Source organism: Phascolarctos cinereus, unplaced genomic scaffold, assembly GCF_003287225.1.
Source record: "Phascolarctos cinereus isolate Bilbo 61053 unplaced genomic scaffold, phaCin_HiC Scaffold_1;HRSCAF=81, whole genome shotgun sequence".
Classification (NCBI taxonomy): domain Eukaryota; kingdom Metazoa; phylum Chordata; class Mammalia; order Diprotodontia; family Phascolarctidae; genus Phascolarctos; species Phascolarctos cinereus.
The window spans coordinates 172,583,950-172,728,128 of NW_027555514.1; the positions used below are offsets into that span (position 1 = coordinate 172,583,950).

A 144,179-nucleotide genomic window follows, 5' to 3' on the forward strand; every position below is an offset into this window, starting at 1 on the left:
ACCAATTGGAGACTCTATAGAGTACAAAGAACTGTGGTAACAGAAGACAGAGCAGTAAGAGCTAAAGCTTATCTTCAAATTTTAAAAAATAGTAATTTGATATATATCTTCAAATGTAAACGTCTCAGATTAATATGTATGATCTGGGTTTACTGTCCCCCAGTAAATCCTGCTACATTTCTCAATGCCGTGTTCTGAGAGTTTTGATGGTATCTTCTCTAAGGCTATCTCAGAAACCAGCACTGGCTGTGTTTCTCCTACTGTTCAGTTCCAGTAACTAGTATCCCTGTCCTATTTAACATCAATCAGCTTTTATTAGGAGATTTTTATTTCAAAGATACGGCAAGAACAAAAGTACACACATTTCCCCCAAATACTTTGCGGGCCTACTCTCCCCTATCCTTATCTCTGGAAAGAGTAGGCTTCCTCTAAGCAAAGTTTCTAGAAAGCATCGGTCCCATCAAATTCATATACAAATGTGGTATGACTGCTAGATCAATACCCGCATCAACTATTGCTGCACGGGGTCCCAGAGGTCTCTCTTTGCTCTTCTGGGCATTGATATTAGGCTACCTGCAATACCTATCATGGTTTCAAACTCCCAGAATCCTAAAGTTTTGCTCTCTTGGCCTTTTAAAACTCAAAATATTGGAGCCTCCAGGTCTTCACTTAAAAAGAAAAGAACAAATAGGTAAAAGGACTGAGGCCTGTTTCCATAGGGCCAAATGTTGGCCTCAGGGAGGAGAAAGCCCAAGGCCTTTTTCCTTATAGCATTTTTTTCTCACTCTCCAATGCTTAGTACAGTGCCTGGAACATAGTGGATGTTTTAATAAATGTTTATTGATTGATTGGGAGGCATTGTCAGCATTCATCGAATTAAACTAAGAGAGATAAGCTGGAGAGGAAGACCGAGGCCCTGGTCATTTAGACCTTTTTTAAAGCAACATCCAGTTCTGGCCGTGTAGCCAATCAAAGAGGCTGTCATTTTCTACATAGTTAGCAGACCTGGAGCAATTACAGAATGTCTATACATACTCCTATGTTTTTTCAAGGCATTTCCATTTATACATCATGAGGACTTTCCCAGAAGCAGGCTTTCCAGTCTCTTCCCACATGGGGAATTTGCATCAGCTAAGCACACTGAAACCTCTGCATATGTACCAGTCCCCATTACATATACTGTAAAGTTTCCTCACTTTTAAAATTCCTTATTTCACGTTAGTAGTATTATCATTCACTTCCTTTTATGAATACAGATAATTAGAAAGAAATTGGAGTAGAAATAAAACTAGAGAAGAAAAAAAATAGTGAAAAAAATGAATAGAGTTGATTTTTGATAAGCTGTGTATAGTTGAACCAGCTAGTAAATTATATGTGAACTATTTGGAATAACAAGCCAGTTGGTACATATTTTTCAACACTTGGTCAGTCTGGGTCCTGTCACTTTTCAGTGAATGTATCTTCAGTTTTACTATTTGACAAAGCAAAAGATAAGGGGCAGCTAAGTGGCACAGTGGATAGAGCTCCAGCCTTGGAGTCAGGAGGACCTGAGTTCACATCTGACCTTGGACAGTTGATACTTAGTAGCTGTGTGACCCTGGGCAAGTCACTTAACCCCATTGCCTAGCGCCCCCCCCCAAAAAAAAAGGCAAAAAAAGAGTATAAGATACATCTGCTGCAAAAAGTAAAAGTTTAATATGGTATTGTAATAATAACTCTCATTTATATAGCACTTGATAGACTTTCAAAGTACTTTTCCTACAGTTTCCTTCCCTGTGAGTTAAATGGTATAATTACTATTATCCCAATTATACTAATAAAGACACTGAGGCTCAGAGGCATTAAATGAATAGTCCTTGGTTACACAACTAGTAAGTGTTGGTTTCAGCATTCAAATCTAGGTTGCTTCATTTTAAATTCAGTGCTCTTGTGACTCCTGGTGTGTCTTGCATATTCACCTTTGTGGTAGAGAGTGACAGGGCTCTTCCTAGAGTGTGATGTATGTTCATGTCCCTGGAAATCATGTGCAAAGAAGAGGTTTTGCTATGCTGTCTGGATTGCTGAGACAGTATGCTTCAGGGATGGAGTAAGGGGTGCTTCTCTACTGCAACCTAGAGGGTACTCATTGGTGGCATATTAAAAATCTTGACCCAGGGCAGTGTGGTTTATATGCGTTCTGTTTAAAGGAATGGACTACAAGAATATTTGGGAGCATTGAACCTTTTAAGGGTATTTGACTCCAGTTAAAAGTTCATCCTTTTTATCCTATAAAGTCACGCTCTTGGCGGCCTCATAACTATTTCTGGGGTCCCATTAGTACCAAATTTTTGCACATAGTACCACTAGTAATTAGAAGAGGATTGTATGTTCACTGATGAGATGATAAACAGACTCGACTTCCCTAAGACACAGTGACCATATGTTCCAGTTCTTGTTTTCCCCAAAATAAATACTTTTCAAAAGGAATGTCCTCTGTTAGATCGTATGCTGCAGTTTTTAGAATTAAGAAATATGGTTATTCTATACAAGGAAATAAAAAGGATCCCTTTAAAAAAAGTTGTCTCCTGTTTATAAAGAAGACTTAAAAGGACACTGAAAAAAGAGACCCTCTGAAAGTTGCAGATAGAGAGAATTACAAAGATTTACCCAGGAAATCTACTCATAGAGGAAAACATTTTCTGCTTGCAGAGGAAGAGCCCATTGGTAGGCTAATTAGCAGCATATAGTAGTAGCAGATGGACTCTTGAGTTCAAGAAATTCAGCAGCCTACTGGGTAGCTGAGATTACAGGTGTGCATCACCACATCTGGCTACATTCTTTTTTTTTCTTTTCCTTTTTTTCCTTCTGGCTACATTCTTTACTGTTAGCTTGGAGTTTTACACCATTTGATTTTTTTCTGCCATTTTAATGCAATTTAATATTATATTCTTGATTTTGCATATACTAAATATTCATTACAAAGTTATACTTAGTAGTCAAGTGACCATAAAGTCAACAATATTAGTGCTAATTAGTATTTGTTAATTAAGTCATCTGTTTTTCATAGAACAAATTTTTATTTTAAATGACAGAAGTTTTTAAAGTTTTTTTTCACAGAGTTAAGTGTTTCTAATAAATGACAAGTAGATTCCATTTCCAAGGTTATGGATGTCAGTAATAGCTACTACTACATACAGGCAAAAAATCCTTGAAACTATGTGAGAGTTTTGCCCTAGAACAAATTTAAATAATTGTGAGAGATTTTTGCATGAATGGTATTCATACTTGTGGCTTGGCAAAAATCTCTCACAAGCATTTCACCTAATTTTTACTAGTATTTTCAATAAAGACTAACCTGAATTATAAACTATTTTTTTTTTTTTGCTGCAAAGTGACTTGCCCAGGGTCACACAGCTAGTAAGTGTCAAGTGTCTGAGGCCAGATTGTAACTCAGGTCCTCCTGTCTCCAAGGCTGGTGTTCTATCCACTGTGCCATCTAGTTGCCCTCTTTTTATTTCATTTCATTTCATTCATCTATCTGTCTGTCTGTCTGTCTGTCTGTCTGTCTGTCTATCTATCTATCTATCTATCTATCTATCTATCTATCTATCTATCTATCTATCTATCTATCTATCTATCTATCTATGTATCTATTGAGGCAATCAGGGTTAAGTGACTGGCCCAGGGCCCAGACTTGCTCATCCACTTTGCCATCCAGCTGCCTTATAAGCCATTCATTACTTTAATCAATTTGTGAAAATCATCGTGTTTCACAGGCTGTTTAAGCTGAGAGCTAAGATGATTTATCTGAGGACTTTCATGAAATCCAGAGAAAACAAATCAACTGAAAAGAAGAGCCAGTAATATATTTTCTGGGCCTAGTAAAAATACTCACTAAACAATATCAAAAAACATAGAGAAGTTACCAGTCCCTTTAGCATAGTTTGTGCATTTTTCTTAGTATAGTTTCTCATCATTATGTATCTTATTTTACTTTGATTAGCACTTTTTCTTGTACAATTTAATCCATATTCTCTAATATGAATATGCCTGCCCTTGATACGCTTTTGTATTAAACAAACCTGAAAATCTAGAATTCTAAAAGGGGACAAATCAGTTAATTATTTGCTTTTCTGCAATATTTAGGAGCTATTTATATTTTTTAAATATTTTTTTCTATTTATATTTTTGAAGTGATTTAATAAATGTTTTAGTATGTGACAGTGGTTGTGATAATAATGATTTAGGTACATTTATGTAACCAAAAAGATTAACAAAGTTTTTATGTCACAATTTATGTCACAATGATGGGGTTGGGATCTGGGCCCCAGAAAGGAAAAACCCTGGACTTTCCCACATGGCCAAATCTCTGGTTGGACTGGGGCCAATCAACTGGCCTTTCATTGTGGCTATACCCAATCTCTCCTCCATTGTCTTACCTACCTATGGCCTCTGGCCATTTCCACTTCCATCCAGATCTCCTTAGACCCCTCCTCTCATGACCCCAAACTACTTGGCCACTCCTAGATCCCTCCCACAGACTTTCTGTATATAAGGTCCATTTTGTCTCCATTAAGATGCTGGGATTCTTATAATCTAGCCACTGCTTAGATTCTTAAAATGTAGCCACTGGTCAGATTCTTATAATCTAGCCAATAGCTTGCTACTGTTCAGACTCCTTAAGAGTCTGCCCAATATGATGGATGTTCTAATAAATCCTGTCTTTGGCTGAAAGAAGGCTTGGGTCGAATTCTGTCAGGCAGGACCCTCATGTTGTGATATTGGGGTCCCAGGACCTCTAACCTCTAAACTTCATCAACAACAACCTAATATGTTAAGTAGTTCAAGGATAATTATGTCCATTTTACAGAGGTGGAAATAGAAACTCAGAAAAGCAAAATGACTTATATAGGATCCTTCAGATAGTAACTCTCAGAAGTTAAAACAGGATACACACATTTATTTGTTGTTGTTAAGTCCTGTCTGACTCTTCGTGCCTCTGTGTGGGGTTTTCTTGGCAAAGATACTGGAATGATTTGCCATTGCCTGCCCTAGATGAGGAAACTGAGGCAAGCAGGGTTAAGTGACTTGCTCAAGGTCATACAGCTAGTAAGTGTCTGAGACTGGATTTGAACTCATGAAGATGAGTCTTCCTGACTCCAGGCCAGGAACTATCTGTTGTACCACCTAGCCTCACCTTTGTAGTCTATTATTAATTTGTGAACAAAAATATTTGCAGTCTCTGGCACTTAAAAAATGTTTTGCCCGTAGTAAGTACTTAATAGGTACCTTTTGCATTCATTCATTCAATCAATCACAAACTTCAAGATGGAACCTTTTACACATGAACTTTGGCCAATCTCATCTCATATACCCTGTATTGAATGGTTGATTATTTGAAACTAAACATAATACTTTTATATTTATTCCTATTAGATTTTAATCTTGTTATACTTACAAAGTTTTTTCCTCACCTGTTTTCCTACCTCCGTGAGGTAGAGTTTGTATACATGTTGCTCACTCAAAGTGAGAATCTGAAAAAATCTTAGCTTAAAAGGGCCAGGGCCTCCCATTGCATCCTGGGCCATCTCCAGGCATCCTGATGAATATCTGGCCACTGGACCCAGATGGCTCTGGAGGAAAAAGTGAGGTGGTGACCTTGCACAACCCTCCCTCACTCAAATTAAAGTCAATTGCAAATCATGTTATGATCTCCCTGATATCATGGTCCTTTTTGAGAACAAAGGACAAATGCAACCTGTGGTTAGTCTGAGCTGCCTGAATAGGAACCCAGTTAGCTAGTTCTGCTGAGCTTCAGGGAACCATATGTTGAGGTTTAGGGGTTCTGGAACCCTGAAATAGTGACACATGAGTCCTGCCTGAATGAATTTGACCCAAGCCTTTTTTCAGCCAAAGACAAGGTTTCTTAAAGATCCACCATATTAGCCGGACTCTTAAGAAATCTAAACATATGTGATTCTCGTATTGACAAGCTGGCCAGAGTAAATCTCAGCCACTGGATAGTAAGAATCTGAGCACTTAGCTAGACTCTTAAAGAATCTGAGAGTTTTAATGGAGACAAGATGAATCTCATATACAGAAAGACTGTGGGAGGGATCTAGGAGTGGCCAAGTAGTTTGGGGTGACTGGAGGAGGGGGTCTGGGAGAAGGGGTATTTTGATGGGAGTTGCCAGTAGGCTGAGGTGTTTGTAGGTGGAGAGCATTAAGGGTAGGAAGTAGATGGGGGCCATCCATAGGTAACAGACAATGGAGGGATGGGGTAGGTTAAAGGTAACAGAGAATTGGGAGATTAGGTATAGGCAATAAGGAAAGGTCAGTTGATAGGATTATAGCCTAGGCAAATGCTAGAGACTTCCTAGGTCAAATGGGAGTTCAAGGAGAGTCCAAGGCAGAGTTTTCTAGGGCCTGTAGACAAATGGGACCCAATTCTTTCTTGGGTAAGGGGCAAAGGTCTTGACTTGGGCCTGTGCCCCATCAGTTCCAGTTGGGTAACTCAGCTCGTTGTCCCCTCTCCATCTCCCTGTCCCTCTTCCCCTCCCCTTCTCCACCTCTATCTCCTCTCTAGGGTTTATTGGATAGATTTCTTTTTCAAAGACCAATCCTTAAAGCCGATTAACTCTAGAACTCATAGATTGGACAAGAATAGATCCTTGCCCAAACACCTCTTAATGGGTCTTTTTTGGGGCCCTCCAGGCTCAGCATGAATGTAAACAGTAACTTTCTCTTTTGGCCAGCAACCCTGAGGGTCTTCCCTCCCAGTCTGATTTTTTTTTTATTAAAGGGGTCATCCCTTGTCTTCTTGAAGAGGCCTGGTTTGTTGTTGTCTTTCATTTTTGAAGAGGATCAAAACAACATCACTATGCTAGAGTCAGGTTTCAGAGTGTTGGACTGTGGCTGATCAGATCAATTCGAGCTGGTAATGTTCTACCACAGATTGGGCACAAATGGTCCCTATGAACATTTGGGGTGGCTTCTCTAAGTTTGTGCATCTTGTGTTTCTCTTGCTATTTCAATTCTGCTTTACTTATAGCCCACCTCATTCTCTGATGTGGGCATGCCATGCTGACAGGTTGGTCCTGTGCCAGGGTCTCCCATGTCACACAATCAATTCTAAAGTTCTTAAGAGAGACCTTGAGAGTGTCCTTATATCACTTCTTCTGACCACCATGTGAACACTTGTCCTGTGTAAGTTCTCCATAAAACAGTCTTTTTGGCAAGCATACATTTTGCATTAGAAAAAGATGATAAGCCCATCTGAAGCAGAGTTTGAATGCTTGTCAGTTTAGTTGGAGAAAGGACCTCAGTATCTTATCTTGCTAGGTGATCTTTAGAATCTTCCTAAGACATTTCAATGGTAGTGATTCAGTTTCCTGTCATGTCACTGGTATACTGTCCAGGTTTCACAAGTATACAACCATGAGGTCAACACAACAACTCTGTAGACCTTCAGTTTGGTAGTCAGTCTGATACCTGTTCTCTCTCATAGTTTCCTTTGGAGCCTACCAAATACTGACCTGGCAATGTGTGCATCAACTTCATTATCAATGTGTACATCCCTGGAAAGTACACTACCAAAGTGTAAGTGAACTTATCCACAGCATTCAAAATTCCTTCATTTGCTGTAACCGATGGTTCCACACATGAATGGTGTGGTGGTGGCTTTTGGTGTTTTTTGGTATTAATTCTAGGCCAAAATTAGCACAAGCAGCAGAGAATTAATGCATACTTTGTTGCATCTCAGCTTCAGAGGCTGCACTGAATGCACAATCATCTGCAAACAGAAAATCATGCACCAGTACTCCCTCCACTTTAGTCTTGGCTCCTACTCTTCTCAAGTTGAAGAATTTATCATCAGTTCAGTAGCTGACCTTGATGCCATGTTATCTTCATTGAATGCATTTGACAACATGGCTAAAAACATCATGCTAAAAAGCATGGGAACCAGTACACAGCCTTCTTTCACTCCATGCAATGAATGGGTGTTACCTCACTCAAAGTGAGAACCTGAAAAGATCTTTGTTTAAAAGGTCCAGGGCCTCCCATTGCATCCTGGGCCATCTCCAGTCATCCTGATGAATATCTGGCCACTGGACCCAGAAGGCTCTGGAGGAGAAAGTGAGGCTGGTGACCTTGCACAGCCTTCCCTCACTCCAATCAAAGTCGATTGCAAGTCATATCATCATCTCCCTGATGTCATGGTCCTCTTTGAGAATGAAGGACAAACATAACAACACAAGATAGTGAAATTTAAGCTCACAAATGAAGTGATTATGTGCACAGTGCCTTGAAATAGTAGGTGCTTAATAAATGCTTATTGACTGACTGCTCATGGTCACAAATCTAGTAAATGATGAAAATAGGATTAGAAACTATGTTTTTTACCTAATACATGATTGCTTTTTTTTTTTTTTACTGCATCACTCTGTCTGGTAGGTACTTAAATGCTCTTTAAATATTCATTTGCAAACTGACCAAGCTCTTCTAAGAAACAGATAGCTATTTTAATTCCAACCATTTTGTTCAAATTGGTACAACACAAAGAACAGTCTCTATGTTTAATTCTGTATGCTGCTCAAGAAGTTGTTTGAATTCATTTTTCTACTTTGGGTAGAAGAAGATCAAAGAGGGGATAGGAACACTTCTCTTGGTGGTTAAACAATGATAACTGTTGAAAGACAGGAAACAGCTGTTCAATTCTTTTTTTTTCTTTTGTTTTCTCTGCCAAGGAGAATGATCTTTGAACTGCACATCTTTGCCTGTTTGTCCCATTGGCATTTCAAACCCAACATGTCTGAAACCAAGCTTACCATCTTTCTCCTTAAACATTCACTTCCTCCACTAGTTCTGCTGAAGGGACCACCATCCTCCAGTTACCCAGCTTCTAAATTTCAGTATTGTCCTTAACTCTTTCTTTTCTCTCACACCCTGTCCACTTGCCAAGTTCTGTTAATTCAATTTCCATAGCATCTCTCAATTCAAACTGCATTGGTTTTCAGCCAATGCCATATCTCTCCCTACTTAAAAAAAAACATTAAAAAACATGAAAAATGAAAAAAACAAAAACTCAACCCTTTAGTGGCTTAGTATTGCCTTGAGGATAAACTACAAACTACTTAGTCTACCTTTCCAGGTTCTATACAATTCAGCTCCTATCTGCTTTTTCTATCTTTTGGATCATTAATTTTAATGTGTAAGGGACTTTAGCAGTCATGGAGTCCAGCTCCCACATTTAAATAATAATTGTAATATTTATATAGGGCCTATTATGTGCCAGGCACTGTGCTAAGGGCTTATAAATATTATCTCATTAGATCCTCACTGACAACCTCGGGAGTTAGGTGCTTTAATTATCACCCTTATTTTACAGTTGAAGAAACTGAAGCAAATTGAGATTAAGTGACTTGCTTAAGGTCACACAGCTGTTCTGTTTCTCAGGCTAGATTTAGATTCAGGTCTTCCTGACTCCAGGCAAAGCACTCTATTCACTATGCCACCTAACTACTTCATTAAAAACAAAGTATAGTACTTTACATTTATTTCTATTAGAATTTATCTTTTTACATTTACAAAGTGCTTTTCTCTGAATTCTGAAGGGTGTAGTTTATGAAATTGAACCTCAGAGAAATTAGGTGGTTATATGCACAGTTCCTTGAATGTGGTGTTTAATAAATGCTTATGGATTGACTGACTGCTCAGAGTCCCATATCCAGTAAATGATATGGACTAGGACTAGAATCTTGTTTTCTAAATAACAATAATTCTAATAGCTAGCATTTAAGTAGCACTAACTTTGTGCTACGCACTTTACAATTACTATTATCGCATTTGATCCTCATAACAATTCTTGGGGAGGGGGAGTTAGTATTATTATCCTCATTTTACAGATGAGGAAACTGAGGAAACAAATGACATACCCAGGGACACATGACTAGTAAGTGTCTGAGGTAGGATTTGAAGTCAGGACTATCCTGACCCCCTGCCCTACACTCTACCCGGAGCACCACCAGCTGCCCCAAAGGATCACTTTTTCTCTCCTGGCCTGCTGAAAAGAGGTGGCATGATCTTGTCTTTACAGATAAGGAAGTTGAGGCCAGGAGAGCTGAAGTGAATTGCCTGGGGTCACTCAGCACACATCTGAGGCAAGGACATATTACTCTGTTATATCACATTACTTCTTTTTCACTTATTCCATGTTCTGGCCAAATTGGACTGCTAGCCTTGCCTGGAACTTTACGTTTTATCTCATATGCTATTACAATTCTGTGAACTATCATCTGTTCCTGGAATATTCTCATTCTGTGGAATCATTCTCTTTCTTCAAAGACCAGCTCAGGTGCCTTTCTTGATCTTCTGATCCTCTCTCAGCCTCCTCCAGTTGTTAATGATTTCTACTCTCTCAAATTACTTTATATCAAACTTTTCTTGTGCAGTCATTTTGTTGAGGTTCAGGGGCTTAGGGGTGCTGGGACCCTAAAATCACAATGTGCGGTTCCTGCCTGAAAGAATTTGAACCAAGCCTTCTTTCAGCCAAAGACGAGGTTTATTAGAACATCTGTCATACTGGGCATACTCTTAAGGAGTCTGAACATTAGTAGGCTATTGGCTAGATTATAAGAATCTGAGCACCTTAATGGAGGCAAGATGGACCTTATATACAGAAAGACTGTGGGAGAAATCTAGGAATGACCTAGTAGTCTGGGGGTGTGGGGGGGAAATTGTGAGGTAATAGAATGCCAGGGAACTGGACCACATGTCCAAAGGAGAACAGAGCCTAGCTAGGATTAAGGGTGGGAAGTGGCTAGGGGCCATAGGGAGGTTTGGCAGTGAAGGGCCAGGCTAGGTTAAGGGTAACAGAGATAGGCACAATGAAAGGCCAGTTGATGGGATTATAGCCTCAGGCAACCGCCAGAGATTTGGCCATGTGGGAAAGTCCAAGGTCTAGCTCCCACCCTCATCAATTTCAGCTGATGCTTTGTGACCCTGTTGCGATCTGAGAGGTTGTGACCCCTCAAAGACTGAAGTACACAACGGGTCATCTGGAATGAATTCACAGACTCAAGCATTCTTTAAGTCAAGGTAGCCAAAAAGTTTATTGTTACGCTTTTCAGCCAGCAAGGATTCTTAAGGATGCTGCAATCTTAAAGGGATACAGTGAAAGTTTATATAAGATAAAAATACAATAAAACATGTGCCAAATATGCTAACTAGGTGATTCAGGGTGGGATTAGGGATTGGTTAAGGAGTGGTCAATTCTTAAAAGAACTTGCACTTCTCTGCCTACTGAGAAGGTGTTTTACACATAGTTCACTAGGAAAAGCCCACAAGGGGGCCACATGGAGGTGTGGTTTTAGGCCTGCTATGTCACTAAGTTAACTAGAATTCAGGGTAACTGAGAGTTGTCCAGTCTGCCACCAATCAATGTCTTGTTTGACAAGATGGATGTAGGGAGTATACATATGTCTTAAGTCTAGAATACAGTTAATGAGGAGCCCAGGATGTAGATAATGAGGTAGAGCAGTAGTATAGATAGTCCAGTGGGTAAGAATATCTTTATGACCCAGTGCAAAGCCAGTTCAAACTAGTAATTCCTTCAGGTGCTGTTTGTAACTGCACCAAGGAGAGAGAAAAGGATCTTGCTGGGGCCCACTCATGAGTAATTGCTAGGCACAGTGTCCTCAGGCTGGGGAGAAACTGTCAGGGACAGCATTTCTGAGGCTAGGGAGAAATTGGGGTCCAAGCAGGAGCACCCAAACACAAGTACCCCATCAACCCCATTTGGAGTTTTCATGGCAAAGACACTGGAGTAGTTTGCCATTTCCTTCTCCAGTTCATTTTATGTATATTAAACTTATTTGTACATATTTTGCATTCCCATATCCAGGAGATTATAAACTACTACTGATGAGGTCTAGAAGTTTAGGGGTGCTGGAACCCTAAAATCATAACATGCAGCTCCTGCCTGAAAGAATTCCACCCAAGACTTTTTTCAGCCAAAGACAAGGTTTATTAAAGATCCTCCATATTGGCCAGACTCTTGAGGAATCTGAACATTTGTGAGCTATTGGCTAGGTTCTTAAGGAATCTGAGCAGTGGCTAGATTTTAAGAATCTGAGCACTTTAATGGAGACAAGATGGATGTTATATACAGAAACACTATGGGAAAGATCTAGGAAGAATCTTGATGGGAGTGACAGGGAGGGAGAAAATGGATTCTAGATTAGGTCAAGTGTGGGAAGTAGGCCGGGGCCATAGGAAGGTAAGACAATGGAGGGCTAGGGTAGGTTAGGGGTAGGTGATAACAAAAGGCCAGTTGATGCGGTTATAGCCTCAGGGGGATCTCCAGAGACCTCTTTGATCAAGTGGGAGAATTCATGGAGAATCCCTTAGACAAATGGGACCCAAATTTTTTGGGGGTACAAAAACCACAATAAGTGGTTAATAAATACTTTTTGACTGATTATTTGAGTTCAAGGACTGTTAGGTTTTGACTTTGTACCTCAACCCATTAGCACAGTGCCTTACACAAAAGAGATGTTTAATGACTTTTTTACTTGAATATAAAAGCCAGATTTTTGTTCATTTTTTTGGGGGGGGGGAAGGGTGAAGGTAGTCCAGAGAGGAGGAAGTAAGGGAGGAGGAAGTATACAAGTTGAGGCAAGGTCAACCATTAAACGGGAAAAAAGCAGACACATCAGTGTAGACATGGAGAACACAAAGGGAGAGATAAACTGATTCTGTGGGTTATGAATATAGTATTGATCTGACCATATTAAGCTCATTATTAATAATAAACTTTTTGGGGTTTTTTTGGTTTGTTTTTGGTAGGGAGGAATGTGACTTTGGATGAATGCACAGCAACTGGAACATAGTAGGCACCTATTAAATGTTTATTGGATTGATTTATTGGATTGGAGGCCAACAGGGACTAACCTGAGAGATATTATGGAAATTAAATTAACAGGACTTGGCAAGTAGATATGGGGCAGGAGGTAGAGGAAAGAGTTAAGGACAACACTGAAATTAAGAACCTGGGTGACTGGAAGGATGGTAGTGCCTTCAACGGAATTAGTGGAGGAGGTGAATGACTATTATTAATAATGATTTAATATGAACTTATTTAAAAAGTAAATCTTTGTGCTCTTTACTTCGGCTGGGAGGTTGTAGTTTCCATTCTATATTTAAAATACTAATTAGCTCTTTAACCTTTGTTTAAAGATGCTCGATTGCACTTTATCCTTAAAACCTAGAAGTTCCTAAACCTTAATTTCCTCAGCTGCAAAATGAGAGGTCAAATTAAGGGACTTTTTTAAGGTTCCTTCTGACTAAATCTACAATCTTATGATTTTATGGTAGATGGAGTAGGGATGTCATACAGTGTTAATAACAGCTCTCCTTGATGAGATCTACAAAGCACTTACCTCAGAACAACCCTGTGAAACAGTCTGGGCTTGTATCTTTGTCCTCATTTAACAAATGAGGAAATTTAGGTGAAGTGACTTGCTCAAGATTAACATCAGCGTCTTATGTACTTGTTTAAATCCATATAACTCTGGAGAGAGGTCAGGCGCTCTTACTACACCAAGCTACCTCTGATGATAGTTGGATATGCCCCAGCTGCTAGAGCATTTTCCAGGTGGCCTGTCTAGCCAACCGGCTAGTTCCTAGAGGCTAGGGTTTTGCATTGGGGGCTCCGCATTAAAGGTGTGAGTAAAGAGGCGAGAGAGAATAATTTTCTCCACGTTGCAATTCTTTAGAAAGAGGAATTGTTTCTTTGAGTTGCAAGTTTTGAGAATGTATTAACAGAAATTAGAGTACATTGACCATGAAGTCACATCCCTTGCCTTTCTTTTAGCCACATCATAGTATAAAAAACCTGGCTGGCCTTTCCCAGAGACCCGCCCCCAGGGTCTGCTCAGTCATTGCTAATTTGCTCTGAGTCCTCCTGATGGGGAATGGTTCTGCCCACTCTCTCGAATCCCTAAGAATATACGGAGTTGGAGGTAATTTGAGTCTTGGTGATTTCTGGCCAATGATCGCATTCTACGGATGAGGAGGAAAGAGGCTAAGACGTGCGCTTTTCCAGCTCACCAGGGACCGGGAGGGAAGGGCTTTATTTGTCTCGTGCCGGTGGAAAGAGGGCAGCAGTGCTGTGACCCTCTCGCGCCTTCTTCTTGTCTCTGGCCCCGTGGAGCCGGAGCATCACGCGGCAAGTGGGCAGTGCGCTGCTGGCACCGCTGGTGGCTGCCTGGGGCGCTCGCTAGCTCTAGTTAGGAGAAGCCTCGTGCTGCAGCAGCTAGATCCGCGGCGCACGGCCATCGCCCTTCAGGACTCAGCATGGCCAGCCAGCCCGGAGCAGCCGAGGCCGTTTCCTGCCAGGTACATCGGGGAGGGCGTTTGCGGTGGGAGGAGTGGGGGGGGAGCTAGGAGGGTTAGGGGAGATTTAAACTCTCCCATCTTCCCAATCATTCTTGCCCTTGCCTTTTGCCTCTCTGATGCAGTCGCGCCTACACGCATCCCAGTTTCCCTGCGCCGCATTCACCAAGACATCATTTCTTCCACATTTCTTGCCCAGGGTGCTTCACCCCCCCCAACTCCCCCCCCCGTCCCAGTCTCCTACCTCCACCCCTTAAAAAAAAAAAAACCTTTTCAAATGGCCCTCATCTCCCAGGCCCTACAGCAGTAAGCAAGAAAATCCTGAAATTCTGTGACATCCTTGCTTGTCCACAAGGTTAACGCTGGTGTGTGACTGGCTCCCAGTTAAGCTCCACTGAAAGCAGCTTTTTGTGGGGGTAGGGTGGGATAGAAACCTGATGAATCTCTGAGGTGGTAGCGGGACATCCCCCGGGTGGTGCCCGAGCCCCTGGCGCTATAAAATTTTCCCGCACCTGTCAGTAGCTTTGAGAATTCAGAGCATTGCCTATTGCCTCATTAGGCTCCCTTTCTCTTCGCTCCCTTCCCATTTCCCTCCTTCCCTCCCACTGTTGCCTGTCAATCATTGATTAAGGAATCTCCAGATCACCGGATTCCTTTGAAGATCTCCTCCCAAACCCTACCCCTGAAGAATAATAACCAATTTTATTTGATTTGGAGTCCTGTTTCCCCAAAGCCCCTTCTAAAACATCTATTCTTTGTCATTGTGGCCACTTTGAAATGTAGGTCTGTCATTGTGTATATCTTTATTATTGATTTGGTTTCCATGAGGCTGTATTCAAAACTACTGGCCTGGAGAAAACAGAAGGAAATAAAGAGGCCACCACATCCTTTTCCACCCTTTCTATTGTGCTCCAGTGTTTAAAAGACTGAGCCTTTCCCAAGAGGATGCTGGTTAAGATTGTTTAAGACTAATTGAAACCATTTATTCTGATACAAGAAAACCAAACACAAACCTGGCTTCAGTCGAGCAAAACTTAAACTGTAACAGTCCCATGGAATCCAGAAGAAAAGTTAAATAAATAATGTGGATTGTCCTGAAGTGATGGCAGCAGTGCTGGTTGGCAGAACATGGTCAGTGAAAACATTACAATCAATACTAAGTGGAAAGGAGAAGATAGAACAAGTGTTCAAGGTTTCTTTGTGCTTTACGTTTCCACTAAATGGTGTTTTCTGATTTTTATGGCTCCTCCAGGTCTCGATTTTGCTGGGGACTGGACCTTCAGTGAAATATTTGCTTTGGCTTTAGCTAATTGAATTCTGGTTTCTGCTTTTAGGACTGTAATCATGAATGCTGTGGGACAGGAGAGCTAAAGCAAATGGCAGAGACTTTTAAGGTAAGAGGCTTACAAAGGCTAGATACCTGAAATATCACAGTATGCCCATTTCTTGAGATGTGGGCACATTTTCTTTGTGCAGTCAAGCAATAGTTTGGAGTTGCCAACATAAATAAATACTAAATTCATTAGAGGGTCTCAAATTAAAGTCATTTTGAGATAACTTATTCAAAATGCTTGAAGTTGTTTCATCTCTTATTTAAATAAACTTTTTTTTCTGTGAATTAACTAAATAAATATTAAAAAGGATTTTACCTGGTTACATAATGAATCAAATTAAATTAACCCTTGCTAGTTAATCTAAGTCAAACACATGGTTATTGTTCACTCATGTCTGATTCTTTCATGACCCCATTTGGGGTTTCCTTGGCAAAGATACTGGACTGGTTTGCCATTTCCTTCTCCAGTTCATTTTACACAGGAGGAAACTGAAGTAAGCAGATGTGACTTGCCCAGGGTCCCACAAATATTAATTATTTGAGGCCAGATTTGAACCCCGAAATGATGTCTTCTTGACTCCAAGGCTAGTACTCTATCCACTGCATCACCTAGCAGCCCCTATTATAAGTCTTAGTTCTAAATTTTAGGTAGTATTTTAAAAGAAAAACATTATAATTTTTTCCTTGCCCCCCCTTTTTTCAATTTTTAACATTTTTATTTGAAGTTTTGAGTTCCAAATTCTATACCTCCTTCCCTCTTTCCCTTCCCTTCTCCTTGAGACTGTAAGCAATTGGATATAGTTTATACATGTTTAATTATGTAAAACATTTCCATATTAGCCATTTTGTACAAGAAGACTCAAAAAAAATGAAAGAAAGTTAAAAATAGCATGCTTCACTGTTTTCAGTTAATATCAGTTCTTTGGAGTTGGATAGTATGCTTCATTATTAGTCCTCTGGGATTGTCTTAGATCATTGTGTTGTTGAGAATAGCCAAGTCATTCACAGTTCTTCATCAGACAATTTGCTCTTACTGTGTACAGTGTTCTCCTGATTCTGTTCACTTGGCTGTACATCAATTCATGTAAGCCTTAATACGTACTAGCCATGTGACCCTGGGCAAGTCACTTAACCCAGTTTGCCTCAGTTTCCTCATCTGTAAAATGAGCTGGAGAAAGAAATGGCAAACCATTCCAGTATCTTTGCCAAGCAAACCCTAGATGGGGTCACCAAGAGTCAGATATGACTGAAAAAGACTGAACAATGAAAAACATATGAGGCCTTTTGTTTTAATTTGTTATCCCTCTTAATGTGAGTTTTCTGCCCAAGGATACGTCTAGTACAGGAAGGACAAGGTAGGAAAAAAGGCAAAACTCATTTCATTCCATTTTATTTTTTTTCTTAAGCAACTTTACTTAAAGAAAAACAAAATGGTTGGGTATGAGAAACTAATATTAGCAATTAGTATTTGTAATTAACTGTGAATTGAATTATGAGTCATCCTTGTTTCTCTCCTCTGATTTCAGTGAATAACTGGAATATGGCAAGCCTCTAATACCATATTATGCACTATAATGTTACAATAATAATAATAATAATATAATAGTAGTAATGCTAATTATAATGTTGATCACTTAAGAGGTGCCCAAGAAAAATTGGATGGTATTAAACATAGCAAGTCTTGGATCCAGGATGGAAAACATGTTTGTGGAATTCAAATTCATGACATACAACAATGAAAAAAAAGTTAAGAGAAGCATAGAGGAACTAACAGTTTGAGGAACTCTTAGAGGTCACCTAGATCAAAGGCCTAATTTTGCAAATAAAGAAACTAAGATTCAGAGAATACAGCCTAGACAGAATTACTGGCAGATTTGAGTATGAATGCAGGTCTTCTACAGATTTCTCTGTTCAGGTATTCTTTTCATCACACCACTATACTTTGTGGCCTTGGTGACTCTCTGTCTTTCTGTCTCTCTGTCTCTGTTTGTTTCTCTCTTTCTCTGTCTGACTTTCTGTATGTCTGTCTGTCTCTGTCTCTGTCTGTTTCTCTTCATACAGACATATATACATAGAAATGTATACATACATGGTGTATTGTGTGTATATATTTATACATACATACATATATATGCATATATACATACATACATATATATACATATATACATACATATATATATATATGCACCAGTGTGTTTTCAACCAAGAGTCCTTTTTCTGCCATGTGTTTTCCCCAGCACTTTCTTTTCATAGCATCTGATTACCCAACCATTCATGATGAAATAGTAAAAATTATATTTTTCATATAGCCTGCTCTGCCAATATTTTCCCTGTGATTTCACAGTCCACTCATTTCGACATTCCAAATTTTTCCAGAAGCATATGGCAACAAGCATGTAGACTATAATCTGAGCAAAGCACTTGAAGCATCTGAAAGAGATAGATTAATTATACAGGAGAAAGTATCTTATTACAACTATTTTGAGCTAGGGAAGGAAATCTTAGGATGTTTGAACTAGAAAAAGTGAACTTAGAGACAATCTAGTCCAACCCACTAATTTTGCTGATGATGAAAAGGAGGCAGAGAAAATTAAATTGACTTGCTTGAAATTAAATAACTAATAAGTGACAGTTGGGATTGCAACTTTGGATTCCAAATCCACTGTTCTTTTTCCTATATATCTTGTTAAAGTATAGGAAAAAAGAACATTACGACTTTTAAGAACACTCATAAAAAGAAAGACTGAGATTTAGAATTGGAAAGGAACTAGAAGTTCATCTAATTCAATTGCCTCATTCTAAAGGTGAGGAAATTGAAACCCAGAGAGTGAGGCAAATGATTGCTTACTGAAAACTTGCTATGCATTATATCTTTTCCCAAGAGTTTAAAAGTGACTTTGCTGTTCTTCAATGAATGTTTTTGGTTTACTCTTAAATTTGACTCAAGAATGTAAGCTATTTATTTAGTTTTATTTTGTTCTTAAACAGTTTCTTTTTTGAGCTCTAATATGATTCTGTAGTATATGGTGATTAGGATTGCAAGAGACTATGCCGATAAAGGGAACTGCAGTTTTGGATCAAATTCTAAAATCATATCCAGATCTGCCTTTCCTTAGGAGATATGCTTCAAAGTCTAACTGAAAAAATGCCACCTCCACATGATAACTTCCTCCCTTCATTAAGGACTTCCTTTCTTGGATGTGACATGAGGCTTTTCTTTGCATGTATCTAATGCAGGCCTGCACAACATAAGGCCTTCGGGTCGCTTGTAGCCCACCAAAGGATTTCAGGCAGCCCACAAAAAATGTAGAGGATGTAAAAGAAAGTGAAGATATGAGTACTTTTGCTGTTCCCCTCTTACCCTGCCTTCCACTTGTCACTATTGCACCTGATTTGTAACATGGTGCGTCAGTTGCCCCTATGCACTCTCTCCTGTTTGTGACATAACCAGTGGTAACTAACCATTATCAGTCTGTCTTTAGTCTGAGAGGAGTGATTTCATGATAAATAAAAATCTTAAATAATAAGTGTAATTAATTGAGATTTCCCTTTTTAAAAAATATGGTTTATTTGCAAAATAGTTTATCATTAATTATACCTGTTCTTGGAAAGTGAGCCACTAAAAAACCTATCTGTGGCTCGAAGTTTAGCCTATTTTAATTTTGGCCCCTACCTACTGCCAAGTTGTGCAGGTCTGATCTAATGCACTCCTTTTGTACTATTATCAATTTCTGTGTCTGTTCACCCACTAGAATATAAAGTAAATGAGAGTGACTCTGCTTTTGAAAAAACCTCTATATTCATAGCAACTAAAACAGTGCTTTGCATATAACAGTTACTTAATATTTGTTAAATTGAACATAGGGAGGAGCTATATAGGAAAGTAGAGATTTACAAAACATTGGCTCAGCCCCTCTCTAATTTACAAGTAGATTATTTTAATTATTTGTTTCCAAAAAGAGTTAATAAGTGCTTCCTTTACATAGTGTATGTTTCTAATGGTTTTCAAATGTGGTTTGATTATTCTTTGACCTTTGATCTAGATTAAAGTTTTAGAAACTTAGCTTGGGCAGCCCATATAAGGAATGGAAAGGTCATTGAATTTCAGGTTAGGTCTAGTTTATTAGTGCTGCTGTTAACTAGTGTCTGGCCTTTGTACAAGGCATTTAACTTTCCTGCCTCTCAGTTTCCTCATTTTAAACATAGGGAGATTGGAATAGATGATCCCAAAGTTCCTTTCTCCTAAAATTCTGTGATCCTGTGATTTGATTGCATGAGGTAGCTAGATGATGCAGAAGGTCAGGCACTGTATTTGTGGTCAGGAAAACCCAAGTCCAAAACCAACCTCACACACTAGCTTAGTGACCTTGGACAAATTACTGAACCTCTTTTTTATCTGTAAAAGTGAGGCTAATAGTAGCATCTCCCTACCTGCCATGATTGTTGTGAGAATATAAAGATATTTGTAAGGCACTTGCTGACAAGTTATGTATAAAAGCGGAAGCCCATAATTATGCAGTATTCCAGGTTCCTCTTTATTTATTAATGGTTTAAGCTGACAAGCATGCTATGGGAATGATGACTGGACAAAGATTCATATTATCATAATAAAAACAACTTATATATACTTACAGAAGGCTGTTAGGTTTGGAAAGCAATTTCTCCACTGCAGATCTGTGGAGTAGATAGGCAGTATTATTATCCCTACTTTACAAACTGCAGGAGAAAGTTAATCTGACATATTTAATAATACGCATAACCTTTACTGAGCTACATGGTAACTATGCATAGATGGTAAGCATACAAGTAAATGCATGCAATTAGAATTAATTTTGCACAGCCAGACAAACCTTTCTGGGTTCAGCTCTGGGGAGGGAAGAGGTTAGTAGGGCTGATTAGAATACTTTTCTGCTGTGCCGCAGAAGAGCAAACTTCCCAAAGGGGGTGGATTCCCTACATAGAAGGTATAAGGTAGGCTTAGAATGAAAGTTCTTCAATGAAACAGTGGTCCCTAGCCCCTTCTCATTAGACCCAGAAAGAGAAGTGGGAAATTATATGAAGCAGGAAGCCTCTCTGAGTCCTCCTCCCTTTGAATCCCACCAAGAAGATATTCTTGTGTTTTAATAAACAGACCCCTGATAAGGGGCTGGGTGTAAAGGTGTTATTTCATTGGATGATAGATTGGATTAATTGACTGTTAAGGCCCCTTCCCATTTTCTCTTATATCTGAAATTCAAACACAGTGCCAGGTTTTAGGAAATCAGTCTGGCAATATAAATTCGCTATGGGAATAGGCAGTTTGATGGGGGTGGGAGGTTGAAAGGGATGTTCATGTTTACATTAAGGCTATTTGGAAGTATCCATTAAAGTCACTTTTGAAGGGTGCTACAGTGGTGGGAATATGTAGAGTAAGAGAATATCAGGAGAGTATTGGGCTCTAGGGGTAGAGAGTATGAGAAAGGGAGATCTGGCAGAGATCTGGCAAAAGTAGCAAGAAGTGATAGTGAGCAGGGGCAAAAAAAGGAGGATTAGAATGTTTTCAAAGATAAATTTCACATAGAAATTTTGCCCGGAGTAATTTATTTCCCTCTTTATATTCGAGGCTGAGTACATTTGTCTTGAATGCCTGTGCATTGAAAGTTTGTTGAATGAATACATATTATGTATAGTATCCTCACGTAGAGGGACCAAACCATATACCTTTTATAGAAATCTGAGGGCTCTATGGGGGAAGCAATTTAGGGCCTTTCTATAGAGCATATTGCTCAGAATGACAGAATCCTGGAAGTGAAAGGGACCTCAGATGTCATCCAGGATGTCATCATCAACTTATAGGAATAGGAATTTCCTCTACAACTTTCCTGACAAATGATCATATACCTCCAATTGAAGATGTTCAGTGATGAAGAGCTAACTACCTCCTGTCAGTCAATAAACATTTATTAAATGCCCATTATATGTTAGGCACTGTGCTAAGTGCTGGGGATACAAAGAGAGGCAAAAACTCAGTCCCTGCTCTCAAAGATCCAACAGTCTAATGGGGGATACAATGTGCAAATAACTATGTACGAACAAGATATATACAGAATAAATTGGAGATAATCACCAGAGAGAAGGCCCTAGCCAGGATGAAAGGAATTGGGAAAGGCTTTTTGCAGAACGTAGTATTTTAGCTGAGACTTGAAGGCAGCCAGGGAAGCTATAAGATGGAGATGAGTAGAGAGAATTCCAGATATGGTCACTTGGACAGCCTTTTTTTGAGTTTGACAGTCACTTTAGGGCAGCTTTTATTGTTAGGAAGTTCTTACTTATTCCCAGAATTGAGCTGAAATCTGCCTTTCTGTGATTGCTGCCCATTGTTTCTAGTTCTGCCCCCTGGGACCAATTAGCGCAATAATTGAAATACTTCTCCCATTGGACAACCTGTCAGATACTTGAAGATAGTTATCTGTCTCACCTAAATCTTGTCTTGTCCAGACATCAACAAATTCTCACAGGCTGTGGTCCTAGTCTTCTGGGTTGCTCCTCTCTGGATTTGCTTCAACTGGTCAGTGTCTTGACATTAAAATGGGGTGCCTAGAACAGAACACAGTGTTTCCAATGTGGTCTGTCCAGTACAGAGTACAGTGGAAAGCTTGTTTCTCCCTGGTTCAGGACATTATGCCTCTAAAGATGCAGCCTAAGATTCCATTAGTGGCTGCCATATCACACTGTTGACCCATTGAATATGCATCCCTGTAAAACCCCATATCTTAGTTATCCTGTAAGGCCAGCTTTGGGAGGTAGCAGGAAGAAAGGCAGTCTGTGTCCCAAAACACATGTACCCAAGACACATCTACCCTTTAGTGTCAGAAACTTCATGAGAAATTTTGGGGAAATGAGCTGATCAAAACAATAAATATTGAGATGTACTGAAGATATGGTTGTTTTATGTGGTTGAAGGGGTGAGGGGAAAGAGCAGAAGTCAATTAAAGATGGGGTCAGAATGCTTGGCTGGCTTATGATATTGTGGGGCCTCTGGGTAGCCAAAGGGCAGCACAAAGGCACTTAGCTTTTGAGAGATAGACAAGGGCAGCTGTTACTCATCAGATTATTATACTCCCCTCCATCGTCTGTTTTTTGTTGCGAAGAAGAGGCAAATCAGCTTCTGTAGTCCTAAAGAGGAATTCCTTTCTCCATCTTCTAACCCTGAAATAGGAGCTACTCATTTCTTGTTCTGCCCTGTTATCTCCCTAATTTACGCTGGAGGAGCCCACCCCGTTGTAAAACCCCAGGTCAGATGATGTCTTTGGTTTTGGTTTATGAACATAGTTTATGAACATAGTAGAATATCCTTACATATTAACTCATTTTTAAGCAGACATATCCTGCTCTTGCTTCCGCTGTGTTCTTATGTCTTTTCCTGTGCATAGAAATCTCTTTGCTTCCTTTCTTTGTCCCCCTCATCTACCTATAAATTTTTTACACATCTTAGAGCTAGAAAACGGGCCACAAAATCCAACTATCTGATCTGAAGCATAAATTCTATTTATAAAATCCCTCATGAATTGTCACCCATCTTTTTTGCCCAAGGGTCTTTAGTACTTAGAAACGACTTTAGGAGCTCCCCCAAAGCAGCTTATGCCACTTTCTGATAGCTCTAATTATTAGGAAGTTTTTCTAAATTTCTAAGTCCAGATTTGCCTTTCTAGAACTTCCCGGTGTTTCTAATTTTACACTTTAGACCAAATAGCAAAAGTCCAATTTTTCTCCCACATAACAATCATTCAAATACTTGAGGCCAGTTTACATATTCCTCCTGAATTTAGGTTTGAATATCCTCATTCCCTTCAAGGGGATTTAAAGCCCCCTCATAATCCTGGTTGTCCTCCTTTGTTCAAGTTCTGGGCAGTCAATGTTGCAACTAAAGTGTGACACCCCAAGAATTCCAGTAAGATGGCTGAATGAGTCATTAACAAGTCTAGCCTGCCTTATCTTCTCAGAATAGCAACAGCTATGTCAAAGAAAATAAAAAGAATGTTACCCCCTCCTTCCCCTCTCCCCCCCGCCCCCTGCTGTCTCCAAAGCAGTAAAGAATCCTCATGGGGAAGAAATGAAGAAGCAAAAAAAAAAAGAGGCCCCAGTACAATCAATTAGCAAGCATTTTTGCCTGCCATATGCTAGATGTGATTATAAATTTAAAAGGCAGACTCTGCTTTTAAGGAGAGCATTCTCCTAGAGGGATATATTATGCTCCCAGATAAGTACATAGAGGATATAGGATAGAGTTCTAAGAGGTGGAAATGAGAAGGGAGAACATTTCAGGCTCAAGGCTCAGTCTATTAAAAAAAAATAAGCAAGAAGGTGGGGATAGAATGTCCTGTATGGGGAGCAAGTGGGCAAGAAGTGCAGAGTGTATGAGGTGAGGACTTGCAAAGTGTAATCAGGTTGGATGCATAGTCTGGAGCAAGATTGTGGAGGGCTTTAGAATTCAAGAGTATTTTGGCCTTGGTGTAGTAGAGAGGAATATGAACTTGGCAGCTGTATAGGGGAGAGACAAATGTAAAGAGACTGTTTAGGAGGCTATTACAACAAGTCCAGGGAAAGATGATGAGTACCGGGACTCAAGTACTTGTGGTGTGAGTTGGAAAAAGGAAAAAAGATGAGAGATGTTGAGGTGGTAGAATTGCTGGAACTCTGTGACATAGCCATGCATGGAGGCAGCACACGGATGATGAATTTGCAGAGGAAGGTTTGACAGGCAGGAAGAGAACCATAATAAATGTCACATTGAAGCTGAGGGAGGAGAGAGTGTTCAGAAGTGGGGCTGATCAGCAACATGTGCTTTAGAGTCAAGAAGGATGTGGAGCAATAAAAGACCTGAAATATACCAACAGAGAGATCACTGGTGATCTTGGAGAGCTGTTTCAGTGAACTTTCAGGACAGGTGAATGGGAGGTGAAGAAATGGAGACATCTTTTTATAGCAATTTAGATGTGAAAAGGCAGAAAGTTTAAAAAAACCAAAACAAAAAAAATCAAGCTTGAGAATTATGATAGTATCAAGTGATAGTTTTTCCTTTCTTTAAAAGTGAGGGAGATCTGGGCAGCAGGGAAAGAACCAGTGGGTAAGGAGCTGTCAGCCATTAGGAGTGAGAGATGATAAAGAGAGAGGGGAAGGGATGACACAAATAGAAGGAATAGCATTGGCAAAGATAAGGGCCACGTCCTCTGAAACTGGAGCAAAGGAGGATAGGGGGATGTCTACCCCAAGCAGGTGAAGATTTCCCCCAGTGGATAGACAGATGAGAATAGCTGTTCCAACCCTCATGAAGGCAACTGAAGCAGACACTGTGAAGCAAATAGAGTCTGGTCAGACATCAGAGACGCCAAGGTCATTCATTGCATCCCTTGACTGCATTGCCTTGACTTTTGTCTTGCCACTGGACTTTAATGACTCTGGAAGACAGCCAGGCTGATGGCTTTGTGCAACTCTGCCTCACTTAAGTCCTATTCATAGGCAAGTCAAGACCTGTCATGTCACCGGTCCTCTTCAAACATGAAGGACTAACAACAGCAAAGGACAGGGTGTAGGAGGATGTCAAGATGCCTGAAAGTGTTGGATTGGGAAGGAGAGAGAACTTGGACAGATGGTTCAGACTTTTTCAGTGAAGTGTGAGATGAGGTGCTCTGTTTAGAGGGAAGATGAGGTGATAGTGTTGGTAGATTGAAAAGAGAAGTTTGGAAACAGTCTGTTGGAACAGAAGGCAAGAATAAGACTGACATCAGATATACCTCTGGAAGAGAAAATAGACTATTTCAGAAAGGCCTCTATTATAGGAGCTTTAGTACAGAAACTGTTGGGAAAACTAGATTGCAGGCACAGAGATTAGATTAGCATCTTATACTATATACAACAAGTGTAGAAATTAGGTATAAAAATCAGGAAAATGGGCAGTCACATTTCTCATATTTACAGATAGGAGTTACTACCAGTCATGACATAGAGAATATTATAAAAAGACAACATAGATGATTTCCATTGTTATTTTCTTGGCAGAGATACTGGAGTGATTTGCTGTTTCCTTCTCCCAGCTCATTTTGCAGATGAGGAAACTAAGGCAAACAGGGTTAAGTAACTTTCCCAGGGTCACACAGCTAGTGTCTGTGGCTGGGTTTGAACTAGGGTCTTCCTGACTCCAGGCCCAGCTCTCTAACCACTGTGCTACCTAGCTGATGATTTCTGTTACTTAATATGTTAAGAAAATATTTTGTTGATATCTTTTACGTACATTTCTCTAGACACTCCTCCTTCATCTCCAGAACTGAAGGGAGCTTGTAACACAAATACAAGTAAGCAAAACCAATCAATATTGTGACCTTGATTGAGAAAATAACATTCTGCCCTAGAATCCCTGATCCCTCATTTTCTGAGACCAATGTAAGTTTTGCCACATAAGGGGCCCTTCATGTATTTGACCCCTCTGGAATATGTGCATAATAATAACACTGGGTCAAAGGTTATGAACATTTTAATGACTTTGAGTGTAGTTCCAAATGATTGTTCAGAATAGTGGATAATTTCACAGCTCTAACAGTGCATCAGTATCTGTCGTCCCATGGCCACACTAACCAAAACATTGTCTGTTACTAATAGCATGTGCAACATTCCCTACCCATAGTTCTCAACTTCTTCTGTGAAGTGAGAAAGAAGCAACTTCTCATCTGTTTTCCATGGCTAAGCTTGGCCATTGTAATTATACAAGTTTAGTGTTACTGTTCTTTTCATTTACGTTGCTATAGTCATTATAAATATACATGTCCTGGTTTTTATTTCCTGTACTTTGCATCAGAAGACATTGGTCATTTCTTCTAGTGTAGTAATGTTGCATATTGTTCATGAATCACAATTTGGCAGATTTTAGGTAGTTTTATTTAACTGTTTAGGAGCAATGTACTTTGGTTTTGGTGGTGGTGGGGTATTCATTGAGATGTACCTGCTATGTCAGAATAAAGGAAAACTATCAATAAAAGCAGATGGGGTATTATTAGGTCCATTATTGCAACTCTTGTTCCAGGACCTCATTCCTAATAGGATAGGCCTAGGTGTACTTAAAAAAAATGTTTTTTCTTGTACTAAAAAAATTCTAAACTGAATAAACATCAAATAAAACAAACATTTCTATATACATAGTGGAATAGCAAAAGAGGATTGTACATGCAAATTTCTATTATGTACAGCTTGCTTTTATTTTAAAGTTCATAATAAATACAGTATGTAATTTTAAAAGCTGTCAATCCTGCTTATCTGATTCCTTCTGACCTTCCTCATATTCTTGTTGCAAGGACCCTCTTTTCTTTTTTTGGAAATCTTATCTCTAGCTTCTCCTTTCTCCCACCCACCCTCACATTGCAAAAAACAAGACTAGCAGAATCCTTGTAACAACATAGGTAAACAAATTCCTACATTGATTATGTTCCAAAACGTCCATCTTATTTTGCATTTTGAGTCCATCTCTAGGTACATTTTTTTGAAAGTCATTTATCTGGCCTGCTACTCCCACCCATGTGGAACCTAGGAACTGTAGTACCAGATACTTCCCTGGTTTAGCAGCTCTCTTTGTAAGCCTTCAAACTCACCAGGCTTCAAAAACAAAGAATAGGTTTTAGATATATAGTAAAAAAAAAAAAAGAAAGAAAGAAAGAAAGAATTCACATCCAACCCATAGAAAGCTGAAAAACGGTTTCTCTCCAGGGACTTGTAGAAAGCCTGTGACTTAACGGTAGTAAACTTAGTGGGGCTCCAGCAAAGATGGAGGAGGATTGATGTTTCTTCAGTGAATTGCCCTCTCAAAATGTTGCTTTTTTCCAGGGTCTCATCATCTCTGGGTGGCTTCTCCACTGATGTTTAACTCTTCTATGATCCTTGGTGCCAAAAGGTTTTCCAAGCTTACAGTTTTCATTCTTCTAATGGTCTGGCTTCTTTTCTTGCCTTGTGTTGTTTCTCAGAAGCTTTACCTAAAAGCATGAGGGTAAGGCAGAGGAGCTGTGCTGGTGCCTATATGTGCATGCTAATGTTTTCAGTTTTTATGAGTTACACGTGAATGAATAGATCATTTCCCATTTTCTTGGTCAGTGTCTCTACTTGTAAAACCTCATCTTGCAGCTGACCTTGCCTCTAAGTCATTCTTGTACCTGGGGAGGGAGGATTAGTTTAGCAATATGTAATTTACTTCCACTGACACCATGCTAAGTAAATGGTTTTTATTTCCATGTGTTACAGGCTGCTTTCAGCCCCTCAGTGGTGATTACCCTGATTTCTGATACATGAAGCTTTTTGTTGTTGTTCAGTCATGCAGTAGTGTCCAATTCCTTGACCTCATGGACCATAGCACTCCTGGCCCTTCTATCTTCCACTAGGTCCAGAAGTCTGTGTCCAAGTTCATGATACTAACTATCCAGCTCATCCTTTGCCATCCTCTTTTCATTTTTGCCTTCAATAGTTCCCAACATTGGGTCTTTTCCAATGAGTCTATCTTTTCATTATGTGGCCAAAGTATTTAAGTTTCAGCTTTAACATTTGTCCTTTCAATGAATAGTCTGAATTAATTTCTTTAAATATTGACTGATTCGATCTCCTTGCTATCCAAAGGACTTTTTTTTGGGTGAGGCAATTGGAGTTAAGTGACTTGCCCAGAGTCTCACAGCTAGCAAGTGTTATGTGTCTGAGGCTGGATTTGAACTCAGATCCTCCTGACTTCAGGTCTGGTGCTCTATCCACTGTGCCACCTAGAGGCCCACCCAGGACTTTCACAATGTCTTAATACTGTCCCTCTTATTCCATATAACCAACCAATTACCAAATCTTGCCGTTTATACTTTCACATTTTTCATTTCTAATCCATTTTCTCTACTTAGCCACCTTCACCTCTCACCTTGATTATTGCCACAGTCTCTCAACTGGTTTCCCTGCCTCACATGTCTCATTACTGTAGTCCATCCTAGACTTCTGCCAAAGAAAATCTCTTTAAGTATAGTTTGACCATGGGATTCCTCACTTAGTCAACTCCAAGGACATCCTGTTGCCTAGAGGATAAAATAAAAATTCCTCTGTGTAGCTTTTAAAGCCCAACCCAGCTTGACCCCAACCTAACTTTACAGAGGCATTGGACATTAATCCTCCTCTAGTGCACTGGAATCCACTCAAACTAGCCTTCTCTTTGTTCCTCATGCATAATATTCCATCTCTCATCTCTTTGCTTTTGCACTGGCTGTACTACGTGCCTGAAATGTGCTCTCTCCTTAAACCTAACTTACAGTCTCTTTCTTCCTTTAAGGTGTAGCTCAAACACCATTTTCTGTGTAAAGTATTTTCTGTTTCACCCCAATGCTAGTCTCTTCCTCCTAAAGTACCTTGTATTTAACTACTCTGTGTATTTACATTTATTTACTTTATATAAATACATTTGTATACATATAATATAAAATTCCTTCCTTCCCTCTCTTCTTTCTTCCCTCCCTCCTTCTTTCCTTCCCTCCCTCCCTTTTTCCTTCCTTCTTTCCTTCCTTCCCTCCCTTTTTCCTTCCCTCCTTTCTTCCGTTTCTCTCATTAGAAAGGAATTTCCTTGTGAAAAACTATTTTTCATTCTTTTACTTGTATCCTGAATACCTAGCATACTGCTTGCCACATAGTAGACTTTTTATGAATATTTGTTGAATGCTTGATTGATAATACTTGGAGTATTGTTGCAGAGAAGTCATGGATTGGTTGCAAAGCACATTCATAGAGGGAATATGAACATCGATGAGATGCTGGATCCATTGAAGGACTGAAATAGTAAATACTTGCAGTGCTTGCCATCAAATGTCATTGTGAGGATCTGATGAGATTTACATCAGTAAAGTGTCTGAAGGGAATGGACAGACTTGGGAAGGAGAAAACAATAAATGCTTCTTAATTTAAAATTAAATACTCTAGGGTGAATATCAAACTGATCTGTTAAGAGAAAATTAGGGGCAGCTAGGTGGCACAGTGGGTAGAGTACCGGCCCTGTATTCAGGAGGACCTGAGTTCAAATCCGGCCTCAGACACGTAACACGTAATAGCTGTGTGACCCTGGGAAAGTCACTTAACCCCATTGCCTAGCAAAAACAAAAACAAAAATAAAAACAAAAAAAAGAGAAAATTAGACTTTTTATGAAAATGCAAGGTCTGTATATTTCAAAAATATATTTTTAACTAAATTTCTGGGAGAAGTGAATTAGAACAAAAAGTTCCACAGGAGTCAATAAAGAATCATGATTCTTTAAAAATAAATTAATAAATGAAAGTGCAGTCAGGTATCTTTTAACAGGGTGTCATTATTATTATGCAGCTTACTGGTAAACATTTGCCTAAGGTGAACATACAGTCTTTATTATGTTTCTTTGTTCTTGTTTTTTTCTGAGGAATATTGACTTCCTCATTATGTATTGAACCATCATTAGAATTTTTGTTTTTCTCTAATATTGTTAACTACAGGAAGACCTTCATGGCTATAAAGACAGGCCCTTTTCTCCTTGAGCACTTTTTCAAATCTATTTCATTTCAGCATTGTTCTGAAGGCATTTTTATTGTTAGCAAGTTGCAGTTCACTGACTTGTGTTAAATGTGAAGTGAATAGGGATTTTCATCACAAAATCCTCCCTCAGATCTATACTGAATCTCACCCTGTTTTGCTTGTCATCTATATTAGTGTAAAGAGCAAGTGTTGAATGAATATGTGAATTAAACCTTTTATTCACTCTCATGTGAATTAAAATTATTGTTATCACAGTGATTGCACATGTAGAAGACTATACATGCATTGCTACAGTCACTTGCATTTATATCAGTTTAATCAGCTAACATTTTCAACTTTACAAGAGGTAGTTTTATGATTAGAAAATGCATTTTAAAATGAGTGTAAGTTTATTTCAAAGGACTGTCATTAGATATCTACTTTTTGTTCATTTGCTTGGGTACAGATTTGCAATTTTATTGGTATGGGGAACACTCCCTGGGGTAGGAAACTTCCTCCTCTGATGCTGCTCCTCACCTTGTAGAATAAACAGGTGATACGTTTATGGTTCCCCTGCTAGAATATGTTAGAGAAAATACTTGAACTCAGGTCTTCCTGACTCTAGTCACCTGTCGATTACTTCATCCACAATGCCTTTCTGAGATATTTGCATTTTATTTGAAATCACTGAGGAAAATTGAAGGTACTATATTGTGGATATTGCCCAAGATTCTGAATAAGTAGTCAAGAAAGTATATGACACATACACAAAAAAGTGAATGAATCTATAGGCATGAGAATGTTTTGTAGTGAGAAAAATTTGTTTTGGTGGTACTATTCTATAGGACCACTTGCTATGATCTGAGGTGCTTTGACAATGTAATCTCTTCAGTCCTAAGTGATTACAGTGAGCTTTTAGAAACAAAGGCAACATTCCATTGTGTAATGAAAACAAATTAGAGATTGGGAACTGAGATGGTAGAGTGGATGGCAGAGCAATCCAGCTGAACTCTCTCAACATTGCCCTCCAAACAACTTTAAAATAATGCCAAAAATCAAATTTTGAGCAGGATAGTCAACAAAAGGTCAGGGTGAACATTTTTCCAGTATTAGACAGTTTGGGAGGTTGATGGGAAAGGTATATGACGCTAGGGTCAAGGCTTGCAGCTCTAGTGGTGGGCCTTGCAGGCAGCTGAATGAACATCAGTAGCAGTTTTGGGAGCTCTCAGCCTAAAAAAAGTAAGGTGCTTAGATAAGTGGTCAGAAAGATTACAGGGGAAACTTTGGGGGCACTGGGAGCAGCTTGCACTGATTGGTAATGCTGTTGCCCATATACAGGTAGGTGTTGCACTTAATCACCAAGAGGAGTGCTTGGGGTCAATCACAAAGGGGAAGGAGCCTCTGGCTGCAATACTAAGGCAGAGAGGAGCACTAGAGCTCGCATCTGAGGGACAGCCAGGGACTTGGTCAAGGTTCCAAGGCCAAGAGGAGCTGTAGAGCTTGTGGCTGCAAGGAACTTCCCAAGTAAAAACTAGAGAGAGCAATGACCACACAACTTTGGAAGCAAGGAAAAATTGCAGACTCCTGGAACTAGCTCTGAAAACAGCAGCATGAAAAAAGCCTGATGCTTGGGACAGTGCCTCCCCACTTCTAGGTGAGTAGCGGAGTCCCGTTTTAGCATAAAGTTCAAAGTCAAGAAATAGGCTGGGAAAATGAGCGAACAACAATAACAACAACAACAACTTGACCATAAAAGGCTACTACCTTGGCAGAAAAGACCAAGACATGAACTTAGAAGACGAACAATATGAAAAGAGCTACAAAGTCTCAAAGAAAAATGCTTTTTTGGTCTCGAGCCCAACAAGAATTCCTGGAAGAGTTAAAGAGACAAGAGTGGTAGAGGAAAAAATGGGGAAAGAAATGAGAATGATGCAATGTTAAAAAAGCTAAAAGGTTGGAATGTGATATCCCAGAAGGCTAAGGAGCTAGGATTACAATTAAGAATAACCTACCTAGCAAAACTGAATATAGTTCTTGAGGGGGAAAAATGCTCATTTAATGAAATAGAGAACTTTTAAGTATTCCTGATAAAATGATGAGAGCTGAATTTTTCATTGAAACACAAAATTCAAGGGAAGCATAAAAAAGTAAATGTGTAAGAGAAATATAAGGGATTTGATAAGCTTAAACTGTTTACATTCCTACATTGGGAAGCTGATACTTGTAACTCCCAAGAACTTTATCTAATTATCAGGGCAAGTAGAATGCCTCTACTTAGATAAAGGGCGTGGGTGTGAGTCAAGTATGAAGGCATGAAAAAGAAGGATGCATTGGGAGAAGGGGGAAGGTAGAGGTGGAATGGGGAAAATTTTCTCACATAAAAGGTACGCAAGGAGGTGCTTTTGCAGTGGAGGGGGAAATGGAGTGGTGGGCAAAGCTTGAACCTCATTCTTATAGTAATTGGTTCAAAGAGAGAATATATATATACATACTCAGTTGGGCATAGAAATCTGACTCAAAAGGGAAATAAGAGGGGAAGGAGATAAGTAATATGAGGGGGTATAGTAAAAGGGAGGACTGATTAAGGGAGACAAGTCAGAAGCAAAACAGACTTTTGGGAAGGGACAAGATAATGAGAGAGAAGTGTAAATAGAAGAAAATGGGATTTAGGGCAGTGCACAGTTAGTAAGCTTTACTGTGAATGGGATGAGATTACTCATAAAATTGAAATGGATAGCAAAATGGATTAGAAACTAGAATCTAATAATATCTTGTTTACAAGAGACAAAGGAAATAGAAACACACAGAGTGAGAATAAGGGGCTGGAGCAGAATCTGTTATGCTTCAGCTGAAGAAAAAAGCAGGGGTAGCAAACCTGAGTGACCTCAGACAAAGCAAAAGCAAAAAATAGACCTAATTAAAAGAGATAATCAGAGACACTACATTTTGCTAAGAGATACCATAGACAATGAAGTAGTGTCAAAATTTTTTACACCCAAATTCTCTTCCAAATAACTTTAAAATAATACCTCAAATAGGATTCTGGGAATGGCAGAACTGACTAAAGAGTGGGGGTGAGACAGTTAGGTCAGTAGGAAAGATCTGTCTCACTGGGTTGAGAATGGATGGCAGTCTAAGGCAGGCCAACCCGGCATAGGCCACATAACCAGGCCTGAGGGAGGGGGTGGCTGAATCTGTGTATTCAGATTCTGGAGCTCTTAGCCCAAAGACAGTAAAGTGGATGGACAACTGGTCAGAAGAGATTACAGGGGACCATTTACTGGCCCTGGGTGCAGGACTCTGTTGCATTGCCCAAACACACAGTTCTAGGTGACAGTACCAGAGAAATGAGAAGCACTAGCAGGAACAGGAGCCCTGGTCACAGTTCCAGGGTGAAAAAGAGTGCTTGTGGTCATACATGGACCAGAGCATAGGCCAGTGGAGCAGCGATCACACTTCTCTTTAGATCGTACCACCTTGGGAGAACTGAAAACTGACCCCCCCCCTTCCCCCAACATTGAGCTAACTCTGAAAACAGCAACACGAAAACCTGAAGTTTTTGGACAGTGCCTGGCTCAACCCTATGAGCAAAGCCCAACTTTAACATAAAGTTAGAAGAAAAAAAAATGAGCAAGCAATAAAAAAAAAAAGAACCTGACCATAGAAAGTTACTGTGGTGAGAGGGAAACTGAAAGCACAAAGTGAGAAGACAACAAAGTCAAATCAAAGAAAAATGTGAATTGGTCTCAGGACCAGCAAAGAAGTCCTGAAAGAACTCAAAAGGGATTTTAAAAATCAAGAGAGCTGGAGGAAAATTGAAAAGAAAACAGTGATGTAAGAAAATAATGAAAAAAAATAGTCAAAAATTTGGTAAAGGAGGCACAAAAAATACTGAAGAAAATAATACCTTAAAAAATAGAATAGACTTTGGTAAAAGAGGCACAAAAATCCATTGAAGAGAATTCCTTAAACTGCAGAATTGACCAAATGGAAAAGGAGGTACAAAAGCTCACTGAAGAACATAATTCCATGAAACAGCAATAAATAATCAAAATCAAGAGAATAAAAAAAATAGAAGAAAATGTGAAATATCTCATTGGAAAAAACAACTGACCTGGAAAATGGATTGAGGGGAGATAATTTAAGAATTATTGTACTACCTTAAAGCCATGATCAAAAAGAAATTATTTCTGTTTATTAATTAATTAATTAATCATGTCCATAAGCTTTTCAGTTTTAAATTTTTCCCCCCTCCCTCCTTATCTTTCTCCCCAAGATGACATGCAATCTGATATAGGCTTTACATATACATTCCTATTAAATATATTTTCACATTAGTCATGTTGTAAAGAAGAATTAGAACCAATAGGAGGAACCACAAGAAAGAAGAAACAAAACATAACAGAAGGAAAAAAAGGAGCAAATACTATGCTTCCATCTGCATTCAAACTCCATAGTCTTTCTCTGGATATGGATAGCATTTTCCATCACGAGACTTTTGGAGCTGTCTTAGATCCTTGCATTGCCAAGAAGAGATCAGACTATCAAAGTCAGTCATCAGCATAATGTGGCTGTTACTGTGTACAGTGGAGGGAAAGATGAGGGTTAGTGGGCAATGCTTGAACCTTACTCTCATTAGAATTGGCTCAAAGCAGGAATAAAATACATACTGAGCTGGGTATATAAATCTATCTTACCTTACAGGAAAGTAAGAGGAAAGGGGGCAAAATCAGGGCTGATAGAAGAGTGGGCAATTTTGAGTTGAGAGAGAGAGAGAGAGAGAGAGAGAGAGAGAGAGAGAGAGAGAGAGAGAGAGAGAGAGAGAGAGAGAAGCAGGGAAAAATAGAATGGAAGGAAATACATAATAATCATAACAGTGAACGTGAATGGGATGAACTCATAAAACAGAAGTGGATATGACAGTGGATTAAAAACCAGAATTCTATAATATGTTGTTTGCAATAAACACACTTGAATTAGAGAATAAAGGTAAAGGTATGGAGCATGATCTATTATATTTCATCAGAAGAAAAAATGGGATAGCAATCATGACGTCAGACAAAGCAAAAGCAGAAATAGGTCTAATTAAAAGAGATAAGTAGAGAAACTACATTTTACTAAAAGCAACAATAAACAATTAAGTAAAATCAATACTGAAGATATATGGAACAAATGGTATAGCTTACAAAATTCTTTTCTAGTTTTTTTTTAGCAGAATTTGAGAACCACTTTTACATTTAGCTACAATTTCTGTCTTTCAACTGCTTTAATTAGCATCTAAGTGGCTTAGTGAATAGAATTCTGGGCCTGGAGTCATATGAATTCAAATCTAACCTCAATAGCATGTATCTTCCAAGGTTGTTGTGAGGATCAAATGAGATTACATATATATATATATATATGTGTGTATATATATATATATATATGTATATGTGTGTATATATATGTATATGTGTGTGTATATATATATGTATACGTGTATATATATATATGTATATGTGTGTATATATATATGTATATGTGTGTGTATATATATATGTATACGTGTATATATATATATGCACGCGTGCACTTGGGATTAAATGACTTGCCCAGGGTCACAGAGCTAGTAAATGTCAAGCATTTGGTCTGAGGCCAGATTTGAACTCAGGCCCTCCTGACTTCAGGGCCAGTGCTCTATCCACTGTGCCACCTAGCTGCCCCTTGAGATAATATTTTTAGAGTGCCTAGAACAGTACCTGACACATAAAGACACATAATATTAATGTGTATTTCCTTCCTTCTTTCCCTTTCTTCTCTCCCTCCTTTCTTATGAGAATTTAAAAGTACTTAATTTCTCCAGTAACATGTCCTCTTACTGGTCATTGGACAAAGATTTCACATCTAAAGTACTAACATTGATATTTAAGTTTATAGAATTCAAAAACTATGTAATTCCTAGGAGTTTTTGTCCCCTTTTTATCACTGCCATGACAGAAGCAATTTGAGATGTGTATAGTTGAGGGCCATCTTGTATTGTATGTTGTTTCATGGGTTCCTTGGCCAAAGAATTAGTACTCAAGTGTCTACTGATCCTAAGCCTTTCCATACTTATTATCTAGGCTTGTCCTCAGAAAGGAGACTCAATTTTCTCTTACTATTTTACTCAATAGCCATGATTTTATTGATGTGGTTATCTCCTTTAGTGATACAGATTGCATCCCTTCTCAAGTTGCTGTGGATTAAAAAATCATTACCTGTTGGACAAACTTTGGTTTGCTATAATTTATACTCATAAATTTATACACTTATAAATTTATAGAATTTATGCTTTTCTGGAATAGGCTTTTATCCTATGATGATACACTGAAGTAGAACTTTACATGAATCCATACACACAATGCATTTAAACTGTAACAGCTACACATTTGTCTTATCCCTTAGCTCAATTGTAAACTTTTTAATCTTTTAAAATATAAAACTTGCCAAGAGTAGGTACATATCTGATGGATTTTTTCAGCCAATTCAATTAGATGATGATGATGCTAAAAACCTAAATTATTTATTTTTTCTTTTAGGCTAAAGATCTAATCATTACACCAGCCACCATTTTAAAAGAAAAACCAGACCCAAATAATCTTGTATTTGGAACTGTTTTCACCGATCACATGTTGACAGTGGAATGGTCTTTGAATTTTGGATGGGAAAAGCCTCATATTAAGCCTCTTGAGAACCTGTCATTACATCCTGGCTCATCAGCCCTTCACTATGCAGTGGAAGTAAGTAATATATTCCTTTATGACATGTATATTTAGCTTTATTTTCTATGCATTGCATGCTTATCCTAAAATAGCTTTTATGCAGTAGGCTTTTTTTTCTTCTCATTTTTATTTTGTGATGTTCACTGGGGAAATTTCTTAGTCATTTTTTTTTTTACAGACAGATTAAGGGAGGTCATTACATATTCTTTAGATAATTGTATTGTTTATAAAGGAGTACTGAAAGAATAATTGAAAGCAAACAGTAAGGTAATTTCATAGAGAAATGTACCTAACCCAAAGTGACTAATTAACATTTTACATGTCATTTAGCCTTTCCATCTGTGACTACTGTGGAAAAATCAGAGTCAAATAGTATGGCTGGATTTCAAAGTGAGCTGGATACTTTTATGACTAGTAATAACATTTATATTTATGAATGTTAAAAGAAGCATTTAATGTCTTTCTTCAGGCATAAGTTTAAGTCTATAAACATAAGGGTTTGAGAAAGTAATTTTTCTCCTTCCTATCTCATTATGGCACAGCTGTGTGTGTGTGTGTGTGTGCATGTGCATGTGTGTACGTGTGTGTGAGTGTATTATGTTTTCACACATTATCTCCTCTGAAATAATGAATATAATGGGAATGGCTAAGAAATTTTTGCCCAAATGTTTGGGGAGGAAGTGAAAAAAGAAATTAGTACAAGACATCTTAGTTTCAGCCTATTGAGAAATAAAATATTCTCCACTTCTTTTTTTGACTTTTAATAGGAATCTCAAACTGGAGACTAGGACCCTTCCCACAAGCAGTTGTAGTTGAATTGAGGTGTCCATTCAGAGACTCAGTTGCCCAGCTGTATATGATCCACCTTCACTGCTGGCAATCTTGAATGGCTGCCTAATGTATCAACATAATAATAGTCTAATCATATGGGAAGTTGAGGAGGCCAGTGACGGTGGATGGAAAAAGGGAAACAGGTTGATTCTCATCTCTGGGACTTTGCAGAGGCTACCTCTGTGCCTAGAATACACTCCTCTTCTACCTTCCCCTAGTTTCTTCCAAAACAGCTCAAATATCTCTTGCATGAGGCCTTTTCAGTTTCCCACAGCTGCTAGTGCCTCATTCTCTGAATTACCTTGTATTTATTTTCCATATAATTTGTTCCATATAATTTGTCTTACCTTTACATGTATATGTTGGTCTTTCTGATAGAATGTATACTCCTTGACAGTAGGTGATGGCTGTATGGTAGGTCACAAGCAGATTATCCCTCAGGTTATGAATTTCCTACTTAGGCAGACCATTCATATTCCTTTGGGCGGGGTATGTATGTGCATGGAGTGTGTATGCATACATGGACATATGTCCATATTCTCAAAATGGTATTATTTATCCAATTCTTCTGGAAGGTATAAATGAACCTGTCCTCCACTCATAAATCTTTGAGTCTTCTCCGGTTATGAAAGTCTACCTTCTTTGTGAACTAATTCTTCATATACCTCTCTACCTCCTTTCCTCTGTCTCCTATATCCTGAGTTCAAATCTGACCTTAGATACCTACTAGCTATGTGACCCTGGACAAGTCACTTCATCTTTATCTGTTTCAGTTTCCTCAATTATAAAATGGGCATAATAACAGTACTACCTCCCAGGTTTGCTGTGAGACTCAAATGAAATAATTGTGAATTGTTTAGCACAGTATCTGAGACAGAGTAGGCACTTAATGAATGCTATTTTCTTCCTTCTCTGTGTCTCATTTACCATCCTAAATATTTGGAGAACAGGTTTTCTAGCCCAATTCTCAATAACTGGACGCAAGGAAAGTGACTTATACACCAAGTGGCTTTACGCTCTTCTCTAAAAGAGACCACTAGTATACAGACATGAAGTCTAGAGTTTTAAGTTACCCCAAGCACATAGGCTTTACCATTCATGTGCCTCCCTGCTAGGTCTCTATAAGCATGTTACCACTCTCCCCAAAGGATACTGGGCATATTGGTGGGAGCACGTGACCTAGGTTTTTAAGTCGATTGCTGAACTTTCAGTATTTTTGCTTTTGCCTTCTGTTGAACTAATATTCTGTTATGATCATTATCGCATTTACCTTCTCATTTAGTAAGTGTTTTATCCTTAAGACCTGTCCTTGTCTGTTCTCCATGGCTAGAATTCTATCCTACATTATCTTTATCCCTGATTTCCTCTAAGTCTCAGCTAAAATCTTACCTTTTGCAAGAATTCTTTCTGTATCCTCCTTAGTGCTAATGCCTTCCTCTGAAATTATATCCGATATATTCTATATACATACATATCTATATATCTATATCTATATCTATATCTATATCTATATCTATATCTATATCTATATCTATATCTATATCTATATCTATATCTATATCTATATCTATATCTATATCTATATCTATATCTATATCTATATATCTTGTTCGTACATAGCTGTTTGTGTGTTGTTTCTCCCGTTAGTCTATGATCTTTTTAAGAGCAGAGATTGTTTTTGCCCTTTTTTGTATTCCTAATACTTAGCACAGTGCCTGTCATACAGGAGGTGCTTAATAGATTCTTATTGATTAATTATTCCTTCTTTATTATTAAATATTACCTCTTTCTCTACTATTATTTGGCATAGTATTAGAAATGCCATCTATAGCAATATACATAGAGAAATAAATTTAAAAGTAAGCTTTGAAGAAGAGTAGGAAAAATTATGCCAATTTTCAGAATATGGTTTACTTAAAAAAATCCCAGAGGAAAAAAAAAACTAGTTGAAATGATTCATAGTTTTAGTAACATAGCAGGAAACAAATCTCCAATTATCACCAACATATTTGCCCAGTACTGACAAATACGAGAAGGAAATGCTAGAAAGAGAAATTCTATTCCAGATATTCCTAGGGCCCTTACAATATAGGTCTCCAAAAGCTGCATGCAGTTTCAAGTCTTTCTTTGGGTCAAAACCTTTGCCTTTGTGTTCTCTTAAAGACCAAATTGGAACACACATAAATAATAAAATAGACTACATAGGGGGAAAAAACCCCAACTCTTTTCCTTCTACATGTGCAAATGGACTTTATCAAAGATTCCTAGGATTCCAGTTGCAAAGAGAATGTTTGTTACGTGGATATTTCACATATACCAATGGCTGTTTCAGAGTTGGAACATTTCTTTGCCTCCTAAGTTGGTGCATATAGCTTTCTGTAGAACTGCTAATATTGTCCTATGAGATGCTTGCTTTGATGAGCTTCCATTCGCAATTAGTTATCACTGTCATTTGCTGCTTCTCTATTGAATTGCAGCTGGTAGGGAGTCTTTCTTCTTTAACAAGAGAATTCATAACTCTTTTGTGAATCAGACCCACAGCAATCTCTAGTCATCACAGCAAGAGTCCTTTAGTACAAGTCTGTCTTTTAAATATATATATATATATATATATATATATATATAAATTATAAAGCATCACTTAAATGTAAGCTATATTTATTTCCAGAGGAAAAAAATAAAGCCTTGTGATCTTACAACACATTCCCCCTCTCTATTTCAAATTACATTACCCAAGGTAAAAAAGGCAGGCAATCAAAAGGAAATACTTAATCTTAGTTTGAGAGCATTCTGCCTACCTAGCTTTTGTTTCCCAAACCCCAAGTTGAAAGTGTTGGCTCATAGTTGGCGAGATATTTTGATCACTACACCCCAGCAAGCTGGTTAGTAGGTAGCTCTGAAGAGATGAAGTCCAGAAGCTCATAAAGAGAAGCTATAAGCCAGTTGAAATGCCCAGTATCCACCAGTAGATCAATGCACAGAAGAGAGGATGAATCCAATGGATATTAAGGACACAGTGCCCAGGAAAAACCCTTAAGAGTAGTGCTAGTATATTACTGAAGACATCACCAACTCTGTAGCAATCATATATGATTTGTCCCAGTAGTCCATATTCTTTGTCCACATATGTCCTTTTTGTGTGTGTTCTCCATGTTTGTCCTGGCCAAATATGTTCCTGGCATGAGCCTTTTTATGTGGGTTTCTTGGCCGCGTGTGCTTCTTAAGTGTGCGTCCTCAATATTTCTTGGTTTACTGTTTTCTCTTGGTAACCTCCCCTGCTGGGGTGTGACCAGTAAGGGAGTGTATCCCATGTTCACAAAGCAGTCTTCTTGTCACCTCTTTTGTTATGCTGTTTGATTAAATGTCTTTTGCTGGAACTGATGTATCCTTTGGTTGACTGGTAAACACATTCATGAGGGTCACATTCTATCACAAAAGATAGTGTGTGTGTGTGTGTGTGTGTGCGTGTGTGCGTGCACATGTGTGTATTGTCTGTCTCTGTTAGAGTGTTAGGTAAATGGTTATTTGAAGATCTCATATATCATCACTGAGTGGCTCAGTTTGAGTAAAAGAAGCATACTGGTATAGACTTGAGGCACAGTGTTAAGTAGAGAAATTAGGAGAGAGTAAAATCCAAGCATGTGGGCCAGCCAGTGCAGAGGCACAGAGGTGGGAGACTTAGTGGTGTATATGAGGAATGGCATAGAGCAGAGAGCTCAGGGCTAAATGAAAGGCTTGAATGTCATTTTGGCCAACAGTTTTAGCCTATTCTTCCTCATCAGAACTATTAATAAATATCCATATTATCAACTTCCATCACGTTCTTACCTTCATTAAGCCCACTTGTGGATGATGTTAGCATGACATAGTGGACAGAGCCCTGGACCTGGTGTCAGGGTAACTTGAATCACATCCTTCTTCAAACCCTTTATCTGTGACACTGGACAGGTTACTGAAACTCTCTGGACCTCAGTTCCCTTATTTGTGAAGTGAGAAATTTGATCCCTTTAAATGGTCCTTTCTGTTCCTTGAGGATAGGGACCTGGTTTTGTCTGTCTTTTTACCACCTAGCATTGTGGTCTGGCATGTAGCAGGCACTTAATGCATCGTAATTGTTGTATTGTATCTATGAATCTGTAGTATGAAAGCATCATTAGACAGGAAGGAAGAACGTAGAACTAAGGTAAGTGACACACTGGCTGCTTAGCTCCTTGAATTTGATGGGAATAGTAGTGACTTTTTTCCCTGTGCCAAAGTTTTTTGCTAACACTATGCTTAAACAGAACACTGCTGGTGCAGTGGAGCCTGGAGTGGTGACCTGGCCTAGAGTCAGGAAGACCAGAGTTTCATATCTAGCCTCATTTAGCTGTGTGACCCTAGGCAAATTACTTAACTCTGTTTGCCTCTGTTCCTCATCTGCACAATGAGCTGGAGAAGGAAAAGGCAAACCTACCCTAGTATCTTGGACAAGAAAACTCCAGGCCAAAAGAAAGAATAGAATAAATGGGAGGGCAGGATAGAATTAAGGGAAATAGAGTTAGTTTTTCACAAGATGTCTACTATGGACGTGTTTTGCATAACTGCACATGTACAACCTATATTGAATTGCTTGCCTTTTCAATGAGGGTGAGTGGGGAGGGAGGAAGAGAGAAAATTTAAAACCTAAAGTTTTAAAAACACGTTTAAAAAAATGTTTTCACATGCTACTGGGAAATAAGAAATACAGGAAATGGGGTACAGCAGTCTATCCTGCCCTACAGGAAAATAGAAGGGGAAGGGGATAAGAGAAGGGGAGAGAGATAGAAGAGAGGACAGACTAGGGGAAGGGATATTCAGAAAGCATGCCATCTTGGGGTGGGGGAGGGGAGAGATGGGGTGAAAATTTGGAACTCAAAAACTTGTGGAAGTGAATGTTGAAAACTAAAAATAAATAAATTTATATTAAAAAAAAAGAAAAAAAAAGAAAACTCCAGGGGCAGCTAGGTGGCACAGTGGATAGAGCACTGGCCCTGGATTCAGGAGGACCTGAATTCAAATTTGGCCTCAGACACATAACACTCAGTAGCTGTGTGACCCTGGGCAAGTCACTCACCCCCATTGCCTAGCCCCCCCCAAAAAAAACTCCAAATGGGGTCATGAAGAGTAGGACATGATTAAAATGACTGAACACCAATATACTTAGATATAATTGTTCTCTTGTTAAGACAAAGGCAACTCTAAATACATAAGGAAAGATGAAACCTGAAGAAGTCAGTTCTTTCATATAAGGGGCTCTTTTTACTAATTTTCATTGGTAATAGATTTTCTATTGTCTTTAAACTTCAGTTATTTGAAGGAATGAAGGCATATCGAGGAGTAGATAAAAAAATCCGTCTGTTTCGACCAAACCTCAACATGGACAGGATGCTTCGATCTGCAGCAAGGATAACTTTGCCTGTACGTAAGTCAAGCAGTTTATGTTCCTTTTTATTTGGAGAGTTCTCAGTACACTATTTGAAATAAATTTCTATGAATTTGGATGAAATGGGTCATTTTAAGGAACTAGCAAAATGAATTGTGTTTCTAAATAGTCTGGATGTTGTTTCTTGCCTGCTTTTTTCTCAAAAAGTGACTACTGAAAACCTTCAGGAAGTGAATTTATTTCATTTGGTAAGTGCATAATAAGAGTCAGTATTGCTTAGTGGATAGTGAACTAACCTTATAAGGAGGAAGACGTGGGTTCAAGTCAGGACCTTTTGTGATTCTAGGCAAATCTAAGTCACTTAATCTCTTAATGCCTTGGGCATCTTTCTACTTCTTTAATAGTTAAAATTCTCATTTTTCTTAATTATAAAACAGTTTGTAAGAGTTTTAATGTTTCTTATAGTTTTTGAAAGAAAAGGGGGCTCAGTGGATAGAGCACTAGCGCTTGATTCAGGAGGACCTGAGCTCAAATCTGGCCTTAGACACATAACACTAACTAGCTGTGTGACCCTGGGCAAGTCACTTAACTCCATTGCTTAGTCCCCCCCCCCCTGCAAATCAAAAGAACAAGACGCCTACACCGTCTAAAGTATTACACAGACATGCCAGAAGAATTTGGCAGGCAGACATTAATTTTAGTGTAGAATGATAATGAAAAGAAGAGGATTGGGAGAAATAAAAGGATACTCAATATATAAGTATCCTCTGGGTTCCCTAAGATACATTGGAGTCCAGACAGCTTGCTAAGAATTGAAGTTTCAGAGCAGGTCGTTTTTTTTTTTTTAAATTTCATTAATTTATTTTGATTTATCAACAATCACTTCCATATGCTTTTGAGTTTAAAGTTTTTCTCCCCCTTCTCCCCACCACCCTCCTCAAGATGGTGGACAATCTGATATAGGCTATACATTTACATTCCTATTAAACATATTTTCACATGAGTGAAGTTGTAAGTAAAAATTAAAACCAATAGGAGGAACCATCAGAAAGAGGAAACAAAACTCAACAGAAGAGAAAAAATAATAATAATGATTCAACTTCCATAGTTCTTTCTTTGGATGTGGATGGCATTTTCCATCATGAGGCCTCTGGAGATGTCTTAGATCCTTGTAATGCTGAGAAGGGTTAAGTTTATCAATATTAGTCATCACACAATGTGGCTGTTATTGTGTACAAAGTTCTCTTGGTTCTGCTCACTTCACTCAGCATCAGACCATACAAGTCTTTCCAGGTTTTTCTGAAGTCAGCCTGTTCATCATTTCTTATAGCACAATAGTATTCCATTACATTCATATACCACAACTTGCTCAGCCATTCCCCAATTGATGGGCATCCTCTCAATTTCCAATTCTTTGCCACCACAAAAAGAGCTGCTATGAATATTTTTGTACATGTGGGTCCTTTTCCCATTTGTATGATCTCTTTGGGATATAGCCCTAGAAGTGCTATTGCTGGATCAAAGGGTATGCACATTTTTATAGCCCTTTGGGCATAGTTCCAAATTGTTCTCCAAAATGGTTGGATCATTTCACAACTCCACCAACAATGCATTAGTGTTCCAATTTTCCCACATCTTCTCCAACATTTATCATTTTCCTGTTTTGCCATGTTGGCCAATCTGATAGGTGTGATGTGGGTACCTCAGAGCTTTTTTGATTTGCATTTCTCTAATCAATAATGATTTAGAGCATTTTTTCATATGACTATAGATGGTTTTAATTTCTTTGTCTGAGAACTGCCTGTTCATATCCTTTGACCGTTTATCAATTGGGGAATGGCTTGTATTCTTATAAATTTGTCTTAATTCTCTATATATTTTAGAAATGAGGCCCTTATCAGAGAGACTGGTTGTAAAAATTCTTTCCCAATTTTCTACCTTCCTTCTAATCTTAGTTGCATTGGCTTTGTTTGTGCAAAAATTTTTTCAATTTAATGTAATCAAAATTATCCGTTTTGCTTTTTGTAATGTTCTCTATCTCCTGTTTGGTCATGAATTCTTCTGTTCTCCATAGATCTGATAGGTAAACTATTCCTTGTTCTCCCAGTTTGCTTATAGTATCAACCTTTATATCTAAGCCATGAACCCATCTTGAGTTTATTTTGGTATGTGGTAAGAGATTTGGATCTATGCCTAGTTTCTGCCATACTCTTTTCTCCAGTTTTCTCAGAAGTTTTTTCTTTTTTTTTCTTTTTTTTTGGTTTTGTTTTTTGGTTTTAGGCAATTGGGGTTAAGTGACTTGCCCAGGGTCACACAGCTAGTAAGTGTCAAGTGTTTGGTTTGAGGCCCGATTTGAACCCAGGTCCTCCTGACTTCAGGGCCAGCACTCTATCCACTACGCCACCTAGCTGCCCCTCTCAGCAGTTTTTTTCAAAGAGTGGGTTCTTATCCCAGAAGCTGGGGTCTTTGGGTTTATCAAATAATAGATTACTATAGTCATTGACTACTATGTCTTGCATATTTAACCCATTCCACTGATCCACCACTCTATTTCTTAGCCAGTACTCAGAGGAGGTAATTAACTTGCACTGGGGGAGGGAGTTTCCTCTTTTGGCCATTCCCTACACCAATTAAATCATGGATATTGTCCCTTTTCCTCAGTGATTAGTATTTGTGTTGGTATATGAGTGGGTTCATGAAAGTGAATAAGGAGAGAGAGCCAGACCAACAGTCAAAAAGTGAGAGTTCAGTTCCTGGCTCAGCCACTGAAGAGTTATGTCAGATCTTGGATAAGTCACTTAGCCTTATATACATAATTTTACCAATATATAAAATAAAGATATTTAATCAGGTAACTTGTAGGCTTCCTTCAAACTCAACATGCTACATCCATGCATAAGAAAAAAGCTAGTTTAAATCTAAAAGAAGTACTTCTATGGTATTGAAAAGAAAAAAATGATGCTCAGAAAATGTAATTGCTTTTTCAGGAAATTGATTGCTGTTCATACTAATAAACATGTTAGAAATCTTAAATTATTTTTAAACTTTTCCCAAACCTATGTGGACTGAAACATTTTAAAATGAACTGACATATATTGGAACTGGAGCCATTCTTTACTAGTAGGCTGAATTAATTATAAGATGTCTTGAACATATCTCAGGCAGTAGTCTTCGTTAATGGATTTCCACCTCTTATTGAGAAATTAGAAGATCCCTTTGCTACAAACTGTGGGAAATGAACTCATCCTATAATTAAGAACTCCTTAGATTTATCAGTAAGTTCTATCCATAATCCTAATTAACTTAGCTCAGTATATTTCCTGAGAAAACCAAAATGTAGTTGGACCCAAAGAAGAAAACTTCATTTAGCAGCTTCTGGTCTTTGCCTTCAGGGCTGCATATGGGAGCGCTAGGTAGTATCATGAAATTGGAAAGTAAACTTATATGAGGTCTCCGACATCATATGCTATTTTATGTATATCATCTTTATGTTTATTCTGTATACATAGATATGCAACTTGTTGACCATTAAAATCTAAGCTCCATGAGAGTAGGGATTATTTCACTTTTTGTTTCAAATTTCCAGCATGTATCATAATGCCTGGCATATAGGAGAACCCTAATAAAGAAATCATTCTTAGAAGCAGCTAGGTGGCATAGTGGATAGAGCACTGGCTCTCAAGTCAGGAGGACCTGAGTTCAAATCTGGCCTTAGGCACATGATATTTACTAGCTGTGTGATGCCGATTGCCTCACAAAAAAAAAAAGAAGAAGAAAGAAATACTTCTTGGTTAATTGATATCTTTGTATTTTATTTTATTTTTATTTTTTTGGTGAGGCAATTGGGGTTAAGTGACTTTCCCAGAGTCACACAGCCAGTGAGGGTTATGTGTTTGAGGCCTGATTTGAACTCAGATCCTCCTGACTCCAAGGTCTGTGCTCTATCCACTTCACCACTAGCTGCCCCTTGATATCTTTGCAAACACTATGTTTCTACGTGTCGTGTAATTCTACTCATTTTAGTTAAGCAGGCACTTATTAAAGGCCCAGTGTGATCCTGTCCTTTTAACCTCTCAGCACTCAGGCTACTCTCTGAGCTCTAAATATTGCAGAGCAGTTGCCAGTATGAATTGGTGGAGAGATTTTCAGAAAGGAGAATTACATTAATAAAATCAGCCAAAAAAAAAGTACCAGGCATTTTGTACAGCAAAGACAAAAATGAAGCAGTCCCTGCCCTCCACGTATTGGCATTCTGCTGTAAGGAAACAACACATACACCGTGTTGTCTACATTAACAGGAAAAGAGGAAGGGAAGAGAATACATCCTACCAAGAAGAGCAAGACTCTGTAAAATAGTTTAAGATCCATGGAAAGGATAGTTTGGTTTATTTGGGAAAATAGTTGAAGATTTGTGGAAAATATATTATACCAGTAAAAAGTTATGATGATATTTCTGGAAGAAGCCAGGATACAAGTGTACTGAGAGGTTGAGGGATGCCAGCAACAGATACAAGAGAACAGAGGGTGGACCCCTAAATTGCTAATGTTCTTGCTGATTTGTATCTTCCAACATAGTAGGCTAAGGCGAGGATTACAAATTACTATAAAAAAGATAATGCTGTAAAAAAGAGAGTCTTCTTAGATTGAAGTCATTGAATCAGAGTTGATATATTACAAACCAAGATATTAGTAATCTGTTTAATATACCCTAAAGCCCCAAATTAGATTAGTTTAACAATGTTAAGCAAATGCATTTATTCATTAATTTATAATCAATAAAATAACTTCTGTTTAAACTGAATGATTCAATTTATTTCATATTCTAATGGGATGAATTTTCTGATAAGTGTATCTTTTTGGCAGGATGACAGCTTTCAGGAAGGCACAAAAGGGCTTACTTAGGTCAATAAATGATTATTCTTTATGCCAGAGTTATTAATAGTCCCCTACTAAATTAATATACTATTTTCTATTTCATGTTTCTGAGTTGCCCCTCAAATTTAGGCTATAATTAAGACAGATTATGAGGAGTAAAATCATGATATGTTCTTCTAATTTGGGACTTAAAGGGTTAGGAATCATGAAAGTGAAGGAAATGTTTGCTATTTTTTTTTCCTGGAAGAAATTCTTACAGGTCTTGTGATGGTACTAGTCAAATCCTAACAAGTCTTATGTCTTATGAGGGTACTAGTTTTGTTTCTCCTTATCTGCCTTTAAAATCTGGCATTCCAAACTGGAGGCAGAGAGCTATATTCCAAGTCTCTGCCTTAATTCTTTACTGTGGTATGGGCATCATAACATCCAAGTTTAGAGCATAAATTATTACCCTACTGTGCAGGACCTATCTTTAGCATGTGCTAGTTCTTGCTTTTTTGTTTTAAATGCCTTAAAACTCCATTTTGTGGAATATTCATCATCTTTCTTAGGCTTATTCACCTCACAGAGATAATTAGTCTCTTAAAGCTTGACTTAGAAAAGCTTCAGTCCTTCCACAGAAGTGAAATCATGCTGCCACAAGGCAGCTGTCATCTGGGAACCTGAAGGGTATTAGCATACATCTGAGCTGACTCGGGGATTCTATTCTAGGCCATGTTGATTGCACTAAAGATTACTGTGGGGAATTGGAAAGAGACAGTTCTTGGTGCATTTTAAGGCCAAAAGTACAGAACATGAAAAATTTGTTTAAGGTTTAGAGCTTTTACAGTTCTGTTCTCTTTCATTTAGGAGCCAGTTCATGCTAAGGCAGGACTGCCTAACTTTCTTTTTTTAGTATTTTGATAACTTCATATCAATATAATTGGTGTCTTTTGTAATTTTGTCTTATTTTATTTTATTATATACCTTTAAAAACATTATTTTGAGAAGGAATCCATAGGCTTCACCAGATACCCAAGAGGTCCACAACATACAAAAAAGTGAATAACTCCTGAGAATGATGATTGATTAGAAGTTTGAAGTCCTTGAATGTGAATCCCAGCTCTTTCCCATACTAGCCACATTACTATGAGTAAGATACCTCTTTAAGCCTCTGTTCCACAGTTGTAAAACAGGAATAATAATAATTTTTATTACCTATTTTGCAGTTGTCTCAAAGTTTTTTTTAGAGTGCTGTATATGTCTAAACTATTATTTCATTATTTCCTGGAATCAGGAGTGTGGCTCCCACAGTCTAGATAATTTTTTCCCAAACCTATTAGTACTAATCACTCCCCCCAGTTATTTTGTGTTTATTTTTTATATATTTTTGTATATGTATACATATTGTTTTCTCCTAGTTGAATGTAAACTCCTTATTGGCAGAGACTGTTCTTTGTTATTGTTATTTTGTCTTTTATACCCATTATTTAGCTCAATGCCTAGTACATACAAGGGCTTAATAAACCATTGCTGAATTGAATGCACATGAGAAAATTCTGATCTTTTTTCTGTGACCTTATTTGGTTCCTTATCCTTTTAGGAGTTTGACAAGAAAGAACTCTTAAAGTGCATACAAGAACTTGTGAGATTGGATCAGGAATGGGTTCCATACTCAACATCAGCCAGCCTCTATGTTCGCCCTACCTTTATTGGAACTGAGGTATGCCATGACTGTTTGCAGTGTATTTTGTCTGTGTATATTAATTTCATTTTTCCCCCTCTATCAAACTTTTGTCTCTTGATCCAGTTCATAATCTGAAATATATAACCACCTCAGTATACTGTCGATAGATATTTGTTTTTATATTCTATAGCAATAGATTTGAAATTATTTCTGCTATGTGTATGTACCTTTGTGGTCTTTGCTGTTCAGGTACTTCCTGAAAGGCTCTGTAAATGTGTGTAATTGGGGACCGTTTCAGCTCACCAGAGTGGGGAAGACAGTTAAGTTTTTAAGTCTGATGGAGAAGGAGACACTACACACCCCTGGCCGACTGCAGCATAGTTGGAAGAAACAGTAGTGACCTGTGAGTGAAGGCTGCAAGACCTACCGGTACCAGTTTCTTTGCCTGAAACCTCTGCAGTAAGAGGTACCAACTAAAGGAATCTGAAAGAAATGGAGCCTTGTGTGTCAGGGAGCAAGTTGTACAGAGTTTGGAAAGTGTGTTACTGCTTGGTCCTTCTCCAGTGAGGTAGCTGGTATCAGCAATGGAGTAAAACTGAGAGGGTTGGTGAAGATGACTTTAAAGATTGCTTCCAGTTTTAGATTTGATTAGTGCATCATCCACACTTTAGGCAGTTGAAAGACCTAGAACTGGGCCAATTCGAGAAGTTTGTTGGAACTATTTACTAAATTTGTAGAATAATACCACAGGTATTTAGACAGCTCTGTTGTAAAAGTAACCCATCCACCTCCCCCACCTCACAATATAACAGCCCTGCATAGCACTTGCTAGAAGCTCTGTCTTTCATCTCATCCTGGTATTAGTGGTAAGAAACTGAAAATTAGCCATATGATTATGATTCATTTCATGCTTTTGTGTTTACAATCTAATTTGGTTTAGAGGAGACTACTTAAAAACTTGATTAATATATTTGGGAATCTCAGAAGATCAGATCTTTGCTGTTAATAATATTGAGTGAAAATGATAGAACTATCAACAGCTAAAATCAGGTGTATTTGAGTATCAGTCCATGTGTTTGCCCCAAGCTTTCCTGCTGTTACTCTAGTTCTCCCCAAACTTACATGTCAAATAAAATATATTTCAAGCTTGTCAGGTGCTTTGGAAATTAATGATCTGCTGTTAGTGCAGAATCTTTGTCTTACTTTTCAGAAGTCACATAAATCAGGTAGGATTGAAGGAAATTTAATTGTGTAACAATGCCAGTAAGAAGGCAAGGGAGAAGAAAACTTTTTTAATAAAAATGGAAAATGGACCCATGGCAGTGGTACCACATTGCTTGTGTTGAAGTACGAGACTGGACAGCCTGTTACCAAGTTGATTTAAACATGGTGACAACAAAGATACTTATCTGTCTACACACCTTCCTAATCTTCTACATGCAGCAGTGATGAAACATACCTTTTCATCTGTCTCTCAAAGAAGAAACTCTTGTATTCTTCCCTTTCCTTCAGTTAAGTATCCCAGCACTTAGTAATCTATCAGTCTTGTTTTTATTTTCTTAATCTGTAAAGTGGTGATAATAAGTCACTTTACCTCTGTTTGCTTCAGTTTGCTCTATTGTAAAATGGAGATAGATACTAGCAGCTGCTTCGAAGGAGCAAATGAAATAGTGATTGTAAAGTGCCTGGTACATAGTAAGCATTACAGCAGTGTTAGTTATCAATATTGTTATTATTATTTATAAAATAAGGATAATAATATTTGTATTACCTGCTTCATTTCTAAGCCTTAGAATACTATATAATAATAATAATTGTTTTTGTCATTGCTGCTCCTTCTGCTGTTGCTTGGTTTTCAGAATTGGTATAGACTTATTCACTCAAATAGTCCTTTCCATGCTCTCCCTACTACCATCTAGTGGACATCATTCTTGTTTAGATATGGATTTAAGGTATGCAAGCATTTGTAATTGGGAAATGTTTAACAAAATAAATAAAAATACAATATAAAATAAATGTTAATTAGTGGTTTTCTAAGTCAATATGGAGCCCGTAGGGATCTATTTCCATTTCAGCATTAAAGGAGATGATATTTAAGGTCCTTTTGGCTCTAAATCCTATGATTTATATAATAACAATGTTGTGGTGAGACACAATGATGTCATTCCCACTATTGCCATAGAAAATGTTCTCTACCTTTATTGGTAGGAGAGATAGTTGCTTCAAGTTCAACTAATTAAGAAAACTTAATGTATATAAGGAAGATAATAATTATTAGGAATGGAATTTATCTTAGAAAATGTTCCGAAGTACTAGTAATTGCTTTTTATTTTTATTTTATTTTGTTATTTTATTTTTTCAGATATTCTATTACATGTTATATGTAATTTGTATTATATGTAATATGTGATATGTATTATGTGTAATTATCCCTTACATAAATATTTTGTTAAAACAATAATATAGAGAAAAGTAGACACATGTATTTATATCTAATATCAATAAAACACATTCATTAAATCAGTTATTCATATCACAATTTGTAAATTGAGTCTTACAAAGTCTCTGAGCTAGAAGAGTTCTTATCAGGGATGGGGAACCTGTGGCCTTGAGGCCATATAACCTCGAGGCTGCAGGTTCCTCATCCCTGGACCATCTAGTTCAAACAGTGCCCCCCCATCCCAATTTTACAGATATAGAATGAGATAAGACCCAGAGAAAATAATAATAGCCAGCATTTGCAGAGCACTTTACAAACATTATCTCATTTTGTCCTTACAACAATCCTGAGAATTCAGTGTTATTAGAAGTCTCATTTTACAGATTAGAAAATTGAGGCAAAGGTTGAGTGACTTGCCCAGGATCACACAAATGGTAAATGTCTGAGGTCACATTTGAAACCAGATCTTCCTGACTCCAGGCCCAGTGCTCTATCTGCTATGCCGCCTTGCTACGCAGCCAGAGAGGTTAAGTCACTTGCTCCTGGTGATGCAGAAAGTAAGTGGCAAAGCTGAGATTTGAACCTAGATTCAAATCATCCACAGGGAATTTAGGAAATAAATGCAAAGTCCTTCTTTAATTCCTCATATCCCAGAACTTCTAAGTTCTCTGTAAATCTTTGAGTAAAGTAAATAAATACTTTGTTTCTAGTTTAACGGACAGCTTGATGAAATCCCATTGAGCTTACACTTAATGTAACAGGTGATTTTTATTAACACTGTGAATAAAATTAAAGACATGACTTCTTGGAGTTGGCCATCTATTTTCACTGTGGCCAGACACACCCCATTTTGTATGTGTCTTCAGGTTGTTTCATTATATTATGACATTCGATTAGGACCATACTGAAGTTAATTTTCCATTTGTTCTAAATTTTTGTTTGTCCTTTAGAATGATGATGTCTAGGTCCATCTAAAATACACATGTACATGCACCCAATTCTTCATTATCTGTGGTAATGGGGACAACAGGGAAAACATGGATAATTGAAATGCACAGAAAGTCCTCAATCATGTTTTTTTGGGGTCAATTTCACTTAGCATTTTAACTAGAAGACAAGTTAGATTGGTTGTTGGTTCTCATCTCTTTTTACTTTATCAACTTGCTTTTTATTATAGCTCCACGTGGCATGAAGCAGGTCTGGTATAGATCAATCATAGAAGTCAATTCAGGTTAAATGGAACAAGAGTTTGTTTCATCACTATGGTGCGGGGTGTGGAGGAGTGGTACTCAATCTTGTGTGTATGTGTTTTGTATTTTTATATTTGTTTTTTCATCCAAGTTCACAGGCCCCAATATTTGTCCACAGGTTCATGAACTCCAGTTAATGAGCCTCTACTCTTAGCCTCGGGACCTTTTTTTTTTTAATGTAACCTTTATATAGTAACTTCAAATCTTTCCCCTACAATGTATACCACCCCAATTTCCCTTTTAATTATGCCTGCTTTTCTTCCCCAGGAAGCAGCCTGCCTTGAATTAATATTTTTAAAAAACTATTTATTTTGGAGATTTTTGCATATTTTGTGTTTATTTTGCAATTGGTTCACAGAATTGATGGGAAAAGGCCTTTAATATCTTTTTACATGGAATAGTAAATTGATTAATGTGTCACTTACTTGTCTCTGTGCCTTCCTTTGAAGAGACTTTTGACTATTTTGCCTAGTACTTAAATTCTAGTGGAATATACTCACTCTGATGTCTGGGAATCTGTGGTAGTTGCATAGCAGTGTGTTAAGTGTTTATTGCCTCACATCTGCTAGAGATATGAATGTGAACCTATAGTAGCCCTAAGTAGAAGTAAACAGTATATTCTGCCCTAAGTAATCAAAATTTGTCTCTATTTTCCCACCTCACACCTTCAAACTTTAACAGATAGGTAACAGGTAAGTTATCAAACTATTTCCTTTTCCTCATTAACCACTTCTGAATCTTACAAACGGAAAAACTTTCATGTCTGTTTAAAATCTTTCTGTCAAATCTTTCTTTGTTGATAAGATTAACTATTCTGTGTGCAAACCAACATTCCATAATGATAATAATCCTGTTGATGGATAGCCAATTTTCAGAGTACAATTGAAAATTTTGATTCTTAATCTTGAAATGAAGTCCAGCTAAATCCCTGCATTTTGTATTTTTTCTTTATCAAAGCCTTCCCTTGGAGTAAAGAAGCCAACAAAAGCCCTACTTTTTGTAATTCTGAGTCCTGTGGGACCTTACTTTTCAAGTGGAAGCTTTAAACCTGTATCTCTGTGGGCTGATCCGAAGTACATAAGAGCCTGGAAGGGTGGAACGGGGGACTACAAAGTAGGAGGGTAAGAGGAAATTCAGATTACTTCATGATATGAAAGAATCTTTCCTAGTTATTTATTTACTCTTATTTGACTCCAGTAAGCATGCTTATCTACTTTCTCTAGTTTTTGGTGTTTTAAATTGACTAGGATGCTTAAGTGACAAATTATGCAAGTTGTTGGTATGGGAGGACAATTGTAAATGATATACACCAGAACTTTTTTGAATAACTAAAATTAGAGATTGAATTAGCTGCTGCCATATGTCTGTTCTATTTTGCCATAGCAATTAGATGGGTTGAGAGGAGAGACCATCTGGTGTTTGGGGCTGAAGCTCCAAGCTGGCCCTAGTATTTTAGGAGTCATGTCTGGGGAAGGTGCCTGCTGCATTGACATGCTGTCTTCATTGTCACTGAATATAATCATACCTACTGCCAACTGGCTGAAGGATAGCCCTACTTTGGCTCAGCCAGACTTCGCTGAGAATTCAATTCAGCAAGCATTAATTACCTACTGTGTGCCAGACAGGAAGGGCAGCATGCCATAGTACATACAGGGCTAGCTTCAGGGAGAGCTGGGTTCAAGTGCTGCCACTGACACATACAAGCTATGTGATGCTGAACAAGTCTCTTAACCTCTCAGCATTCCTGGCCACTCTTCAAGACTACTAAATTGCAGAGCAGTTCTGATACCAATTAAATCCCAGGTCTGATTAAAAAAAAAGTACTATATTTGTCCTGGGATGCTGGAGATATAAGGGCAAAAAAGAAAGTCTCTTCCACCAAGGTGTTTACATTCCACTGGAGGATACAAGATGTGCACAGACAAGTAAATACAAAATAATTTGAAGAGGGAGAGATAGCCATGTAGCTGGCTATAGGAAGATTTGAAAAATGTTCCACAATATCAGGGGTATACTTGGCCTTGAGTTAGAAAGTCTATGACTTGGGATCTAGGGAGTTGCCTGTCAGATAGGCTTTAAATGACTTTTCTAATAAGCATTAGAAGAGGAATTTGAATTCAGGACTTTCTGACCCCAAGCTCAGCACTCTATCCACTGTTCCCCGGCTGCTTCATAGGGAACTTAGCTAGATCTAATTTATTGTTAAAATAAAGAATAAAGAAGGCATAAGCCAGCCTGTTCATAGCCACCTGGGATCCTATTAGTCCTGGGCCGTGCCACAGAGCCTGTAAAATACTACGAATAATGATAGCCAAATATTCATATAGTACTTTAAAGTTTGCAAAGAACTTTATATAATATTTATTTTGTATTTACTTGTCTGTGCACATCTTGTATCCTCCAGAGGAATGTAAACACCTTGGTAGAAGAGACTGGAATGCTTAAAGCAATAGTGAATGGAAGCAACTGCTATAAGTCCTTAGTGAACAACTTTACTATGGCATACATTACAGACAGTACATTCACAATTTTGTTGCATTAATAATGCCAATTTTAAAGGAGACTTTAACTTTCATTTTTCCTCTATTTATTCATTCTTTTCTAACCCAAAGATAAACACATGACTATTTCCATATTTACCTTTTCCCCCCTTTTAAAGTTAACTTTGCAGACTGTCTGGAAAGTACAATAAAATTTTTATCTGGGGGTGGTCAGATTATCTAAGAGTTAAAACAACAATGGAATACCATACCCCAGGGCAATTAGAAAGCAGCTCTAATGAGGTTTGGAAAAGTTCCATGATCAGTATGAAAAGCCAGAATAGTCTCCCTTGTCACTTAACTAGGGAAGGAAAAAGCAGAACCCATAACCTCCTCAAGTATGTTACCAGGAACGCAAAAATTGAAAGAAAAGAGAGACTTTTTCTTTTAATGGCAATTGTATTCATGAGAACTTTTACCTGTATTGTCTTCTATCTGCACTAAGTTCCTTCCTGTCATTAGCACATAGGAACAAGACAAATTTCTCAAGTTGAAGTTAGGCTTTTAGATTTTCCAAAGGAAAAACTAATTGGGCAAAAGAAAAAGCAGGCTGTCTCCATGTGTGTCAGGACCTTTCTGGGAGGTGATTCCTCCACATCAGAGGCCATTTATTGCTTGTGTATTATTCTTTAAGAAAACCCAAGAATGAAAGTCAAAGCAACATGAAGGTAAATTTTGGGTTGGTTATTCATTTAACAGAAAGATTCTTAATAGTACTCAGTATAAAGTTCTAATAAATAATAATTTTCCAAAAAAAATCTGAAATTTGAATTGATTTACATATTCTAAATGAAGTGCTTTATTGACACAAGGTCTGTTTAACTGTAACAAGAGTGTTTTTCTTTTCTTTTCTTTTTGTTTCTTTTCTTTTCTTTTTTTTGCCTAGGCAATGGGGTTAAGTGACTTGCCCAGGGTCACACAGCTAGTAAGTGTGATGTGTCTGAGGCCGGATTTGAACTCAGGTCCTCTGAATCCAGGGCCACTGCTCTATCCACTGCACCACCTAGCTGCCCCTTTTTCTTTCTTTCTTTCTTTCTTTCTTTCTTTCTTTCTTTCTTTCTTTCTTTCTTTCTTTCTTTCTTTCTTTCTTTCTTTCTTTCTTTCTTTCTTTCTTTCTTTCTATCAAAGAGGAGGAAAGAAGGAAGGGGACAGAGATCAGATTTTTGTTCAAGATTAATTTAACATAAAGTGGAGAGCAAACTTGCTACTTGAATAGAAACTTCCCTCTCCCCCCTTAGAGTGACTTATACAGATGCCTAGCCTTATTTAGTAACCCTTTATGCCCTACCACCAATTTAATCTTGATGAAGAAGTGGTACTATATTGTTACGCTTTGGGAACATTTTAAACTTGGGTAAAGCCCGCAAGTCTTTCCGTGATAATGTTGTTTTGATGTGCAGACTATGGAGTCAAGTCCTCTGTAATAGGGTCTAACAGAGCCTATCAAGCTGGACAGACTCCAAGTGCAGGACAACAGATGCTTGTATACATGCAGTCTGAGGACCAGCCTAGCTTAGTTCAGAGAATATCATCAGGTGGACTGCAGGATGATCAATTGTTCCACTAGTAGAAGTTAAGAAGGCTGTCTACTAAGGCTTGGAGGGCTTGGAAGTGTGATCCGCTTTGACCCAAGTCACGAATCCTTGAAATATCAAACCTTTGTGCAGTATGAAAGACTGAATCAGATAGATTACCAATTTGGGTGTCTGTGGTCTCAGGGAAATCACAGGGCAAGTCTAACCGGTGTCCTGCAGTATCCAAAGAGTCTCTGCCAAGGTTCAAGTCCAGGTGGTTATTAGCCCTGTCACTGGCAAGAGGAAACCCATTTTTTTCTCTTTGAACCTCTGGCTACTGAAGTTTAAAACTTGTACTGCCTACCTCACAGAGTGGTGGTGATGAAAGTTTTTTGTAAAGCAGAAAGAATACAAATGTGAACTTTTTTTAAAAAAAAATTATTTGAAATTCCATTTATTTATGTTTTGAATTCTGATTTGTCTGTTTCCCAACCCAATCATGCCCAGGCTCACACACCTAGTGTCAAGTGTCTGAGGTTGGATTTGAACTCAGGTCCTCCTGACTCCAAGGCCAGAGCTCTAACCGCTCTAACCACTGTGCCACCTAGCTGCCCCTTTCCATGTCTTTCTAATACCAACCTGTGACTCTTACAACTGACTCTCAGTTTTTTTGGTGGTAGGCTATCCAGTTCCTTCCTTTCCCTAGTTCTGCATGGAATTCATTTGCAATTGCTCTACTCAGGCAGCTTTTCAATTAGCTTTTTGAACTGTTAGATCTCCTTTCTCTCCCAAAGTGACATGTTATTCTCAGGGACATAGGAAACACATGAAAGGGATCAAAAGTGTATTAATGACTCTATGAACAACAAGAGCATAGTTAACATCTGAGAGGGAACTTGAGCATAATAAAGAGCTGAGTTAAGGCAATGAGCCCACCAGGAAATGAATCTAGGGGTCCAATAATAAATACAATAAAACACCTTTCTATACATATATATTGAAGAAGGTGAAGACTCTGAGTTTCTTTAATTGCAGAGGGGGTTTCCTGACATCAAGAGAGCTTTGTCTTTAATATACCCTATAGAGTACCTCACAACATTCTATAAATGTTAAAGAATCTTTTCCTGTGCAGTGGGGATTATGCAGTGAATCATCTTTCCAGTGATTTTCAATGTATCAAAGGTTACATGAGAAATTATCTTTCTTTTTAAATAAATTAGAGTGATATTCACTTTTGTCTATCCCTAAAGTCTGATTTCAGGGTATTTATTTAAAGAAATGCAAGCTTAAAAGGGAACAGTCTAATATTATCTAGTACAGGTATTTTATGTAAGTTACTAAAAAAGCATAAAAACAAATTATGCAATACTTTTAAATACCATATGTACACTTTAAAGGAAACTTTGTGTAGCCACTCAGTACTTTTCAAATTGAATCAAAGGTGGGTATGTTGATCACTTGGAAGATTTTGTTTTTGCCTATTTACTCCTCTGGACTCTGCACGTACTAAGAAAAGATGTAGCATTTCTTAGTCCTAATATAATTTAGAGTGGACTTGGTGCTCAGAATAATGACTTTGTACATCTTGTGCTAAACCATATTGATGCAGAGCCTTTGAACTTTAAAAAAAATATGCTCCAAGGTTCCCCTCCCAGGGTGCCGGCATTAATTTCACATTTATTCTGCTTCTGTCTGCTGTGTGATTATGGGTAAGTCACTTAAGTTCTCTTAGCCTCAGTTTCCTCATCTGTAAAAATAGGGACAATAATAGCACTTAACTCATCCTGTTGTTTCAGGGCTCAAATGAAATAATGGATGCAAAACACTTTGCAAAAATTGAGACTCCATATAAGTGTCAATGGTGATGAGGATAAGGATGATGATGGTGCTGCTTTCCCTGCATGCCAGCACTCCTAAACTCTGGACTTCCCTGGTTCTAGTTTATTGTAAAATGGATGCCTTGTCAGACAGCCAGCTATTCAAATCTGTTTGCTTGTATAGGTATCTCATAAAGTTTTGAAAAATTTTATTGACATTTATTTTTCTGTCCTGGGGGTGGGGAAGAAAAGGGAGGAAGATTGGAAAAGATCCTCATAGTATTTAGCAGAATATCTTGGTAAAGGTGGTTTAATCTAATAACTGAATAGATAACATGAAAAACATGTGGGAAAATTTGAGCTTCGGTAATATGATGAATATGTTTACCATAAATAACAGAAATTATGGATTTTTTAGAGGGAAAGAAAATCATTACCTCTAATTGATGTTTTGCCTCCTCAATTAGCAATTATGGTGCCTCCATTTTTGCCCAAAATGAAGCATTGCATTATGGATGTCAGCAGGTTCTTTGGCTCTGTGGAGAAGATCATCAGATAACTGAAGTGGGAACCATGAACCTTTTCTTATACTGGATAAATGAAGATGGAGGTAATAACATTTAACTTAATAGACAACTCTTTTCTGTTCTTAGATCATGGCTGTGGGAAGCTCTCATGAGTTTAGTAAAGGGCTTAGCTACTGATTAATACTGTTGAGTATTACTGTGAATCTCTTCTAGAGAAGTTCACAATAACACCTCTCAGTATGCCCAATAACCATTTTATGGTCACCATGAAAGTTTCCAGCTAGCCCCTTTACTAGCCCATACCATCCCAAAGAAACTAACTTGGTTAATTTTCAGGGGAAGAAAAGATTTTTGCTCTTTTAATTTGGTGCCTATATCAGGACCACTCACTGTATCACTTAGAATGAACTCAGCCCTCCTGAGTTCAGCGAATTTTAAAAATGAAGGCAGTTTCTCTTACCCATTTAAATTCCTTCATTTGATAGCAGATGTTTCTCCACATGAAGAATCCGAACTAGGGAAGTTCCACACAAATTTATCCTGCCACAGAACCTTTATAGCTCTGTAAGTAGGTGCAAATACTGTTCCATCTGGGGAGTTTTTCATCTTTCTCATGTTATCAGAATTTTATTGATTTATACAAAGTTGTATGTTTATTGTGGGCTCCAAAGCTAAATGTTCTGAAAACCCTTATTTGGATATGGCAGCCTCTACCCACCCCCCCTGCCAAAATAATAGCTAATTTGATTTTAGATTATATTAATCAAGGTGTGATATTTAGCACCAGGAAGGTGATGGTCCCCAGCAAGCTCCTTGAGGAAGAGACTATTTTTGTTGTTATTGTTTTGTATTTATAGTCATAGTGGCCATGCACACGGAAGCTATTTAATAAATGTTTGTTGATTGATTAATGTTGCTATGGTACAGTTCTGGGTGATATATTGATAAGCTGGAGAGTATCCAGAGGAGGGGAATGAAGATGGTGAAGTGCTTTGATTCCATGCCAAAAAATGATGAAATTGGGAGAGTTTAGCTTGGGGGAGAGGAGACAAGACTCAGTCGAACATGAAAGCTTCAAGTATTTAAAGGGTTGCCAAGTGAAAAAGGCATAAGACTTGTTTTGCTTGACCCTAGAGGGCAAAATGAATGGGAGTTAAGAAATAAAATTGTGTTTGTAACACACCTAAGTAACAATGAAGGTGTCTTAAAACAGAGCCTTGATAGACACCTTTAGAGTGTGTTATAGAGGGGATTCTTGGCAACAATCAAGGACAGATTGGAATAGGTGGTTGCTAGCACCCCTTCCAACTCTGAGATTCTGTGATTAGGATGAGACACATAGGATCACAAGTCCTTTAAGTGTTAGAACGGTGTTTGCAGTAGGGAAGAAAATTAGTAAGCAAACCAGCATCACCCAGCAGCCTAAAAGCAATCATTCAATGAACTAATGAACCTTCCAGGTGCCCTTTCTTTTGTTTGAAGATGCACATAGGGCCATGGGATCTCTCAGCAAACTTTTGTTGTTAAATGGAGACAGATTAATCAATTGTGAAAAAAAAATATAAGGAAGTGAATTATCAGTTCCTGTGGGAGGGGGAAGATGCAATATTTGTAAAGGTAGGTAGGACTGATGCAAACTTTATGAATACTTTAAAATTTTGGTGAATTTAGTGATTTTGAACTGACAGTAAATTTCTGTTTCTCAATATGAATGTGACCATAGGTACTTGAAGGCTGTACTAGAGTAGCCCAAGATTTCAGAGAGTCCAGATGGAAAGCCTTCAAGCATGGGTCCAGTTATGGAAAATCATGAGAAGACCAGCCTAGCCACACTCAGAGGGTCATCAGCAGAATGTTGGTTTTTAGGCAGTAGATATTTTTAGTCACCGCAATTTCCAAATCAATCTACTAGTAAATGGGAGCCAGTGAAAGAAGTATATTTAATTTCTTATAAATTTAACAATCACCAATAAACATGTAAATTTCAGTATGTTAAGAAGACCAAAAAAAAAAAGAGGATTGCTTATGGAACCATGAACTTATTTTATTTTTTAGGTATATAATAAACTTAACATAGTAGTAACAAAATTAGAATGTTTGTATTCTCTTTTGATATTCCTTTTGTTTTTCCTGAATGTTTTCTTAATGTTTATTGATTTATTGCTGCTTCTTCCTGCTTCCCTCTCTCCTCTTCCTCCCTTCTTCCCTTCCTATCCTTCTTCCTTTCTTCCTTCCCTCCCTCCCTCTTTGTCACTACCCATTGACTCTCAGTGTAGGAAATATTCACACTAATGAAATAACAGACATTTTGAAGTATCGATTTTGAAAACTATTTTTCAATTCTGTTTTAAGCTCCTAGCCTGTTTGTTTCATGATAGTGAGCAATGGAATTATGAAAGGAGAAATCTTACTTTAAGAAATACTTAGCCATTTAAAGACCTAGTTTTGGTTTCAACATTAAATCTGAAATGTTTTCTTTGTTGGAATAGGCAGATGTGCCACCTCTAATTATTCCTGTGTCATTTGGCTACAGAAAGATGATTCCTATAAATTTGAATCAGTACTAGGACTTATTTTTAGTAATTTTTACCAGCACTGGTAAAGTCAGTCTTGGCAAGGAAGACATTGAAAACATCACTCAGGGATTTTTGGTGTGGTTAGTCTCAGACACATTGAATTACAGAATCTGAGTTGGAAGTGGACTCATACTGAACTTACAGTCCACCCAAACTTTCAAATGCTTTTCAGAGCACAACTGAGTGATTTTTTGGGGGGCATACCTCTCAAAGGAAGCTAGGTGGCACAGTTGATAGAGTGCTGTACTTGTAAACAGTAGGAGCTGAGCTCAGGGATGTTCTTAACTGTTTGGGTAAGTTACAACCTCTTTCAACCTCCATTTCTTCATTTGCAAAAATGAGGATAATATGCAAGGTTGTGAGAATCAAATGAGATTTTATATATGTATGCATGTATAACATTTACATTTATGTATTTGTAGAATGTGTATTAGAGAAACACATGTATGTGTATATATATACAGACACATGTATGTATGTATATGTGTATATCTTACTGTTGTTTCGCATAGTGGCAGAACCAAAGTACAGATCTACCAGCAGTGCTTTAATGTGTGTTCTCCCCCATAGGCTCCAATTGTTGTCCATGCCTGTCTGATACAAGAATTACATAACAAGTTGAAGTATCTTGTGTTCCTTTATCCATACTCACCTGCCTCTTGTAAAGATAAGAAAATCACTAGGGTTGAGGGTATAGTATTTAGGGTGCGCTCAGTATTGTTCATCAAGATTACTTGTATACTTTCTAAGTGCTAGATTGTAATTGTATCTATTTTATTTGTTTGTTTGTTTGACACCCCCCACCCCCAGACATGTTGACTTACAGAAGAACTTGGGTCTGCCACAGGAACTTTTGGGGTCCTGTTCTAGTAAAATCATTTGGTTCTAAGTCCTTAGAACACAGAGACAATCAATTTGGTTCTCTTATATATCCCTGGTGAACTATTTGGCACTTACTTACTTTAAAAAATTATGATCATTATAATTCTCTCAACTATAGCAATGTCTCTTCTGGTAAAGACTAGGTCTTCTGTTGTTGTACTGCTTCTAGATAATCCAGTTCCTAAACATGATTTTTCTGTCAAAAGCGAGCCGAATTTGTGGGCTTACATTCTGCTTTCCTTGTGTTGGATGATCTGAGGCCATATGGAGCTTGTTCTGGCTCCAGTAAACATGTTTGTGGTTGCAGAGGAAAATGAATATTTCTCACCCAAATGTTTTCATGTCGTCATCTCTGTCTGGCACCCAGGGGAGCAGATGTTCTGTACGTTGACCCCAGGCTAATGGGTAGGATGATGTGCAAAAGATGTATTTTATAAAGCAGACAGTTAATACACTTCATGATCTTGTTTTCCTTAGATTCCGCGTGGGCTGGTGCTGGCTTCAGCATTAGGGAAAAAATGAAAGTGGAAAAAGTGAGCTGAATGCAAATCTTGCTTGTACCACACACCTTCGGTGTGACCTTGGGCAAGTTCTCAACCTTCCTGGCCTAAGTTCCCTCATCTATAAAATGAAGGGGAGTTAGCCTAGATTACCTTTGAGGTCCCCCTTCCAGGTTTAAACCCATGATCCTGTATCTGATCTGTGATTGAAAAAGACTCAACAAGTAGATCTAAAAGAAAGTGATTGCCTAGGGGATGTTAGTTCTCCTATTGCCATAAAGCCATATTCAGTGGAAGATAAAAGGTAAAATGAAACAAAAAGAAACAAGCAAACAAACAAACTTTGTTCTTTAACAGACTATCCCCTGGCTTGAGAAAAAAAGAATGCATCTGAGTTAGTTATATTGGATATGAAAACTCCTTACTTAAGCAAAGTATTTTTTCAAGTATTTGTAGAATATACAAGGTGGCATGGGAAGATCCAAGACTCATACCCTTACTGTCTATCTTCAACTAGTCGCAAACTCCTCAGAGCAGTTATTCCAGAATTTTTCTTTCCTTAATCTCCAAATCTTTCCTTACACTCTCAAAGAAGATGAAAATAATTGCAATTCTTAAACTTTTCCTACATGTACTCACAGAAGTAGAAGTTCAAGGCAGTTATCTGGGTAATTCAAGACAAGACACCTAGAAAAATAGCTTGCAGTTGAGATATAGATATTGGATGTAGCACAGTGTTCTGGAAAGAGCACTGGACTGAAAGGTTGGAGGCTTGGATTCTAGGCCTCACTCTGCCACTTTTAGTGTGGCCTTGGGCAAATCACTTGACTTTTCTAGTCTTCAGTTTCTCTGTTTGTAAAATGCAGGGGTTGAACTAGTTCAGGGCTTCTTAAACTTTTTCCACTTGTGACCCCTCAGTGCTTCTTAAACATGGGCCTGGATTTGATGCACTGGACTAATACTGGACGAGATGATCTCTAAATGAGTTTATATTTCAGCTCTACAATTATAGAATTTGCAGTGGTATCAAAGATTTATTTCTTCTCTTTGTTTCCTCATCACACATGAATTCATTTTATACTGCTCTTAATACTAATCTTCTTTGTAAATTCACTCAAATAATTTCACAAGCATGTACTTGGCTTCTCTACCTGCCTCTTTAAAGCAAGGGGCTGTATCTTCTATTTCTTTTTTTTTTCTTTTTGGTGAGGCAATTGGGGTTAAATTTCTTACCTAGGGTCACACAGCTAATAAGTGTCAAGTGCCTGAGCCTGGATTTGAACTCTTCTACTTCTTTTATATCCCAGAATTACAGAATTTCAGATGGAAAGGTCATCACTGAAAGCACAAAAAAGGGGTGCACCCCAAAGCACCACCAGCAAGCGACCATCCAGCCTTTTCTTTAGAGCTACCATGAAGGAGAACACTCCCTTCTGATGTAGCCTATTCTGCTTTTCAGGAGTTCTAATTTTTGGGAAGACAGCTAGGTGGTGAAGTGGAGAGAGTGCTGGATCTGGAGTCAGGGAGATTTCTCCTTGAGTTCAAATCCAGCATCAGACACTTACTAGCTGTATGACCTGGGCAAGACACCTAACTCTGTTTGCCTCAGTTTCTCATCTGTAAAATGAGCTAGAGAAGGATATTGCAAATCACTCCAGTATTTTTGCCAAGAAAACCCCTAATGTGGTCACAGAGAATTGGAAAGGACTGAAAATAACTGAACAACAGCAAACCAGTTTTCCTTACATCCAACCTAAATTTATTTCTTTGCAGTTTACACCAGTCACTTTTTGTTCTGCCCTCAGGGGTCAAAGAGAACAAGTAGTATACCTCTTCCATAAGACATCTCTTAAAAGTACTTGAAGACCCCTAGCTCATCTTCCTTAAGCCTCTTTTCCAGGTGAAAGTTGCTTCAATTAATCTTCACATATGAAATGAATTCAAGCCCCTTCATCATCCTAATTCCTTCCTTTCAATAGTCTCTTACTTGTTAGCCTTCTTCATAAAATGTGGTAATTAAGACTAAATACTATGCTATAGATGTGATTTGACCAGTGTAGTGCGCAATGCAGATTGTATTGTTAATTGGTCAGTACTTTGTGATTTTTTTTTGTGACCCCATTTGGGGTTTTCTTGCAAAGATACTGGAGTAGTTTGCCATTTCCTTCTCCAGCTCAATTTACAGACGAGGAAACTGAGGCAAACAGGGTTAAGTGACTTGCCCAGTGTCACCTAGCTAGTAAATGTTTGAGGCCAGATGTGAACTCATGAAGATGAGTCTTCATGACTCTAAGGCAGGCACTCTATCCACAATCTTACCTAGCTGCCCTGCAGTGTGGATATCAACTCTTTATTTCTGAGATCTATACTTCTTTTTATATAAGTAAAATCAAACTTGCATTAGCTTTTTGGACTACAATATCCATATAGCTGTTTCATTGAACCTTTATATATATATAAAAGCCTCTCGAATGTTTTTAGACCCTCATCTATAGCCATACCTTCCCTGTCTTGGACTTATGAAATTGGTTTTTTAAACCCAAATTCAAGACTTTTACATCGTACCCTATTAAATTCCATTATATGCAATTAAGTATATGTTGAATCTTATAAAGATCTTTTTTGGGTCCTAACTCATCATCTGTTGTGTGAGCTATCCTCAGCTTTGTGTCATCTAAGAAATTTGATAAGGATGCAACTATGCCTTTATTGATACAAATGTTTAACAAAATAGGGCCACAAGGCAAGCTACCCTATTCTCATCGAATTGCATGTAATCCATTAAGCTGCAAACAATAAATTATGCCAATAAAACAGTGACATAATTTGTAATCTCATAGTCCATAGGTGATATTTTCATCTCTCTCTTGGTCTTGATGCTCTTTTTTGTAGAGCATGAGGATTAGGAGTGCTTGTGGTATGGCACCCACCATTAGAATCACAAGGTATTCTGGAAACCAATTTATACTTACTCTTGAAAGGTTTCCATATGAATTCTTATGAAGAGGGAGAAAGAGTACCAGTGTAGACTTGCACACAGAGGTGCTTAATGTAAAATGGATGAACAAATTAATGGCATAAATGTATCTTATAAAAACCAATAGGTGGACTTTCACACATGAGGAAGAGAAATATAGTGGCATAATCCAGCCCAATGTAATCCTAGGAACTGACCTGTGTGCTAGCTTGTCACACATGAGCTAGAAGAGAAAGATCCTTTGTGTGTCATTTATAGGACACCTTGATAATGAATAGTACTTCAAAAAATCAGATTCAACATAGCTTGAGTTTTTCTCTGGCTGTATTATTCTTCGTTAGGATAGTTTGTGTCTTCTCAGTACATTTTGGTAGGGAAAGCTGTTATCTTTTTCTGGGCCAATAGCAAACTGCTGGCAATTAAATCAGTTGTCTTTTTTTTTTTCCCCCGTTATGGATTTATCTGTCATTTGAGTGATTTGGGAAACCTTACAATGGAAAGATGACAACATCATCCCTGAATCAGAGTTATTGGTTGCAAAATTGGTTAAGATTTAGTTATTGTTGTTGAAGTTGAAGTTTATGTATGCTATTTCTAAATTTGAAAAGTATCCCCCTCCCCCCCCAGCTTTTAATTTCATTATTATTTTGTTGCAGAGGATGAACTGGCAACTCCACCACTAGATGGTATCATTCTTCCAGGAGTGACAAGGCAAAGTATATTGGATCTGGCACACAAATGGGTGGGTTATTTTGTCATTAACAATTTTTGTAACTGTAGAGATTTTCCACTTGCAACTTGTCATGAGATAAACAGAAATGGATATAAGCCCAGGGTAGTGTTGAAATAATACCCTGTGGTTCCAACTAATCTTATCTCTTCTTTCAATCTTAACGTGAGTAAGAAGAGCTTGTTTAAAAGAACTGTCTTGGCAGGTTCATCAAATAAGTATAATTCATTCCAAAGGATTGAGAGAAACCTGTTAGACAAGCTCTCAGAATGAAAAAGGAAAACCCCATTCAGTAAGGTGTTACAAAAATGTGTGCCACCATTTTACTTAATGAGGAATGGTTTTTCTGTAATAAACATGCATAAAAACTTTTATCTTTAGCTGTATTCGTACTCCCTGTTTCTGAAGGGTAATAGATTTCAGCTATTCACTCAGCAGTGATAAAAATAAAAGTATACTCACTGATAAACAAATTGTTAATATATCCTACTACAAGTAGATTCCCATTACTCCAACCTTATTTTTAAATTAGAATGCTCTAGAAAATAAATCCAAAAAAATCAAAAATTGTTTATAGTAGCTCTAATGTTCATTTGTACAACACTGGGGAACAGATTAAAACATTTTGTATTGGGAACAGTGTCGTGAGGAACTCATGATGAAAATGTTGAATGGAATGGTTGTCTGACAAGGATATTTGGATGGAGCTTTTGACTAACGTGGTAAAATCATCTCCAAGGGACCATGGGTAGGCTTTGTCCATACTCTGGTCAAGCAGTGTTAATAAGAAACATGTTTATAAACACAGATTTTTTTTTCTAGAAGAGTGCTAACAGTTTCTCTGGCAGAGATTTTTGAAATAGAGGAAATGTGCTATAAATAATTCTACAAACCCCTGAAGTAGACAAGACCCAACTGCCACATGCTGCCTGGCACGTTGGCCATGACATTTGCAAACTGTTGGTATAATTTCAAACAGCTTGCCCTGTCCTAAATATGTTTAGAGTTGGAAAAATGTGTTTTTGACACGCAATAATTTGTGTTGTATTAAAAAAAAATCAACCAAGTACAGAAGGTTTGATGACAAGTTGCAAGTGGAAAATCTCTATGGTCCTAATGATTTGCTAGTAGAAAAAGTAGGTTATTATGGGGGAAGCTTTTTTTTTTTGACTTCTTAGTTATAATGTGTTTTAAAAGTTATTTTAAAACAGGGAGACATGAAATGCCAAGAGTGCTGTGAGAGGGGAGGGCGGGTTACAAGCCCTCATCAGCCAGAGGAAATGGTCCAAAGATAAATAAGGGTGGGCAGGGGGAAGACAGTTCAGCATGTGTGTATTTTCCACAACACAGAACTCAGCTTGTTTTTAATTGGCTTGGCTGATTTTCTGGACAGGTTTGGTTGGTGTTTTTTTTTTTTCTTTCCTTTTATAAAGACCTTTGTAAACTCATGGTTGGAAAAAAACATAATTACAATTGCAGGGTGAGATAAACTGAAACTTACAAATAAACATAATTTCAATGGCTGGTATACTTTCTTTCCCTTATTTCTTGTTAAGCTCTGTTAGCCTACCTGTGATATAGTGTATTTCCCTTCCTGAGCCTAAGAGCTGTAGTTTCTTATTTTCCCTTTCATGATGTTTTTGGGTTTTTAATTTTTTTTAATTGTGATATTTTGTAAAAAGGGTAATCACTTATTTGGTACCCAGGAACTCAGAACATATGGTGGAAAAAAAAACCAAACCTTTTTTTTAAACCAATTACTTAACAGGAGGAGTTAGAATTGACAAAACTGAAGAATTAAAAGGGAAACTATATTAAATGTTAAACTGTTTCTCTTGTTGAACTTTTCAGCAAGAGTCTGCACATCTGGGCAATAGTCGGTGAGATCTGTCACTGCTTACAATGGGGAAGAATATAGAAACTGAATTTTAAAAATGTTATTGGAAACATCCAAATCAATGTGTTCAGATGGGCAGGAATATGGGAAGTAGAATTCTCTGTTAAGAGGAAAGGGAAGGGAATGAATGTTTATATAGCGCCTGCTATGTACTAGGCCCTATGCTTTTTAAAAAAAAATATTAATTTGATACAAGCACCCTGGGAGATTCATATTATTATCATCATTTTACAGTTGAGGAAACTGAGGCAAACATAGGGTAAATGACTTGCCCAGGGTCACACAGCTAGTAAATGTCTTTAAGGCCACATTTGAACTCAGATCTTTCTGACTCCAGACCCAATGCTCTATCCACTTCACCCAAAATCAAATTGTCATCACATTCTATCTTCCTATTTGCTGTGAGTGATGTACAGTGAGTATCATCTTCCTTTATTACCTCATTAGAGTTCTTGATGGCTTAAACCATGGATTTTTTTTGAAACAGAAGAAATGTACTATAAACGATTCTGTAATTTTCTCTATCTCTTGTACATAATTCTTATTTTGGAAAAATTTAAGGTCATGAAGGTCAGAGAAATTGTCTAGTCCTCTGTCTTGCAATCATAGCCATCATCTTCCTTTATGATAAAATTCCTTCAGGAAATCATGATTTGGGAGATAGAATGCATTTTGTTGCATTTTATGTCCTCAGTAAGTAATTTAAAGGAGCTTATGCTTGAAGTAAAAAAAAAATTCAGGTATTAAAGATAGCAAGATAGAAACTATGTAATACTTAGTATAGTCTTATATTATCTAATAAGGTGTTTTTTTTGAGAAAAAGAGGGTCACACCAATGTAGGTGACTCTTGATAATAGTGTTTAGAAACTACACTACTTTAAATTAGTTCCTTCCTATCTTTAAACTACAATTTCTTCATTAAAAACAAACCAAAACCTTTCCCAGCTTACTTATAAGTGAGATTATGTAGAATAACAATTGTTTTTCCACATCTGAGTTTAGAAAATGTTTATGGGTTAGAAATCTTATGTCTGCCAAAAAATTGTTATTCTCCATCTCCTGAACAGGATGAATTTAAGGTGACTGAGAGGTACCTCACTATGAATGACTTAATCATTGCTCTGAAAGAAAACAGAGTAAAAGAAATGTTTGGCTGTGGTACAGCCTGTGTTGTTTGCCCAGTTTCTGATGTACTATACAAGGATGAGGTAAGAGAAGTATTTCTTCATTTTTATTAGTTCTCAAGGTTCACTTATGGTTTTACTCTTTTTGCCTGGGTTATGGTACAATTTAGACATAGCTTAAAAGGGATCTTTTAAACTTTTTAAGCAATTAACCTTTGGTTTGGGTTTTGGTTTGTTTATTTCAAATGGAGCTGTATTAGCAGTTTACTTTCTATGTGATTTATTTTGTGAACACATAGTTGTGAATAATTTCTGATCTCAAATAAATATACCACTATCGGTTAAGTCTTACGGAATTCAAGTGTTTTTGATATTGTAGTAGACCCTCAGTTTTATGTATTTTTCACCAATGCAATAAGGAAGACTTTTTAGGTAATTGACATTGTTTCCAACCTTCAGAACTAAGGAAGATTTCCATTATCCAAGTTGCTTTGCTAAATTAAGAACTGCAAGCAGTCAGTATGAGCTTTATGTGCATGGTTTGGTTTTTCTTGTGTTAAATGACAATTTTAAAGAGAAGTGTATTATTTTGAAATGTATTTGTGTTTCTATGTATGTGGCCAAACTCCTACAAGGCTGAAGCCACAAGGTCAGAAGCTAAGCCACTGCTAAATTTAGTAATCCCTAGTACTTTATTAAATAAATGTGTTTTTATCAAACGTAAAATTCCCGATGCATTTACGAGTCCTGTTAAAGAAACGTGAAGATTTAATTGGCAGACATGTCCTCCTCCTAATAAATTCCTCTTACCTTCACATTATTTCTGCCTACTTTCCTCATCATTCTTATTCCTTCTTTATGACATCCCAGCTGTTATGATTAACATCAGTTAAATTTATAATTAGATGGTATACAGGCATTACTCCTTGAGATATTGATTTGTTGAATTTACTGATTATCTAAATTCCTTTGATTTTACATTGAATATAATTTTTCCTGTTTGCTGAAGTGGTGTTTACTTATTTCTCATTTTTGGTGGTCTTAGTACTTTAGGTCTTTAGTATATCATAAAAAGATTTAATCATATAGTGAATATTGTGTATTTTTTGTTTGATATTCTGTACTTACATATACTTATATTTTAAAACATTACTGACAGTATTAATGGAGCTCATTATTATCTGTTGATATAAGGACAAATACCAACCAGATGTACCATTTCCTAAAGAGATTTGAAATATGTAAATCAGCGACCATTGGGAGACTGAAAGCCTGGAAATTGTGTCAGTGAACAAAAACTTCATTTTTTGTTAAGCAGCTTATGACAGCCTATGACAACAATTATTAGATTATAAATTTATTTGTGAAATCTTATGGTGGAATATTATGAACAATAACAGTACAAGAACAAACAAGTTTAAAGAGAGCTTGGAAAGTGATTCAATTAAGTGGTCATACTAAGATCATTACAGAATAAAACTAGATGGACAAGAAGAAAGAGATGAAAAATAGAAAATATTTGTAAAATTTATGTCAAACTTTTTTCTCCATCAACTGCAATGGAGCCACCATATTTGAACTCATAATGTAAGCATAAAATTTTTTGTTGTACTATGTGAGGAAATAGAAATTACATTAATGAAACCAAGGGTGGAAACAACAGCTTGATTTTAACAAGTCCTGCCTATACACAGTAGAGGTCTGTGCTGGAGGCAACGCCATTTTGGGGGCAACAAAATATCAACTCTAAAACTTTCTGAAAGAGGAAGAGATTAGGTTTGGGGAAAATTTTTTGTATTGTTACCGAAAAAGGTAATTGTCATCAACATATACATACCTTCATATATGTATATACTTACTTTCCTATCTTAGAAAAATTTGTGCGAGTACCCTACACATAGACATCAAGAGCATCCTTGATGAAAATGTGAAGAATAAACATGTAAACTTCTGCAAAATATTTTACACTAGATAACTTCTTTTTGATATAGTTGATGGAAAGGTGTACAGAATGCCAGATATTACTATGTCTATTTACTCTAATTTTTTGTTGTTCTTCAATCATTTTCAATTGTATCTGACTCTTCATGACCCAATTTAGGGTTTTTTTGGCGAAGAAACTTGCCTTTTTCAGCTCATTTTACAGATGAGGAAACTGAGGCATACAGGGTTAAGTGACTTGTCCAGGGTTACACACCTAGTAAGTGTCTGAGCCAGATTTGAACTCATGAAGATGAGTCTTCCTAATTCTGGGGCCAGTGCTTTATCCACTGTGCCACCTAGCTGCCCTGTTATTTACTCTTAAGAAAGCATTCAGTTTGGTAGCACAAAATGTTAAAGATTTGCCTCCCATACATATGCCAAAATTATACAAGATTCCCAGCAAGATATTACAATAGACATGGCTTTGGTTGATCACTCCAAACATTACTCAAGCTCTAAAATAGAGAAATGTATACTTATTAAAAGCATCTGCCAATGTGGTGGAGGATGTTCAACATAAAGACTAAATGGAACGAGGAATCCTACTGCAATGGTGATGTCCTCTAGATACTTCTTTGTAGATGACATTTTGTTAATTGCAAGAAGGCATAGAATATCCTTGTGCCTCCTAAATGAGACCTTTAAAATCCCTTAAGGGAGTTAGGTCCAGCTATCCACACTGAAAACAACAAGTGAATGAAGAATACCTACTGTGTCTTCTTGCTTTCATTCTATTTCATTCTATTAGCCCTCAGAGTAGGTCATAGACATTTGGGATTCCATTGGGTCTGAGAAGCTGAGGAGTAGATAAGATATCCCTTATATTCTTCTGGATAGGCTCCTTTCTTTTATATGATTCCCCTCTGTATTAGATGATTATACCTGAATCTTAAGGCAACTCCCTGGGAGATGTTCCCTACTGATTTTCTAACTATTCTATGTCCTAACTCAACTCTCTACTTGTCATACCCAGAAATTCTACTGGGAATATATCACAAAGTGGTCAGGGAGGACAAAAATATTTGTTATAGCACTTTTTGTCATGTCAAAAAGTGATGTAAATTGGATGACTATAAAATGAGTAATTGCTAAGCTAATCAGGGCATATGAAAGGAATGCAATATTGTGTACCTTCTTCCTCTTCTTTCTTAGAATATTCATGTTCCAACTATGGAGAATGGTCCTAAGCTTGCTACCCGTTTATTAAATCAACTTACTGATATCCAGGTAAGTGCTTATTTATTTAATGTCTACTAAATTCAATCAGTGGTTAGAACCAAATGAAATTAATTTCAGGTTTCTAAGTAATTATAAGTTAGCAAATATTTATTAAGCTCTTACTATGTACCAGACACTGTATTAAAAACTGAAGCTACAAAGACAGAAATGAAGCATTTCCTCTTTTCAAGGAGCTCTCTAGTATATGATGGGAGGAGAAAACATGCGCACTGATAAGTAAATAGAAAATAAATACTAAATGAATAACAACTAGTTTTGGGAGGAAACATTAATGACAGGGGAAACAAGTTACTGTGAACAAATTAGTCTCTCAGTGCCCCCTGTACATAGTTGTTTGCACATTCTCTCTCCTATTACAATGTGAGCTACTCGAGGGAAAGGACCATATTACTGCCTTTGTATTCTCAGCCCTTAGCATGATGTCTGGCAGATCATAAGCACATAAAAAATGCTTGTTGATAAGCTGATTGACTGTTTCTCTCAGGTGATACATTGCTCAATAGATGCTGATCTCTATTGGTAGAGTGATTTTCCTTAATGGAAGTTCCATATGCTAATGAATCCATAGTCCAGAATAAAAATATCAATAATAAATGAACAAAAATGTGGCTAAGAATTCCCAAGATGGTGTGATATGTCTGTGCCTTTCTTTGTATCCTCAGAATTTAGCACTGTGCGTAGTACTCAGCAGATGCTTATTAGATGCTTATTTGACTGGCTGTCTGAATGCATCAATAAAAGAGGGAGGGAATAAACACATATAGTATCTACTATGTTTGAGGTAATGTACTAAGCATTTTTTGCAAGTAAGAAAAGGGCAAAGACAGAAAATGGATAAAAGAAATTAAAAAATCTAATAGAGTTAAAACTTCTATCAGTGAAAGTTTAGAAACAAAAGGTAATGGAAGAAAGAAGGTAGAATGACACCATTTTTTTTCTCACCTGCATATATTCATTCAATGTGTAATTTAGTACCTTTGGATAAGAGGAAATCAAGAATTTCTCTTTTTAGCTAAGTTTAGTTAGAACTTTCATGCAATTTATAATAAAAGCTAATTATTTGTAGAGAAATCCATATTAAAGAGAAAATAAAATCATTGTATTTTAGTACAGATAGTATAATGTACAGAGGCACCATGAGACACATACTGTATAGGGGGCAGGACTTGGAACCAGAAAGAACTACGTGCTACCTGTATAACCAGGGACAAGTCACTTAACATCTCAGAATCCAAGGCAACTTTCTTAAGACTCTTCTGGTGGAGTTACCTATCTGCACAAGAAGTTCCCCACACTGATGGAATAATAAATAATAATAGTTCATGCATTAAAAATAAAAAGTGTTTACTCCAAATTTTTCAATAGCAATGGATTATTCATTTGGAATACAAGGCTGTGACCTTGGTCTTTTTTTCCTTTGTGCCTGTGGGCACAGTACCCAGAGGAGTCTTGAAATTGTTCTCTCACACAGTGGCAAATTGGTGCTGTCAGCCAAGCCACTAGGTTGTCTATTTCTCTCCAAGAAAAATAATTTGAATATCCATTCAGAGAAAAGCCTAGAATTGCTCTGTGTGGTGCATTTGATCTGTCTAACATTACATGGAAACATGGATGTTCCCCACAAAGTACTGTGTAAAAGCTTCAGAGAGCCCTGCCAGTATGCCCCGGGGGAAACATTCCTGCCCCACCACAAATTTGGCTTTCTCTTTAACCTTCTGTATATGAGTAAGAATCCCTGTGGTTAAGCATTTAATCCCATTTAGGTAATTATGTTTTCCTCTGTCTTAGTTAGATAGATTCTACAAATACCTCCTAGGAAGAGAGCACTGTAAACTCTGATTGCATTTGTTGAAGAAAGAGAATTACCTATGTGTACACCTAACCCAAATTACATTGAAGGATTGTATTTAGGGAACATTCATTATTTTGCTAGTGTTCCTTTTCTTTTGTCCTGGGGAAATAAAAAAAGACACTGGAACTATCCCCACACATGGGTCACCCTGCAAATTTCAGTTTCTTTAAAGGTATTGGGAGGTACTTTGTGCCATTACATTCTTTGAAGGAAAAAAAATCCTTAGTGTTGCCAGAGTTAAGTGTTTTTCAAGAAAATTTCCACAAATTCTGAATTAGACTTTTTCAAAATGATTTTGAGACAGCTTGAAAGTACACATTATACTAAGTACGATGTTTTACTTTAAGAAAATAAGCACATTTCCCCAAAAGATTTCTATGTGTTACCTCCATTAATTCTAGGTTTCTTTGAGAGAGACTTGCAAAAAAATATTTAAACTTAAAATTTAAGTCTGGAAATATTTATAAAATAATGAGTTCATAGTTAAAATATTGAGATGTACCAACTTTAGTGTGTTCAAGTCTCATCAGTGGAAAGAATTTTTTTTTCCTTCAAGATAACTAGATATTTGGAGACGAAAACTGAAAATCTAATATCCACAAGAGAACATTTTTGAAATTGCAATGAATAATAATAATAATAACCAGTATTTATGCAGTGCTTTAAGGTTTGCAACATACTTTACATATTATGTCTCATTTGCTCATTTGAATACCATAGGACCAGGAATGACATGACTAATATTGGATTACCTTTAGATGGGTTGATATTATTGCAGTCAGAAAATTTAAATTTCATGAATATACCTTTTTCTATTGAGTTCATTAAACACTTATTAAGCACTTTCTATGTAAGGCATCCGGGATGCAAAGATGAAAAATACGGTGATACCTTCCCCTAGGAGCATACAGGCTAATAAAACAAATGAGATGATAGAAGTAAAGTGCTTACCATATGGTCTGCCACATAGTAGGTGCTATATAAATGCTTATTCCCTTCTGCCTAAAAGTAGAATCCAGGTACACAAGTAACTACTGTGCCGGTCACAAAGTGATAAGCCCCAAAAAGGGATCTATTCACAGTGCCCTAAAGACACAGGAAACCACAGAAGACCTTGTGGAAGAGAGAGCATATGAGCTGGTAGTTGAAGGAAAAGAAGGCAGAGATGTGGAAGGATCATACTGTGAACATAAGGACTAGCTTACAGGCATGAAAAGAGGAAGAAGTGTACTGGATGGGGCCAAGAAAATGACTGTTAATCCAGTATTCCTGGAACAGAGGGAAAATTAAGGGGAGTACTATGAAATAAAGCAAGAAGGGTAGGTAGGAGGAGAAAGTATGGAAGATCTTAAAAATAAGAGTATATTTTATCTCATAATTATTTAATTGATTAGTCATAATTAACTTAGTTATTGTTAACTATAATTATTTCATTCATTCAATATGTCCTGTATAATTTACAATTGTGAGTATTTCAAATCTTAAAAATATTAAGCAAAAACATTGAATATTTGTGTTTCTCTATGTCTTCCAAGTAAGACATACTGTGTAACCTTTTCATTTTCTCTTGCCTTTAAGTTCATGAGAGAACTTCATTTTCCTTGCAAAGATTTCATCAGTCAGGTCATCTTGCTTAGAACATAATCAGTTGTCTTCTTTAACTGGGCTTTAACCAGGAATGCATACATACATACATACATATGTGTATTGATAGATAGTAAGAACCTAGTGAAAATCATTCTTGTTGTTTTAGCATGAGTGGCATGATCACGCCCATACAGTAGAATAAGAATTTTCACGGCTGTGTGGTCTTAATCTGATGCTTTTATGAAGATTATGCCTGAGGAGTACAAGCTGTGGCGTGACATAAAGGCTTCCAGTATAGTTCTAGTAACACGTTATACCTGCATTTCAAGGACAAGCCTCACTAAATATAGAGATGCTTTCTACTAGTGGATTGGCTTCTTGGGGATGAATTTTTTTGATATGTCAACCTATGAAACAAAGGAAATGTAAAATTATTCTCATTCATTGGATGGTGATGGTGGCAGAATGGTTGAACAAGGGACTGAAGGTACAAATAATTATAGTTTTTAGACAATCTATAAATATGAACACATGTGAATAACCCTACATGACAGATCCTTGACAATGACCAACAAATAGTTATACCTTTAGAGGGACTCAATCAGATCAATTTAGACATTCTCATTATAAATGAAATGAGAAGACAGGAAATTTCAGCTCAGCCAAAGAATGCCCCCTAAGTTTTCCTGGAGAGGCACATCAAGTAATTAGCAGTTGGTTTTACTGTGTAATCAAGGGCAATAAGAAACATAATTTCATGAGTTATTTGGTCATTTTGTTTTGTAGTGATCATGGTAAGACTTTTCAAAAAGACCTCCGTGAAAGTAATTGTGGATTTTGGGGCAACAACAGTTGAGAGGATTAGGAGGCACAGAATTCTACAAAGAACTTCATACTTCTCTCCAAAATAAATAAACATAACTGACACTTGATAACTTTAAGGAATAAAACAGGATAACTGAATTTCACAGCTGAAAGGAACTTTAGAGTCCATTTTAGTCTAACCCATATCTTAAAAAAAATGTCACTCTCTTGTTTGTCACATGACCTGTGGCAACCAACCATTATCACTCTGTCTCTAGTCTAACCTATCTCTGGCCCAAAGAAGTTTTAACTTCTCTTAATTTGGCCCTTACCTACTGCCAAGTTGTAGAGGTCTGACATAACCTGTCATGACCTGATCACAACCTCTTTTTCCAGCCTTATTATACATGACTCTCCTTCATGCACCCTTCAGTCCAGCCAGATGGGGTGTCTTGCTATTACTCACATACAACATTCCGCTTCCCATCTCCATCTCATACAAAGCTATGAGCTGTTCTTATACCTAGGATGCACTCCCTCCATATTTCTGCCTTTTAGAACCCTTATTGCCTTAGTTGCCCCCCCTCAGGTGGCAATGCTCCTGTTCCTCCAGGTTCAAGTGTCTCCCCAACTGCAATAACCTTGTTTTGATGTTGTGTGTTTTGTATTTAGGTTATGTGTATGCATGATAATCTGCTGGAAGGCGGGAGCTGTTCCCCTTTTACCTTTGCTTGCTTCATGCCTAGCACGTAGGCATGAAATAAATGCTTGCTCATTGGTAGATTTGAAGAGTTAATGCATTGCTAGTTTTGCTGAACTGCTTTTCTCTTTCTTTCTTACAAAAGGAGGAGAGAGGAAAGAATATACATGAAAATGATTAAAAATAAAATATCTGTTAACAAAAAAATTAGTTAATTGCATTACCCATTAGCCAAATAAAAATTTTTGTAATTGGATTCTCTGTTCTAAATATTAGGGATTATTTTAAATTTTGAAAGGAAGCGACAATATTCTATAAGACCAGAGAGAATAGGCTGACAAGGAAAAAGTTCATAATGTTATAGTTCATCAAATGATGTATCTTCAAATAGTTGAAGAGCTTTTATGTACAAGAGGGATTAAATATATTCTGGTTGACTCCAAAAGGTATGTACGGGAAAAATGGATGGAAATTATAAATGTGCTGTTTATAATACAAAGAATAACTTCCTAATAGTCCGAGCTAGATGAAAGTAGAATGCACCAACCCAGGAGGTATTGGGCTCATCATTAACAGAGGTTTTAAAAACAGCAAAGTCATTGAGGAAAAAGAGGGCCTCACAACAACTTTGAGAGGTAAGGGCTGTCATTTGGACAAGTTAAGTAACTTGTAGAAAATCAAGCTAGTAGGCATCTGAGGAAGGATTGGAACTCCTTTCTTCCTAACTCCAAGTCCAACACCCTATCCACTATGCCATCCAACTGTCTCTTGTAGGTAGCCAATTAATAAGAAAGATAAGAAGAGTATAATATAATTGGATGGCATGTGCTTCAGAAGAGGAGAGATTGTTCAATTATAACGGTGTCATACATTTTAAACTTTTTAAAATTTATGAAGTATTTTCCTCACTTTAGTGATGTTTAATAGGCAATATAAGTATTATCATTCCCATTTTACAAATGAAGAGACTGAAGATGAGATTTGCCCAAGGTCAAGGTAGTCGAGACGACCTCAAGTCTTCTGATTCCAAGATTCTTTTTACTAGCTTCACAGTGACAATGACAGAAAAATGTTCTAAAAATGGCAGTAAAGCTCAAGAATGTAGGCATGGCTACTCCTCTTCCACTGAGAAAGGGGAAGTGTGCCAAGAATTAGCTACCATGCTGGACCGAGGGTGCATTACCTTTGGTAGAAGCCAGATTTTAGGTAATCAAGGGTCTTAGAAGGAAAGTTTTGAGGATGTAGCAAAGTTGGATTATAATAGAATAGGATGGGTCTTCTTTCAAAGGTGAAGGAGAGCCTAGGGAAAGGTAGGTCTGAGCTTTCTAGGATGTGCTTCAGTTAAGTAAAACATATAAACCTGTTTTCATATGGCTTTGATTGACACTGTGATTTTTGGAATGAAGGAAAGAATTGTTGATGTAAAATATGGCATACAATTTTAGTTTGACAGGTTAGCCAGCATTGACAGATTTTTAAAGATTTTGCTTGCTAGCATTACTGTTTTTCTATTAGGCATTTATCTATCTATCTAATCATTTTGCATGTAGTACTTTAAGGTTCATAAAACACTTTTTTACATTATCTTATTTGATCTCTAAAAAAGGAAACAGCAGTCAGTTAATTTAGATCATATTCTTTTTACCTACCAAAAGCCAAATGTAGACATGGGTGCATTTTAGAAAGCCAAGCAGTCATTTAATATTTATTCAGCACCTACTTTGTCCTAGATTCTAGGAATACAAGACATGAACAAATAACAAAAATGAAATTGTCCTTGTCCTCAAGGAGCTTACATTCTTTTAGAGAAAATGACATCTAAAAATATACTTTATAAGATCTAACGGCTTACAGCTGAACTAAGAGTTTTGAGACACCTGCACAAGGCAGTTTCCAGGAAAGAGGCACTAGCAACTAGGGTGGGAAGGAAGAAGGAGGAAGTTAGGGGAGACCTCATGTGAGTTACAGCACTTGAGCAGAGCTTTTAAAGAAAAGTCTAAGAAACAAATATATTAGCTTCTAGTAATGTCTTTCTCCTATTCTCTATCACGGCTAGAGTGGATTGAGCACCAGCCTTGGGAATCAATTGGATCTGGGTTCAAGGCTGGCCCTTGTGACCTTGAGGAAGTCATTTAACTTTAATGCCTTAGGCAACTTTATAAGACTACAAGTTTCAGATGAATCGACAATATGTATTAGTTTATTTCTATGTCAGAAGCTCCTGAAAGCAGGGATATTATTACAGGTCAAAACCTAATCTGGAAAGGCTTTGAAGAATTATCCTAGCTGAGCTCAGAAAGATTCATATCCAGATTGGCTTGTGGGGTGATACAGTTTTTTGGTCTTGGCAAGTTTTGAAAACTGTCTTCTAATTCATAAAAGGGTAGTGATTTACATCAATGGGGAAAATACTCACACTGACAAAAAATCACAGCTCCTTAAAATGAAGTACATACAATAGAGTTTATATAAAAGTATGAAGCTTGATTATTGAGTATGAATATTTTTAAAGTTTTCATTTTTTCCAGATAGCAACAATCCAACATTAAACAAAAAAACTCCCTATATGTTTTTTTTCTTGATTTGATTTTTGATTTTTTTCTCTAAGTAATTGATCTACTTACTTGACCTTGGCTTTTTTGTAATGATTTAGTTTTAAGCTTTTCCTGCACTGTGATCTTTCATTCTTGAAATATGTTTTCTTCTTTTTGTTGCAGTATGGAAGAGAAGAGAGTGATTGGACAATCTTGGTGTCTTGAATGAAAAGCAGACGATATCATCTGTACGTTATTGGGGCAAGCCATTGTGTTTGAATTGTGATAAATTTGTTTGGCTACCAGTTTATAGCTGTGTGTAATGTATTTTGTATTATCACTGTGTTCCTGGGGATGATTGCTTCCACATGCCAGAGAATAGAAATAACAATCACATTATTTTCTTCAGTAAGCTTGCTAGTAGAAGCTTACTTTCTTGTAGCAAGTAGCTAAGATGAAGCCATAAAAAGTAGAATTTTCCTCACAATTTTTAGTGCCTCCTTTAGTTGCCTTGTCCTTACTCATGATTTAGAATGGAATATGCTCTTCTTCCTTTACCTTCTTGGCATTTCCCCCCTGTTCTTTTATTTACCAAATAAGACTTGACTGACTAAAACCTGGTTCAGATGAATTTTACTGTTTCCTTCCTCATCATCTTTAGGTTACTCTTCTCTGTGTCACCATTTTTCTGTTTTTCTTTGAGACATTGGAAAAGCTGGATTTGTTCTCTGCACTTGGGTTTTGAAGTGAATTTCCCTCTGGCACAAGCATTTTGCTTAACTCTTCTGTTCTATACAATAGAAATGTTGCCACAGAGGATAATGACATTATCCCCCTGCTCAATTCTGGATCTAAAGTATCATTAATAGCCTTCTATTAGTTCCTTATGCTTGTTTACCTTTATTGCATATTCACAGGGGGTTTCCCCAGGGAGGCTTCAGTTTGCAGAGTTCCTCGTCATTGCACCTGGAGGCTCAGGGGATTTTCATCAATATCCCTGCTAATAATCTGCACTGTAATTCATTTTATTACTCACTCTCCCTCTTCCTTTTTAGTATACCTAACTCCCATATGTCAACATTTAGCTATAAAACACTTATCTTGTAGCTAAAAGACATTGCAAATTGATTTTTTTGAACTATTAAATTTCTCTGTACAGTATTAGGTCCCTAAGGGACTTCCTTTGAAGTTCTTCAGACTTCCTGAGGAATGTACTCTCCCGTCTTTTTAAAGATTTCTTCAAATTTTGTAGTGATCTGAACTCTTCTCTAATCACTAAAATAATTACATAATTGTACTGAAGAACTGAATTATCAATGACAACTGTGAAAAAGAATTTTGGGTCTATATTCTCTTTAAAATAGGTTGTAAGCACAAAACAGCAGTTTCATAGAAGTATGACTGTATGTTCTTACTGTCTTTACATAATTGAAACTGGTCAATTAGCATTTGTGTTTGATTCTTATGATTAGTATATATTTTTTAACATTGTTTTTAGTTCCCATGGTCTGCTGAATCACCGGCCTGGAGAGATACCCAAAGACATACAATAAGATAGATAAATTATCCTGATACTGACTTGTGCCTTGAAGTGAGATACAAAGTTATAAGAAATAGAAGTGCATTTTCTAGTGAGTGAAATAATAGTGAATTGTGTAATATTTGCTCATTTTTATGTTTCTGGGTGTGAGAAGATGGAAAGATCTCAGATTTAATAGCTACTTTTTTCCTACAAAGCAAGGACTATAGAGTATGTGTGTGTGTGTGTGTGTGTGTGTGTGTGTGTGTGTGTGTGTGTGTGTGTGTGTGAGTTCTGGAATGAAGAAGATAACAAAAATGTTCTTTATAGGGCTTTTATGATGAACTGTTATCTTGGAAGATGCTATCTAATTCAGGATTTGATCCTGAGAAGTATGACTGTCTTTCCCATCATTAATATGTCACTTATTATTTAAAAGATTTATTTTTTTCTTAATAAATCTTTTGAACTCACTTCAGAAATTATAGCCTTGAAAAAGACTGGCATTGGATTTGTGAGCTTTTCCAAAAATATTTTGCTAACTATGTCAATATAATTGGTTTCCTCTGGAGTCCTATGCATTTTATTTTATGCGTTAAAAAAATTATTCTGAAAAAAGGTCCACAGGCTTTATCAGATTGCCAAAGGAGACCATTACACAAAAAACTTCTGGTCTGAGGAAAAGGAGGGATTGCTTTTACTAGTCCTTCAATACACTGTCTTTTTATTTAGTTTTTCAATTTTCTATGTGTGGTTTCCACGACCACTATTTGAGGCCATCTCAGGCATTTTCTGCTACACTTATAATTTTTCAGGATATAACTGATATTTATACAGTGCTTTAAGGTCTACAAAGCACTTTCCTCACAAAAATGTTAAGATAGTACAAGTATTATAATTTTCATTTTACAGATAACAGAGGTTAAGTGATTCTGCTCATGGTTACCCACTAGTAAGTATCAGGCGGGAACTGAACTCAGGTCACCTGATTGCAAGATCAGTGCCCTATCCATAAAATCTGGGTGCCTCTCAGCTTATGGAGGGAATATCAAGGAAGTTCTTGTGAGGGTATGTAATTGTTCCTATCAATTTAATCAGAGCTAACTACGCTACTAACTTGTTAAATGAATTTGGAAAGAACATCCGCACAATTTTTTTTCTCTGTGCTCTATTTGTTTAATTGCAGTGGATTAATATAGCAAGAGTAGCACATTATAACTAGGCAATTATCCATTTTTCAACAGTTAGTTGTAGTAACACTAATTGATCATTTAAGACACAAGATAATCTAACATTAGGAACATGTGAAGTTAATCTGCTCAAAAAGATCAACAAATTAATACTGTTGCTGATATTTGCATAATTGACTACAATTATTTAATGTTTAATTGGGTTGATCAAATGAGATTCAAGAACTCACATGAGTATGCATATAAACAGAACTGATGGTACTTAAAATGATAATGATTCATTGTTTTGCATTTTCTTTTTTCTTTTACTTTATTATTATTTTCAGACCAAATCTACCCCTAACTTTCTATACATCAATAGCAATGAAGACTTTAAAAATGAAATATTATCAGACAGCTACTAAAATGGAAATGTATCTTAAATAGTATTTAAACTCCCATCTGGCACCAGAAATTTTCTTTGTCAAATTCTTTTTTAAAAAGTAAAGTTGTGCCACATCAAAGGATGAAAAATCAGATCAGCACATTCCTGAGATGTGGTACAGTATCGATCTGTCTGAATGAATAAATGGAAATTATCAGCTTCAGCTTACAAACTAGCTAGAAAACAAATGATGGAGTGACTCACTGTATAATGACTTAAGAATTCTGGCAAGGAATCTTTTATTTAAACTTTAGGGAATAGTACAATGTAGGGAGTAGTCCCAGGATTGGTAGTTGAAAGACCTATATTCTGATTTCCACTCTGCTACTAACCATCTCTGTTACCTTCAGCAAATCAATCTACCTTCCTGGGCATCAATGTCCTCAGAAAAATTCAAGCTAGATATACCATGATCACCCTTCAAGCTTTAACATCCAGAAATTCTGTCTTTTTAGAAAGTGTTCTGTTTTGAGGACAATTATCTAATTACCCTGATAACAAAGATGATTGTATTTGCATCTTCCCCTGCCCCCCACCCCCAAGAGCATAGCATAGTGGTCTGAACATAGTAGGTACTTTAAAATGTTTCTTGAGGTGAATTATAGAAGAGGAAATACAACTATTCTTTCATATCAGGAGAGAAAAAAAGCAACATATAATATCAACCTTGTGATGAATTGCAGTTTTAGCACTTTTAAGAAAGCAAGAAATGAGTATCAGAACCCAGTGTTAGAAAACTGCCAATTTGGTGGCTGGCTTTAATTTCAACACCTAAAAATAATTGTCCATTGGCCAATGGAGGTAGGACAGTCTTTCGTGGGCACCTGAAGTTATGTCACTTTTGGGCACAGAGTTTGTTAGAAGAACAGGGAGTTAGAAGCCGCCAGTAGCCATTTTTAAAGTTAAATTTAAAGTTATTTATGTCCTCTCACTGAGCACGTTTTTCCTTAAGCAGTTTTTCTTTATCCCTGAAAACAGTCGTAATTGTACCTTGCAGGTATGGAAAAGTGTATAAGGAGAACACAAACCACTTTTGTTCTTTAACAGAAGTCTTTTGAGCTCTGTTTTCTGAAGTGCTTTGTGTTTCATGCAATAGTTCAGGCTTCCTTTGATTCAAAGTCTATTGTCTGAAAATGAAGCAGGCCACTTTGGCAGCTGTTATGAAACCATAACCTATTAAAGGACCAGTGGTTCTTTATAGTGTATACATGTCTATGAAATATAGTCAGTGAATTCTTTCATAAAATGATGATTTTTTAAAAAATATCTGAGCACTAAATGAATCATGAATGGTTATACTAGCCATTAATCTTGGTGGACACTTTATCCAAATAGGTCAGTCAGGTTAAGATTTGCCACAAACAGATTTTTTTTTCAATCTGTTTCCCTTTAAAAAGTCCCTTCAATTAGCAGCATGACTTAGAACTGACAATAATATGTAAGTTTTAACTTGTCTTCTTGATTGCAATCATACAATACATTTGATTAACAGTTATTAAGTGATTTAAAAGGTACATGAGAGGGGCAGCTATGTGGCACAATGGATAGAGCACTGGCCCTGGAATCAGGAGGACCTGAGTTCAAATCTGGTCTCAGACACATAACACTCGCTAGCTGTGTGACCCTGGGCAAGTCACTTAACCCCACTGCCTAGCAAAAACAAACAAACAAAAGGTGCATGAAATTCCGCAATGCTAGATGTGGAACTGATTTCAGAATATAGTAATTGACCTCAAAGAGCTTGCAATCTAGTCATACAGTCTAGTAGTACAGCATTTGATACATGCAAACAAAAAGGAGAGTAAATTAGCAGTTGAGAAAAAAAGCACACAATATTTTAATCTATCATTTTCAATGAAAATTGTTTGTTTTATATTTCTTTACTCCTCGTAGGAAATTCTCTACTACTCAGCCACTGAGCATGGAATAAGCTATGTCATTTCTTCACCAACTAATGCTAAGCTGATATTACTCTTCTGGGCCATATTAAACTGTTGCAACAATTTAATAAGAAACCTCAGATAATAGTATCCCCACTGGGCTTCTTAATCCTTAAGAGCGCTAAGGCTGAAATTCAAATGCAAAATATTATCTGAAAACGAGATTCACTGGAGACTATACATTATGGAACAAGCTACTTTAACATGTTAGGTCATGTATTGAGCTACTTAGAAAATGACAGGTAGGAGATTAATTTTAAGCCAAGCCTGAGAAATGTGTTTCTGTCCTGAAGACCAGTTCTTCAAAGTGCTGTGTCCTTTGTGTTGTTACCCAAAGAAAATCTTTTTGAAAATCCTGGCTGACTAACAAGGAAAATTTAGCTTCTTTTTCATTCTTCAGTATACCTTAAAGCTGAAGTACTCACTTCAATAAAATATATATCAGAACCGTCATTCAGTTAAAAACAAAAAATGAAACATACCAAGGCTCAAGAAGTAGTCATCTTCACCTGCAATAATTTCCTGTGATTAGATATACATATACATATATATATATATATATACATATATATATATGTATATATATATATACATATATATATATATACATATATATATATACATATATATATATACATATGTATATATATATATATATATATATATATATATATATATATATATATATATATATATTTGCTTCTAAAAAGACATCAGAACTCGGTCTTTGAGAATGAATATGTATTCCTTCCCTCCCACTGCTCTTTTTTTTTTACCAGTCTGATCAAATTATTAGATCTCACTTTTTTGGCTGTATGGTTTCCTGCACTAGAATCTCCATTGTTAGCAGGATTTAATAGTTGAATAGTTTACTACACATTTTATATCATCCCCAAACTCTTGTTTGCACAATAATGTGCAGATTCTGATTCACAAAGTGAAATGCAGGGGTGAATTTTTGTTCATTAACAGATAATAAGACCTAATTAATTCCTTATGTCCAAGATTGCAGTGGGCAAGTTCTTTCCTACAGTTTGTACAGAATGAAGTAAGATGTGAAAAAGAAATTCAGTGACAGAACAAGAGTAAGAATGAAAGAGGAAGGGATATAATTCAGGAAGCAGCACAAATATTTCATTCTTCTATCCTGTCTAAAGAAAGACTATTTCCCTGCCCCTGTGGAATCCTTGTAGTCTGCTACTCTTTTAAGCCTTGGCTTCTATGCTAAGGCTAGTTATAGGTGCCAAACAGAAACAGTGCCAATTGGGTGTCTTCAAGAAAGTGGTTTTAAGTTTTTCTAGCATTAGAATGAGCTCACAGACCTATTTTCTGACAGGCACTGTGGGCAATTTTGTCTTTTATTCCCCTCGCCTAGTACGATGCCAAGTGTAGACAAGGCCCTTAATAAGTGCTTATTGAGTTGCAGTAAATTATTGGGATATCTAATAGAAAGTACTTTGGAAAACTAAAGAGCTGGCCTGGAGTTAATTTAAAAGATTTAAAAACTAGGGCTTCATTCATTCATTCATTCATTCATTTATTTATTTTTTATTTTGCTGAGGCAGTTGGGGTTAAGTGACTTGTCCAGAGTCACACAGCTAATGAGTGTTAGGCGTCTGATGTGGGATTAGAACTCAGGTCCTCCTGCCTCCAGGGCCAGTGCTCTATCCACTGCACCACCTAGCTGCCCCTCCAGGGGCAGTTTTTGTTTAAAAAACAAAACAAAATATGAACTCTTGTACATACTATCGATTTTTGAGCAATCTTTTTCCTTTCAGGTTTTCTTAGTATGAATTTCTTTGGGCAGAGGAAAATTATAAGGAACTAGAATCAAATTATTTATTTCAGATCTTATCTGTTCCTTAGATAGGATTACTTTGTTTTAGGAATTAGATGAATATTGTAGCTTCATTTTTAACTGTGAAATTAAAAATTTAGTTGTATTTTTCTCCAGCTAGTTATCAAAAGGTACACAAAAATAAACAGTAAGGTTAAGATAAATGCAAGAATTGACTTCAAACAATGCATCACTGGTAAATTTCCAAGACTGTAGGAAATGCTGTTAGATCAGATCTTGGAAAGTAAGTCCATTAGTCTCTGAGCATATATCAAGTTTTTTTTTTTAAAAAGGTTCCCCCAGGGAATTGAAAGAATTGATTCAACTATAGATAGATACATCTCATTTATACCATAGTTCTCACTCATACTTTGAAATTATATATACTTATTTAGTATTGGAAACTAGATAAAAAGAGAAATTAGATTAGAAAAATAGGTTGAAGTGAATATATCCTATCCCAGAGTTTATAGAAGTTTAGGAACATTGAAAAGTTAATTAAAAATGTAGACTTTTTGAACCTGATTTGAAGTCTTATTATAGCTACCACAGGAGTGATAAAACATGGCCAGTAGTGTCTTTAAGTTTCCTATTTTATGAGGCGACTCGTTCTGTACCTGTTTGTGAAATCCTCTTCAAGTAAGAAAAATTGGTCATTCAACAGATATAAAGAAATATTCCAGAAGACTTATGTTTTTGTAAATGTTTGAGCTGATGTTTTGTTACAAGGATTCAGACACATTAAAAGCATCATAATAACAGCTATAAGGAAAATATAGTGAGTAAAGTAAAGGAAACTCTACCTCATTCTTCTTTAAAGGTTTTGTAGCAGCATAATTAAACTCTCATAATGGCTTTGTTACACATGAACCATCTGGTGTGAATGAACACTTTATATTTGTATGTCTAAAGAACCTGTAATAATTGTATTTTGCTGGCAATAGATACATTCTTTATTGTTTGCATTTTCCTCATCCAATCTGTAATTATGCAGTATTTCTCTCTTCAATAAAACAATTTAATGGACACCTGTTTGTGTGGTATGAAGAAATCAGCATTGTTGGATTCATGTAATAAACTTTAATTGCCATTTTTATGATGCTTCAAGGTTTTTGGTTAGAGGATGTAAAAACAGTGTCATTTTCGCATTTTTAAAATAATGACATTGAAGAGAAGGAAAAGAAGCAAGGGTATAAGGAAGAAGACATGCAACAATAACATGAATGTCAAATATATTTTTTATAAAAATTCTTTAGAACTTTTTAAAGAATATGGATTTATTTTCTGCAAACTATGGCTTCCCCCCTTTAAATTACTCTATAATATATCCTGAATAGATTGGTTCTTCCTTTTCACCTTAAAATTGTATCTACAATATTAATTAAATTGTATGCCCATAGTAGTTTTAGAAAAAGCTTTGAGACAAAAGATATTGTCTAAATTTTAGAAATCAGTTGTAAAGATAAAGTATTAATAGGATTAGTAGTATCTAATATTTATTTAGTGGTTCCCAAGTGCCAGGCACTGTACTAAGCAATTTTATAAGTTTTATCTCATTTGATCCTCACAACAACCCCAGGAGATAAGTGCTATCATTACCCCCGTTTTACAGATGAGGCAACTGAGGCAAATGGAAAAAGTGCCCAAAGTCCGATAGACAGTGTATGTGGCCACATTTGAACTCAGGTCTTCCTAACTCTTTGCCTCAGTTGTCTCATCTATATAATGGGCAAGAGAAGGAAATGGCAGCCTACTACAGTATCTTTGCCAAGAAAACCCCAAATGGGGTCATGAAGAGTCAGACAGGACTAAAAAATGACTCAACAACTTCCTAATTCCAGGCCCATTGCTCCATCCACTGCACAACCTGGCTTCCTTACTTTGTCTTATAAATAAAAGACATCAATAATCCAACTTTCAAGTCAAATCAAGAACTTCATGAATTGCCTTAAAAAATGAAATGAATAATTTGTAGATTAAGCATTTTGTATTTGTTTTCCCATAATCTGGCCTACACTATTGCAAATGCAGCAAAACTTTACTCTTTATCAAAGAGTGACCAAAAGCGAAGCTTAAATGGCAGGATTCATCATGAACCTTTTCCCTATATGCTTCAGCTCCTGAAGACAGTGACCTCTTAGCAATCTAAGAATGTGTGTTAGAGCTCAGAGGCCATAGGTGAAGGTCAGTAGTGTGGTTCAGCAATAGTGTCAAAGCACATCTCCCAGAAGAATGACAAAGATTGAGATGTCATTGCTGAAGGTGATGACTTACTGGAGCTTCCATGATTTATGAGACCAGACAGATCTGGTGATTAAAAAAAAGCAGTTGTCTTCAGGGGAGAAAGTGTCTTTTCTGCATTGTCTTACTAACAAGAAGAAACAAAGAGAAAGAAACAGACATTTTCTTGCCTTTGTAACTCCCCTCACACAAACTACCTTGATTTAATCTCATGCACATTCTCTAAATTTGTTTATACATCCAAATCAAAATACACTGTACCAGTATATATTTTTCAGGTCATACTGTGGAGTTCTTTTTACCCATATTTATCTTCATCTGCTTATGATGGTGATGGCTTGTGTTATGACATTCCTGTAACTTCAAATTGGTACATTAAATGAAAAAAAAAACTAAAAGGGAATTCATATTTGTGTATACATGTTTGTGAGAAATATCGCATATTCTTTGTAATAGCCCTCTTGTAGCTATGATCTTTTATACCTCAAACAATGTCAAATGGGAACTCTGTCATCCTATTGTTGGAGTCTTTGCTAATAAGTTATACATTGGCTGAGAAAAATCAGTTGATAAGTAAAAAGTATATACAAATAGTTTCTATGCCAAAGCTTTGAAATTTATTGATTGGAAAAATTCTTAGGAAGAACAAGTGGATATAAAAAAGGGAAAAGTAATATTGTTCATCAGGTACTAATGCTAAAGAAAAAAGAGGCAGAAATATGGTGATTACCTTGGACAATTCAGTTATCTTTCCTGGGAAGCAGGTTACTCATTCCTAAAATGGGGACATTGAAGTAGATGACTTCTGATGCCCCTTCCAGATTGAAATCTATAATTGTGATGTGTTCATTATAAAGTCATATATGAAAAAAGTTTCAAAATGAGTAATCTTGGAAGCAATGAAAACAATTTCACCAAGAGATGTTTAAATTATAAGTAGAAATCCAATACCACCTCCAGATCTTCAGATTCACAGTGATGCAATAGACTGCTTAAACTTGGCAAAAGTACAGTCACTTGTGTAGTTTTTAAGTTTTAGAGGACACTGGAAGAAAAACATTCTTCATTATCATTCTGCTCTTTGTTACCGGTGGATTAAATTCATTACTCCAAGTTATTAATGACCAATAATTCTTGGTAATGCCCATCTTTGATAACAATTTCCCACTCTTCCATTCTCTCCCATTCTCCATCCTGACCTCTATCTTCAGTTCTTCCATCTCTTTCTATTCTCTCACTTCATCACTTCTATTCCACCTCATTTTCTTCCCTTTACATTATTGACCCTTTGGATCAATGGACTCTAAACTTTTTTTTCTGTACCAATATCAATAAAATAATTAACCAAAGCATTTAAATGCATATTTGCAAGTAACATACATATACTACTATACCAAAATTACATGTGTTATCAATGTACAATAATGTGTATTAAATATTATTTCACACACTATAATTTAGACAAAAATAGAAATAGAAAAGAGCATGAGATGAAAAAGAAATAATCTTTGAGTCAGTCAGGATCCACTGGAATTAACTGAATGGGGGGATGACATGGTCAAACTTTTGTTTCAGTAAAACACAGTTGGCAACTGTTGAGAATGGATTGGAGAGATGAGACACGGGAGATCAATTAGCCTGATGACGTAGTATAGAGGAGAGGTATTTAGAGCTTGAATGAAGGTATATGAGTAGGGAGAAGAGCATACATAAGAGATATGGAAGTAGAAATGGTAAGATTTGGCAACTAATTGTGTATGGATGTGAAAATGAAATATCAAGGATGAAATCAAGGTTTTGAACCTGTGTAATGGGAAGGAGAGTTTTTTATAGACAAAAATGACTATGACTAATTAGGAATATTGGAAGTGGGATGAGTTTGGGAACACAGATAATATAATGAGATCTGTCATGTAGACTATGATCTATCCTTGTGACTCGCTGTCTCCCACCAATAACAAAGTATATTGTTGGAGAGAGGAGTGTGATCTCTTACCAAGACTAGAGTACTGAGCCAACCATAGGGTGACTTGAGATTGTAGCATAATGTTGGAGACAAGAGTACAGCTGCTGCTTTGAGTACCTCGGTCAAGGTTAAGTTATAACAACCTTGAGAGGCCCTCACTAGGGCAGAAAGGGAGAAGTTGGAGTCTTACCCAGCTGTGGAAGGCAATTGAGTGGGGGAGTGTGTTTGAGTAGGAGACAACTTTCATGATTGCCTATCACAAGGAAAGTGGATTGTGACCCATTGTCTTACGTTCTAGTTGGTTGATGATACCCCATGTGGCAATGGTAATTATACTACTCGCTATGTTATAGTGGGGATTCTTTTCATTTATGGATTGGACTAAATAGATGCTGAGGTCCTCTCTAACTTTTAAATTCTGTGATACATGCCTGGACCCCCATTTTGGAGACCACTCCTTTATTTAATCAATTCAACCATGCACTATATTCAACCCTTGGTTATATTATTCTTTGTCCTTCCATTCTGAGTCACTCATACCATCTGCCTTCTTTAATCCTCTTATAAGCTGCTGAGCAATTCTGGAGGAAATCATATAACCATATATTGGGCCCACTACCAATTCAAGTTGGTTAATAATCTCCACTGTTGATTGATGATTCATTTATTCTTCTATAACTAATCATACTCCCAAAAGCCCTGGTCTAAAGTTTCTTCTCTTTTAATAAGTACTTTATTATTGAAAAACTTAATTATTATTAAAGTTATTATATTTTGAGTCCTTTATTCCTTGGCTGAGAAAAAAAGAGTATCTCTGTATTCTCTCTGTTTTTAGTTATCATTATCCCATTAGCCCTACTGTAATCTCCCCCTTTATCCAATCAATCTAAAGACAAAACTAAAAAAAATAAAAGCAAGACCTCTGGGCTACTTTTCTTCACAGCCTCAACTCATTTTGTTTTTAATCTTGAGTCTATTTTCACATGATCATGACACCTAATAGTTATCCTATGATATGTGTTCTTTCTCCCATCTTCTGAATATGTCTTAAAAATCTAGGGTGGTTGGTGAGTTCTCTGTGTATCCATATTTCTCAATCTGTGTCAGGATTGTTTCCTTTGGGTATCTTCAAACTTCCATTCTTGAGAGTTTCCTGTCATTTCTGCAATGTCTTCTCTTCTAGAATTTTTGTCCTTGTTATTTATCCATCCTTCCTGTGAATTCTAACTAAATCTAGGGTTTGTGTTGCTCCAGCTTTGTTTTTTTTTTATCTCTATCAGAATCTCTAGGAAGGAATAATTACTTCCTCCAACGTTCTTGTTATCTCCACTGTAGCAACTATTTCCTCTGTCAGAGTGAAAAATCAGGTCTTGAACAGGACTTTCACTTGGTAGTTGATCTACCTTTTGCAGAATTAAATTGTCATTAAAGAAGGTCAAGAAGTTATCAATACCAATGTTTTGGTCAGAGAGAGTCCTCTAACAGATAGATGTCTGGATAATTTGAAGATCTCCATCACTACCATAACATTTCTTTCAATCAGACTTAAGATCTGTTGCTATTGGCAATGAAGCATAAAGAGACTACAGGCTCAATAGATGACTTTTCTAATGGCCTGTAACATTAACTAAGTTGCACTAGCTACAGCATATATACTTATTTGGGTCAAACTCTCCTATCACAATGATAATGCCTTTGGTAGCTAAAAAGACCCTGGATAAAATCCTGGAAATATCCAGAATTGGGCTCCATGATCAAGAAGAAGACACATCTTCAGTTTAAAGGTCTTTATAATAGTGTTTCTCTGGAAAACATGACTACCCAAAGGGTGATAAGAGTGTATTCTATAAAATGAAAGAGGCTTAGGGGTCGGGAGAAAGGTGGAATTGCTTCAAAGTCATACTCTTCCCATACTTTACTTCTTTGTGTCTCACTGGATTATTAGGATACAGATACCTTAGAAGTGTTTTATTTCGGTCTGACCTTGCAAATATTTGTGCCATTTCTATATACATAAGTTAGATGACTGCACAGATCATTATAGAAGCACTGATTATATTTTCAAGGACTAGAAGAATTGACTGTGAAAGAGATAGAGGATACTCTAATTGACTCATGCTATTTCTGGTGTGGATAATAGAGAATGCCTTTTAAATCTTTGCCATAGCTAGTTTCTTTTGGCTTCAAAATAATAACTTCATGCAATTTGTCTTCAAACTATGTAAGAGGTATAATCAGAAATTGGTTTTTTCAAGGAAAGGAAATAATAGTGTACATTAAAAAGTTCTGCCACATCCTTCATGAGGCCATTTCAAAAAGCTTTTTCACTACTCCTATACATACCACTATAGTACATGTACAACACAACATTGACATCATGTTGTGGAAAAAGCATTAGACTTTTGGAGTTAGGGAACCTCAGTCTGAATCCTTGCTATGCTATGTAACCTTGAGAAAGTGCTAGTCATCTATATAAAAGATGTTGGACCCTAAGCTAGCACAGGGTGCAGGACAGTGAGTGAACTGAAGGGAATTAAAGGAGCAAGTAGTGATGGGAATTGAGTGAACCACACTGATTCCATCTTGTAACTTAATTCTGGAGCTAGCTCAGTTCCTGTTCTATTCAATTATGGGTCTATTTCAATTTCTGTCTGGTGAGAAAATTTTATTTAATTATGGGAATTGTGAGAGGACTTTTGTTGCATTGTTTGAACCTAGCCCTGTGTGGCTGAAAATCTGTACCACCTGTACCTGTTGCTGAGAGACCCTTAACTAAGAACTTAGGATATGCTGTCCAGAAACCTAATCAGACCTAAAACAAGGAGTTTTCTCACAATTATACATCTCAAACAACCCATATGTTTTATATGAAAACTGGCCTTATACTGATGAATTAGTTATTGTTTCCATGTTCCTTTATTGAGTACAGACACTTGGGGGAGTGGAATACCTCTTTTCCTTATTTCAGGGAATTGTACCTGTTCTCTCTCCCCCTCCCAAATTAGAAAGTCCTTAATTTTTCCTGCAATTAGAAATCAGATTGCCTAATTTTGTATCCTGGTTAACTTTTCTTTTAATTAATTGGTCTTATTTGATTAATTGTTTTTGATGCTTAAAAATCTGTGTCCCATCCCCCATCCCCTGTATTCAGGATCCAGTTCTAAATTGAGAAAAGGACCTGGTCCTGATTTGTTGGGCAATTGGCATGCATTGCTTAATAAAGCAATATTCTTGGAAGCTTGAACTTTTGTTTCCTCAGTGATTTCATTTTTCACCCACCGCAACAGGGAGCTGTTTGGCAACTACATTGTGTATATCCACTTTTGTGTCACAGTTCCGGGTCCAAGAGGAGTGGTTGCAGTCACAAGGAAGCAGGAGGGCTTTCTGAGTAAGAACCAGAGGGCACAGTAAGAGATTAGTGATCATACCTCTCTTTCAATCTTAACATCTTGGAAGCCCCAAGGACTTCCAAACCCCTAGAACTAGCTCTGAAAATAGAAGTTAAAAAAAAAAGCCAGAAGCTTGGGACAGTGCCCCCAACTCACACCCTGAGAACAGAGTCCAACTTTAATATAAAATTCAAAGTCTAAAAATAGTGTGGGAAAACGGTCAATTACAAAAAGAAAAACCAAAACCAAAACCAAAAAACCAAAAAACCTGATTGTAAAAAGTGCTACTATGATGACAAGGAAGATCAAGACACAAACAGAGAAGACAATGTCAAAATAGCTACAAGCAAAGTCTCAACAACAACAAAAAATGAATTGGATACAAGCCCAACAAAGATTCACTGAAGAGCTAACAAATGATTTTAAAAATCAGAATAGTAAAGGAAAATGGGGGTTGGGGTGGAATGAACAATACAAGAAAATAATGAAAAGATAATAAACAGCCTGGTAAAAGACACACAAAAAACATTGAAAAACATGACACCTTAAGCAACAGCATTGGCCAAATGGAAAAAGAGGTACAAAAATTCACTGATGAAAATAACTCCTTAAAAAGTAGAATTAACTAGATGGAAAAAGAGGTATAAAAATTCACTGAATAAAATAATTGCTTAAAAATTAGAATTAGGCAAGTGAAAGCTAATGACTCCACAAAACATTAAGAAACAATAAAACAAAGTCAAAACAATGGAAAAAGGAGAAAATGTGGGATCTCATAGGAAAAAAACAACCAATATGGAAAATAGATTGAAGAGAGATAATTTAAGAATTATTGGACTACCTGAAAATCATGATCAAAGAAAGAGCCTAGACATAATATTCTAGAAAAATATATAGGAAAACTGCCCAAATATCCTAGAACCAGAGGGTTAAAAATAGAAATTGAAAGATCCACTGATTACCTTCTTAAAGAGATCCCAAAGTAAAAACTCCTAGGAATATTTCAGCTGAATTCCAGAGCCCCTACGTTAAGGGGAGAATACTTCAAGCAGTCAAAAATAAACCATTCAATTATGGGACAGTCAGAATCACACAAGATTTAGCAAGTACCACATTAAAGGAGTGGAGAGCTTGAAAAACAATATTTCAAAAGTCAAAAGAGCTAGGATTACAACCTAGAATTATGGAGCTAGTAAAACTGAGTATTATCATTCAGGGGAAAATGCATATTTAATGAAAAGGACATTCAAGCATTCTTTTTTTGTTTCTTTTTTTTTTTAGGCAATTGGGGTTAAGTGACTTGTCCAGGGTCACACAGCTAGTAAGTGTTAAGTGTTGGTCTGAGGCCAGATTTGAACTCGGGTCCTCCTGACTTCTGGGCCTGTGCTCATCTACTGTGCCACCTAACTGCCTCACATTCAAGCATTCTTGATGAAAAGACCAGAAATGAATAGACAATCTAAATTTTAAATACAAGACTCAAGAGAAACATAAAAAGGTAAATGTGAAAGAGGAATCCTAAGGGACTCAATAAGATTAAAATGTTTATATTTTTATATGGGAAGATGATACATGTAAATTCTAAGAACTTTATCATTATTAGGGCAGTTAGAAAGACTCTGCATAGACAGAAGGCACAAGAGCGAGTAAATTATGTTGGGATGATATAAAGAAAAGATGAGTGAGAAAGAGGAATGGAGTAGGAGAAAATGGGGAAAATTATCTTACATAAAAGAGGTTCAAAGGAAGATCTTTTACAGTGGATAAGAAAATGGTAGGGGGCAGACAATGCTTGAACTTCACTCTCATCCAATTTGGGTAAAGAGAGAAAAATATGTGTATAAATTCATTCAGATATAGTAATCTATTTTACCCAATAGGGAAAAAGGAGGGGAAGGGAATAAGGAAAAGTGGGAATAATAAAAGGGAGTGCAGATTAAAAGAGGCAAAGGAGAAAATCAGAACATTATTTTGAGAAGGGACATGGTAAAAAGAGAGAAAAAGAAGGATAAACTGAAGAAAATAGGATGCAAGGAAAGACACAGTTAGTAATCATAATTTTGAATGCAAATGGAATGAATTCACCCATAAAACAGAAGCAGATAACAGAATGTATTGAAAACCAGAACCCAAAAATATGTTGTTTACAAGAAACATACTTGAATCAGAGAGACACACTCAGAGTTAAAATAAGGAGCTGGAGCTGAATCTATTATGCTTCAGCTGAAGTTAAGAAAGAAAAGTATGTGTAGCAAACATGATCTCAAAGCAAAAGCAAAAATAGACCTAATTAAAAGATAAGCAAGAAAATTACATCTTGCTTTATAAAAGACACTAAAGACAATGAAGTAATATTAATATTAATTGCAAGTGCACCAAATGGCAAAGTATCTAAATTCTTAAAGGAAAAGTTAAATGACTTACAGGAGGAAGTATACAATAAAATGATATAAGTGAGGGACCTCAACTTTCTTTTCTCAGAGCTAGATAAATCTAATCATAAAATAAATAAGAAAGAATGTAAGGAGATGAAAAGTCAGATATAATAGGCCTCTGGAGAAAATTGAATAGGAATAGTAAGACATATACCTTTTTCTCTGCTGTATATATTACTTTTCCAAAAATTGACTATGCATTAGTGTATAAAACCTCACAAATTTGCAGAAAAGTAGAAATATTGAATGCACCCTTTGCAAATCGTAATGCAGTAAAAATTACATTTAAGAAAGAATCATGGTGGGGGCAGCTAGGTGGCACAGTGGATAGAGCACTGGCCCTGGATTCAGGAGGACCTGAGTTCAAATCCGGCCTCAGACACATAACACTTACTAGTTGTGTGACCCTGGGCAATTCACTTAACGCCATTGCCCAGCCAAAAAACAAACAAACAAACAAGCAAAAAACAATAAAAGGTCATGGAAACATAGATTAAATTTTATTTGTTTATTTTTATAGATTAAAATTAATTTGAAATTAATCTAATCCTAAAGAATGAGTAGGTCAAAGAACAAATGAAAGAGACAATCAGTAATTTCATTAAAGAGAATGATGAAACATCATTCCAAAATTTGTGGAATGCAGCCAAAGCAGGACTTAGAGGAACATGTATATCTCTAAATGATTGTTTAGATAATAGTGAGAAAAACTAGATCAGTGAATTGGGCATGCAACTAAAAAAAAACCTAAAAAAAGGAACAAATTAAAAATTCCCAATTAGACACCAAATGGAAATCCTAAAAAGCAAAGGAGAGATTAATAAAATAGAAAGTAAAAAAAAAATCATTGAACTGATAAATAAAAGTAGGAACTGGTTTTATGGGGGGAAAAACCCAACAAAATAGAAACCATTGGTTAATTTGATTGAAAAAAAGGAAGAAGGAAGCTAAATTACCCATCTCAAAAATGAAAAGGATGAATTCACCATTAATGAACCATTAAAGCAATTATTAGGAGCTATTTTGCCCAATTACGTGCCAGTAAAACTGATGACCTAAATTAAATGAATAAATATTTACAAAAATATAAATTGCCTGGATTAGCAGAGAAGGAAAGATTATACTTAAAAAACCCTACCTTAGAAAAACAAATTAAATAGTCCATAAACAAACTCCCTATGAAAAAATCCCCAGGATGAGATGGATTTATGACTGAATTCTGCCAAACATTTAAGGAATGATTAATCCCAATACTATATAAAGTATTTGAAAACATAGGTAGAGTCTAACCAAATTCTTTTTATAACACAAATATGGTGTTAAAACCTAAGTAAGGTAGGGCAAAAACAGAGAGAGAAAACTAGAGATCAATTTCCTTCATGAATATTGATGCAAAAATTTTTGAATAAAATAGTAGCAAGGAGACCACAGCAATATAGCACACCGATCATATACAGTGACCAGGTGGGATTTACACCAGGAATGCAGGGCTGGTTCAATATTAGGAAAAGTATTAGCACAATTGACCATATCGATAAACAAAACAACAAAAATGTGATTATATCAATAGACACAGAAAAAGATTCTGATGAAATTCAATACCTGTTTCTATTAAAAACACTGAAAAGCACAGCCTTTCTTAAAATGTTAAGTAGTAGCTAACCGAAACCAAGAGCAAGCATTATTTGTAATGGGGATAGGCTAGAATCCTTCCTAATAAGAACAGGGGTGAAACAAGTATTTCTATTATCAACATTATTATTCAATACTGTATTAGAAATGCTAGCTATAGCAATAAGACAATGAAAAGAAATTAAAGGAATAAAAAGGAAGGAATGAGGAAACAACACTATCATTCTTTGTCAGTGATATGATAGTCTACTTAGAGAATCCTAGAGAATCAACTAAAAGTCTGGTTGAACCAATTAATTTTACCATAGTTGTAGGATGCAAAATAAACCCATATAAATCATCACTATTTCTATATATTACCAACAAAATTGAACAAAAATAAATAGAAAGAGAAATTTCATTTAAAATAACTGCAGACAATATAAAGTACTTGGAAGTCTATCTGTCAGGACAAACCTAGGAACTGTATGAACACAGTTACAAAACACTTTTTACACAAATTAAGACAGATACAAACAATTGGAGAGTATCAATTGCTTATGGGTATGCTTGGTCAATATAATAAAATGACAATTTTGCCTAAAATGATTTATTTATTTAGTGCCATGCCAAACTACCAAGGAATTATTTTATAGAGCTATAAAAAATAACAAAATTCATCTGTATGAACAAAAGGTCAAGAATAATCAAGAGAATCAATGAAAAAAATGTGAAGGAAGATAGCCTATTAGTAACAGATTTTAAACTATGCTATGAAGTGGTGATCACAAAAACAATCTGGAATTGGTTAATAGAGGGGTGGATAAGTAGAATAAGTTAGGTATATACTACACAGTAGTAAATGACCATAGTAATCTAGTGTTTGATAAACTCAAAGATCTAACCTTTTGCGGGTAAGGACTCACCATTTGACAAAAATTGCTGGGAAAAGTGGGAAATGGCCTGGCAAAAGCTAAGTGTAGACCAGCTTCTCATGCTGTATAGCAATATAAGGTTAAAACAGGTTTAAACATAAAGGGTGACTTCATGAATAAGTTAGCATATCATGGAAAGAAGATTTATGGTTGAGAAGAGTTTATGACCAAACAAGAGATAAATTGGATCACAGAAAGTAAAATGAATAATTTCCATTATATGAAATTAAAGTTTTTGCATAAACAAAGCCAATGAGGCCAAAAATTAGAAGAAAATCAGGAAATTGGGGAAAAATTTATAGCGTGGTTCTCTAATAAAGACCTAATTTCTCAAATATGTGGGTAACTGAACCCAATTTATAAAAATAAGAGCCATCCCCCCAAATGATAAATGGTGAAAGAGTATGAAAGTGTGCAGAACTAGAAATCTTATGAAAAAATGATCTAAATCAGTATGGATTACAGAAATGCAAATTAAAACAAGTATGAGGTACCACCTCAAATCTATCATATTGGCTAACATGACAGAAAAGATAAATGACAAATGCTGGGGGGGATGTGGGAAAACAGGTGCATTAATGCATTGTTGGTGAAGTTGTGAACTGGTCCAACCATTCTAGAGAAAATTTGGAACTATGTCCAAAGGTCTATAAAACCATGTATACCCTTCAACCCAACCTGGTTCTATATCCTGAAGAAATCAAAGAAAAGGGAAAAGCACCTACATGTACAAAAATTTTTATAGTAGCTCTTGTGTTGGCAAAAAATTGGAATTTGAGGGTATGCCCACTAATTGGGGAGTGGCTGAACAAGTTGTTCCATATGATTGTGATAGAATGCTATTGTTTTATAAGAAATTTATATAAACTGACATAAAGAGAAGTGAGCAGAATAAGAACACTTACATAGTAACAACATTATTGTAAGGATGATCAACTGTGAAAGACTTAGCTACTCTGATCAAGACAATGATTCAAGACAGTCTTAAAAGACCCATGATGAAAAATGCTATCCACATCCAGAGAGAAAACTATAAACTCTGAGTATAGACTGAAGCATACTTTTTTCACTTTATGTTCCTTGCTTTTTATTGTTTGTTTTGTAACATGGCTAATATGGAAATACATGTTACATGACTTCACATGTATAATTGATATCATATTGCTTGCCTTCTCAAGAGGAGGGGGAGGGATGGTAGGAAGAGAATTTGTTGCTCAAAACTTTTTTCAAAATGAATGTTAAGAATAAATTAATAAATAAAATTTGAAAAAGGTTAATCTGCTAAAGTAAAACTAATTATAAGCCAAAAATGGCTGTCTCAAAATGGTTATATAGAATTCCACAATTTATAACATTTTGTCATGGCAATTACATATCAAATTAGTTCTATAAATTATAATGGAGCTACTTAACTATTATATCTTTAATCAATATTACCTTGTGCTCATTAGTTTGCTGCTGTAGCAGCCAGCAGATGATTCATTCTCTTCACCTATTAAGTTCTGACAAGTCTTTCCAAAATTTTGAGATCTTTTATTCTTCTCCTAAGCTTTCAGTTTCACATTTAAAATCAAATATTATATACCAGATAATCATCATTGCATAATCCAAGGAAAAGTTGTCAGCCAAACATTTAAAAACAGTGTTTTAGTATGTACCAAAAAGAGTAGTTAGAAGAACTTAAAATAAACCAAAACCATTAAGTCAACAAGTTAATTCCTCTCCCACCTATAAAAATGGTTATGCCAATGAAAACATGTTGTGTAAATTCCAAAATGGTCAAGGAATCATAGATTCAGCATTTAGGATTTTTGGAAACAAACCTCAAAGCCCATAGTAATTTGTGTTTTATTTCATGATGCAGGCAATTCTTCCATATGACAATTAACTATAGGATTCAATATTTATTATTTGTTCAAAACATTTGAAATAAACAGCTTCAATTATTTGCATTACATTCCAGGTATCTGCAATTATTGTTGCCTATGTTGTTCCCAATAACTGATTTTCCTTTATCTCTGGTTGTGATCTCTTGTGGAAGCAGGGCCACCCATTGACTCAGGGTCTTTTGTTACATACACTCAATCAACTCGGTGGTGCTTTGACTTAAACACATAATTTAAAACACAAAAATTAAAGACAATACTCCTCATACAAGGGAAAGAAAAAAACCATAAATAAAACAATACCTTACATTGATAGACTGTTTTAAGTTTTGCTAAAAATTTATATACATTGCCATACTCATCCTCATTTTTAGTTCCTGGAGAATTATGCCAGGCTAGCAACTATGTTGTCCTTTTTTCTAATTTACTTTGGTAATGTGGGCAAAAGTATGTTCTTCCATATGCATTTGCCTAGCTTTTGCTTCTATGGATATCACTGTAAGTAAATTCTAATTCTATTATACATTATGGTCAATTCCTAATTCTGATTTGCTGTTCAGATGTCTTTACAGGCTCACATTTCATCACTAGACCAATAGAAATTCACTTAAAATCACACAAACTGATTATTTCAGATATTCTTTACTGAACATCATAAACTAGTGCCGTAATACTTCAATAGTATTTTGCCAAAAGATGACCAAAATATAGAAAGGGTCAAAGTTGGAAAGGCTGTGGAAATATGGATACACTAATACATTGATGGTGGAACTGTGGAGTGGTACAGCTCTTCTGGAAAGCAATATAAAATTATGCTGATGAAAGAACTAAAACATTTAAAAATAGTATTTTAGTATGTGACCCTGAGTCAATCCACCCAGGGATTCTACTGCTAGGAATTTACATATTTATCATCTACAACAAAATATTTATAATAGCACTTTTTGTAGTAGCAAAGAATTGGAAACAGTAGATGGCCATCAGTTGGGGAATAGGTAAAAAATCTGTGGCACATTAATGTGACAGAATTTTACTATGCTGTAAGAAATGACAAACTTGATGAATACAAACACTGACAGACTTCTATGAATCAATGCAAAGTGAATGAAGCAAACCCAAGAAAACAATATTCACAATGCCTACTTCAATATAAATGAAAAAAATAAAAACAAAACAACTGAATCTGAATGTTACAAAAGTTGCAAAAACATGATTGGATATAAAGAAGATATAAGAAAAGACAGCTCTTTCTGCCCCTTTGCAGAGGTGGGGGGGAGGTCCATTGGTTTGAAAACATCAGGTTTTTATTTGCTGTGCAGATTAGTTTTGCTGAAATTTTTTCTCTTTAAAAATATTATTTTTCATAATTGGTGACTTTGGGGATAGGAGAGAGAAGGTCCAAGGGGGAATGTATGTTATGTAAAAAACAAAAGCTATCAATACAAATACATTTTTTTCTAAAATTACATTGCCAGAAGTTTAGAAAGCCTTTCCCCCCTAACTTCCTCACTGGTAAACTCTCAAGGCTGAAACTGATATGCTAAAAACCACAGTTCCTGTAACTTACATTTCTGAATGATGGTTCTGCTATTTAGAATTACTTTCTCTACTCTCAAAAAAGGGGGCTTTTGCCACTGTTCAATTGTTTCCAAGATTCACCCAAAATTGGGGAAAATGACAAATGCCAATCAGGGATGGAAAAAAGGAAAACATACATTGCTTGAGGGTAAGAGACAAACCTAGGGGTTACCAGGCCAATGACCATCCCAGATTCTTGACTCAGGATAGTTCCTGGAACTATGCAATATAGTTTTGAGACAAGCAAAACAGCCAGAGGAGACAAAAACCCCCCCACAATATTATTATTATTATTATTACTGTTATTATTCCTTATTAAGGAATGTCACAAAATGACTAGTGATAACACATTCAAATCTTGGGCCCACCAATTTACTAATTTTAAGACATAACTTCATAGCAATTTTGAACACATCCATAAATCTATCATCACATTTCAAGAAATATTACAAATCTAGCATTCATAGCTCTTTCCCAATTTAAACACAGAAATACTTCTTTAGAGCCTTGACAGAAACAAGAAACTGGAGCAAGTCTAGCCAAGACTATTACTATCCAACCAGGTCTGTAGAAACTCAAAAACACATGTATGTCCACATTTGTGCTGCCTGTATCCCTGTACTGTTTAGGGAAATGAACAGATATGTGCCTATGTTCATCTCCCATTCATAACCATTAACAAGACTTTTCTTATGAACATGTGCTTATTTACATATGTCCAAGGGTTTTGTGAACTTTGTGGGGAAGGAAAAGGGTGGAGAGAGAGAGAGAGAGAGAGAGAGAGAGAGAGAGAGAGAGAGAGAGAGAGAGAGAGAGATGAGAGGAAGTAGGAGGAGAGGGAGAAAAAAGAGACAGAGATGGAAAGGGAGAGGAGAGGAGAGAAGAAAGGGAGAGGAGACAGAATTGCACAGCAAGAGAGAAGAGCTTTCTCTATCAGACTTTCAGTACTCCTTGCAGTTTGGGAGCAGGTAGCTCTGGAAATCATTGAATACAAATTACTCAAATTATTCGGTCTCCAAGACTCCAATTTAATAATTCCTCAATTCACCAGTTTTTGGAAGCATTCAGAAAACTCACAATAGGGAAACATATGAAATTCACTTTATACCACTTCTGGGTAGGTGGAATTCTATTTTTAAAAAAATCAATAACTATCTATTCAATATATCACTGATAATGAGTTTGAATTTCAAACATTGATGACATAGCCCCAAATTCAATTTCTATCCATTATAATTTATTGTCTACCACAATGTATTCAATAAGATTATTCCCATAGAGAATCCTAATTAATATAATAAAATGCAAATGAGAATTTTATATATGGAGACATTTTGAAAGCATGATTATTGTCAAAACCATCCTTTTATTTGAAGGAATCCCAGTGTAAAAAAAATTCAGAATGGGTAAGCAGAATATTAAAAAAACAATAGAAAACAGGATTGAAATGTTCCTTGGTTCCATGTGTGGAAAGAAATTATTTTCAGATACAATCATATCATTATATACACATTTACCAATTCCACGTAGCTTTCAAACACCACCAACTTAATTCTGGAGCTGAAACATCATCTTTAGTGTCCAAGTGTAAGAGGACGAGTAGCTAAAACTTTGCAATATGAAGTTTTATAAACTTTGAGTGCCAAAAACACAGGATCTCTGACTAAAATTCAAATAGTAACTGTGAAGGCTTTTCTTTTCTTTCTTAAGCTGTCAGATTCCCCACCTGCCACACACACTAACTCAGCTTAATAATTTTCCCCCAAAATGTTTTTTTAATCAACTTGTTAGTAAAAGGAATAGTAAGTTCTAAACCAAATTCACTCCTAATGTACTAGTCTTTACATATTTAAAGAGTAGGCTGATATATGTCAGACATATACACATATACAGAACATACACACTAAACCAAAAAAATTACTAATATACTCAACTGCCAGTGGGATAGACAAGTCAGCACAGGTGAAGTAAAACTTTCTTTCCTTAGTCCATCCAGATTTTCTGCTTTGATTCCTCTTCACAAGCACACTTCCCTGTGGAATATGGGAGGGAAGCAGGTATCATTTTCTCCTTTTTCCAGTTGCTCAGTTTACTCCTCCCTGGGGCTATCTTGATTTTGGCTCTCCATTCCATTCTCCTTTGAACATGGAGGACTTTGACTCTACCACTGATGAGCCTTTTAAAAAAATTGATACCTTTTGTTTTGACATATCATTCACTTCCCAACCAATACTTTCCCTGACATAGTACCTTCTTATAACCACCTGCTCCCAAAGCAAAACTATCTAGTAATTTGATTGCAACTGATAGTACGTTGTCACTTTTCATTTCTGTAATTTACTAATACTAGTCACTACATTTGACATTTTCTGTGGTCTTTTAATGTTTTCTTAATTTGCATTGTTGTAGAAATTACATATTCTTTTGATTCTGCTTTCTATATTCTATATCGGTTCATTTAAATTCTATCATATTTCTCCAAATTTTTCATAATTATCATTCCTTACACTACAAATATATTTTTACATTCATATACCACCTTGTCTTTAGCTATTCTCTACCTATTGTTAAATAGTTTCTAGCTTTTTAATATTATGAATAGTGCCAGTATAAATGGATACGTGTGTCCTGTCCTTCTCATTGACCACTTTGAGGTAGAAATTGAATGGTAGAATTATAGGATTGATGGGCATGAATGATTTAGTGCCTTTTCTCACATAATTATAAATTGTTTTCTAGAGCAGTTGGATCAATTAATTCATAATTTCAACAGCGATGAATCATCACTGATGAGGCAATTGCTAGGCAATTTCTGCCTGTTTAGAGAAAGTGAACAGAGATTCTTGCAGTAGGGTTGCATATAGAGGCATCCAGCATTGTAGCAAGCTCCCTGCAGTGGCAGGGAACTTGTTGCTGTCTCTTTTCATATTGCACTTTATTCCTGAGGAATTAGATCTTTCCTCTTTTTTTCACTTTCTTATGCAACTCCAGGGAAGTGATGATCATTCTTCTCAAACTTTCCCCATTAGCGAATATATTTTCCTGGTGCCATGGAAAAACTTGCAAAAAATTAGTTTGTTGCAAAGCCATTGCAAACTAGGAGTTTAGTCTTTCAACTCAGTGAGGAGCCATCATCACCTTCCTTGTCATCTTCCTGTTTTCCCTTGTGACAGATTTCTCCTGCCTCACCCTAGCTCATAAGTTCAGTTCCTGGACATGGTATTCATTTGGGTCAGCCTGCTGTACTAATCTCCTAATGCTCAGGCTCAAATTGTGAGGAAGATTCAGCTATGCAATCACTGTGGGATCTGAACCAGTAGGGTTTTTTCCATTACACCATTGGCATTTGTTTTTCGACTGGGGAATATTCCTTAAGGATTGTAGCTGTGTGTTGAAATCACTTTAGATGTTTGCTTAAAAACCTTGTTTTATTCTACTTAAGGCTTTTTAAATGTCAATTTTAGTGCAAAAATGAATAATCACTTTTTTGAAAGGAATATCTTTGTTAGAGACTGTACAAAGTTATAGGACATCTAAGATTTTTAGTATTTAGTAAGCAAACCTAAGAATTATTCTGATAAAGAACACCATATAAACTTTTACCTATTTAACTAAGATTGATCTGCTGATGAAGTCTTTAAGTGGAACATTTTATTTATTTTTAGTTTTCAACATTTGTTTTTATAAGATTTTGAGTTCTAGATTTCCCCACCTCATTCCTCCCCAAGATGGCATGCAATCTAATATAGGCTATACATGTATGATCATATTAAACATGTTTACAAATTACCCAGGTTGTGAAAGAAGAACTAGACCAAAAGGTAAAACCCACGAGAAAGAAAAAAAACAAAAGCAACAAAAAAAGAGAAAATAGTATGCTTTGATCTGCATTCAGACTCCATGGTTGTTTCTCTGGATGTGGATAGCATTTTCCATCATGACTCTTTTGGAATTGTCTTAGATCATCGCATTGCTCAGAAGAGCTAAGTCTAACAAAATTGGTGGTCACGCAATGGTGCTGTTACTATGTACAGTGTTCTCTTGGTTCTGCTCACTTCACTGAGCATTAGTTCATGCAAGTCTTTCCAGGTTTTTCTGAAGTCTGCCTGTACCATTTCTTATGGAACAATAATATTCCATTACATTCATATACCACAACTTGTTCAGCCATTCCCCAATTGATGGACATTCCCTTGATTTCCAATTCTTTGCCACGACAAAAAAGAGCTGCTATAAATATTTTTGTGCATGTAGGTCCTTTTCCCTTTTTTTAAAAAATCCCTTCAGCATACAGACCTAGTAGTGGTATTGCTAGATCAAAGTGTATGCACAGTTTTATAGCCCTTTGGGCATAGTTCCAAATTGTTCTCCAGAATGGTTGAATCAGTTCACAACTCCACCAACAATGCATTAGTTAAGTGGAACACTTTTGATGGGGAAGGAAAACAGCATGATTTATTCATTGCATATATGCATATGTATGGTATATCACTTTTTTTCAGTTTTTGCCAACCTGTCTGAAGTAATGCTGAAAAGCAGATTCTTCCTTGAGCAATGAAAAAGGGAAGAACTAAAAAGGGAAGGTTAGTAAAGAACAAGAGAATCAAACACTACCGATAGAGAAAGATGTGGCATTCAAAATATTACTTCACCAAGGAAGTGAAAATTCTGCTGTAGAAGAACAGTGGTAGGGTTTTGGACACTTGGAAAAACCCTGGAGCCAAACACAAATCTTGAGTGGAGTCTAACTCCAAGAAAGTTTAAGCATGAATTAGAAGGGGTGTTCTTCCTAAAGCTTCCCTATGGAACTAGGGGTAGGGTAAGCATTGATAACTCTTCAAAATTTGTAAGGAAGGTACCCAGTTGAAATTGTTCCTCTTATTTAACTTGCCTTCTAAATTACATATGTAATTTATATATAAAACACCAATTTATATGTAAATGCTAATCTATATATAAGATACCAAAATATTTATACTTGTTTATTAATAGAGCTATTTTGTCAAAAGGTAAAACCATGTGGGAATATAGGCTATATTCTATTTGAATGATTTCCTTCTCATATTTTCCTCTTGAAATTCTTCATACCCTCAAATTCTACCTACCTCATTGATGCCTTTCTCTATCTACTCAATTTGGAAAAAAAATCTTTCCTTCTTCAGACCTAGCATAACATCTTGCTTTGTACCTTGCTTATTTTACTGAGGCTGGATATATAGGTATTATGTCCTTCCTGCATTATAGTATTTGTGATATTACTATGAAACAAAGGTTTTTCAAACATCAAGTAATATTTAAGTGAGATTTATGCTCTTTTTGACATCCTTCACCTCGCACAATATAAGCAGCCTCAGTGATAATAAAAGAAATCTTGTCATCTTACTCAAAATAGAAATAAAAATACTGAATTTAAGCAAAACATAATAATTATTTCCCAACCCTTCAACTTTAAATCGTTATGAATCTGTAGTTTTTAGAGGTTTTTCATATATGCAGCAAATTGCTGAATTTTCAAAATCTGTCTGGAAACCTAATTCTGTTTTATGATTAAGTTTATCTCATAAATATACTTTTGTTGTTATTGTTGTCATTGCTCAGTTGTTCACTTCATATTTAACTTTTTTTATTCCATTTGGAGTTTTCTTGGCAAAGATACTGGAGTGGTTTGTCATTTCCTTCTCCAGTTCATTTTACACATGAAGAACTGAGGCGAACAGGGTGAAATAACTTGCCCAAGGTCACATAGCTAGTGCCTAAGGCCAGATTTGAACTCAGGAAGTTGAGTCTTCCTGACTTTAGGCCTTGGACTCTATTCATTACACCACCTAGTTATCCCATAAACATATTGGTTTGTAGCAGATATAAGTCACCACATTTGGGCTTTAACATCATAGTCCCAATGTGCTTATAGAGGAGAAGAAACAACAACAAAGAGACCAAAACTGTGTAGAGGAGATCCATACTGGAAGGAATATAACTGTAAAGTTCTTAGAAAGTTAAGATGAGTCAAAAATCTTACACATTATTATTTAAAAATGAAACAGCATCAATAACTTGATCTATGTGCTACTTTCTCATTTAGAAAAGATTTTTATGAGATTTATCTATTCATTAAGGAATACTGGATGAAAGGATATTACAAACCAATTAATAAGCATTTAGTAAGTGTGTATGAGTGTCAGGCAGTGTACTAGGCACTAGGGATACAGAGAGAAAACAATGAAACAATCCCTGCTCTGATAAGTTTACATTGTATTGGAAGAGACACATATATCCATGTTTATACAAAATAGTTATATAAAGGTTAAATAAAATTAAAGATAAGGTACCTAAATATAAGGTAATATTGTAGGAAGAGCACTAGTAGTTGGACAGACCAGGAAAATCTTTATGTAAAAAATGGTGCTTGAGTCTGGCTATATGGATATGTATTTCATCTTCCTAGAGATAATAATAAAACTAGTGGGAGCTAATGAGGAGAGAAGAGAAGAAGAAGAAGAAGAAGAAGAAGAAGAAGAGACCATATACATATGTGCACATGTATTTATATACGTATGTGTATATAGGTATATTGCTAATTTTAAAATTATAAAATTACAAAAAAGGAAAAACATCTCCCATTCTTCTCTATGCTGAAAAAAAGCTTCCGTAACTTTTCATATGTAAATCATGTATTCATTATGAGCTTATGATGGTATATGGCATAAGATGTTGATATAAATCCAATTTCTGTCCAATTGCTTTCTAGTTTTTTTTTTTTAGTAATTCTTGTGGAAGGGTAGTCTTTTCTCCAGTAAGATATGTACTTAGAGGGGCAGCTAGGTGGCACAATGGATAGAGTACCTGGCCCTGGATTCAGGAGGACCTCAGTTCAAATCTGGCCTCAGACACGTAACACCTACTAGCTGTGTGAACCTGGGCAAGTCACTTAACCCCATTGCCTAGCCAAAAAAAAAAAAGATATGTACTTAGGTTTATAAAACACTGGGCTATTGTTTGCAGTTGTTTTTTATTCTTCCTTATCAATTCTATTCTGGTGTTTTCTTTTTTTTTTCTTTTTAGGCAATTGGGGTTAAGTGACTTGCCCAGGGTCACACAGCTAGTAAGTGTCAAGTGTTTGGTCTGAGGCCGGATTTGAACTCAGGTCCTCCTGACTTCAGGGCTGGCACCCTATCCACTGCGCCACCTAGCTGCCCCCTCTTTTTGTGTTTTTAAAAAGCCTTTTTAAAGCAATTTTGAATATCACTAATTTATAATATAGTTTGAAAACTAGTGCTACTATTCCCTTTTATTCACATATTTTATCATTATTTCTATTGTGATTACGGACTTCTTTCTTTGAATGAATTTTAAAATCTTTTTCTTTTCGGTTAATTTGATTGGCATAGAGCTGAAACTGCAAGTAGTGTTGTCATTTTATTATATGCACACTACCCAGCCATGAACAATGAGAAGCCTTCTAATTAATTATGTCTCCTTTTATTTCAGTAGAATACTTTTATTGTGAATTTTGTATTTGTTTTGAATATTTCTCTTATTATCATTTCCCCCAGTTTTGTTAGTGTGATATGCAAATGCAAAATTATTTTATGCCTTTATTTTGTATCCTCAAAGGTAGTATGATATGTTTGAAAGAGAAGGCTGGCCTTGGAGTTAAGATCTGAATTCAAGTCCTGCCTCTGATACCTACTGGCTGTGGGATAATAGATGAATCACTTAACTTCTCAGGGCCTCCAATCAACTCCTTAAAAAAAATTTTTTTTAATGTTTTTTTGGCTAGGCAATGGGGTTAAGTGACTTGCCCAGGGTCACACAGCTAGTAAGTGTTATACGTCTGAAGCCAGATTTGAACTCAGGTCCTCCTGAATCCAGGGCCGGTGCTCTATCCACTGTGCCACCTAGCTGCCCCCTAAGCAACTCTTTAAGACAAATTTATAAATGGCCAAAAAATTACTTAGTGAGAATTTCTTTACTGGGACCTCCTGATCCAATAGAATTGGAAGTTCAGAGCCAAAAAAACCAAAAAGAAAATCCCTCTAATCTACTAAAGCTATTAACTATCGGTCAGCTAACAAGTATTTATTAAGTGCTTACTATATATCAGGCACTGTGCTTAGTCTTGGAGATAGAAAGAAAAGAAGAAACAGTCTCTGTCCTCAGGGAGCTCACATTCTAATGAAAAGGAAAGCTTGTAAACAACCATATACATACAACATAAATAATGTATAATTTTAGCAGAGACTCCAAAATCAATTGTGAAACTCACACCTCCTCAATACCCCCAGCCCCTTGGGCCCTTCTCTTCCTTTGACTGGGGAGAGTAGAGGATGGACACTGCAGAGTTCTCAGATCCTCTATTTAAAGAAGGGGCCTAGGGCTTATAATTTATAATTTCCTTATAATTTCTCACCTGGCTTTAAGACCTTCAGTACACCTACCATTCCCCCCATCTTTTCAACTTTTCTTTACGGACTGTCTTCTTCTATTATGTTGTGGGCTCCTTGAACACAGGAACTGTCTTTTGTCTTTTTTTTTGGTATCCCCAACACAGCACAGTGCCTAGCATATGATAGGTATTTAATAAATTTCTGACTAACTGCTGAAGGAAGCTAGGAAAACAAAGAAGCAGAAGCAAGAAGGCAGAGCATTTCAGACATGGAGAACGGCCAGTGAAAATAAACAGAGTAGGGAGAAGGAATATCCTATGAAAGAAACAGAAAAAAGGTCTGTGTCATTCATTGGATTGTAGAATTTCGGGAGTGCATTAAAGTACAAGAAGACTGGAAAGAAAGGAAGGGGGTAGGTTATGAAGGACTTTACGAAACAAAGACAGGATTTTCTATTTGACCCCAGACGTAGTAGGGAGCCACTGCAGTTCACTGAGTAGGAGTTACTTTGGCCAGATGTATGCTTTAGGCCAATCACTTTGATAGCTAAGGGGAAGAAGGATCGGAGAAGGGAGAGACTTGAAGCAGGAAGAGCAATAGTCCAAGCATGAGGTGATGATGGCCTCCACCAGGGTAATGGCTGTGTCAGAGGTGAGAAGGGGGTGAAAATGAGAGATATCAAAAAGTTGGGATCAGCAAGCTTCCTAACCAATTAGTAATGAAGGGGTGGGGGAAGGCAAGCTGAGGATGACCATCGCTGTATGTAGCTGAGGTGGCATAAAGGAGAAGGTCAGAGAAAATAAATATATTCCGGAATAGGGAAGTGACAGTATTCAAGGGTGTATCATTATGTATAAGGACAAGAATTGGATGAAAAAGACTGTGAGCCAGGCACAGAACTCACTGAGAACGGAAGAAGAATGTCCTTGGGGTTAGTAGGTAACAGCTATCAGAATCTTGACTGGTTGATAAGAATGGACTAAATGAAACGGAAGGGAGAGAGATTCCTGAGTAATTTTGATAGAGGGAGAGTTTGGCAGGTGTTTGGGAGAAATGAGATTAGATGAGTCAGATGCAGTCCTCAACAGAGTGAAAGCCATGTGAGAAAGCACCCATGATTAAAATATGTGTGTGTGTGTGTGTATATATATATATATATATATATATGTATATATATATATATATATATATATATATATATACACACACATATACATATATATATACACACACATATGTATATAATACATACATACATACATACATACATACATACATACATACAGGTACAATTTTATACCTCATTGTTTGCTGCTTTAACTCTCACATCTTTCATCTCCCTGGAGGTATGGATGAGAGATGGGAAGTTGCATATTTTGCCCGCCCTGCTGCTGCTTCATGAAGGGTGTGTCCTGGCACCTTCTTTCTTTCCATGTGATCTCTCTTCTTTTTGAATGTGATCTCTCCTTTTAGTCTTGTCACAGTCCAAGTCATATGATATTCCCTTACCTAAGGAGATGAGCAAAATCTCCAAATCTCAGAAATCTATACACATCCAGAACCTACCCAGAAGATGCATTATAATAATGAGGAGGTCACATCTTTCTGAGGGCTTAAAGAATATCTCTTTCCTGGTCTTTGCTTTTATCATTATGTTTACCATGTTTATCCTATCTGAATTTTCTGTATAAGATAGTTCTCTTCCAAATTTAATGATAATATCTTATAGCAGGAGAAACCACTTCTAAGAATTCAGTTCCAGGATTCTTTTGATTGGCCAGCTAATTTTAGTCCTGACTATGCCTAAGGGAGAACTACTTAATTTCTTTATACCTCTCTTTCCTTATCTTCTCATTGGAATGGCTAGATTCTTTACATGAGGTCTATAAAACTTTAAAAGGGCTGTAGGGCAAATGGCAAGACCAGTAGCATTTTTGGTTTGGCAGAAGGCTAGCAGATAAACTTCCAAATGAAAGAGTTATTGAGATACTTTTTCTGAAGTTAAGCAGGTCTTAGAAATGGTCCTCATCTGCAAGATGGGGATGGAGTTTCTGAATCTGAGGATTCTCTTCTAACAGTGAGTAGGTCTTTGTGTTATTAAACTATATGTGACTTCTTACTGTGAATAATAATAGTAGTAGCTAAAATTTCTATAGATTATTAAATTTCATAAAGTGATTTGTAGATGTTAGTTGAATCTGCCACACAGCAGATATACACAGGATCAATATTTAAATATTTAAAAGAAACTAATGTCTGAACCCCTTGAATATTCTCCTAGGACTTCCTTTTTGATTATATGTGATCTAATTGTCACATGGTTTTATGATCACAGTGTTCTCTGTTAAAAATTAACATGCTTGAATAACAAGAGACTCTTAATTACTGCTTACCTGTTTGCTATTCATTTCCTCTCCCTCCTTCCCTTCCCAATTTATAAGATCTGGAACTTTCTATAGAGTGTCTGGGTATATTTATACAATTTAAAAGCATAAACAAGATTACCAACTGGATCACAGTCGCTTTGGCAGTTCTTGGAATACTAAACTTGGCAAGCTCCTCCTTTCATTGTTAAATGTGTTCTCTTGTGAGGACACATATAACAGATGTCATGCTAGCCCTAAGTGGCTTCAGTGGGTTGTATAAGTTCACTTGCCAATGTTATTGGCCACTTTATTTCTGAAATTGGAATGTAGAGGGAGGACTAATTGACTGTGTTACTTCTTGGGTTTATCTAGCACCAAAACCATGTCTGTTTGTTTTTTTTTAATTCAAGGGTGGTCACTGGGCAGAATTTTCAAACTGGACCACATGTAACCCATCCCACAGGAGATGAAACTTGATCATATTTTGATAGCCTTCGGGGAAGATGTCACTGAAATTCTTACTAAACCATTCTCAAGGCTCTCAGGAAAATTTTCTGGTAAAACCTAAATAACTTTTTAGAAGCAATTTCCATACACATGTCTACATATACATGCATTTTACTTTACAGAGTACCTTATACACATTACCTCATTTGATCCTTACAACAGCCTTGTGAAGTAGAAAGTACAGGTAATATTGCCCACATTTTAAAGAGAAGAAAACTGACACTGAGATTAATTTCTTGCCCAAAATCACAGAGCTAATAGTGAAACTAGAACTTAAACCAATTTATTTCTTCTCAATCCAAAGCCAGACCTCTTTCCTCTACATCTCTCTGTCTCTCTCTATCTCTGTCTCTCTGTTTGTCTCTCTGCTAACCTCTTTGGTCACTTTCTACTTAGCCCTCTTTTTTTCCCCTCTGGATAAAAGAGTCTAACTCCTTTAGTTACTCTTTATATCTTTCTTTTGAATCTTCTTAGTATCTCTCCTCTTAACCCTCTGCTCAAGTTCTGGTATCTGAGACTTGATATTTTAGTAATATGACCATTGAGGGGTACATGGATCCATAAGCTTCTCAATAAATAGTTGTTGAATTCAATCATATTTAAACTGTTTGTTTTCTTAATGGTTTTCCCCCCTCTACTAGACTTCATTTTCTCTGTTTGAGATTAATCTGCCAAGGCCATTTTGAATGTAATTTTGGCCTCTGGCTTGATGGTCATAATAAAGAAAGGTGATGCAGATTAGTCGCTAAACAATAAACTGAAAACTCTGGACTTACAGGAGCTATTAACTTTTTTTTTTTTGCATCATGACTATTTTTATCTTTTAGACATCTAGAACAGGATGTCAAATAGACATTTAAAATTCAACATATCCAATACTGAGCTCATTATTGTTTCCTCTACACCCTTCTTACCTAATAATTTCCCTATTAGTGTAGAAGATAGAACAATTCTCCTAGTACATCAGGCTCACAGTCTAGGTATTATCCTTGACTCCTTACTATGTCTCACCTCTTATATTCCATATCTGCTGCAAGGCCTGTTGATTCTACTTTTGCAATATCTCTTGAATATGCCTTCTCTCTTCTGACACTGTCAACACTCTGGTGCAGACTTTCATCAGCTGATGCCTGGACTACTGAAATAGCCTACTGGTGGGTCTGACTGCCTCAAATCTCTCCCCACTCCAGCCTATCTTCCACTCAGAAACCAAAGTGATTTCATCCCTTCCTTCATTCCCACTCAATAAACTCCAGTGGTTACCTATCACCTCCAGCATCAAATACAAAATCCTCTGTTTGACTTTCAAAGCCCTTTATGACCTAACCCTTTCCTACCTTTCCAGTCTTCTTATACCTTATTCCCTACCATATAGTCTTAGATCCAGTAGCACTGGCCTCGTTACTATTCATGAACAAGACATTCCATCTCAGCTCTGGGAATTTTCTCTGGCTATCCCCCTTGCCTGGAATGCTCTTCCTTTTCATCTCTGCCTACCGGCTTCCTCTAAGCCCAATAGAATTCTAGCTTCTACAGGAAGTCTTTCCAACCCCTCTTAATTCTAGTGCATTATCTTATTTCAATTCTTATTTAACTCCTATTTAGCCACTGTAGAGCTTGTTTGTACATATTTATTTGCTTTTTATCTTCCCCAATGTATTTCAAGTTCTTTGAAGGTAAGGGCTGTCTTTTGACTCCTTTTGTATCTCCAGCCCCTAGCACAGTGCCTGGTATGTAGCAGATATTTAACAGATGCTTATTTACTAACTGTCTTCACCATTTTGCAGTCTGGTAAAGCCTGTGGACCTCACCTCAGAGTATTTTTAAATGCATCAAGTTACATAAGATTACAGAAGAAACCAATTATATTGATATAGTTATCTACATCTATTTATCTATCATCTATCTATCTATCTATCTATCTATCTATCTATCTTTTTTGGTGATGCAATTGGGGTTAAGTGACTTGCCCAGAGTCACACATCTAGTGACTATTATGTGTCTGAAGCCAAATTTGAACTCAGGTCCTCCTGACTCCAGGGCCAGTGCTCTATCCACTGACATCTAGCTTCCCCTAAAAATATGTATTTTTAAAAGTTCATGGTCCCAAGGTTAAGAACTACTGTAAGTCTCATATTTTGGGTAGGACCTGACAACTCTGAAAAATTTGCCACAGGTAATCTTTTTAAGTGAGATAGGTGAATTCTCCCTGTCCCCATTTATTCTTTCTGAGTCCCTTTCTCCAACATGGCAATGTTCCTCTCATTCTTCCCCTTATCAAGTTTCCAATGCCAACATGCTTTCTATCGTATCAAGATATCACCAGAAAAGAATCTCGTGTCATTTGTTCTAGTATTGGTATGAATTTTTCAGTGTTACCCCTCCCAGGTATTGCATTTGAACCCTATCCCTAACTGTAGGGGAAAAAAATTGAAGACCCCATTAAGGGCATTACCTGATACCAAGAGGACTTTTATGTTCAAACTTCTTGAGCTTATTTATGATTGATATATTAAAAATTGCTGAGAGTCTGTTTATCTTAGAATAGTATGTTTGTGAAGGACTCCAGGCCTTTTGACCCTCTTGGTATAAAACAGTATTATGCTTAACACCAGCCATGGCCCACTTGGAACTAGCCATCAGTTCTGGTTTAATAATTAGGATTAATAATTAATTTGGATAAATTAATAATTAATAAGGATTAATAATAGTATCTAGCACTTATACAGCACTTGGAACTAGCCTTCAGTTCCAGTTTAATAATTAGGATTAATAATTAATAAATAAGCATTACTAATAGTATCTAGTACATATACAGCACTTGAAGGTTTGCAGAGCACTCTAAAAATATCATCTCATCTGATCTTCACAAAAGCCCTCTAAGATAGATGCTATTATAATCTCCATTTAAAAGATGAAGAAATTGAGGCTGAAAGAAATAAAATAACTTTTCTAGGGTCACACAGCCAAGATACGTGTCTGAGGAGGAATCCAAACTCAGATCTTCCTGATTCCAAATCTAGCTCTCTATCTACTTGGTTACCTCATCACCTCTAAAAATTGGAAATTAGCTGAACAGTTAATTTCCTAGGGCTATTATTGTTCAGTCATTTCACTCATGTCCATCTCTTTGTGAACCCATTTGGGGCTTCCTTAGCAAAGATACTGGAGTGGTTTGCCATTTCCTTCTCATTTTACAGATGAAGAAACTGAGGCAAACAGGGTTAAGTGACTTGCCCAGGATTGCACAGCTAGTGTCTGAGGCCAGATTTGAATTCAGGTCCTACCACTTAGCTGCCCAGGACTTATTACTCATGTTGATTTATCTCAGAACCAGAACTGAGGGTAATGAAGCAGATCAATTAATATCTTATTTTGTGTTGTTTATCCCATTGGCGATGTGTGCGCCCTATTTGTGGAAATTTAGGTATATCATCTAGCAAAAACACTAGGCAAGGATGGATTCAAGACATCTAGATTCTACCATAACTAGCTGTGCGTAATTACTTAACTTCCGTTTGTCTTGGTTTTTTCATCTCTAAAATGAAGGAGTTGGAAAAAATAATTTCTAAGGTCTTTTCTAGCTCTAACTTGCTGATTCCCAATGGGGTGGAAACTACTGGAGGCCTGGGTTTTTTTTCCAGTGCTCATAAATCATATTCCTTCTCTCAGTCACCACCTACTCCACCCTTGTGTAAAGGCTGGCCCTGGCAGTCATGATACATAGTCATATCTGCATATCATTCATACTTCAATAGTTATTTTGTGTTTTGTTGGTGGATTACACAAAGTTCAAGCTGTAATCTCTGTTCCCTTAACCTCACTCTTGTTTAGTTTCCCCTGCCAGAATAGAGCCTAGAGGCATAAAAGTATTTATCTACAGAAGTCATTTAAAAAGAAGTAAACTGGGCTAATATGAATCATCACCTCCCCTTTATCTAGTACAGGAATGTCTAATAGCAGTCCCTTGAGTTATTAGGCAAGAGCTCAATCCACCCATGTTACTTTTGTTTATGAATGAACTATGCATTCTTTACGTAGCCATAGTTTGTATAGCAAGCTCCTTGTGAGCAAGGATTGTTTCATTCATTAAATCTGTAACCTCAGCACCTAGCACAGTAACAAGAACATAGTAGGCATTTAATAAATGTTTGTGGATTGATTTATGTTCACACTTATCCTCAATGTAGGTTGAACAAAGGAAAAGAGCCATGTGACTTCCTTTGCCATTTGCCTGGTGTTTTACTATTCAGCATTACAGATTAATATGCTGTATGGACTTTCATTTTCGAAATCTGTAAGAAATGAGAGGTTAGGCAAATAAACATTCTAAAAGGAAATATGTAAAACATAAACCCTCTGTTTTAGCCAGGCATACTACATGCTTTCAGTCTGAGGATGCTCACTATGGCCCAGTGCTGAGGGAAGGGTAAATGTGGAAAGGGATGATAATAGTATGTTTTGTAGGATGATTAAAAAAAAACCACCTAGCCATGAAGTAATTTAGTGTTTAGTTTTACTAAAAACAATCTAAAGCACAGGAAATTTTTTTTTAGTAACATAGGAAACTTTTGGGAGCATTTATTGAGTAATATAAACATGGATTATGAAAAGAGAATGCCAGACAATAAAGTCTAAATTCAAGAAAACCGAGGAATAAGCTAACTCAGACACAGGGAAAATGAGCAAGATTGCTTATGCTTGCTTTTGATATGTTGTTAGATTTGCCATTGATGTGAAATGCTTCCTACACTCCATCATTACTAGAACTATGTATTCTTTGGTGATAAAAGGAAGGGAAAAAAGGTACTTACATGAAGCATTTTTAATTATCTGTTAATTGGATGAAATGGCAATTAAAGTGCCTAAAGGGCAAATGCATATTCATAGATTGTCTTCAAAGACTACAATTACCAAAGCACATGAAAGAGATTATGAGTTAATATTGGATTGTAATTGGGGTGGGGGAGGGGCAGGAGGAAGCCCACAAGTTCAGTGATCCATCCCAAAATAGCTGCTAAAATTAATTTAATTTGTCTCTCTGGTTTTATATGACTATGTGTAGTGCTACAATCTTCCCCAAAGCACTATATGTTTGTAAAAAGAATCTATTCCATAGAGGGGCAGTCCATTGATAATTTTCATGAAGTCTCTAATTGTATAATGCTCAAAAAAGAGGGGGAAGGAATGAATTTCCTATCCCACCCAAAGTTTACATATTATTTTCCATGACATTTAAGTGTCTAATATTATTTCTACTGGAAACAATAAATTTTGCTTAAAGAGCTCAGTGTAATATTCCCTTTGTGAACTTCTGTGACAGAATGAAAATAGTTCTTTAATGGTAGTTCATAAAAGTTTCCTTTCAGGGCTGGTAAAAACAATATGCAAAAGAGACTTTGTAACTTGAGCTTCAGTTTTCTCACTGACTTGAAGAGCAGAGGTTGAAATTGTATTCTGAAAGCAACTCTTTTTTTATTTGGTTTCCTGTTGGTGCTATAGTAAGCAAAAAACCTCCTTTGTCAAAGCCTCAGATGGTTGAGTGCTATAAAAACTTTATGTTGAGGGGTGAGGGTTGGGAACTAGAAAGGTGTTTATTACATGAAGAATTCACAAGTAGTAGAGATTATAGAAGAAAAAAGATGTAATGATAGGAATGTATCAGCCAGTGCACCTGGATTTTCTTTACTGTTTTCCTGACGTTGAGGCCAACTCAAGGCCATTAACTGAGCTACAAATACCCAGGCATTAAGAAATCGGGATGTCTTAAGATTCAAGTGCCCAAAACAATTAGGGATAGGCTAACAAAAATTATTTTCAGGGGTGTTTTGGAATTGCAGTTTCAAATGGCATAAAGCTTTTCTACTACTATCACTCAACTTCTGTTTTCAAAACAGTTTAGTGATGAAATTCCCCATGGATTGTACTTTTTCCTCCAGGGACATAGAACTCAATACAGAATATTAGGAGATAATCTCACATTCTTCTCTATTTAGAGTGATAGTTCCAACAGGTCTTATCCACGCCCAGCAGAGCTATTGTAATGCTTCCACAATCTAAAAGGTAAGCCATTACATGTCCCAAGAGCCCAAACTGTATAAACTCAAAAGCAACAAATAAAGAAAGTTTTGTCAAGATAACTTGTTGGCCATAGCAAACACTCTTTTTCAACAACCTACAAAGTGACTCCACACATGGACATCATTGGATGGCCAATATAGGAATCAGACTGATTATATACTTTGCACCCAAAGGTGGAAAAGCTCTAGACAGCTAAAACGAGACCTGGAGCTGACTGTGCCTCAAATCATGAACTTCTTGTTGCAAAATTCGGACTTAAATTGAAAAAGGAGGGAAAGCCATTAGACTACAGTAGATGTATGACCGAACATCCCTTGTGAATATGAAATGGAGGTAATGAATAGATTTAACGGATTAGATCTGGTAGACAGAGTGCCTAGAGAATTATGGACAGAGGTTCACAATATTGTACAAGAGTCAGCAACAAAAACCATTCCAAAGAAAAAGATCAAGAAAGCAAAATGGCTCTCTGAAATGGCTTTATAAATAGCTTAAGAAAGAAGGAAAGCTAAAAGTAAAGGAGAAAAGGAAAAATAAACCCAACTGGATGCAGAATTCCAGAGAATAGCAAGGAGAGATTAAGAAGGTTTTTTTTTTAATGAGTAATACAAAGAAATAGAAAAATAGGAATAGGAAATAGAATAGGAAAGACAAGAGATCTCATCAAGAAAATTAGAGATATCAAAGGAACATTTCATGTAAAAATGGTCATGATAAAAGACAAAAATGGTAGAGACTTAACAGAAGTAGAAGAGATTAAGAAGAGGTGGCAAGAATAGACAAAAAAAACTATACAAGAAAGGTCTTAAAATCACCAATAAACATAATGGTGTGGCTACTGATCTAGAGCCAAACGTCTTGGAGAATGAAATCAAGTGGACCTCAGGAAACATTACAAAGAGTAAGACTAGTGGAGGTGATGGAATTCCAGATGAGCTATTTTAAATCCTAAAAGATGATGCTGTAAAGTGCTGCATGCAATATGATGCAAATTTGGAAAACTCACCAGTGGCCCCTGGATTGGAAAAGATCACTTTATGTCCCAGTCCTAAAGAAGGACAATGTCAAGGAATGTTCAGGTTACTGAAGAATTGTGCTCATTTCACATGCCTTCAAGGTTATGCTCATAATTCTGAAAGCTAGACTTTAGCAGTATATGAACTGAGGATTACCAGAAGAGCAGGCTGATTTTTGAAGAGGCAGAAGAACTAGAGACCAAATTGCCAACATTCACTGGATTATCGAGAAACCAAGTGATTTACAGAAAAATATCTATTTTTTCTTTATTAATAGGTACTAAAGCCTTGGACTATGTGGATCACAACGAAATGTGGCAAGTCCTCAAAGAGATGGGAGTACCAGATCATCTCACTTGTCTCCTAAGGAATCTGTATTTGGACCAAGCAGCGACAATTAAAACCGAACATGGAAGAACTGATTGGTTTAAGGTTGGAAAAGGAGTTCAACAAGGCTGCATGTTGTCACCTTATTTATTTAACTTATATGCAGAATACATCATGTGAAATGCCAGGCTGGATGAATTAAAAAACAGAATTAAGGTTGCTGGGAAAAATATCAACAATTCCAGATATGCAGATGATGCCACTCTAATGGCAGAGAGTGAAGAGGAACTAAGAAGTCTGTTGTTGAGGATGAAAGAGGAGAGTGTAAAAAACTGACTTGAAGCGTAACATAAAAAAATAAGATCTTGGCAACTTGTCCCATCATTTCCTGGCAAACAGAGGGAGAAGAAATGGAATCAGTGTCAGATTTTATATTCTTGGGCTCAAAGATCACTGCAGACGGCAACTGAAGCCATGAAATTAAAAGTTTTCCTTGGAAGGAAAGCTATGGAAAATCTGGACAGCATACTAAAAAGCAGAGTTATCATCTTTCTGACAAAGGTCTATATAGTCAAAATTATGTTTTTTTCCAGTAGCAATGTGTGTCTGCGAGAGTTGGAATCAAGGAAAGCTGAGTACCACAGAATCAATGCTTTTGAATTATGGTGTTGGAGAAGACTTTTAAGAGTCCCTTGGATAGCAAGGAGATCAAATTAGTCAATAATGAAAGAAATTAATTCAGGCTATTCACTGGAGGGTTAAATACTGAAGCTGAAGCTTAAATAATTTGTCACATGACAGGATTCATTCAAAAAGACCAACCTGACACTGGGAAAAAATTGAAGGCAAAAGGAAAAGGGGACGTCAGAGGATGTCATGGATACGTAGTCATTGAAACAATGAACACGAACTTCTACAGACTTTGAGAGATAATGGACGATGAAAGGGTGTGGTGTGCTATGGTTTATGGGGTCATGAAGAGTCAGAAATGATTGAACAACTGAACAACAAAAAACAACAAATATTATCAACTATATAGGCCAAATGCAGAAATTTGATTTTCTTGAATAAGGATTATTCAGTCAGTTCTAAGATGGAATTATTTGCTCAATATGGAAATTTATAGGTAGGGGGAAAAAAGTGACCAAGGAATCTGTGGATTCATACTTCTTTGAATGCAAATTGCACAGATCAATTTCTAGGGGAAAAAAAATGAATGCATGATTGTTGCTCACTACAGTGATTGCCCTGTTTGTCTCACACATCCTACCTTTGAATTAAAATATTCTGGTGAGGAATTTCCTTTTTTGCCCACATAAACTGCTACATATTTGGGAGCTTTCTTGTTCATATTGTCCAAACCTTCCTCACAAATAGTGAGGGTCTCCACTTGAAAACTTTGATTTATGAAAGGTTTTTCTTGGGCATCTAACTGACTGAAGATATTTATATTACTGGGAACTTTTATCTAAAGCACTGCTGTTTCTAGCTTGGGCTTAAAGATTCCTATTAACTTAAGCAGTTTTCCTCTAGAGAGCTTCTGTCGACCTGGCTCGTCTCTCCTTGATAGTTTCTGACTGAAATGTTGCCAACAAGAACATGCTTGTGGTATTCCTGGAACTGCTGTGTAAAACTAATTTATTCAAGGTATTTTGAGGTCAAATACTGAGAATGATCTTCTGTTGGGGATTTTTTGCTGAATATACCATGATACACACACACACACACACACACACACACACACACACACACACACACTCATATACACACACACACACACATACACGCACATCTGTGCTTATATGTTTTCTAACCTTGAGTTTTCCCAAGGATAATTTGTGAGTTGGATGTTAAGTGGGGAAACAGTGAGCCTCTACAAAAGATGTTTTGCTTGTAAGGGTTTGGATCAATTGACTTATCAATTTTCTGAATGGCTCTTTCTCAGGTAAACAGTACTGAATGTCTCCTATGTAACTTTTACTTAGTTGGAAGAAGAGAGGTGATTAGTTTTGTCAAGTATTCATTTATGGTGGTAGACTCAGGTCAAACTCTACTCAATATTCTCCTTTATTAAAAACCGCTATAGACTTCTAACAAAATTACTATTTGGGGGCCATAAAAGGACTTCTAGAAAGCTATACATTTGTGAATGCTTATAAAGATGAATATTGATAATTGAAAATGATTCTACACTTCACACACCAGTTGACTGATATTGATACTTCTATCACCCTGTGATTTAATTGATGTGGGTTCTCCTTACAATGCTGCAGACCATAATCTATCGTACCTTCCTATCCTGTGCAAGGCTTATTGCTGTGCTATGGGCACACTCTTTTAGCTCTCTTGACATTGTATGGATCTTGGTGGAGCACATGTGCTACAATATTATACGGAACACATTACTTATCCCTTACTCTCACTACATGTTTGGCCGTCTCTGTTTTTCATAATATGCCTCTGAATAAACCCTGTATGTTGAATGATGAAATGTTTTTTGAAAATGGATAGATATTTTGCTGGTAAGATACTTCTGGTTTTTTTTTTGTTTGTTTTCGTTTTTGCTAGGCAATGGGATTAAGTGACTTGCCCAGGGTCACACAGCTAGTAAGTGTTATGTGTCTGAGGCCAGATTTGAATTCAGGTCTTCCTGAATCCAGGGCCAGTACTCTATCCACTACGCCACCTAGATGCCCCTGGTAAGATACTTCTGGTAAGATATAACCTCCTGAAACAGCAATGAATAAAGCCATTAAGTTGTTTTATAAATTAAACATAATAGAGAAATTATAGAAAAGTAGCTCTAATCCTTTGAATTGAAATTCTCTCAATAGTGGCTTTATTCATATATTCAACATTTGGAATCACAGAATTTCAGAAAGAGAAAGGATCTCAGACATAATTTCATGCTACCTGGACTAGAATAAAAATCTGGCCTACAAATTTACCCAATACATTCATCCCTCATTTGAAGACCCAATGTCACCTGAAGCAGCCTGTTTTATTTTTGAATAGGTCTAATTATTTCAATATTGTTTTTAGAAGAAGCCTCAACTGATCTTTCTGTAATGTCTTTTCATTATTAGCATTCATTTCTAAGATAACTCGAAAGACATTGCCAAGTTCCTTCTTCGTTTCATCATCATGAAAATTCTGTCTCACATAGGCTAAACTAATGAATTTGATATATGATAAAACTATTGGATTTGGAATAAGGATCTTTCATCCAGCACTAGTTATTTGATTCCTAGTAAGTAATTTAATTTTTCTGGGTCTTAGTTTTCCTGTTTGTAAAATCACAAGCTTAGTTAGACTTACCTGATCCTTGTGTTTCTCTTCCAACTATAAAACTTTACAAACAACTCATGGTGAGTCAGGAAGTTCCCAGAATACTCTAGGATACACTATACTCTAGAGTAGGCTGAGTATGTTAATAATGATGGGTTTCATCATGCCAGTGATAATTCCTATCTTGGAATATCTTACTTGGCTTTGATTTCACTAGATTTAATTTTTTTTTCTAGAACAAATTTTCTTAATTTGGGTTCCATGAACTTAAAAAGTGTACTTGATAACTGTATTTCAATATAACTGATTTCTTTTGTAATCCTTTGTATTTTGCTTGATGCATTTAAAAACATTATTCTGAGAAAGAGTCCAGGGGTTTCACCAGAGTATTAAAGGGCTCCATGACATAAAAAGGTTAATAACATCAATTGTAGGAGCAGACTTGCTATCCCTTTGGCCATAAATATTGTACTTTGTCTTTATGTAGACTGACATTTATTTCCATTGAATTCCCTAGCAAGAAGACTTAAGAATTCTAAGTTCAGTTCTGTTCTTTATTCTTTATTTGTTTCAGACTCTGCACTTCCACTGGCGACATGCCCTCCATGCCTGGAATGCTTTCCTTCCACTCTTCAGCATCCTAACTGTTCTGGTTTCTTTCAAGTCTCAAATAAAGTACTGCCTTCTGTGAGAAGACTTCTAGCCAATCAGTCAATAAACATTTATTGAGTGCCTACCATGTGCCAGGCACTGTGCTAAGTCTCTCCCAGTCATCCTTAATATTAATGTCTTCCATCTATGTGTATTTCCAATTGATCATATATGTATATGTAAATACATATATAGACAATTATATTGATACAAAGGTATATCTACATATAGATATATAGATTATATATGTTGTTCACACGTAGTTATTTGCATGTTGTCTTCTTCCTCTTACCCCCACATTACATCGGGAGATCCTTGGGTGCAGGAACCACTTTTGCTCCTCTCCCCTTTTATCCCCAGGTTTTAGGATAATGCTTGCTACACAGTAGGTGCCTATTAGCTGCTTTTGGAATTGACTTGACTTATAGTGAATGTATTTGTATAGAGAAGTAGAGCTATCAACATACTGGATTTTTATCTTTGTTACCACAATATTTCAAATCCTTTTGTTTCTTCTTCCTGTATGGGACTGTACTAAAAATCATCTCATATAGGCTTGAAGATCTGCAAGAGAGAATATGTATATACACACACATGTGTATATGTATAGGCACACATATATGCATGTATGTGCACACATATTTATGTGTGTACATATACACATTATGTCCTAAAAGTCTTAGTGCAGTGATAAGCTATAAAATTTTTGAAATACTCTGTATATATGTGTATATATATTTGCGTAGCTATTCCTTTCCCCTGATAATAAGTATTTATTTTCTGTCCTGCCTTTTTAACAAATATGCACACACATGTGTACAGATATATGTATATAGTAAGTAAAATGTTTTCACATGGGACATGTAAAAATCTGTTTCATTATTCATCGAGTCTATCATGCCTCTATTAGGAGGTGAATAGCGTGTGTCATCATAGGTCCTCTGGAATTATGGTTGGATTGGTCAGGGTCAAAATATAGCTTTGATACTATATTTAAGGGTCTAATAATCCTTATCTCAAAAAAAGCAAGAAGAAGCAAAAAGCATTCCATTTCCTGGAATAAGTGAATGTGAAACGTTTATCCCCTCATTTCTCTAATTCAAATGAGTAGCTTCTTTATTTCTCCAAACAAAAATTACTAATGAGAAAACTTGTAGAAACAATTGTAAAAATGGGGAACAAGTGGTCAACTAAAGTCACCAAATTAAAGTTTATTTAAGTCAACCAAATCACTCCACCCCCATTGAAAGTATTATAAGTGACAAATGCTAGGTCCTGATGCATTTGTCAGTGGAGAACATGCAATCATTCCCATCAGAGGCATGAATTGGGTGTGATGGACATGACTTAGACATCACTCATAAGAGAAATGGCACTGTACCGGAAATCTGTAAAGTTTGTTTGAGAAATTTGGTCACATTATATAGGGCTCATATAAACCCAGTAAACTAGTTTGGAATCTGAGATTTGAGCAGCCCAGAGCTTAGTGGTAGAAGCTGTTGCCAAGACCCTGAGGAATTATCTGGGGAGGTTGAAGAGAGCACCTTGGTCTCTCCTGCTGATCCCACACATACACATCTGGGCTAGAGGAGCCCTTATGAACTGGATGATTCACAAAGAATATATTCACCACATTCTAGACTATTTGAACAAGATGGTATCTATCTTATTTTTTTTTCAGGCAATTGGGGTTAAGGGACTTGCCCAGGGTCACACAGCTAGTGTCAAGTGTTTGGTTGGAGGCCGGATTTGAACTCAGGTTCTCCTGACTTCAGGGCCAGTGCTCTATCCAGTATGCCACCCTGCTGCCCCAGATGGCATCCATCTTAGATAGCACTTTATAGTTACTAAGAGTTGTAATATCTTACTTCATTTGACCTTCATTATAACTCTGTAAAGTACAAATTACAAATATTTTAATTCCCATTTTACAAATGGGGAAACTGAGGCACAGAGAGATTATGTTTGTTTCCCAAGGCCACACACATACTAAATGGTAGAGTCAGGCATTAAACTCAGATCTTCTAACTCTAAGTCCCATTCTCTTTCCACTAAATAGTAACAGAGAGAAAAAGGGTCTTAATCCTTTCTCTGATATTTGCTAGCTGTATAAATTTTGGTAAGTCATTAAACCTCACTATTATCTATAAAATGAGAGAGTTGGATCAGATGATTTCTAATTTCACTTTTGACTCAAAAACAACAACAACAACAACAAATGCAACACTGAAAATTCATAACCTGGAGAGGCAGAAATGGTAGAATATGTAAACAGATTCAAAGAAAGAAAAAGTAATAATTGATACCCTAAGTACTTTGAAGACCATAGCATGGAAGGAGCTAAGATCCTCTCCCATAACATATCAATTAACATGATTGATTTATTCTTGAGGGCTATATTAGTGGAATGAAAACTTGTCAGGTTCTATTATACTGGAAGGGTTTGAGTATAATCCTAGAAACAGAAGGAGTCTGCTTCCTAAGAGCAGGCTACCTACAAATGGAAAGGATTGTTATTAGTTGACTGGACACTTAGTGATGAATTCTTCAGCTATGGCAACAAGGAAAAATACAAAATGGCCCTGAGTTCTGTACAATCCTCTTCTACTTTTGTAGTGATGGTGGTAGAGTGATAGGGAACAGAGGTTGTTATCAATCACACAGTTTTAAAACTATCTATAAATTTTAGCTTGGCTATTATTGCTGCTTTTAAATGTGAGATCCTTGTCCAAAGACCACTTAGTGGACGTACTGATGAGTTGTATCTTGGTATTCTCACTACAAACAAAAAGCAGAAGGCAGAAGGAAGTTTCAGCTAAACAGAAGGATGGTTAACAGGTTCTCCTTGAAGAAGCAAATAAATGGGTTGGTTTTGGGGGTACATAAGAAAAAAAAGCAATCCAGTAAGAAACACCATTTTATTGGACATTTGGTCTTCTCTACACCTAGGTCCCAATAACTGCAAATAATTAAATCCCTGACTAGTCACATTATTCAAATTCACACTGCACATTTCCATTGAAACCAGCTATCATTTTTACATAATTATAATTTTAAACAGTGTGAATTTAAATACACAGAATCACTTCATGGGATACATTATTCTCACCAATTAAGACTAGCTATATTTGCAAAAAGACCACCATGAATATTGGAGCCTTACCCATCAACATCTGCTAAAGAAAATGAAGGGTTAGGGAAATTCAATTCAAATTAAATGAAGTAACATAGGTAAAATACTTAGAAACCCTAAAATCCTGTGTAAATACTAGCTATTTATTATTATTATTATTATTAAAAGGGAAAATATCAAAGGATGACCAAATTCTCAAAACTTACAAATTTCAAAAAAAATCAACAAGTAGCAATCCATTTGACTACATTCTCATCTATATAAAAATATTTAAAAGAATAAAATAAACATATATTTAGGGTATCCTTAATGAGAGTGTTAGTAGGGAATAAGGAGCCTTTTCCAAATGATATTCCACAGCAGACCACATATTTATTGTCACATAATTGCCTGAAATATATAGATAACATACGAACCTACTGTGTTTATTGTTTGTTGACTGTTAAACAAAGCTTTTGCTTCTTTACACATCTTTAAAATACATTTTAAAGGCTCTTTTCCAACAAGGTGACTCCCAGGCACATGTCAATATTATGGAAGATTTCTTGGTAGATATAACAATGGAAATAACCTTGTTGATGATCCTCTGATCAGTAAAATAAGATGAGGCATAAAACTATGGGATCTATGCTTGGCAAAAATGTTTTCCACCGTTGAAGTGATATACTACAGAATCCTAGTTAAAGAAGGATTTTATTTGGGTTGCAATATTCCATAGATGTTCCTGTTTATGGATGCCATTTTGCTAGTTGCATTAAGGCTCAGAACATTGTAGAGTTACCTGGACAAGAACAATAACCACTCAGATGAGTCTGGCCTAACCATCCTTACAGGAAAAACCAAATAGATTAAGAATATGTAGTGTCCATTTCATGCCATGCTGTCAGATAGACAAACTATAGAGAATTGATCTCTGAATTGTGTATAACACCAGGTTCATTGGTCTTTCTCAAAGCGACCAAAGATAGTTTGTGTGTGTGCACATGTATTTGTGTATGTGTGTTGGGCTGATGCTACAAATGGACAAGGTGAACCCATGGTATAATCAAAGAAGCAAGGCACATTATCTTGCCTATGGGAAACTGTAACTTTAATGACCTCATTTTAAAAAATACAAATATTCTGTTGATGTTGTTAATAAGATCATACACGTAGACCATGGAAGAGACCTAAGAGGTCATATAGTCCAACTCCCTCATTTCAGAGATGAGGAAACTGAGGAACAGAGACATTATATAACTCATCCAAGGTCACACAAGAAGTAAGATGTAGAAACAGGATTTAAACTCCTTTGACTCTGGATGCAATGATCCTTCCATTCTCAATACCTCTCTATCTTCTCTGTCATATGTAACACTACATGCACTGGAGAATTAAAATTGAGAATTAAGAATTTCTACACAGTACACACTGCTCAATGGCTTAGGCACATGATGAGTGCAAACAGGCTGTACCCCATATCCTAGGGGTAGGGAACCTGCAACCTTGAGGCCACATGTGGCCCTCTAAGTTCTTGGGTGAGGCCTTTTGACTGAGTCCAAGTTTTACAGAACAAATCCTTTTATCAAGGGGATTTGTTCTGTAAAGTTTGGATTCAGCCAAAGGGCTGCACTTGAGGACCTAGAGGGCCATATATGGCCTCAAGGCCGAAGGTTCCCCACCCCCACCATAACCAGTAAGAAGCTATGGAGATGAACCAGGGTGAAATATATCATCAAGGCAATGTATGATCAAAAAGATAGACCATGCATGTGCTCTACTGTGATCTTCATAATGTGAGCAAGGAAATGACGAAGGTGTCTAGCACTTTGGTTGGACTTCATGTGGTGAATTTATGTGATGCCATCAGGAAGAGGTCCCTAGAATGAGCAGGCATTGATGGGTTGAAATCTGCATCGATGGAGGGAATGTACACATTAATGTGATTGCAGGTTCATTTAAGTGTTAGAATGAGCTTCTTGTGTGCAAGGACTGCCCATTTACTTTTATCATGTACCAATTCACAAGTCTTCTACAGAGAAAACGGGAGGCACAGGGCTTTCTCAATCTCAGTTCTAAATTGAGCCTAACAAACAAGATTCCATATTTTCTATTAGTACAGAGGCTCATATTTTTAATGTGGATAAAAAAATATAAGAATTTTTTATGCAGTACACACTGTAACTTCTAACTTAACTGTGAACATTAGTATAGCCAACCTTGCAGTCTTCCCACCATCCCCTATTACTTTGATTTTGTGTCTTGTCCTTATTTTGGCTTTTCTAGAGTAATCCAGTTTTCAATGCTTGAACAGTTGGAGCATACATCGCATGGTAAAATGTAGTCCCTAACTTTCACTCCTTTTACTTATAACATATTAAAACTGTCTTGTCTCCAGTGATCAGAGAAGTTGGCTTTGATTTTGGTTGCTAGGATTGCTCCAGGTTATTTTTCATATCACAATTTTGGTAGGTTTTCTTTTTCTAGCTCTACAAAATTTCTCGCTTACCTTCAGAGAAGCCATCCAAGACTTTGTTCCTACTCTAAGTCTGTTTCCAAGACCTAATTTATCCCCTTGCACAATGTTCTCAGGTAGGGAATGGTAACAAGATACAGTAGAAAGGGTATTGAGACTGGAATCAAAGCCCTGGAATCTGTATTCTTCTATTCATGACCTTTGAGGAGTTTAGCAGGTTACTTTCTCTCTCTGGGCCTTGGTTTCCCAAGTAAAATTCGAGGTGGCCAAATAACAATCCTGACAGACGAACCTTTCCAAACTTGGTGACTACTTAGGGGGCTTGAGAATTTCTGCATTTGGGGCATCTAGGTGGCACAGTGGATAGAGCACTGGCCCTGAAGTCAGGAGGACCTGAGTTCAAATCCGGCCTCACACCAAACCCTTGACACTTACTAGCTGTGTGACCCTGGGCAAGTCACTTAACTCCAATTGCCTAAAAATAAAATAAAAAGAAAAGAATTTCTGGATTCCTAATTTGGTGCATCCTACTAATATACTGCTTCTCAGGAGAGAAGATGGGCACCATTAGGAAGATGCTGCATCTGGAAGACCTGAGAAAGCACAAACCATGTTTGTCCTGGAAGGCCAGAAGATCTGGAACTTGTGACTGTTCAGTGAAGCAGGTTTGAAGTGAAAGTCAAATATCTTTTCTCTCTTCCAAATGACAAAGTAGACTTTACCTCCCAGGAGAGTATAATAGATACAATAAGGTGTTGTCTTATGTTTTAACTATTTTTAAAGTATACGTATTTTAAACATTATATGTATGTTGGAGAAAAGACATAGTTGTTTTATACATGATATCTACTTGTGTACTGAGTATGTTTCCTAGAAAGGACCCTGTTAATTGCTTTTAGGAAAGACCCTAAAAATGAGCCATATCTAAGCTTTATTGTAGAGATTTTCCCTGTAATTCCCTGAAACTCTGGGGTAGAAGCACAACTAGCCAGAAAGTAGGAAGGGGAAAAAGTCTTAATTTCCCTCTTTGGAATCAGGCTCACCTAGGCCTGAACCTAGTTTGTGTGAGCTCAAAGCTAGAGCCCTTTTGTGGGAGGAAGCACATTAGGGGTCACAAATGAGGGATGACTTCCTAAAGTGGAAAGGAGGAGACAGGAGTAGTTAAAGTAGGGAGAGAATGAAACAGTGAATAGAATTAATCTGATTTTTTTTATGGGAAAGAGGATATTTAGCATTTTGGAGAAGATATTAGGAAAGAAATTAGGAAATTTGGGGTTTTATTCTTAGCTTTGCTACTGTTGTGTGTGACCTAGAGTAAGTCACCACTTTCAATGCTAAATTTCATTCTAGTCTAACTCCCCTCATTTTACAAATGAGGCCCAGAGGCATTATATTAACTAACAAGAGTAATATGGCTAATCAGTGGCAGATCCAGGACTAAAACCTAGGTCTTCATCCTCCTAATCTGATATTATTCCCACTACCATGCTTCTTCTACTTCCCTATTTCTCAGTTTCGTCATCTATAAAATGAAAGAAGTAAACTAGATAATTTCCTCCCTTAATATTCTATGATTATATAAAACAGAATAGCAGCTTGAATTTAATTGAAATTGTCATGCAACCTAAGAATCGCAAGAATCTGAGGCCTTCTAGTCTACTTTTAGGGATAGATACTAGGCCAATGATGTTTTCAGTGATATAAGTAGTATCCTGGTGAGTAGACTCCCACCTGCATGTGGGAAGGTACATGTTAACACCTTCTCTGCAAGTTATAATGTTTCAGAGTTGCCTAGGGAATCAAGAAGTTGAGTAACTTTCTCAGAGATGCAGTGCCTGTATTCATGAGCTGGAACTTAAACCCAAGTCTTATTGGTTCTTAGGCCAGCTGTCTGTCCACAATGCCATGTTGTACCTTTTAGATGGAACTAACTTCTGAGAAGTTTTCTTCTACCTATTTTTTCTTGTTATGACTTCTGGTGCCAAAAAACAAACAAACAAACAAAAAAACCAAATGTCAACTCTCGCTTCCATATGACAACCTTTTAAATACCTGACAACAACTTTCATGTATCCCTTAAGTCTTTGCTAGGCTTCCTCAATTGACTGAACTGGTCCTCACACGGCAAGGTCCTCAAGTCCTTTCATCATCTTGGTTGTTCTCCTATGGACCTTCTCTCCAACTCATCAATGTCCTTCCTCTAATGTGACATCCAGACATTAGCTCTGTCCTTCAGATGGTAGCATAGTACAAGAAAGCTATCATCTTAGTAATTCTTGGTACTCTGTCTCACCTAGTGCAGCCTGAGATTGCATTAGCTTTTTTGGCCACAATATCACACTGTTGACTCATATTGATATTGTAGACTACTAAAATCTCCAGATCTTTTTTTTTCCAGATCACTCGCTGTTAAGCCACACATCCCCTACTTTGTAATTATGGAGTTGATTTTTGAACTCAGTACTAACACTTATGATATCCTTTCAAATCTCAAGTTATTAGATTTGGCTCACCATTCTAGGCTGCCAACATCTCTGGATACCTATTCTGCCCTATATTCTCTGAGCTATCTCTCCTCGTTTTTTGTGGTATACAAATTTGTTAAGCATGTCACAGATGCATCCATCTAAGTGACTGACAAAACTGTATGGGGCAAAGGGCAGATCTTGAGGGAGCTGAAAGTCTCTTTCTGGGCTGACAGCAGACCAAGAATGATGGATCTGGCCATTTACCTGCTTCTGTGTCGGTCATTTAGATTGTAAATGAAGTACCACCGAGGCTGGCATCCATTGCTCCATTTTCCCTACAAGACTCGTAGGAGGAGCTTTGTCAGATGCTTTGCTGTCTAGATTATTTATATTTACAGCATTTCCCTGATCTACCATTTGTGTATCAAGTCAAAAAAGGAAATGAGCTTCATCTGGCATAACCGTGCTTTATGAAGCTCTGCTATTTCTTCACGATTGCTGTTGTCTTTTCTATAAGTACACTGCAATCTCTTTAATTTTACATGTAAATACGTAAAATGTAAAAATACATTTAAGACATTTTGTCAGGAATCAAAGTCAATTCACTGGCCTGTAGTTTGTAAGTCTTGGTCTCTCTCTCTCTCTTTTAAATCAGGACAATGTTTTCTCTTCTTTAAAGCACCTCTACCATTCTTGACAGTCTTTCCAATATCACTGAGGGTGGTTCAGAAAGCACATCTGCCTATTTTAATATCTTGGGATGTAGGAGAAATCAAAATATTGCACAGAGAAGATAAGCTCCCTTTATAGCTTTTGGTAGATTTTTGATCCTTATTTATTTGCTTAAGTTTCTTATCTCTAATATGGGGAGATTGAGTGACTCTTTTTGTGTTTACAGTCACATATACTATGGGGAAATGGTATGTATCCATTCCGATTCATTCATATTTTTGAAATTACATGTTTGGGAAACTAAAGAGAAGAAAGATTTATAAAGTCATTAAGAGGATTCATGCTTCAAACATGATCTTGTGAATAATAAATCATGTCAAGACAATTTACTTTCCTTCTCTGTTAGAATGAGAAGACATGAAGACAGAGATGAGACCAAATTCCTGAAAAACAAACATCTTTTGCTCCTCATGAAATTCTCAGTGGCAAATTGAGGTCCAACACAGAGGGTGTTATGAAAAGAATATTATGGCAAAGAAGGAATATACTAGCAACATTTACCTCAGTGGTAAATATTAGGTAGGGTAAATATTAGCCTCATTTTACAGATGAGGAAACTGAAACTCTGAGACATTAAGAGCCTGTTTAAAGTCACATGGCTACCAAGTGTCTGAAGATGAATCTGCAGCCTTTTCTTCTGATTTCAAGTTTAATGCACTTTCTGTTGTGTCACATTACATCCATATCACATGTGTACATAAGAGTGAGGAAAAGGAATGAAAAGCCAAGTAAAACAACATTTTATTGGATTGAAGAAAACAAATAAAAATGTAGGAAGATATGCAATAAGAGCCTGGTTAAAAGAAGGCAGGGCATAGATTGGATTATTTTTATTTACTTTGGGCTATGAATAGGTATTCACTTAATTCCGAGATTTACTCTATATACCATTATGCAAAATGAGACAGTAAGTTCTTGTACTAAGGATTAATCCAAACCACAAATTCGTTGATAATCAAGAATGAAAGATTAATGTTAGTTTTTATGTAATATTCATTGCCTAAATCAATGGATGTATGAATAGTCTTTCTGTATCAAACTTAACAAACCTATTCAACTTCATCTTAGTAAGCCATGATGTTTGTTATACTGTATTTTGGAGTATACATATGACCTGTAAGTCACCCCAGTTGCTATAAATAATGTATTTCTGAACAGAACTGCTGTAGTGTCACCTAAATAGCTCTAGAATGGACATAGCCAAGGGACTGAAATCAGGATAACTTAATTAGGGAAAATGCTATTTGGTTCAAAATTTTTTAAATGACCTTACTAGGTATCAATTGTCATTCAATTTTGAGAAAGTAGGCAAAGATGTAACAGCAAATGTAATAGTGTAGTACTACTAATAGCTCAGAGGTCAGCCCACTGAGGGTATGCTGCAGTTTTTCTCCTCTTGAATTGTTGAACAATTAGGGAATTAATATACACTCTCCAGTACCCAAAAATAAGAATTTCATCCACTGAATCCTTTATAATAACTGGCTGTCAAGAGAGGTGATTCCCCTTTCATCATTTTCATAATTCAGCATTTTAAGATATCTTAAAATAGTGCTTTATTCTTTTTAATTAAATTTATAAGTTTGAAATGGCTCATGTGGTATCGTGGCTTATTTTCTTTAAAGTGTTTGGTACACATGACTCAATACATGCTACCTATTTTTGAATTCTTAATGGAGTTTTAAAAAAATATGCACTTGAATTTTTTTATCAGTACATTTTATGCATTGAATTATAACAATATCCAAAACCTTTGAAATACTGAGATGGCCTAGTTCAATGGCTCACATCCTTATCTATGATAACTATGACCATATTGTGGAAGTGCTTTGTGCAACTCCACAATTCTCTGCAAATCTCACTTTTCAAATTACCTAATTAGAAAATTTGTTTTCTACCAGATAATTTATCCAGGATCTGAATGTAGTCTCATGCTTATTGCTACATATACCCTCATACCATTCCAGAGGTAAATTGGGTTCCATTTAATGTCAAGTCCATTTTTCACTTCAACATATACACACAAGGATAGAATAGGGATCTAAGATCATTAAAAGATTTTTAAGGAAAAGAACTCCGTTAATTGAATTCTGCCCTTCAGTCTTATAGGGATGACTGCCTTTTGTTAGTAGTTTTGTGATCTGGAGAGAACCAAGTTTCTACCAATTACGCACGGTAATAGAATCATCCTCTTTTAAATATTTCAAGTGACCTAAGGCACACAGCATTACATTTTCTCACAATGAATTTCTCCTTTTCAGAAAGTGATAAAATAATGCAGCATTGGTAAGCTAAGAAAATTAGCATGTGTCCATATATCTTCTAAAATAAGTCAGGATGGTCTTCATAAAAATGAGGCACTGAACCATGATGAAATTTAACAAACTACATCCTTTCTATAGCCTTTTTGCCTATTTGTGGCAGGTAAATTGAAACTCTTTGGGGGTAGTAAGATGATAATGTTGTAGTAGATATTTATTCTTCATTTTTTTTTGGCTGGGCAATGGGGTTAAGTGACCTGCCCAGGGTCACACAGCTAGTAAGTGTGTCTGAGGCCAGATTTGAACTCAGGTCCTCTTAACTCCAGGGCCGGTGCCCTATCCACTGTGCCACCTAGCTGCCCCCATTCTTTATTTTCGAAGAGGGCCACTGACACCACAGGATGAAGTCTTGACTTGCTTGTGAATTGGATTTAAGTGAGGCAGTGTTGCTCAAAGTCATCAGCCTCACTCTGTAAGAGTCATCAAAAATCCAGGGGCAAAACAAGAGTCAAGCCTACTGGAGATAGCCCAGGATACAGCAGATACCCTTGGTTTCTTCCATGGCTGACCAAGCTCTAAGTGCTCCACAGTCTCTGCTTCAGCTGCCTTCACAGCTGTTGGAACAAACTGTTCTCTGGATGTAGCAGATGAATGAAACAGGAGATATATAAGAGAAAGCGGGAAAAGATAACATTTAGAAGTATCAAAAGGGCTAGTGAACTTTTTGACAGCTTTAAAAATTGTTGATCCTCTATGAGACTGGTCTGAGGTTATGTGAATATGTGGTGAATGATTTACAGTGTGACTTGGCCGATGTATACGCTTAGGCAGCCCATACTGATCACTACTACCATATCAAGCATGAGGCAATCTGTACTGATGGTTCACACTGGAATTAAAGGATTAGTCCCATTGCCAACAGTTCATTTCACAGCTACAGACATGACCCATGCCATCTCCCATTTTACAAGTTTTTAAAAGACCAGATTTGTGTGGCAGTTGTAATATTTGATTTAAGAGTGGGAAATAGGAAAGGGCTGTCATAGCAACCATTTATACTTATATCTTCAGGAGGGCAGGTAAACAGTCGTTTGGTCTATGGCCAAGCAAGATTTTTCCATTTCAGCTTTAAAAAGAACCAATAGATAAATAGCTCCTATATGACTTTAACTCCCCTAATAAAGAGGATTGCAAAATAATAAACCTAGTGATTTCTCAATGGTTTCCATTTATTCTCAAACAGCAACACAAACCTTATGCTATGCAACAGTGTAAGAAATACAGATTTGTTTTCCTATATTTTAAGAATGTTACAAATTACTTGAAAATACTGAGGATCTCTGCTTTTATGACACCCAGAGTCATTTGTACCTAAAAGATACAATTCTAAACTGGCACATTCCTTCTTAGGACAAACCTGAAACATTATCCCTAAGTGCTAACTTTAACCATCTGTCTCCTCCGTAAAGTAAAAACCAAAACCAAAAACCCTTCAGGTAGCAAGATGGCACAATGGATGGAGCACTGGATCTGGACACAAAAATCTATGTTAAAATCCAGTCTCGGATGTATATTCTGAGGGTAGCTGTATGAACTTGGGCAAGTCACTTTAACCTCTGTTTGCCTCAGTTTCCTCAACCATAAAATGGGTATAATAATAGCACCTACCTCCCATGGTTGCTGTGAGGATCAAATGAAATAATATTTGTAAATACTTTGCAAACCTTAATGTGCGATAAAAATGCAAGGTATTGTTATTGTTGCTAGTTGATTAGCTTTTCTCTCATGCCCATAGTAGCTATGACAATGTAACAATTATTGTTTCTATAAGTAGAAAAACAACTCAAAGTATATACCAACATTATCATTTCAATGTGACAGTGAGGTACAGTGGAAAGAGTAATGAATTTATAGTCAAAAGACCTGAATTTGCATCTTTCATCAGTATTTACAAGCTATGTGACTTTGTGCAAGCCATTGTAACTCAATGATTCTCAATTTTTGACAAGTAATTTCACTTAAACTGAGTCTTCTCTCTTCCTCTGCCACTTTTCCATACCACTCTGCTGCCTTTCTGTTTCTGTCTAAGATGTGAAGATGGGCCCAGGATAAAGAGACCTTACCCATAACTCCCCTCTCACCCTGACTCAATAGCCTTGCCATCTCCCTAACGCGCCCTTAAGTTCTACAGTGGAGGATATGCACCTGTCTATCTCCCAAGTCTCTTTCCAATTAACTATCTCCTAGATCTTGCACTAAAAGGGGAGGGGAAGAGATTATGTTTTATATTTTGCATGGTAAATTTACATTTATAGTTCATTATTTTACAATTTTCTCATCTGTAAAACAAAAGGGATATCTCCAAGGCCCCTTCTAGTTTTGAGGTTTTATATGCTTTGTCACTTCCATGATTGTACCCCCTTTAAATGTCAACAGCCAGTGCCCAGGAGCCAGCAACTGCTTCACTCTGGTCTTCTTCCTTTCTTGTCTTTTGCCTTCAAAGATTTCTATTCCTTCTTCCAAATGTAAAAATATGAACTTCTAATGACTGTCTTAACTTCAAGCTCTCAAAGTCAAGATTTACATGTGAGCATATCTCCACTTCAGCCCTGCCTGCCAGATTTGAAGTTGCATTTACATGGATTCATTTTTTCTTTTGGTTTTCGCTTCATTATTGAGTTTGGAACTACTTAAGGGATGGGTACAGGCTATCACTCAATTTAACAATGCCCCAACTCAGTGTGGTGATGTCACCAGTCAATAGCTGCTTCTTACTGTTGAGTGCCCATAGTATCCTAGGATAGTAGTATACAAACTAGTATCATCCTTGATTCCTCATTATCTCTTACTTCCCATTTTGAATCTATTGCCAAAGTCTGTTGATTGCGCCTTTTCCTTTGATATCACCACTTCTCTAGGGTAGGTCATGCCTAGACTTCTACAATACCCTGATGGCTGATCTGTCTGCCACAAGTCTCTCTTAACTCTATTCCATCATTCACTCAGTCACCAAAGGAATTTCCTAATGCACAGATGCAACTATGTATCCCCCCTACTCAGTAAACTCCAATGTCTCCTTACCACGTCCAGGATTAAATATAAAACTTTTGGTTTGGCATTAAAAACCCTTCATAACCTAGCCCCCTCCTACTTTTCCAGTCTTCTTATAGCTTATCCCCAACATACACTCTTTGATCCAGAAGCACTGGCCTCTTGGCCGTTCCATAAACAAGCCAGAGTATTTTCACAGGCTGTCCCCTGTGCCTGGAATGATCTTCCTCCTCATCTCTATCTCCTGTCTTCCTGTAAGTCCCAGCTAAAATCCTACCTTCTACAGAAAGCTTTTCCGAATGTCTCTGCATTCTAGTGCCTTCCCTCTCTTGATAATTTCCTATTCATCCTGTATATAGCTTGTTTGTACATGGTTTGCATCTTGTCTTCCCTATTAGATTATGAAGTATTTGAAAACCGAGACTATTTGCCTCTCTTTGTATCCCTATCACTTAGCACAGTGTTTGCCATATAGTTGCAAGGGCTTAGTAAATGTCCCTTGACTGACTGGTGCAATTCTGCATTGGCATGCCTCCTATGCCCTTCCTACACTGCCAGTCCAACATTTTGTTCCCCTAGTTTCTCTTTCCATTACAGACGTGGATGTTACAGATGCATCAAGAAATTCTTGTCTGAATTGATGCTATAAGCTCAAAACCCAGAGGCTGGGTGCCTACAATTAGAGGAAGCTCACTTTCTGTTTTCTCTTTTCTAACTGTGGAATTTGGAGCAGAAGTCCTGAAGCAGAAAATATGTTAATCATCAATCAGTTAGCCACATTTATTCTGTATCCAATGCAATCACAGAACACTTTACCACAGGCCATGGGGGAATTAGAAAGCATAGAGCAAGAACCCCTTCCCTTAAAGAGACATTTAAGACCTAGTTGTGGAAAGACAGAATAAATACACGTGAGAAAGTCTCAAAAACAATCACCCCCCTGTATCAACAAATTAACAAAGAACACTCCAAGTTGCATGGGCGACATATTAGAATGTAACTTTTCCTTTCAGTGCAAGTAACCAAATGAAAAAGTAATGCCTCTATCACAATGGACGCTTTGAAGATGACAGGACAGAATTTGAAAGACTCGAGTGGATTTGATGGATTTGAATATTCCCTATCTGGGACTCCGACAAAAAAATCCTCAGTCCCTAGTGCCCTCTTCCCTTATTTACTATACAGTTGTTTTGTTCTTGAACAATAGGTGGTGCTAAGCACCCATGTTTCCAGGGCTGTCAGCTAGACATCCTGATTTTAAATAATTGGAACCATATGACAGCAGTTGAAAGAGTTATTCATGAAAGTCTACAAATCACGTAGCTGCAGAGTCAGAAAAACCTACATCAGTTGAATTAGAGAGATGGTTTCTCTCCCACTTTATTTCTATGGCTGCCAGAAGCAGGACATTAAAGGGTTCAGGTTGGTTGCTGTAATTCAGTTAAGAGGTAAGTGTCTATTAAAAATCCACCAAATAAGGAAGAAGATTTGTTTCTTGGCTAAACTGCAATAGCTATATTCTTGGAAAATACCAGAATTCTGGCCTCCCCCAAACCCACTTAAAGCCACCAAACACACACTGAAATCACACAGTATGCAGAATTGAATGAGTCTTCATAAACCGAAGGAAATCTGTAGAAGTTAGTGAAATCTTTCAAAAATTCCTCACATAAATGTTGTTGCCTGAGCACTTTCTAATATCAAACTAACATTTAGCAAAACACTGGATCATCAACTCTCAGAGAGCAGGTCCACATCTGTTTGATTTAGCTTTACAGCCCTGAGGGCATGTGAGTTCTTGATATTTGATGACACTGATGATTTCAGATGCTGTGCAGTGATAATACAGCAGCTGATTCCATTTCGAGTTCTATATTCAACTCTAATCAGCTCAATTAAGTATAAAGATAGTTGATCTTTTTCAATCTGCTGCTTAACGGAATATAGTATAATGTTACACTGTGATCTCTTAAGAGCCGCAGGGATTTATTAAGAGAGGAGGATGAGGTGTGCTAAGGTCTCGGGGAGAAATGTTTGAGGAAACATTCAGGAGTGTTTGAAAATCTCAGTCCTAATCTCTGTTGGGACTCATTTCTTTCTATAATCAGAGAATTCAACGTACTCATTTTCTAAATCATGCTCATTCTGCATGATAAACATTCTTCAACTTAGAGAAGAGAGAAAACAGGTGATGTTTGATAAGAGCACATTTACTCTCGTAAAGCAACTAGAAACTGGTGAATATGGAACATTCTGAGACTCAGAATATCAGCACTGGAAACACTGATAACAGAAGAAATGTCAAGGGGACAACTTATAACGTCAAGGAGACATGTCACTTTCTTTCAAGTAAATAACTTCTTAACCTCCTCTGAGCACAATTACAAACCTTCCTGGAAATGACAACCCTCCTCCATCACTCAAAAGTGGCTCCTTAAAGACTTTCCCTCACATTGTCTCCTAAGTATGAAAAAATAGCAAAGAAATATGCAGCATGGTAGTTGTGGGTAAGAGTTTGTATTTAAATTTCTCATCATGGAGTCATGTATCATATTGGTTAAATGAAGGGAAGTCTAATTGAGAAAGCACAGGTGTGCGAAAAGCAGCCCAGAATGTTGTTAACCATTTTAAATGAGGAAAGAAGAAGGGAGTGGAAGAGGAGAGAGATATGAGTAATCAATCTCTCAACTAATCACTAAAAAGACTCTGATCTGATCCAATCAAGCAAGCATTAAATAATAGTTATGTACAAAAAAAAAAGCAGTGCAGTGTAGGGGATACAGAGCTAACCTTGAGGTCCTGAAGATCTGAATTCAAATGCTGCCTCTGATACCTGCCAGTTGTGTGACCTTAGCTAAGTAGGTCACCACCTCTCAAGGGTCTCCAGGGATGGTTGAGGCTATGTGTGGCCTTTTAGGTCCTTGGGTGTGGCCTTTTGACCGAGTCCCAGTTTTACAGAACAAATTCTTTTATTAAGAGGATTTGTTCTGAAGCCAAAGAGCTGAGCTTGAGGACCTAGAGGGCCACATGTGGCCTCAAGGCTGCAGGTTCCCCACACCTGGTTCTAGACAAATTTCCAAGACTGTATGTTTCTGGGAAGGTACCCACCTGCATTGGTAGATGAAATCTCAGCTAGGAGTTTCCTAGACCAACAAAATCATAGTTCTAATCTTTGAGCTGCTTGCATTTTGTCTCCCCATTAGACTGTGAGCTTCTTGAGAGCAGGGACTCTTTCCTGCCTTTCTTTGTATAATTAGTGCTTAGCATAATGCCTGGCACATAGAAGGAACT

The 144,179-nt window shown here is 36.7% G+C and overlaps 1 protein-coding gene across 1 annotated transcript; it reads left to right on the forward strand.

Moving 5' to 3' along the window:
• The first annotated feature begins 13,983 nt into the window (after nt 1-13,983).
• On the forward strand, nt 13,984-81,524 carry BCAT1 (branched chain amino acid transaminase 1). Its single transcript, XM_020965008.2, has 11 exons — nt 13,984-14,376; nt 15,708-15,767; nt 36,785-36,985; nt 43,124-43,234; nt 49,657-49,776; nt 54,388-54,551; nt 59,769-59,911; nt 67,420-67,505; nt 70,459-70,599; nt 73,651-73,725; nt 81,398-81,524. The coding sequence occupies exons 1-11, from the start codon at nt 14,335-14,337 to the stop codon at nt 81,437-81,439; spliced, it is 1,185 nt and encodes a 394-aa protein (XP_020820667.1). The 5' UTR covers nt 13,984-14,334; the 3' UTR covers nt 81,440-81,524.
• Nucleotides 81,525-144,179: the final 62,655 nt, after the last annotated feature.

Excerpts from the sequence above, each read along its gene's own strand:
- BCAT1 (XM_020965008.2), top strand. The coding sequence starts at position 14,335 with ATGGCCAGCCAGCCCGGAGCAGCCGAGGCCGTTTCCTGCCAG. Across the intron at positions 15,768-36,784 it reads AAATGGCAGAGACTTTTAAG|GCTAAAGATCTAATCATTAC; the intron begins GTAAGAGGCTTA and ends TTTTTCTTTTAG. Across the intron at positions 43,235-49,656 it reads CAGCAAGGATAACTTTGCCT|GAGTTTGACAAGAAAGAACT; the intron begins GTACGTAAGTCA and ends TTATCCTTTTAG.